Here is a 137,821-nt window from a genome sequence, read left to right on the forward strand (position 1 = left end):
TGTTAGGTCGGATCCCTCTTTACCTTTTCTCCACGGGATGGAATTCTTTTTCTATTATTGTATATCTGTATTTATATCTCTTTTGATCCTGTATTTCATGGATATATAATTGCAGGAGAAGAATGGGGGCTGGGAAAAAAGTAGACTTTGGGAGATGGGGTTCAGTGCATGTCGGTGACACAGTTGGAGCCACACATCCACGATCTGAAATCTGACTTCCCTTTTGTTTATATTCTCTCTCCCTATTCTATTCTTAGATGTAATTTATCCAATTAGATCCAGTGTCTCAGTCACTCTAATGCCCTTTTTCCTATATAATGTAAATATGTTTTTCTCTATCTAATAGTAATATAAGAATGTTTCCCATCAAAAAAATTAGATCCAGTATCTCAGTCAGAGATGTCTGAATACTGAAGATCCAAGACTATAGATCCCATCCTTCCAGCGGCAACCCTATTTGATAGATCCACAAATAATTTAGGCTGTGTTTGTTTGATAAGGGAGAAGAGAGAATAGAAAAGAAAAATTAATTTCTGTATGTGTTTGATTTACATAGAAAATAGAAGAAAAGATGGTTCGTTATTTTAATCATGCCCCTTCATCACCTCTTTCTCGAGTCCGGATCAGGTCCCCAGAGTTTTGGACCCTCCATAGGGTGTGGGACCCATCTTTGGTGTATAGTGCCCACCATGGTTTGAGGTACCGGTTCTGATCGGCCGATTTTGACTGGAACGGATCGGTATCGATTGAGACCAATCCCGATACCGATCCAATCCAGCTACATGGACAGGGGTAAAACTGTAAGAAAAGTAGTTTTTTTTATAAGAAAACAAGGACAAAAGTGTCATATTTACCCGAGTTTGGGCGTTCCCGATCCAATCCAGCCGATACCGAGATCACGAACCATGGTGCCCACACCCCATGGAGGGTCCAGATATAACCCCATGCGTCTCCAGGTGGGATTGAGCTCCTCTCCAAGGAGCCCAACACCCAGGGAGTGCCTGGGGGCATTCAGCTATAGGGTTGTGCCACACAAATCTCAAATTCCCAATGGTTGACTAGGTGTTCGTCGAGAAGTTGCAGAGTGATTTAAGGTTTCATTTTCTCAACAAACTATCGAACAAGAGGATTCAAGGATTTTTACCATTATAATCAACTCAAGTAGAACAACTTAACGAGATTAAAAAAAAATGACTAGACTCGTCGATTTTGTTTGACTCTGGTGAAAAGATCGAGTTTCATTTGACACGGACGAGTTGTGACTGATTCTTGTTGTTTTTTACCCCGACCTAGTTTACACGATTCTTGATCAATCATTCGAAAATTTGATTCGGCTCATCCCAGTCAAAACCCGATTTTCCAAGACTTATGTCTGTCCACCTTTTACCCAAAGTGTGTTTCCAATATTGTTTTATAAATAAGGTCAATGAAACCAACGTCATCCAGATTGAATATTTATCGTAATTTTTTAAGGGGGAATTTCCTAGATCTACTAGATTAAAAAAAGATTTACAAAATCAATAGCAGTAAATTATATTTTACATTCATAAGTTACTTACTTTAAAAAGATTTACCTAACCCCCATGTGAGTAAAAGAAGTTAAATGAATAACCCAAAATGCCCCAACATCCTCTCTCTTTGTTCTTCTTTTCCGACGGAACCAACCACTTTCTCCTGCAACAACTACCTTGATCCCCCTCCCTTGCAATCCCGCCCCACTCCTTGCAAACCCACCCTACACCAACACCTCCACCGCCAGCCACCCCTCCCGCAGGAGAAGGAGGGTGTTTTATTTTCTAAGCATCTTATTGGATGGTCAAGCATCCAAACTGCCATGAAATACCTGATTTACATTGGATCATTTGGCGAAAACCAGGAATCACGAAAGATTGTTGTGTTATCACCCTGATTTAGTTCTCATGACCTCACACCTCCGCCTAAAATTGAGGAATTTGAAGTATCGTATAGCATGAGAATCGCCATAGGAGTGGAACTCCAAGTTGAGAGTTCACATTAACATCATCTTAAATCATTATGTAGTAATCTTTAAACTGATTGAATTCAATTCTCAGTACCCAAACAGGCGTTGAACCAGTTTCTCTCCCTAACTTCAGAAATCTCCAATGTCTTGTTGCAAATAGTTGCTTTTTGGTAAAAATTCAAGGCTAACTCTCCACATCCTCATTTCCAAGTTTTTTTTTTTTCTTTTTCCAATTGAAATAAACATTTATGGGCCATCGTCACTCAGAAGCAGATCCCACCATCGTTTGAGGATAGAGAGAAGAGGACTGAGGGGCTGAATTTCAATAGTGGGTTTATTGTTCTTGTTCTTCTTCGGAGGATTTCCTTTGCTACTCTAAACAGAAGAATTAATGGTATCCTAATCACCTAATAGTATGACCAAGAATAAAAAAGAAACCTGAATTGCAGGATCAGGAGGAACTAGATTTAGAGAGAAAATACGACATTCACAATCTGCTGGTCAGATGGACTAGGTATGCTGGTTGAAGGGTCTATAGGAATAGAAATATAATTTCCAATATTAGGGACAATCCATTGGTCAGATAGTGAGTTATGGTCTGGACAAAAATTAGTAACTTTCTAAAAGAGTGATCCTCAGTTCTATAACTCCTTGTGCAGAACAAAGATAGGGTCTGTTGTGATCAAGAATTTAATATGCGGCTGCGGGAGGAGGGAGGGGTGGCTGGCGGTGGAGGTGGTGGTGCAGGGCGGGTTTGCAAGGAGAAGGGTGGGGCGGGATTGCAGGGGAGGGGGATCGAGGGAGTAGTTGTAGGAGAGAGTGGTTGGTTCCGACGGAGAAGGAGAGAGAAAAGGATGTTGGGGGCATTTTGGGTTATTCATTTAACTTCTTTTATTTGCATGGGAGTTTGATAAATCTTTTTAAATCAATTAACTTATGAATATAAAACATAATTTACAGCTACTGGTTTTATAAATCTTTTTTTTAATCTAGTAGATGTAGCAAATTCCGGAATCCAATTTGTCTGATCCAGAGTCCAAAGTCCAAACTGATACGGTTGATCCGGTTCGGTATCGATTATCGAATGAAACCGATCCCGTATCCGATACCGATTCCTAATAAAACAATGATCCATGGATAACGTTTTTCCCGAGTGTACATGCGGTTAAACCCCCGGACTCTCGTTTTCTTCTTCTTCGACCTTTTGCAGCGTCTCTTGGACCGAACTCTGAGAAATTAACCTTGACTTCTGAAGATTACTCCAGAAATGCAAGTATTAGCTTGTAGTTCTCCTCTGCAATGGCAGCGTTTCGATGCTCAGAGACGTTTCAGTCGGAGAGAGATATTCATGGAGGGAGTTTCGTCATTTTATTCTCGCTCAGAGATACAAACTGGTTCCATCAACAATGCTTCTTCTCAATCCGTCTCTATTCAGAGGTAATCAACTAATCACTAATACTTTCATACAGAAGCTAAGAAGGAACAGAAATTTCCTCCCGCCTTGAGATTAATCTCTGGCGCTCCCCCCCCACACACACACTTCCCTTTTTGGCTTGTTCAATCTTTTGCTTGGTTATCTGTCACGACAACACGCATTTTCTTCCGCTAAATTAATTCCTTGGCGAAACTTGAAGTAGGATTGGTAACTGAATTGGAAAAAGTATATTACTTTGTGTTCTCTGTGTTGAATCTTTGTGGGTAGCTATATCTGATCGGTCAAGTGCATGAACAGTGATGATGAAACTAGGTTTTTTTTTTTTTTTGGATGAATAATGATGAAACTAGGTTGATGGGCTATTTAGGAGAAAACTTTTTTTATGTATGCACACAACTTCAAATGTCCTTTTACTAATGCACGGTGATCACTTGGCTTACATAGGCCGGATGAAGATATTTCCAAGAAATTGGATGTAGCAATATGCAAAATCATTCCTTTCACAAAGCGTAGGATGTTGCTTTGGAGCTCATTAATTTACATGTTTTGTCATCCTTCAAGGTACTTATCAGGTTCGCACTGTTTGTCTCTGTTCTTCCTTAATTCACGTTTAGGTTTCTTTGGAACTAAAATTTACTATGATTGTTTCGATGCCTTAACTTTCAAATTTTAAGTCCCTTTCCACTCTTCTTTCTATTGTATGATAGCATGAAGCAATTGGACAAATATAGTCATTGGTGATGTTCATTTTTTAAGGTGTCTTCCTTTCCCCTTAAAAATAACAGTTGATGCAGATAAAAGAACTTCTTCAGCGAGAATAGAACAAGGGGCTGACATCACGATGCTTGCCTCTCACTAACAACCCTGAAGCTGTATCTTTGTTTTTTGGTTATTTTTGTTATTTGTATTGCTATACATGCTCTCTGATCCAGTGGGAGATCAGCTTAAAACAGGATCATAAGAAGAAAAAAAGGACAAGCTAGATTTGAAAATAAAACTAATAACAGAATAACAGTAGGACTGATTTGACCAATAATCAAATCAAAGGGTCTGAATGTAGTGTAGAATATTTCTGCAAAGTGTGATCGAAATCTGATGGTCAGATTCACACTTATGGAGTAATCATACTAGGGAAATTACAATTCAACAACTGCAGAATCAATGGACAGAATGAGGGTTCAAACCAATGATCAATTACGGCTCTAACAGTTGAATAGCTTGGTAATAGAAAGTAGGAACCAACCAACCAAAACTGACTCAGAAATTTAAAGATTTAGCGAATCCTAGTTGTGATAGGATTTCTAGTATTAATTGGAAAGTTTAGATTTTGAAACCGTCACAAGATTTAATAAAACCAGAGATTTGGAGTAATCCACGTTGAAGTAGGAAACTAGAATTCGATGGAAAAGATATGATTTTTTTTTGGGCTTTTGAAGCTGAAATAAAATAGAAATAAAAGAAATCACCACTCCCCAACCTTGGAATCACCAGCATCAAGGGTTCCTAGAGTCACCACCGGCCCCAAGGGTTCCTGAAGTCACCACCAGGGATCCTACTGAATCACCACAGCAGGAAGCATTCTGAATCACCACAGAACCAAAAGCAACAAGCCAAACTTTATTCATCAAATTCATGTACAATGCTGTAGCCCTTTGAAAAAAAGAGCATCTCGGTGCACGGGGCTCCCGCTACTGCAGGGTTTGGGAGGGGCAAATGTAAGTAAGTAGCCTTACCCCTTGCTTTGTAGGAGAGGCTGTTTCCAAGTTTTGAACCCGCAACCAACAGGTTGCAATAGCGTAACATAACTGTTGCGCCAAGGCTGTAGCCCTTTACAAACATATATACAAGACTCAAAATCAGACTCAAACTCAAAAAAAGGAAAGGCTTAAACCAATCCTCATAAATTGACTAGGAAACTGAAATAATAGAAGAAACTGACCCAAACAAGGAATCTAACTTAACTAATGAAGTAAATCCCGTATTCCTGCCTTTTACCCATTTTAGGCCCATTAAAGTGATATTACAAAGAAAACCCATTGGACTAAGCCCAACATATATCTAACTCACAACCCAAGGTTTATTTCCACAAAAATAAGCCCACATTGTGATTTATCTGCATCAATACTTTGCATTAATATCTTGAAAATTGATGAAGTAGTAAAGTTGCAACCTATATGGCTACAACCTGTTGTAACAACATTTAAAACTTAAACCTCTCAAAACTGATAAAGAACCCAATCCTGGTAGCAGTCTCGAGTGGTATTATTTTATTTTATTTTCTGAATTTGGCTTCTGTGAGTTAATAAGGACTCAAAAAATTATCATCAAAATGATCAAACTATCAGCTACCTACTGAGCTTGATTTAGTATTCACAGCTCTACCAATGCATATCAACTTAGCAAGTCCTGTGGCCCTGAGTGATCTTTGGTTTGGGCATCTAGCTTTATGTGAGGATGTCTTTATATTGTTGCTTCTAACAATTCTTTTTTCGTACTTGCAGCATATGCTTTAGGGGATCCATCTGTGACAATTGAAGAAGTAACTCCGCCTGTTTCCCCATCTGGGCCTCTCTTCCCATCTGAGGTTCATTCTGAATATATCATTAGCTATCCCTATTCTCTGAGGTTTTTTATGGGATTAACCCGACTATACACTTAATACTTTACACATCTTTATGGCTGGTGGGTTTGGTTTTTGTTTAATTGACAGGAAAAAATTGTTAGACTCTTTGAGAAGAATACTTACTCTGTTGTCAACATATTTGATGTAACATTACGGCCTCAACTTAATGTAACAGGTGTTGTTGAGGTAATTAGTTCGATTTACTTTCGAGTTCTTCTCTTTCCTGTTATGGTAGTCAAAATTATTCACATATTTGTTAATTTATGAATTTGTTACCAGTAATTTGCTTTATTAAATCATGGTTTACCGTAAGTCACTGAACATGCTCTCCTGTTTATGTCCTGAAAGAATACAAATGATTCTCTCAATTTACATTTTCCCAGGTTCCTGAAGGGAATGGTTCTGGAGTGGTCTGGGATAGGCAGGGGTACATTGTGACTAATTATCACGGTAAGCACCAATAAAAAAAAACATATCTTGCCATGACTAAAACCTGTATGAGCTCTAGTACATCAGATGACTCATGACTATTTATCTATTTTTTTTTTAATGGATTTTCTGTATTTATCTGGTGTTGTTCTTACTGTAGTCACTGCCTGATTTCTGTGTTGGTTTGGTTTAAAACTTGTTTGTTATTGAAATTGAACCCCTACTGGTGAGAAATCTCCCTTGATTAAAAATTAATATTTCTTATTATGAACGTAAATTCTGTAATAAACTTCTCTCTGAGCATTCCTGTCTATTTTTTTTAGTCTTTGAATTTGTCTAATAAGCAGTTAGGTTGATTAAATATTAACCATGGCATGTTTCCATGGGTCACAAAATGAATGTTGGACATTTAATCGTTGAATAGGAGTTTGGTGGAAGTTAATCATTTTGAGATTACTTCCCAACTGTACTGGATTTGGGATTTGATCATTTGCTGCCCTCATATTGCCCAGTGGTTGGTAATGCTCTTTCGAGGAATCCGAAGCCTGGACAAGTTGTTTCTCGGGTTAATATCCTCGCATCTGACGGGTGAGGTTTGCAGGGCCCTGGCCTTCTTCCTGAGAACTTGAACTGTAGTATATAGGTTGATGATAATTTCATAAAGCGGGACAATTGTTATATATGATTGTCGCTACGTAAAAGTTAGATTGCTAATCTTGTGTGTTTTCTTTAGGGTGCAAAAAAATTTTGAGGGTAAGTTGATCGGTGCAGACCGAGCTAAGGATCTTGCTGTTTTGAAGGTATTTACTTTTTAAGTTTTCTGTAAATACTTTTGAGTTTTGATGCTGTATGTGTGAAGTTGCTGTTAAAAGGTAGCCATAAAATTTGCAAATAATTACTGAACTCCATTATTTATAAATATATTTAGGCTTGTTCTGATCAATTTATCTATTCATGAAATCATTGATTTGATATCTTCATAGTCGAGAGAGAGACATACTGATGCTCTCTTAGTTAGTTCTTACAATGCTTTCCCTTGCAAGCGATAATGGGAGAAACCAAGAAAATTAATTGGAGGATGCCAATCTTTTCAGTCCAACTCTGACCAAGAACTTGCAGAGCCAAAAGCTATTCATTTACTGTTTCATTACAATCTTTTTTGATAAGCCAACAACATTTATTGATAGGGAGGAAATTCTCCAAAACACAGAACTATACAACTAGACAGAGTAGCCCTACCAGTTACAATGTACTCTCGATATTGTTCTGTTTGAACAATTTATGTTAAGAATCCCTAAATATTACAAGTTCCTTGGCTTTATCAGCCATCCTAATGAATGGTTTAAACCTCAAAGTTGTTTCACAAACCCAGCTGTTCCTTGCACTTCAAAACAACCACGAGACTGCCAGAGGCATCAATAGCCATAAGGGAGCCTCTCCTTGAAGTACAGATTTCATGACAATAAAAAAAAAGTGTTCCTATTCCAAATAATCCCAGCCTCCTTTTATGCTGAATCCACCACGTTCTTCATAAAGCTGAGTGAACTGATAAATGATCTACTGATTCTTCCTCCTGAAGGCATAAAACACAGGCATTAACCAAGTTGGGCCCTCTACTGATCAGATGACCAATAGCAAGGATTTTATCCAATGTAGCTGTGCACATAAAAAATTGAAGCTTTGGAGGAGTTCCTTTCACCCAAAAAGCTTCAAATTCTTTGTGTTTATCCATGTCCCTGTCTGACTGCATGTTATTATTTGCTGAGCAGCCTCACCACTGATTCCACTTTCCAGTCATTCAAGTCCACTTAAGGATAATCCTTGTTGATGTATTTTCCTAAGATGGATCGCTGTTGTCTACAATTCTTGCATTCCTCTCAATAGCTAAACAATAGCTGCGAGCACATAAGTCTATCTAAAATCTATTTTGTCCCCCATTTCCAACTTCGAATCTGATATGCCGCTTAAGAGTGTCTTTCCATAAACCTCTACCTTGAGGACTCAGGCCTGGACCACTGTCCCAATCATTTGCTACTCCACACTTGGCATCAATCACCTTTCTCATGGGCTGTTATGCTAATTCTTGAACCTCCAAAACCACTCCTTATGTGGTAATTTGGTCATGGAGATTGCATATTGAATATCCAATCCTCCCTGTTTCTGGGTTTGTAAACCTCCTCCCAACTTACTAGATGATATACAAAGGATTATTCACTACCTACCCAGAGAAAAAATCCCATTGTATCTTTTGCAATCCATGAGCAACCGAAAAAAGGAACATGTTGTAACTCAGAATTTTGGCCAATGAACCCTTAATCAGCAGCAGTCCACTTCATTGGACAAGAAATTGCTTTTGATGAGAGCAGCTTCTCACCTTTTCCATACTCTCCACCACCAGTTCCCACACTGATTTCTTCTTTAAGCTAGCACTCCAAAGAATGCCCAAATATTTGTATGAAGAGTTGTGAAGACAGTTGTCAAGCTCAGCCAATTGGGCCACTTCCTTTATAGATATGAATTCAGGTTTGGAGAAATTCACCCTAAGGTCTGACTCCACTTCAAAGCACTTTAATATACCCTTCAAGTACCTTATTTTTTTAATGAAATGCTTCACAGAAGTTTCATGTACGTATCATCAGCAAAATGGAGGTGTAATATAGCCTGATAACCACCACCCAATTCAAAGTCCTCCAACATCCCACAATGTAGAAACCTTCTGCAGCATCAGACTTATCCTTCCATGACCATAGTTAAAAGAAACAGGTGGGGAGGATCCCCTTGGTGATATTCTAGATCCAGGGGAAAAACCTGCTGGAACTCCATTCGAGAGAAATAATAAATCTGCATATGAGTATCCGCCTCAGTCTATTTTCTCCTCTGGCACCCAAATTTCATCCAATCTACATATTTGAGAAACAACCTGCTTACACGATCATACACCTTCTCTAGGTCCACTTTACAAGTCGACCCTGAAGTATCAGTTCTTTTCTGTTAGTCAATACATTCAATTTCCGTCTACACTTCATCTAATATTTCCTTGAAGGCTCCTGCATTTTGTCAATGATTGGACTAACTGGAGCCTCAGCCATGTCCGACACCTTAGAGGTTAGCTTATAAGATCTGCCAAACTAATGGAACCATTAATGACCATTGTGTGAGCTCAACTCAACCGTCTTTATTTTTGCCTTTTCAGTAAGAAGAGTTAATATATATATATATATATATATTTATTTTTTTTTTTTCCATTTCACTTTTGTATTGGGAATGGATGAATACTTTTGTACTCTTGTTTAACTGGACTATTTGAATATATTGTATCACCAGTCCAAACTCCAGAGCCTGTGACTGTGATGCATCTCCATGTCTGCTTCTTTATTTGTGTGAAAGTTGGGGGCCTTATGACTGCCTTTTGACATAAGGTTACTTTCAAAGATCTCGATTTGATGGAGTGTATTTTGCAAATCCCACTTAAGAAATCTGGGAGTGCTAGGAACATGAGCATTTAACGCTTGTGTCATTGTGTGCGATACAAACAGCTGGGGCCTTTCCTATACAGTAGGCCCTATGTCATACATGGGGAGGTCCTACTTAACTGTAAACATCTGCCATTTCCAGCCTCTTGTTTTGTGAATGCTCGTCTTTAAGCATTTTCCAAGAAGTTAAATTCTTTCATTTGGTTTTTAATATATAATTGATTTCTGATGTGGTGTTCTTAATTTATATTGCTAGATAGAGGCCTCTGAAGATCTATTGAGGCCAATTGAGGTGGGGCAGTCAAATTCTTTAAGAGTTGGCCAGAAGTGTTTAGCCATTGGAAATCCATTTGGTTTTGACCACACCCTTACTGTTGGGGTTATTAGTGGATTGAATCGAGAAATTTTTAGTCAAACTGGAGTAACAATTGATGGAGGTATTCAGACAGATGCAGCCATAAATCCTGGAAACAGGTTAGTCTGTGAGCTTCCATTCTAATGCCAAAATTCCCTTTGCTGTTTACTTGAACAGAGAAATTAATAAAATAGGTTGCTGTTTGGGAAAGTGGGAAGTCTTAGTGTCTTGATGGGGTGATGTATGTTCTGTATATTCCAAGACAAATTTCCACTAGGTAGATACTTCTTTTGATGTTTCTTAGGTTAAATTGTTTCTGCCAATCAATAGGATTTAACTCTAGCTTGGAATTTCTGCTTTAAAATCTTGGATATTTTTCTGATTGCATTGAATTACTCCCTCCTCCGGCCCTACCCCACCCTTGTATTTCTTGTTAGAGTTCTAACTGCTTACTTTTCTGCAATGAACTACTTTCAACCGATTTAACTCCCTTCTCCATGGCACTGTTACTTGTACTAGAGAGTGGATCATGTCCTTGTACAAGTACCGTCCAAGGCCCTCCAGGGCCACTCACATGGAATCCACTCCTCCTGTGGGTCCATGTGAGTGGCCCTGTAGGGCCATGGACGGTACTTGTACAAGGACATGATCCAGCCTCCCTGTACAGTGGGACCTTTTGTTTGTGTGTCAACAATGTACATGGTCTCGTTTACTTTACTTATATCTTGAAATTTTGACAGTGGAGGCCCCCTACTGGACTCAAAGGGGAATTTGATTGGGATTAACACAGCTATATTTACTCAGACAGGTAAATTTCCTCTCTTTGTGATCAAGTGCAGCAACTTTTTCATAATTAAAATGCATTTAGGAGTTTAAATTCACTGGTTTGTCAATCTGCTCTAGAGTATTCTTAAAACAAATTTGCTTTATTTGAATAGTATGCTCTGTTCTTAATTCTAACTGTTGTGACATATCGACGCCCAAGGACATAGTTGAATTATCATATAAGCAGGGAATAGGTTTAGAAATCCAATGAAACCAGAATCACAGTGACAGGTTTAGAAACCAGATTTCAAGAGAAATTCGCTAACTAAGAATCAGAAACTCGAATGGGCTTAAACTTATGGTCGAATGTGTCTCTTCAAGTTGGTTATAAAGCTTATATTTACTTTTGTTGTTCCAAGCTGGAGCTGAGGATATAGATATGCTCCATCTTGAGGGCGAGTGTTAAAGTTTATAGTTGGAGGGTAGTTGTGCTGTATAGTCTTTTCTTAATAGTGAAGTCTTGTGTTAGTGGAGTCCTTGTCGAATTATGTAACTATATTTTATCAATAGAAATAAACATTGTGGCTGACGGTAAGGATATTCCATTCCCAAGCCGTGAGCTCTCTCTCTCGGTTCTCTTCTTTTTTTTCATAGATTCTGGTTGTATTATCTGATTTCGTAACAGTGTCCATATGCGATTCTGCCTGTGGGAGGAATCTGAAACCTGCTAAAAGATGTTAGCTTGAATCTATCAGAATCCCATAAACATAGAGGCAGCAAAAGCCAATTTTATTTAATTGCAAAATCATATGGAGTCCTATGGCTCTTACATCAATATATATGTATATATATATATACTAAAAGTGTACATACAATAGGAATGGAAAGTGCACTTGAAATAGGAAAGATAGAAATAGTAAACTCTATCCATAATAGGAATAGATATCCCTTATAACTAAAACTCTATCATAACTAGTTAGAATAGGTGGTCCACATAATTAAAACTCTATCCAAAATAGGAATAGGAATTCTATTAATGCAAGACTCTCCATCCTTAACAACTAAGTAAATAACAATTATTTAATGAAATAAAACAATTCAAACTAACCTAATAAAGTAAATCCCAAATTCCTACCTAAAGGGCATACCCAGTGCACCAGGCTCCCGCCACTGCGGGGTCTGGGGAGGGTCATAATGTACGCAGCCTTACCCCTACTTTCGCGAAGAGGCTGTTTCTAGACTCAAACCCATGACCACTTCGTCACAATGGAGCAACATTACCGTTGCACCAAGGCCCGTTTTCCTACCTCCTACCCATAATTTAGGCCCATTAAAGTAACCTATTCTGAATAAAACCCATTGGACTAAAGGCCTAAATAACCCAACCCAAGGCTACTTACATTAAAATAAGCTCACTTCTGTGTTTTATCTGCATCATAACCTCGCTGGAATATATATATATATATATTTTAATTCTTAATACTCTGGAAGTTTACTCAAGCATTGACAATCAGTATGCATTCCTCACTAAACTATGTCAAGATGCTGAGGATTTCCTTTCCCTTATTGACATGACAGGTACATCAGCAGGTGTTGGTTTTGCCATTCCGTCTTCAACGGTACTTAGAATAGTTCCTCAATTGATACAGTTTGGCAAAGTAAGTTACTGTTTCAGTTTCTTTTCTCACCTTCTTTTACTTTTTTTTTTATCCATGCAGCTTGATTTAAAAGCATATTTGGATTCCCTTTATGAATCGCATTCTTTACAGATCTAATTTTGTTTCTGCAACTATGGCTACATTCAATATCACAAGTTTGAGCCAATCATTTTTGTATAATCTGCGTAGGATCTAAATCTAGGCTTCTCTATGATCCTTAATTTTAAGTACTACATCCATCTTTAGGTCATTCGGGCTGGTTTGAATGTGGATATAGCTCCAGATTTGGTTGCAAATCAACTAAATGTTAGAAATGGAGCTCTTGTTCTACAGGTAATCCTAGATTATACGGTATCATATATCCAGGATGTTTTCTTATAAGTAGTATGTTTCTATTTCCTACCAGGATGTATTGTTTGTTCTATTACCTAACTCACATGACTGATTTCAAGCATGGGAAATTCCTGTAGATATGTATATTATTTTCTTTCAGGAATTCACTATTCTATTAATTGGTAGGTTCCTGGAAGTAGTCTTGCAGCCAAGGCTGGTTTACTTCCCACCACAAGAGGTTTTGCTGGTAATATAGTAGTTGGGGATATCATTGTTGCTATTGACAACAAACCTGTAAGTTCTCTTGCAAAGTGTATATGTTATCTGATACTTTACACAAAAAAGATCTTTGCCACAACTCTACCCTCTGGATCTGTAGGCATCCTGTTATTCGAGCTATCATTTTGGATGTCCAAAACATGGTTGTGAGGATCCGGAAAAAGATAAATATCATTTTGTGCATATTATTTTTGTTGGATAAAACTAGGATCTAAGTGGCACATGTAATAGCTGCAGCACTTGCATCCCAAGTTTGTAAGAGCTATTTTGCATTACGTGTAATATACAAATGGAGAGGATGGCTTCCGGTCCTATTGTAAATTATATCTCAAGCTTTTTCTTTGGGCAGGTGAAAAGTAAGGCTGAATTATCAAAGGTTTTGGACAACTACAATGTGGGGGATAAGGTCCTGCTTAAGATTCAGAGGGGCAGGGAAAATTTGGAACTGTCTTTAAATTTAGAGGAGGAAAAAGGATCCTAATCAGAAAGGACACACAGGGAAAAGGCTCCTTATCTAAGCAGATATGTAGCATCTCATGCTACGTCAAAACAGAGGAATCTGCTTCTTTTAAAAAAAAATTAAAGGGTATACGTCATCTTCAGACATTGTATACAGGGTGAAAACACCCTTCAGTGAGTTGTCTATTAATTATTTGGAGATGATTCAATGTAAAAGATATCTTGCTGTTCAGTTCATGAATGTCTCTAGTTTTGTTATTTGTCTAGAAAGATCTGTCAACAACTTTAAATTTTTGCTTAATTTGGTTCTGTTAATCCAATTTTGTGAAGTTATCTTCGAGATGGAGTTTTTCACTTTCCACTTGTTTTCTAACTTTATGTTTCCATTTCCTCAACATGAAGCCTTAAATTTGCAGAGTTTGCTGCTGTCTTTTGTTCCTAGAGTTTTTAAAGCACTCACAGTGTTTGGTGAGTATGAAACCTTGCCTGTTATTAAATCTTTCAGCCAGTACCACTCCAGGCATGGTTTAGGATTTCCAAGTTGATTTGCCTTTCTCGGTCTCTCTTTTTTTTTTATTTTTTTTTTATTTTTAAAGAGGGGGGGGGGGGGGAGGCTGATTCGGTAGTGGTGGTGATCTGCTACTCATACAATTTGCAGAATCAGTTTTTGGATTCTCATTCTCTCCGGATGTAATTGCCTGAGTTCAAAGATGTTGAAAAGCTCGAACATGAAGATACTAGAAGATCGTATCCACCAGTTGGGTCTGTGCTAGAGCAGATGTATGCTTCGAGAATTGGGCTAATGCTGAAACATAATGTTAAGAGGGGATGTTAATCTTGGATTGAGCTTGGTAAGCTCAAAGGTCTGAAGAGGTTGAACGATACTGAAGATTTCGTGATCTCTTCCAAGATATTTGTAGAAAGCAGGAAGGTGGGATGATGTCCTGTATGCAAGAACGTTGATGGTAGACAACCAAATCACAGGAAGAAGTTCAATTAGCCTTTTGACGAATTAGGTTCCTGAGGAACAAATGCATCCAAGAAGATTATCGTTATATATGATCCTCGTTGCCATGGACTGTAACTACCTTGTATTGGCATAAATGCCGTCAAATGGGGATCCATTATCCTCCCAGGTGATGGGAAGACATTGTGGTCATTTGTCAGGATTAAAGCACTCCTGCAGAGGATTACCATGTGAGTGCTGATGCCATAAACTTTGGAAGAACGCCTTTCCCAGTTGATAAGGAAGTGTTGGGTGTTCTGAATTTGAATCTGGTGATTTAAATTGATCAGATCCTTAAACTGAATTTGAGCTCTTCGAAGGATAACCAAACGCCAAATAACACTTTGAAGGGATTAACAAAAAAGGCCAAATAACAATGTGGGCGATGACTCCTGAATTCCTTGTGTGGTGTTTTCTTTGAATTTATATTTTTTCTAGATGAAAATTTCTTCCCTAGTGTTGGGGTATTTTCACTATTTTTCCTTATAAGTAGTTTGGAGGCAAAGGTGGCAATGGTGATCTTGCTATATCAACAAGGTAGCGACATCTGTGTAGTAGTTGCAGCCAGAGAAAAAAAAAATTCAAGAGTTGGAGCTGCTCATGGTTCTGGAGGTTGAACTTGAACATGATTTCTCAAAGGAAGCATAAGGAAATATTAGCAAGAAATTCATGCTTAGATTAATGAGATGCGAGCATATTCATACTGTTCCCGTAGCCCAAATTAAACCAACGAAGCTTTGAATTGTCATTCACTCTAGTCCACTTCTTTCTCATCACTACAGTATCGCTGCTTCAGAAAACAAAAACAAAAATTCAAGACACCCATTGGTATGGTGTGCAGATTCCTCTCCACTAGCAGCTTGGAGAAACCCTCTACCCTTAAAATATCATCACTCCTTCAAAATAAAATGGAAGCATGAACAACATTGATTAAGGGGATGACAATGGATCCTTGGACATGTACATCAACTGCAACAATAGACAGCAATGTAGTACAACTTCAAGAAGTAACGGTGAATTGAAAAGCGGGCCTTGGCATGTCTGCACTTTCGCAGAGTGTATCAACATTGCAAATACTGTTTAACAAGCTCATGGCTATACCTCAGCTGTATGTCGTCCACTTTCAACCTGTATCCTAAATTGTTCAAATTGCACCTGTTGGCTGTATTGAACACAAAACTTCTTAACTAATTTCACAGCCTTATTAAAAAAATTTACACCCTAATGAGAATCTAGAGAACACTCGTTATCATCCTCTTTTACATCGAAACTGTTATTTGTTGATGGTTCTAACCATTTAGTCCTATCAGAGAATTCCTCCGGAGGATCTTCTGCTGCCACAAATCGTTGTAGGTCAATTTCTCCATGTTGTACCCTTCCACTTATTTCCAAGCATAAGCCGTTGGCATGTACAATCCTAGGTTGTTTGCTCTTAGTTGTCTTTCTACCAGGGCCAGGGTCTACAAAACTTGGTTGTATTCTGGCAGTTGGATTTGGTTTAATGCGGTTTGCTTCTCTTTCATCCACTGGTCGTAGTATTCGGTTCTCTGATTCCAACTCCGAAGCTTCATCTTTATTCATAAGTACCTGCAGAACATTTCAAAATGAAATTACTTTACCCATGATTCAAGGGAAGGAAAAAGAGTAACTGACAAGAGAAATAATTTATTACTGTAGATGCAATGAGTTATAAACAAAGCATGGGAAGTGTAAGGTTGAGGAAAAACACACTGCATTGCCTTGGCTATATATATATGGGGGTTAAGTCCAAGCGAGACTCTTAGGAACCTTTTGATACGTGATCTCCTCATCAGGGGGGCAATTTTAAGGGAAGATATCTGAGGAGTTTCATAGAAATCCATGACAAGGTGTAACCAAAGAATCTTTTGCTGTAACCTATGTTCAGTGAAGTTAAAGTGTTGCAATCAAATGTTGGCTTTTGTTATTGTGCAAAATGTAGTAGTAACAGTAGTGGTTTAATGGGTAGATTGGAGCTTGAGTTATCTATATTTCACCAACTTTTTGGTCAGTCAAGTTTTCAGTTTTCTCCGAATTATGGCTAAAACTAGATGTCCATATATGCCTAAAGAAAGAGGATCACGGACTAGAACCTTGCGGCCAACCAAGTCAAATGTGACCACCACTTTACTTCGACGTGCAAGTTCAGCTTCTTCAATCTCCTGCTGTTTCTTCTTTAAAATTTCCTTTTCCTGAAAAAGAAAGGGGAAAAAAAGAAACACATGATTATAAAAATAATTTACTCAATGCCTATAGAAAAGAAAAGCCTATAGGAATTAGGAAAGTTCAGTATTAGTGCAGATTATGTAGCATTTTTTCCTCAGCATCTATAGTGCAAACGATGGGCTGAGCACCGAGCAGCAAACACGAAGGAAAATCTAGTATGAGTCTTCTATGACAGATATCATAGGTGATCCAATGAACATTAAGTTTGAATATGATGTCTTATATATGTTGAGAAGGATCCTATCAAAACAAATTCCCAACTCCCTCCCTCAAAAAATCAATAATAATAAAAGAAAGAAAAGCCAACTGGACTAAGTATGGTCTCATGGTTGTTGCATATGACACTTGAGATTGCATACTCACAAGTCACAACTACATAAACAAATTAAGTACCTCTTTTGATAACCAGCTATTTCCCTCAAACTCGTAATAGTCACTTTGATCATCAATAACAGTAGTACGAGCAGCAGAGTTTCGGTCATAATCCACAAGTCTCTTTGCATAGGCTTCAGCTGCTGCCTCGGCATCTGACAGGGGAATTACAGTGTTCTCTAGACCAGCATATGTGCTTCCTTCTTTCAGCACAAGGGCCCCACAAAAACTACAAGGTCCCTCACCTTCTTGTTCACAGATAATCTTGCCACAGGATAAACAATTGCTCACTAGTTTGTGTCGACGGGCTTGGCAAGAGCATGGTTTCCCTTGTTGGAATACAATTGAGCCTTTTGCAGCCTCTGCAAGTGAAATAACTTTTCCAGCTTTTTTCTTTTTGGAACCACCTTGGCTTACTTTCTGGATATTTCTGGATTCAGCAATCTCAGATGGGACTTTGCTAACCTCAACACTGGATGCCATTACCTCTTTGGGTACTCTAGTTGGCCTTCTGGTTCCACTGATCAAAACTTCATCTTGGGGTGGTTTCATGTAAGTCTGCAATTTGGAATTCGACGCCTTTTTGTTGCTGTTGCTGTTGTCTGAGTAGCCTCTCTGTCGTAAATATTCATCAATTACGCTTTGGCCGGCTTCCTCGCCAATAATATTCTGCGGAAAATAGTAGACATTTTGAACAATTAACACATCAACAAAAATACCACACAGAAAAAGGGTGGGGAGCAATGCACCATGATTATTGTTCATGTCACCAAAGAAAATGGCAATGAAGCACCTCTAGCAGAATTGCTTGCAACATTCAAATTCAAAGTTCAAACTAAGAGGTTTACCCAAGATTGACTCTTCAAGTGCATAGCTAATACTTGAAGGAAATGCTATGGTATGTCCCTCAACCACATCAATTATCTCCATTAACAAACTATTGTAAGTGCATATGTTTCATCTGCATTTAAGATGGGTTTTAGTGAAGTCAATTTTCCTAATAAAGCTCACACCCCAATGTCTTAAAATTTTGGAGTTGATAAGTCAATGTTAAATTTTATGCAGAGCCACATGAACATCAACAGAAACGTGCACCTCTGATCTATTTCTTTTATTGTTCTGGGTGGCAAATGGCCTGCTAGTTTTTGACTTTTGAACTCTGATCCTTCATGCATCTAAAAAATTTCTACATAACGTTGTTTCTTATCAATGTAATCTTCAGTTTGAGAGAATTTGTTGAAGTGACATATGAAATATCACACCATCGATATCTAGGAAAATACTAGTATACACATGGGATCATTTAATTGTCCACTATTGCAAGGCATCCTAACAATTTGACTTTCAACCGAAGATAGAAGACAATATAGAATTATAGATTAGCCAAGATTATTTTAAAACCTTCCACTCATTTCAACAATTCAACTAAAACACATAATTAGCAGGGTTTAAAATAATCCATGATACTTTCTAATACATATCCATTGTTCTGGCCTCTGGCTACAAATACAATACAAACAGGGAAAACAAAATTTTCTCTACAGTATACAAATGCATCAGTTCTATTGGAACCAGTAAGGTTTGATATGACTACTAAACATCAATAGAAATCAGTAAAGGGGCTCAATGTATTTATTGGCTTATTCTTCCTCTCCCTCTCACTGAGCAGACTACTATGGTTTTGGTGTGAGTAAAACTTAACTGAATACGAGATCTCTAAAATCGAAGATTTCCCAAAGCTGTATGAATGCGTCTTTTCGAAAACTTTAATAATGTGGATTAACTCACGCTGTTGTGAAACCTCAGAAAAATATCCAACGAATTGATAATTCATCGATGGATTCAGGAAAAACGAGGAATATCAAGAGGACCTATCAGTGGAAATAAGATCAATTATGCATAAACTGATAAACACATAACCCCAACAGAGATGAACGAATAGAATTACCCTATTAAACTATAACGCAGACTCAGGAAACTACATAAACTAAACAGCAGGAAAAGGAGAACGAATCGAAGAAACAAAGAGATAGAGAGAGAGAGAGATGGATAACGTTAAGATACTCTTTGGCGTCCTGAGGGGGTGCCATCTCGCAGTAGGAGACGAGGCCAGATATGAGATCCCCATCTAAATCTAAACCCGTCTCCATGTTTCTGCAGAGGTCCACCAACGCCTTCTCCAGCCATTCTCCAGATCCCTTAGACTTCATTCTCTCTCTCTCTTCTGTGTTTTGCAAAATCTTAGAGGCTTAGGTTACCCTTCTTAGCTTCTCTTTTGAAGAAGACTAAAGAGTGAAATCGGACTTCGATTCGTATTTCCGCACTCGGAAGAAGGCAAGGTAAGCAGCGCGGGCGTTGTGAATTTGTCGTGATGATTCGTCAGTCACAACCGTGGTCTATGCAATAGATCATTTGATCACGAACTCACGACCGACCAGAGATAATAGCTTCCTGCGTTTTCCACTCCTTCCAATAGCGGGAAACAGCATTAGTAGGGGCAGGGTTTGGAGAATTGGAAGCCAAGTCCTTAGTTAACCCACCCTTTAAAAAACTTGTTTTTTCTTTTGCATATAAGTGTATTTATATATTAAAATATTAGGAGAATGTTCTTTGTGCCACAGCGCAGCCTGTGCCCAGGCATATGGGCAGCCTGTGCAAGGGGGGCAGGGTGGTCATTGCACCCTCCCCCATGTGCCTTAGCACAGGCTGCGCTGCGACACAAAGAACAACACCCTTAAAATAGTTTTTAATTAAACATTTGAATACGTGTAGTGCATTAACTAACTAAGGTCCAAACAGGGTGATAAAGAACAGCACCCTTAAAATATTTTTTAATTAAACATTTGAATACGTATATAATATGTGTATTAACTAACTAAGGTCCAAACAGGGTCAAACTCTATCAGAGAGGCAAAAAGGGAAGGAAATCTAGGATTAGAGAGTTGTAGAGATCATAGTTATCATGGCGTCAAGCCAACCCAAGACATTGGAGGGACCTAGAACTCGCCTACAAGCAAGGGGACCCCAACAAGGCAACCAAGGAGCTTGGAAATTGGACGCTTAGGTAACGCCTTGAAAATTGTGATAGAAATCAACAATCACATGTCCTCCTGCTTCAAATGTTGAAGAGATAATCAACAATCATATGTTTTATAGCATATTGTGGTTCTTTCACCTTCCCAAACTTTCGATCATCGTCCTTGGTGTGCGGATCATGAAAGGATGCACTTTGCCCCTTGAGGGAGGAAAAAAAATTTGTTGCTACACTTGTAGTGGAAATGTTCCTGCTACAAGACTAGCAACCAAGGAAATGGAATAATTCACTTCCCCTTCCCCTTTCTTTGGGTTCATAAATACCTTCCTAGGTTTTAGTATCCTTGAGGGAAGCCATAGCCATAGACATTGATTGGTCAATATTCGACGATGATGCTCTCAAGGCATCAAGGCCATGGTTGACGAAAAGTCACAATGCGGGTGGGTCTCTATTGAGTTTTGCTAGTGTGGTTTGGAGTTGCAGAAGTTAGTTACAATGTTCCATCTCTGCTTACTAGAGAGAGAGAAAGATGGTGGGAGAAACTAATGCCAAACAAAAGAAAGATAGAAATTGAAGCCAGTGGATTTATGCAGATCCCCTTGTCTATCGCAATCATTGGAGTTAAGTTGCAATGCCTGTCAATTGGAGGAGCAGCAGTGATTTTGTAGTGGTGCACGGTGCACCCTGTGTGTGTGTGTATGTGGGATCTTTCGGCCGATCTAAACTGATTCAGACTGATCCAGATTGAAATCGAAGGAGACTAATTAATTCATCACTAATTTTGGTTCCATAAACTCTAGGTAGGGGTCGGTTTGGTTGAAAATTAGGGTGAGTGAAAAATAGAGTAAAATCAAAGATGTCCAACCGGACTCCTCATTGGCTCATTCAAAAGTTTTCTTTTAAGGGAAACCAACCCAAACGGTACACTAAATAGGGAGCCGTTGAATACACCAACCACACCTAACATGTGAAAATGAGGGCATAAGGATGTTGCACTAACAAATCTTTCAATTTTCCAATTTGATCTTATCATTCGTTTGTAAAAGCTATTCACTCGATCATATATATTTTTGGAGCAACCCTAACAAAGGAGCAAATAGTCAATTTTAAAAGAACTTATCGTCAACCTCGAAATAAGTGATTTTAGCCCTTTTAAATAGAAAAATTATTTTTGAATCTCGTTCACACTTATGTCACGTTAAAATACCGTAAAAAAAAAAACTGTACGAAATAGGAAAAAAAATCATTGTCTTATCAAATTATCTATTGTGAAAAAAAATAATAAATCCACTATTTGTTTTACGTTCAACCAGACTCCTTATTGGCTCATTCCAAAGTGTTTATTTTTTTTCAAGGGAAACCAACCCAAACGGTCCCTATGGAAACTACTTAAAATGGGAATCTCCGAGCTCTTTTGTCAATTCTTGCTTATAGGGGGTTTAGGACTGAATTTTTATCACCAGCGGTTCACCTGTTCGGTACGATTTCTTAATGCCGCTAATAAAAAGAGGGTGAACCCCACTTGGGTAGTGTGTTCGATCAAGAAGTGGAATGGTTATTTCAACCCTCTATCAGAGGAATCGTACAATCGTACCGATCAACGAACCTCAGGGGATAAAGATCCGCCTAGGGCTGCACATGGCTGCACATTGGAGCACCTCGGCCAAGACCAAATTTCGGGCACCCTCCTGGTTTAGTCTCGTAAGTCATACCGGCTAGCGTTGTGAAAGACGCAAAGGTCAGTCACGTTCGACTCAAAAAGACCCGAACGTTGTTTCCGCCTCCTAATTTCTATTTCTTAAGTACCCTATCTTTCTGAGCAACTCTTCGCGCCAAATTGAGAACAGAGATCGGCAGATATCTCATTCGGAATCTGGAATTGGAGGAAAAGAATTGTAGTAATGGCTTCATCAATAGTATCACTACCCTTCGTATTCCAATCTCCTCGTTCCACTTTCTCTGCTCTTCCGAAGCTGTCTGCATCCAAAACCCCAGTGAGACAAAACAAGGCATTTCTACTCAAGAGAGGCCCCGGTTTTCGTCTCCCTTTTTCGTTAACCCTGTCCAAGGGAATTCTAGGGTTTCCGAATACGAGGACATATCCAGTTCCGGAGAGGGGGCTTTATGCCATCTGCTTTTGCAACCCAAAAGAAGAATCCAAGAGTAATTTCAAAGGAAAGGTACGATTTCAAGCTTCAAGTTCGTAATGGGATTTATCAATGTTCTATGCATTTGATTCCGACTTCTTTTCCTCTCAAGACTATGTATTTCATCCCTAAATTTTCATGCATTCATTCATTGTTTCTCTATGATGCCTTAATTTAGTTGTACAGCGTTGTGCACCTGTACTCCAATTTAGTCGTCCAGATTTCGATTTAGGTCGGAAACATTCTCCCACTGACAATTTGTTTTCAACATATAAGTTATGTGTACCCCCACCCGACTCCCTGCTGGAGTAACTTAATCCGGTAAAATTGAGAACTTCTGTGTATTTCCTTACTAAATGAATGAACAACTATTGGAAAATTTTTCTTTAGATTTTGACAAATTAGGTTGCATTTTACAGGAAACTGGATTGGACTGGCCAATCCTCAAGCGGTGGGATGTGCCTTGGAAATGGCAAACGGTTTCCCTCACCATGTTTGCATGTGGGATAAGGTGTGTTTTCTGCAATCTGTGTACATTCTGCTGCTTTTCAAATGATCTTCTAATTCAGCTGTCTGAAGTTCTAGGCATAGTCCGGTACAGTTTTGCTACATATTGTGGACACCATTTCCAACTTTCCATCTTTCCGGAATTGGAAATTTGAAAACTTTCAATTCTTTTACGCCCATAACTAGGATTGCAGATTGTAGAGATGTAATACTTAGTTGTGGAATGAAACTAACTCTTCTTTCAGGCAGTATTGCTTTGACAGGATTAGTAGAGACAGCGGTTTTACCATATCTAGGATTGCAGCTTGGAGAGCTAAGTGTAGATGAGAAGGCAGAACTACTTTTTGTGAATCAGGCGTATGCATCAGTACCCTTGTTTCTTTATCGTACTCATATTATGGTAGAGTTTTGCTTTGGAGGATAGCTACTGGATGGATTAGAAGGCAGTACACCAGCAGCATGGTTCGTGTGACAGGAGAGTTTATGGTTGTAATAATAATATTTACTCAAGTGTCGATGCACTGCCTGCCTCGTTCCTCACACAAAACATGCACAGCTATGGTGTTGGTGCTCTGTCCTTTGGCCTACTATATGGTTACCCTGAATTCTTTTATTTTCCCTCCAGATCGTGAGTTGGGATTTTATGCCCAAAATGGGTATAACAGCTGTTTTACCATGTGTTAATTGTTTGTGCAGCATTGTGACTTTGATCGTACTTGGAGTTATATATGGCTTCACAAGCACCTTTCAGCCTCTTCCGGATGACATTTTTTGCTGGGGTACATCTTTGAATTTCTTGTAATAGTTTGTTGAGGTTAGATATTTGTTATTGACTTATTTCTTGCAGATATTGAATTTCTTCATACACTTGTTTCTTGTGTCTCATTTTGGCCATGATTGAGGAAACAATTACACTTAACACATGAATGTTGTTAAATAATGTACAGCCTTAAATTTTCATGACTTATCCTTGACATATCTTTAGTTGGTTGTGATCTCATGTTTCATTTATGGAAAAAGGAGGAATTTATTGATTTGACATAAAATAATTTTCCAGATCAGAAGGAACCTTTCAGTCTACGGAAGGGTTGGCTTTTATGGGCAGGAGTTGGTCTTGCTGGTGCTCTTCTTGCTATTGCACTAACAGGAGCTGCCATGACCTTCTTTAGCGGCGAGAGCCCACAAAGAGAGGTTTGATTCACTCATTGCTGTTTTTCTTTGCTTTGTTTTATTAATTTTTGGCCATCAGATAGTCGTCACTTGATTATGTTTTAACAATCTAATGCATGACTGCTCAAGTCCCGACAATTTGAATACCATTTACCATGTATTGGTGATACCTTGTATGTAGTGAATAAGGGGATTTGATTATTTCATCACATAGACTGGATGATTATCAATACTTGAAATCCATTTTCATCATAGATTTGTCTCCATTAATATTTTAAATATGGAGTCAGATAGACTGGATCATTAGAAGAAATATCTCAAGTGTAAACTGATTCTTACAGGAGCAGTAATTGGTTAAGCATTTAAAATATGATTTAAATTTCTTCAGCTTGTTTGCACTTCATTCCTTCTTAGGGGTCCTTAATGTTCTTCTGTGAACTTTTTGCCCCTTCTTTCCAGAAAGATGCTCTCATTCGCTTGCTACCATTGATTGGCTCATCAAGTGTCAGGTTGTGTATTGGAAAGTGTATCTGTTTTCTGTTTTTGGGTTTTAGATTCCTGAACTGTTTTTCTTATGATGCTTTTCTTGTAAGCCTTTATGAATGAGAAAAGAAAAGTAATCACATTGTTTTATGCATTTCAGCACTGCTTGCCTAGTAGGAATAACAGGTGTTTTGGCTCCACTTCTTGAGGAGACTGTGTTCCGAGGGTTTCTGATGGTGTCCCTGACTAAGTGGTAAAATTCCTTTATGTTTTGTTTTATTTTTTGATTACGTGAAAAGAAGTTATGTTTTTCATGGATAGGAGTTCTGGGTCTGATTGAATGAAATCATACATTTCTAAGCAGCACTTATTTTTTAATGGGGAAATCCTAATTTCTTGGACAGGATTAAAAATTCCTTCACTGACTTGATGACAATTGAATTGATGGAGGCTTGATCTAGTCTGCGTCTGATTTCAAATATCAGTACGTGATATTTTGTGTAAATTGCAATTATAAAAAATTTCAGAAACCAAAAGAGAATGATAAAGATGATTTGAATATAAAAGTAAAAGTTAATTCTGTTGGATTGAACGAATTCAAATGTAGTCAATTGAGTGAGTCTTTTCTGACTGGAACTATTTATTTTAAAATCAAAATTTTATTGAATTTTAATTTCAACTTTCAACTTGCTTGTGATTGGAACCGGTATTTTTTTGAATTGTAATTGGATTAAACAAACCGGACCATTACCTCTGATTGTCCCGGGCTAAGATGTGTGTACCAGACCGACATCTTTGATGGCTCCGGAGTGAAATGTGTGAACCGGGCCGGTACCTCTGATCGTCCCGGACTGTACAATGTTTTTCCCCCCTGTAAATAATGATTTACTGACTAATTTGTCTTCGTTAGTGACCATGAAATAGAAAAATTTTCAAGAAACTTCACTTTTTCATTTAATTTCATAATTTTTCTTCGTCCATTATGACATTCTAGATTTAATTATAGTTCACTGTTTCTTCTTATTAGTCCTTATTACGTTTTAGATGGAAAGGGGGAGTTCTCGAATCATGTTTTCACCTTTTCTTCTCCAGGTTTCCAACACCAATTTCTGTGCTTTTAACCGCTGCATTATTTGCCATTGCCCATCTCACTCCTAGAGAGTTTCCTCAGCTGTTTGTGCTAGGTAATGCTTCTCCATCAGTTGTTCAGTGATAGTACATGTAGTCATTGCACAAGACATGATATGTTTACTTGTTCATATTGGTTTTTTTTTTTTGGTGAATGTTTTTCATTATATACTCATTTGTGAAGTAAGTGTTTTCAGAATAGGAAACAGTAAGAATGTGTAAGATAATGTAGCAATAATCCCTCATATCCATGCTTCTGTTATGCAATCCAAACAACTCAAAGAATAAGTTTGATGGCAATTTCTGTAAATATCTCCAAGTTTATAGGGAGAGTGGCAAATCCGTAACCAACCAGAAATTGAAAGGGGCTGTTTGGTAGTCAAATAGGGATGAGGACACAAAAGTGATTTGAATTTATTGTTCAGGGGTAATCTTGGCATTAAAATAATAGAAAGATAACACTAGGATTAATGTTAGAAGAGAGGGGTACTTTAGGAAGCACAGAAATAAGGGTATTAAGTACTCACGATGGGAGGTTGTCTTCAACCTCTAGCCAATGAGAAGAGGGAATACTTGCGGCGATGGATCTCTTGGGGAAGCTCTAACTGGCCAGAAATTGCAGGGAGAGGTTGTTGTCGATGAGGCCTACTGGTTGCTCATTATCAACAGTTCAAACTGAGGGAAAAGATCAATCCGAAATCTGCAACTACTACCAGGCGGTAGCTGCTGGTTCAGTCATGGTTTCAGTGAGAGGTGTCTCAACAGGAGGGTCAAATGGGGGATGAAACTCTATGATTTTGGTCGCCCTAAGGCCTAAGGTAAGGACTTACTGCCCAAGATCGCAGAACCATTAGATGAGCTAACTAGGAGTTTTATTGTATAATACCCGGGAAGGAGATATGGAGGGAAAATTGTACCTGGAATAAGATGATGAATGATAAAGCATGAATGGAGGAAGAAAGGAGTGAACAAGTCTGAGCCGCAGGGAAGAAGGAAACACAATCACACTTGCAACCGTGAGAACACCTCAAAACCAAACTTTTATTCAGAATCTCTTCGAAAAATCCATTGATGAGTACATGCATATATAAAGAGGAAAACTATATATATATATAGAAACCTACTCTATTTTGGAAACTATCTCGATGTAGGAAACAAAAACAATTAAGAAACTAACAACTCCTTTGTAGCTGTCTCCTACCAAATAAAATAAAAGGACATTCTGCTTATCCCAGCATAGAAATAAATCTCCACCAACGTTTGTTGGTCTAAAAACTCAGGTTGGGCCGGTTCCATTTGGGCTTGGGTTTCCAAACCTGGTCGTGTTGGTCCAACAACGCTTCCGCACTGCATCACTCTGACTTGTATATTGTGTCCTCCTTACTTTTGTCAATCAAAACATCTTAGTAGAAAATGACATGAGGTCTTTGCCCGAAAACTACAATGGGAAGAATAAAGTGAAGTGCTTCTGGAGTATAGACTGAGGGATCCATACCAATCAAATCAAAGGGAATAGTTTCAGACACTATTAAGTATTAACCATTCATTCTATATCGAACATGCTGTTGAGCGACTATGAAATAAAATGTCCATAGAATTAGTTTAGCTGACATGGGGATTTTGAGAAGGATGAATGGAAAGATTTGAAAAGGTTGAAATTAATGCAATTGTGGGAACTTAGCGATAGAATTACAATTGCCAAGATGAAGGAAGTTGACTTAGATGGTTTCTTCATGTGTAGTGCAAGTTGAAGCTTCCAAAAGGAGAGGAGGAAGGACGAAAGTAGGGTGGGTTGAGTTCCTGAGGAAAGATATAATGAGTTGAGTAATTAAAAGATATGACCCTCAATAGAATAGAAGGGAGAACAGCATTCCTAAGACAACAAATAGGTCGGATGAAGCGCCTCCCCTCCAAATGAAAATAAAAAACCCCTTTTTGAGTTATTGAGTTCCACCTAAAATAGCTACACAGAATGAACGTTGTGGCTGTAATGGCAAGACTATTACCACATGTTGTTATACGTATTTCTGATATTGTTATTGGTGTAGTTGCTGTTGTCACCACATGCATATCATGTCTTCCTCAAGTTATTGTTATTGCTATTGTCAGTTATTGGCTATATTGATTTATGTCCCTTGACTTGTAATTTGGAATAGAATATGCTTGGGTTTGTGGTGGGTTCACCAATCTCAAAACTCATCCTATAATTATTGGTCAACATTGTGACAATATATCAAATCTGTAAACCAGCACCTACAAGAGAAAGAGGAGGAGGAGGAAGAAGAAAGAGAGTGAGAGCTAGGACCACGATAGATTCAGAATGTCTTATCGTGGTCAAGCCTCACCACTTTATTATAAACGAAACACACTACAATAGAACACCGCCCCTACAACTCAGCAAAGGGAAACTCCCCCTCATGATACTCTTTAACATCCCCCCTCAAGCTGGAGTATATAAATCTCCCATACCCAGCTTGGAACAACCACTAAGAAACGCAGGCCTAAGTTGACCACCTAAGTTGGCAAACGGAGTACAGACCATTCTTTGCATAACAACATTCCTAATAAAATGACAGTCGACCTCAATATGCTTAGTCCTCTCATGGAAAACTAGATTATTGGCAATATAAATCACAGCTTGATTATCATAATACATCTACATAGGTTTAGTAACTGAGAATCCCAACTCCTAAAGGAAAAATTTCAGCCACATTATCTCAGCTGCCGTGTGAGCCATAGCTCTATATTCAGCCTCTGCACTTGCCCGATCCACCATAGTATGCTTCTTACTCTAGGTAACATGATTTCCACCAACAAATGTACAATACCCAATAGTAGACCTATGATCACCATCAGCACCAGCCTAGTCAGCATCAAAGTAACCCATAAGGTGTTTCAAAATGCGACAAGCAGCATCCCAATGGGACTGCTTAGGATTTTCTATGAACTGACTAATAACGCCCACAACAAATGAAATATCAGGTTGAGTAACAGTTACTTAGATAAGTCTTCCAACAAGTTGCCTGTACTAATGTTTGTCCATAAAATCTTTGTCATCATACGCTCCAAGCTTCAGATGAGGATCCATAGGAGTATCCACAGGCTTAGAGCCTAACATCCCTGTCTCAAATAGAAGATCAAACACATACTTCCTCGGAGACAAACTGACTCCCTTTGTACTACGAAAAATTTCAATACCCAAGAAATATCTGAGCATTCCCAAAATTTTCATTTGAAATGGCGATGCAAATACGTCTAAACATCCTCAATCTCAGAAGAGTCATTACCAGAAATAATGATATCATCTACACAACCAGAATAACCACCTTGGATCCATGTCGACGAACAAATACAAAATGATTAGAAAAGCACTGGGTGAACCCATAACCACCAATGAACTTATGGAATTTTTCAAATCAAGCACGAGGGGATTGTTTCAACCCATAAAGAGCCTTGTGAAGATGGCAAACCTTGGATGCATTCTCCCCCTAAGCAACATACCTAGGAGGTTGCTCCATATACACCTCCTCAAGATCACAATATAGAAAAGCCTTTTTTATATCAAGTTGAAACAAAGGCCAAGATTAATAGCTAAGGATGTCAGAACATGAGTAGAGTTAAGACGAGTCACTGGAGAGAAGGTCTCAAAATAGTCGACGCCATACATTTGACTATATCCTTTGGCAATCAAGCGAGTTTTCAGTCGCTCAACAGAACCATCTGCTAGATTTTTGATAGTATACATCCAATGACACTGATTAAGTTCCTTCCCTGAGGATAAGTCAGTAAGAGAGACCATATCTTACGATCTAACAAGGCATCCATTTCTACATCCAGTTAGCAATATATGTAGAGAGAACCTAATTTTATTTTCATGTACTTTCAAATTAAGGTTCTATATAGCAAGTATGGCAGCATAGGCTGCTGCAAACCAGAAAAGAAATCCTCAAAGGACTTCCAAACCAAAGAGAAAAAAATAGGATCTGGTTAACAGAGCTCTAATACCATGTGACAATATATCAAATCTGTAAACCAGCACCTACAAGAGAAAAAGGAGGAAGAAGAAGAAGAAGAGAGAATGTGATGGAGAAGAGAGAGTGAGAGCTAGGACCACAATAGATTCAGAATGTCCTATCGTGGTCAAGCCTCACCACTTTATTATATCAAGTAGTCGACTCTTAGTAGGAAACCTACCAAGAGTCTAAGTTTAATTACAAATGCAGTAAATAACAAGATAAAAGAAACCCATTACAATACAACACCACCACATGACTCAGCAAAGTGAAACTACCCCTCACTGTACACTTTAACAAACATTTAACCACTCACCACCTTTTGCTTGCACATCATTTACTGACTCTACAATGTTACCTGGGTGAGATAGCCCTGGCATACTTTTGCATCACAAAGCCACCCCTAACCTGTTATGGTTCACAGCAAACCCAAATCACAAGAGTGGGGCAAAGCGTGTTTCAGGTTTGACCTACCCCTTTGCCATCTCTGGTGGGTTCCACAGTCAGTATCTCAAGTGTATTCTTTACAATTGAGGTCTTCATTGTGAAGAGTCACTTTATCTTCAAGGGGATTGGTCTCTTTGAGCTGCCTTTTCTACCTCTTTCTTTTTCATAAGGCTCCATTTGGCTAGAAATGAAGTGAACTGAATAAAAAATCTCATTGGTTAAAATGAAATGAAAGTTATTTGAGTGAAAATAGACGAAAGTAATGTGAAATTAGACAAAATTTCTCTGAAAATAAAATTTTCACTCTTTGGATGCAATGGAAGTTTTTGTGGGCCCCACATGTCTTGGGTAATATTTTACCAAAAAATGATCATTTTCACTTCCCAATGGAAAATTTCACTTCGTACCCCATATATATGTTGTGAGCCCGACATTTTTTTTGCTTCTCCATGTTATTACATCAACCATACTTCCAACCAAATGCCCCATTGTAAAGTTTCTTTCTCATTTTTATATTTCTGTTCACTTCCCTTTACCAAGGTACATTTTGTTTTCCTTCACCTTGTTTTTCTTCCCATCAAATGAAGCCTAACAGATATTATTCTCACGAACCTTTTGTTAATGGCTGTGTGAGGATCATGGTGGTGTTGCTTTTATGTGCATGTGTCATGTGGCTGTAGGAACATTTAAACACTTGGCATGTTTGAGTTTGTAGAAGTGAAGCATTCATTTCATTCTGTATCTTGAAATGGACCTGAAATATAATTGAAACCTATTGGTCAGTTTGTTAAATCAATTTAAGGTACACAGTTTATACACAGTTTAAGTCCACACTCTTCTTTTAATACAGTTCTTTTGCTGCACTGGGAGGTTGGTATTTACCAGTCTCATAGTTCTAAATAATAAGCAACAAAGTTTGGTTTTCCTTTTTATGTTATCTGTGAGTTATGAAAATGTACATGCAGCTCAAATTACACTGTTGTAGAGAATTTGGCTTTTCAAGAACACAACATGATTTTGTGGCTTTTACAGGGACTGCATTGGGATTCTCCTATGCACAAACTCGCAATCTTCTAACGCCCATCACCATACATGCACTCTGGAACTCGGGAGTGATTCTGATTCTCACCATTCTTCAGGTAAAAAGTTCACATGATTCTTAGTTTGAATTGGATGACTAGGGAACTTTAAGTACCAAATTCTTTACCTGAACAATGAGGCTGAAATCATTTATAAACTTTGTATTTGAAACTATTATTGCATTACCATGTCTGGAAGTTTACTACGTGCAAATTTGCATAATTTTCAAGGAGTCATTAAAAACAAAATGTGTTGTGCTCTATGGTCCTTCCCTTATAGTTGAAAATAGTTAATGCATCAGAAAATAAGATAGACTTATTTTTAGACACTGTAAGGTCATTTAATCATATTACTATTACAACTGAAATGTATCTTACCATATGCTGTGCTTCTTATAAGCACCCAAAATGTTTATTAAGGTTTTTAGCATTTTGTGCTTGCAGCTACAAGGATATGATATCAGGGAACTGTTGCAAGCATACTGAAGGATTTGAGTCTTCGTAATAATTGACTTCTTGAGTTTCATTCTCATTGTTTGGCAAGGAGATCGATTTATTTATTGGCAAGAAAGGAGCACATGTAAACCAGTAATGGCACTGGAAATTTAAACAAAGTGGAGGATCAATTACCTCCATTAGGTCCAATCATACCGCCTCTGGACCTGTCTCCTCAACTCCGCAAGTGTCTACATTTGCTTCGGCGAAGTTGCAGAGTCTGTGGTGAGTCCCAAAGTTCAGTGTGCCCAAGCATTGTCCCCTGGCTTCATGGTCTCTCTCTGAAGTTGTAGCAATAGATGGTATATCCTGTAATACCCAACTGAAGCCAGAACCCTCTTCATACCTAAGTCCTTGTAACTCCCTACCATCAAGGGAGTTACGAGTTGGTTAGGAAACCACCACCAATCTCTTTGCTGATATGGCAATTGGGCCACATCAGCCAACATTCTCCCACTTGGCCCATATTGTTGCATGCTAAATAAATGTCTTGAACTACATTTGATGTATGACCATACTAAAACATCAATTTTTCCTTAACATTCAAAATGAAAGCTGCAACCTATGACTTATGGTGGTACATATCCAATGTGTAGGTCTCTTCTTTCATGTATTACGATGAACTATCGTTTCTATATTGAACTCTTATGTGGTTAGTTTCAATTTAAGAGAATCACCCGCATGATCAATTTCAGGGTTCAATTTGTATTGCCCATTGAACTTTATAGGCATTTGTCATTTCAAAATTGATTTGCGCAAACATGATAAATGATAGAAAACTTAAGTTATTTAATTTGTGTCTACATTATCTCATAAAGCCTGTATTCTCAGTATATTCTATTGCCACACGATAATCCTGAACATTCTCTTTTACAACAAATTGTTTAATTTATGTGTCTACATTATCTCACAAAGCCTGTGTTAGAGAATCTTATTGTTGTAGACTTCTTGTGTTGTCGCAGAAGATCCTTATATCCTCTTAATAGATAGAACAACCTGAAGGTCGAGACAAAATATCATAATCATGCATGAGAGACTATTTCATAGCATGCTTTTAGAGTGGGGAAAGCAATCTTTGGTTGTTTTATACGTTTCCAAGATACTAGTACTCCTAAATGCAGAAAACATACCTTGACATGGATCTTCTCGTATCACCACACCCAACATAGTCTGAGTTCAAAAATCTAGTTAGTTTAAAATCACCAATGCATTGATATGTCAACATGTGATCCTTCGTGGCCTGGAGGTATTTTAGCACATTCTTCATTGCCCTTCAATGTGGCATATTAGGATTTTTCTGGAATCTCCACAAAATCCCACCACTGAGGCAATGTTTGGCCTTGTGCATACTTGTGCACATACCAGATTGCCTATTGCATACTCATATGGGATAATATGCATTTCATGTTCCTCTAAGACAACAATCAGACACTATTCTAGATTGAGTTTGTCACCCTTACTAATAGGTGTTACAGTCGATGAACAATTACTCATTTTGAAATGTTTTAGTATCTTTTCAATATAACCCTTTTGGGATAATTCTAGGGTTTTGTTAGACCCGTTTGATTGTCCCATTGAATTTCAATGGCTAAAACATAGAAATCTTCACCCATATTCTTCATATCTAAGTTACATGTCAGGAACTGTACTTTGTCTCGTGCAACAATCCTAGATCATTCCTAGCCGTCACCTATCTCTATTAGGTTCTATAAAATTGCCTCTAGATATGTCTCCTCAACTCCGACTGTGTCTGATGAGTCCCAAAGTTCAGTGTATGAAAGGATTGTCCTTTGGCTTCTAGTCTCTCTCTAAAGGTGCAACAGATAGTATTTGTTATAATGCCCAATCCAAACCCTAGAACCCTATTCACATCAAACTCCTATAACTCCCTACCATCAATAGAGTTACGTGTTGGTTAGAAAATCACCACCAATGTAGAAACTGAAACCTATTCATGACGAAGAAAACACAATGAGATTGAAAGAAAACAATCACACAACCACGATGCAAAGATATACGTGATTCGACATGGTTCCTATGTCACTAGCAATGGAGAAAAGGGTTACATGCTCTCTTACTCATGTCTCTTTGCTTTTACGAAGAAATCTCCATAACCTTGATAAACTGTTCGACATGGTTCCTATGTCACTAGCAATGGAGAAAAAGTTTACATGCTCTCTTACTCACGTCTTTTGGTTTTTACAAAAAAATCTCCATAACCTTGATAAACTCCAATCACTAGAGATGCAAATTTCCAAAAACCACAGGCTTTTAATGGTCCTTCAGACGCATCCCACACAATCCAACAACCCAAACTAGAGAATACAAAAGATCAACCGTCAGCAAGCCAACCCCTTACTGATGTGACAATCCACATCAACCAACAACACCAGGAGAATAACTGGTCTTAGGAATGACATAGTAAGACACAAATCTTCGTTTTTTTTGTCTTCATGGGATGGGTAGAAAATGATTACCTGGCCGCAACTGTAAGCTACCAAGATAGATATATTTTTTTGGGGGGTTAGAAATAAGCTCAATTATAGGCGCAGGAAAAGCGCAAGGAGTCGGTCTTACAAAGATCGAATAGTCAAGGAGTGGAGTTTGGCTATCAGTCCTTGTTAAGGAGACCACCTTTCAGGTCAAGAAGTAGTCACACTGTTAATCTCCCTGAAAATATGAAAAAAACTACGAGTTCTAATGTGAGGCAGTAGAAATTTAATATCTGAAATAATAGGAACTTAGGAAGGATATCAAATGGAGGTGGGGTATCAGTACTAATGTATTTAATCGCTGCCCAACTGTCTGGTTCCACTCTAACACGTTCAATAACCTCTGAGATGCATTGGAGTAAGCCAATTCTGATAGCTATGAGTTCTCCTTTCAGAACTGAAGGTCAAGAAACTGGTTGAAAACTTGTTGTACATGTGAGCCCTCTAATATCTCTGATCCACCAGTTGAAAACATAGAATAGAAGTGGAACTAGTATTCTTTATCTAAACTTGGAAACAAATGTTTCTTTTTAAAATAATTAGACTAGTATTCTCAGAAGTTTTATGCTTCTATCAGTGAAATTTTATGAGCATGGTTCATAGTTGAAATACCTGGTTTTCCTCCAGGAGATGTAAAGAAAACACTTCCATTGATGAATCCGAATCTTCTGCCGTACTGCAAGGTGTACAGTGCACATCCTGGGGCGAATATTTCTATACTTCATTGACTGCATTTAACGTGTGGTTGTGTTTTGGGAATAAAAAAATTGTAGTAAAATTCAAAGTTCCCACCCGTGCTTTTCTTTGTTAAATAAAAGATGAAAGAGATTTGAGTTATACTGCTTTTAAATTTTCTATTCTTTATTGATCCTTTCCATTTACGAAAACAAAATCTCACCGAACACCATTCTTTGTTTTTCTTTTTCTATTGGTTCTTTATTTGGTGTTATTCTGTAATTTTGTGGAATCTGAATCAACAGGGAAACATTTAATCAAATTGCAACATTTATAGTCCCTCTTCGAATACTCATAATCGGGGACCAGGATCCTCTGTAGTACCGATAGGGCGGCAGTGCACATCCGACGGTACAGTAGAGGCCAGGTGGCACACATGGCACACATGGCCTCTGCTGTGCCGTCGGATGTGCACTGCCGCCCCGCCAGTATTGCAAAGGATTTTAATCCCATAATCGGGACCAGAATTGGTCAGTTATATTCTGCAAAAAACCGAAATTAATTAGTGAAAAATCTCTAAAATCATTGGAAAATGGATCGAATTGGCTGATCCAAAGTCATCCAATCCGATCCAATCCAATCCTGATTCCTTCAATGATGCTTGCAATATCACTATCACAATCCTGAGTTTCCTTTAGATTATCCAAAAGTAGTTAGAATCAGAACTTCTGCTTATTTTTTCTTTTAGGGTTTTCTTCCACGTCACTATGCCTAGTGAGTGTAACACTTTATTATTTGCCACATGACAATATAGGGGTTAATCCATGTGATAGAAGACTAGACAAACATCTCATCGGTACAATTCCGGCTTAAAATGAGTCAAAAGGAAGTAGCCAAAAAATTATCAAAATGCCATCAACTGCTTTATATTCATCTCCATTTGATGGCATGTTGGTAATTTTACTAAAACTTTGAATCACATTTTTGAGCAACTTTTCTTATTTACTTTGGATTAAGATTTGGCTACTAAGATGTATATGAGGTCCTCTATCACATGGATTACCCCATATATTGCCTAGTGGCAAATAGTGGGCGCTAGCTTACGATATATTGGCGGTGTGCGTAGCTTTTTCCAAAACAAATAAATTTTAATTAAGGTTTAAAATAGTTTTTGACTAGTATTTTTTAGCCTATTGAGGCCTTACATGCAGAGTTAAAAAAAAAAGAGGTTTGAGCTTGAATCGTCACTTGCCATTTAAGTCATTACTAGCAATATAAAAATCATATTACTCTCAACATGAAGTTGTTTGAGTGAATTGAAAGCATGAGATCTTAGAACAAGGCGATTTTGAAAATTTAGAGGCCCTAAGGACATATTTTGAAAACAATGTGACTATAAAGTATAAATAATATTTTATTTATGGAGTTGTTAATAAGGTTGATGTTCATAGAAGGCTGAGTGGGTGACTAACCTGTTGGGGAATTCGGGGTGGCTAATTACTACTATTGTTATAATATCTTTTTAAGTACTTAGGTTTTGGTGATTAATTTGAAATGGGTAGATTATGTCCTACGCTATTAATGCCACACAAGTCTTAAAGTTTAGTTTGAAAATTGGTAGTAGGGTATATCCTAAGCTATTAATGGCACACATGAAATGCATGGTTAGGATCGGTAACTAGTAACTACCATTCCAAGGTCCAACTTGGGATATCCCCAACACACTAAACCCAGATGAGGAGATGGGTTAGGTCTGGAATTGCAACCTCACCTAGAATGTTAGAACTCTCTCCCTATTCTTTCAAAATCAAGAAAATGACTAAAGAACCCAACAACAACAATAAAAAGGAAAGTAGATTTATTATTATTTTTTTTAGGTAGAGGATTGCTGCTAGGCTGCGTGGCCTTGCACAAATGTGGAGCCAATAAGAACATGCAAGGGCATCAATGGGGTGGGATTTTTTCATTTCTTGGGCAGGGCAATCATTTCGCACAGTCATGTGTCTAGGCGCATGTTGCTGGCAGCCTGAGTCCTGACAGGGATCTTTTTCCCTTTTTTAACCTTAGGTGGATCGATGTCATAAGTGTGAATGTCGTCATTAACTCCACTCCCTGGTGTAAAAGGTCGGAAACACCCTTCTTCAATCTAATCATAGAATTAGATCTCGTGAACCTTGACCATTGGTTAAGAGACATTGGATCCGACAAAATTAATTAAGACAGATGATGAAATGAGCAAGTACAGTAATTCAGGAATAACTTGTAAAAAGAGGGTGAGCCTCGGCGCAACGATTAGGTTGCTCTATTGTAACTTTGTGGTTGAAGATTTGAATCAAAGCTGCGTACATATGCCCCTCCCCAAACCTTGCAGTAGCAGGAGTCTCGTGCATTGGATACGCCCTTTGTTTATCTAGTATTGAAAGGTTGCTTCATTATCTGTATTGCACACTAAACAGCAGACTTCAAGTATGGGAAGAATGGGTCCCTTGTGTTGGAGTTTTTCAACATAATGATGTTAGGAATAGTCCCACATCGGAAGCGTAAAAGTAATTACTTGGGTTTATTTAATAAAGCTCTATCTATTGTTTAAGTTAATAAACAAGGTGAATGCTACAGTGTATGTGCGAGGACTTTCGTTCGAGTACGTACACGCACGTGCACGCGTGGTGTGGGTAGTGGGCTGTAGTGGCGTTAGTGGCGTGGGTAGAGGACTTTCGAGCACTTTCGTTAAAGCAAGATCTGAACCCACTTTTGAGGACTTTCGTTCTAGCAAGATCTGATCTGGACTGTTCTTTTTGATCTAGTGGTCCGATTTGAATCTGGATAAGATCAACGTATATAGTTGATCAACGGTTATGACCGTTTTATTTTGGACGGATTAGATCGTACAGTTACGATCTAAAGGACCAGATTCAAATTGACTAACAGTTATGACTGTTATAAGGTTTGGATGGTTTAGATCGTACAGTTACGATCTACCGGACCAGATTCAAAGATGGAATAATCCATCTGTTGGGAACAAGTGCCAAGTGGCTTATTAATATCCAGAGATATTTCAAATTTAAAAATATCCCAAAACGTTCTCTTCTTCTCCTCATTCTCTAAAGTGGTCTTGCAGGGAATCTGTTTTGCTGCAGGAACAGATTTCTCTGCTTCAGATTGTTCTGCTTCTCAAAAGGCTTTCTGGAATCATTCTTGGTTTCGTTTATGCAAAACGCAGCCAAGATAATCAACATAGTTTGAGGCTTCACTGTATCCTGGGAGACAATTCGTCTGCAACCTGTTTGCATCTGGAAGTAGGGACGAATTTCGTCTTAAGGAAAGCGACTCTGTAACGCGCCTTGAAGTTTCAAGCCACATTCTGTTCTAACACCTTGGAATGTATGCACAGAAATAAAAGCATCATAGAAGAAATGGGGGGAAGAAACTTAAGAAAATAATTATAAAATGTGACCTTGTTTACAGAAGGGGTTTAATTATATGGGCTTGGTAATTTGTAAAGGGGTTAAGGTGGGTGGACTTGTAACATTGTGGAAATGATTTACTTATTTTGGGGTGTTAATGTTCACATAAAAAGAGAGAGGTTGGAAACTTGGGTTTGAAGAGTTTGACTCATTTTTTTAAACTTGGTTTGCACGCATGGAATGCAGAACTCTAGGTCAAGGAAAAGAACAGACAGAAAGGGTTTAAAACGAGGGCTAAATTTGTGGAATTTCACTGAATTTGGAGTTCCTAGCTGGCCATTTTATTCAAAGATATCTTGCTATTTATTAGAAAGTACTTCACCTGTTCTCCACTTAGCAGACATGGTTAGCAAACTCAAGCAATGAAAGATTAGTTTAAATATAATGATAAATGGGTTAGTTTGAAATTTGAAGGTAAATGGTGTGTACCAGTTCACTTCAACATAATCATCTTCTTTGACATTATTATTAAAAACAAGTGAAAAAAAAAAATGAGGAAACCCACACTGTATTTCCCAAAGCCCATAAATTCAGGGGAAAACCACCTACTTATCTCTTTTTAAGTTTTAAGCTTAAGAGTTCAAGCTATGAGAATGTCACATGTGACCCACTCTAAATTCAATCATGTATGGCTTCCACATGGCCAGCACTAGGAAGAGCAGCAGGGTTTCAAAAGTTGAAAGATTATATTTTGCTAGGTTTTTTTTGCCTATCTAATGTGAAAACTCAAAACTGAAAAGTCAACATGGGCATCTCATGATCTCAAGAATGAAAAAGATCAATTGTGAGAGTGTGAATGTGTGATTGCGACTCTCATATCATGAACTTATAGTTTGGTTTCTGAATTTTTATTTACTTTTTGGTGCTAACCACTTCTGTTTTGGATTATCAATCAAAAGTTAAACCCTAATTGCATATTGCTTGGAGGGTTGATGCAGTGAGTGCAATTCCATGATAAAAAAAAAATAGGAGGTTTTAGTCGCACATCGGTTGAATAGTGTGCAGATGCAGTCTCTGAGTTTATGACTCTGGGAATGACCTGTCCACCTTAAAACTCGGGTTTTTAGATTGAACATCAATAAAATAATATTAGAAACAGAGGGAGTTGATGCACTGAGTGCAACTCCAGGGCCAAACCAGGGAAGACAGTGGAAAAGACAAGAAAAAAGCATTATTGGAGTCATCTTTGTAGGCATTTTGATTACTAAATGTCAAAAGTAATGTAATCTCTGTGCATCTGAAGCAAGAAATAACTGCGCTAGCATTGTGAACCCAAAAGGTCAAATCTGCCTTTATGCTTCGACTGCCATCCAAGAAGAGTGAGAGAGGTCATGGTCCCCTATTCAGGGGGGTGATGTGGCTGTTTTTATGTTTCTTTATTAGAAGTTGGAAGGAAAAGAAGGCCCACTACCATCCTTCACACGTTTGAGGAATCCAGACTCCAGAGAGTGCCTTGTGCCCACTGACAGGTCAATAGCATATATCTGATATAGAGAATAATGAGGCAGGAATAGAAGCTCTGAGAAGAATGGAATAGAAATGGGATTTTTGGATCCTGAGAACCTGAAAAATTAAGCTCTCTATCCAAAATAGATAGATTACAGGTAGAAACTTGGAGGGATTTGCAGAGTATCTGTGGAATTGAATATATAAATCTGAGCTTTTGTATGGGAAATTGGTCTGCTCCATGTTTGTATAAAACAATTCAAACAAAGACATTTAAAATTGTCACATTGGAAATTTGCTTTGTCCTTATCTGTGTAGGATGAAGGATGGTTTCATGAGAAATGTAAAAACAAATCAGATTTTTTCAAAATCCCCAAAAACTGCTGATTTTATAATCCCTAGAGTTCCCTCATTTTGGACTTGCACAACCACAAATGGATTCAAGAAAAGGAAGTAATAAGTAAGAGTCGCCATTGAAAATCCACTCCCTTGACTTGGGTTTCTTGGTAGTTGTTCTTATGAACTTGTCTTAAGTTTCTTCTCTGTGACTCACCGTGATCCTCGCAAAAACACGCTCTCCATTACAGTCACCCTGAAAGGTCGGCCGAAGCTTCGGAGGCAGACCCTTTTGCTGTTAGCATATAATGGCTTTGACCCAAGTAACTTTGTAGAGTTCATATTATAGATTTGCTTCATACCTTGAACTTTTCTACTGTTTACCAAGAGTTTTCCTGAATTCAGATTGTGCTTAGGAAAACTGAGCTAAACTTTAGACTTTCAGAGACAACTATAAGTCTATAAGCAAGTTTTGTTTAATTGAGGAAAGTTTTGGGTTCTGTATCTAGGCTTGCAGAGACCATTAAATAGAGCTTCAGTTAGGATTCATTTTGTCTATCATTTGGTCTTTTTATTTGTCTTTTTTCCTTTTAGTTTAGCTTCATAGGAAGGGAGAGAAAGGTATGGATGAGAAGAATGATAAGGTTGATGAAGTGATACTACCTGGGTTTCGATTTCATCCTACTGATGAGGAGTTGGTTGGTTTCTATCTCAGAAGGAAGATTCAACAAAGACCACTCTCAATCGAGCTTATCAAGCAACTAGACATCTATAAATATGATCCCTGGGATTTACCAAGTAAGATAAATCAACTCTGATGCATGGATTAGTACAAGTAGTTAGTTAAAAGATGAAATTTTGCTATGATCCTTTTGTCTTTATCCAGCTTCAATGGTTCAGTTATTTAGCATAGTTTGAGACTTTTGACTTCATAGATAAAGGCTTTCTACCCTTCACTGGATTTTTATGTTATTGTTTTCTGAAACTGTTTCCAGGTCCTGTATACTGTTCATCACAACTTGTCATACAAGTAGAAAATTTTCAAATTCCTTTTTCTACTTTTTACTCTGCTGAAGCTTTTAAACTATTTATCTTTGATTTAATCCAGAAAACATTAATTTTTTTACTGTTATATTGTCTTTTTTTTTCTTGCTTCATTTTGTCTGAAAGTTGATAGAGTTAAATCTGGCATCTTTATTTTTGCAAGAAGAGTGTGCAACCACTGGTGAGAAAGAATGGTATTTCTACTGCCCAAGGGACCGGAAATATCGAAACAGTGCACGACCGAACCGAGTTACAGGAGCTGGGTTTTGGAAAGCCACTGGAACAGATAGACCCATCTACTCATCTGAAGGTACCAAGTGCATTGGCCTGAAGAAGTCCCTTGTGTTCTACAAAGGAAGAGCTGCAAAAGGGATCAAAACTGACTGGATGATGCATGAGTTTCGGCTGCCTTCTCTTACTGACTCAGCCCCACCCAAGAGGTCTATGGATAAAACTCTTCCTGCCAATGTAAGTTAGAGCCAGCCTTTCTATTCTGTTTCTTGATATATAAGAATTATAATCATGTAATCACTATTTCCTTCCCTTGGCCTGCAGGACTCATGGGCAATTTGCAGGATATTCAAGAAAACCAACTCCATGGCACAGAGAGCTCTTTCTCACTCTTGGGTCTCTCCATTACCTGAAACCACTGGACCTGACATCCTAACTCAAGATACACACTGCACTCAGTTCAGTTCAGAGAACATCTCTTTCACAACAGAAGCTGGATCTGCTGTCCAGTTTTCTTCTTACAATGACTCCCAACAGTCCACAACTACTAGTCTCTCTCTTCCAGACATTTCCCTCTACAAACCCATTTACCAACCAGTCTGTCGAACTTCTATACTTCCGATTTCAAATGCAGACCTTCCAGCTGGTTTCATGTTCACTCCACATGAAACGCCAAGTCCTGCTAGGTGTACAATTGATGTTGCTTCCATGCTTTTCAACTTGTCACCTGCTTTACTCTCGGATGTCAGTAAAGACTCTGAGAGTATAGATTATTGTGGCTCACAGCAGCAGTGTAATGGCTTCTCAGTCACTTTACCACAGGAGTTGCAAGGGAACATGGGTTCCAGTGTAGTGGAGACATGCTTGAGGAAGAACTCAAATGTCTCACCTGCAAGCAACCAGTTGGGAACTGTCAGATCCATTGGAGTCCCATTTAGCTTGCCTCCAAATCTACCCGATGCTTGGAAGACTAATTCACCGTGGGATTATCCCTCATGTCCTAGTGATATGTCCACTAACCTTTCCACAAACAAGTGCTATACATGATCAAGTTGTTGTACCATTGAAGTGTTTTTAGTTTGAGTTTTAAATGACCAACTGCAGTTTCAAATGAGAAATATACTCGGGCAGTGTTTGGTATGCATTCTAGGTCGATTTTGCTTTCTCGGACAATAAAAACAACTATTTTTATCATCCGAGCAATTTGAAATGCATTCCAAAAATGCATACCAAACACTGCTTCAGTTTACAGTTATCCTATACATTTGTTCTTCATTCCAACCACACACATTAGGCCATAAATTGTTCACATGGGCCCTCGACATTCTACTATGATTGATGCAGAATAGGAAGCAAGTTGTTAAATTTGAAACTTGAACTAGATTTGATGAATTGAAGCTAAAAGCTATATTCTAAATCTAAGAATTATGTATGATGAAGCAGAAATGATCAAAACAATTTTTCTATTATTCTACGAAAAAACTGAAGTCAAAATTTTCAACACTCGAAATACCCTCTTTTTCCACACACAATATAAATGTATATAATATGTATGCATCCACTAGCAAACTCGCACATGCAAATCCACGTGTGGGCATTTGTCAAGTGGAGTGGGGTGGGGTGGGGTGGGGTGGGGTGCGGGACAGCGAGAAGGAAAGAGAAGAAACATATAAGTTCAGACCTATTTGCATGAAATAATTTTTTATTTAAAATAATTGGTTGTATATATATATCCAAACCCTCTTTCCCACTCCCCACCCTTACAAAGTGACGAGCACATCAATCAAAGCAGAAGATAAACTGTTAATGGTGTCTGAATGGCTTAGCATCTTCAATACTGTCTTCGTCATAATCATCATCATCGTCATGATAAAAAAAAACAAAGGCTCCGTTTGGTTGCAAGGGGAATGAAAAGGAAGGGAAGGGAAAATTTTCAAACCTAAAAAAAAACTTTTGTAATCATTATCCCATGTAATTGCATAAACTACTTATATTTGTTACCATATTTAGTAATGATTTATTTTATATTTTAAACCAAAGGTAAATGGATGCAAAGTAAAGTGGAATTTAATAACCAAATATGGAATGATTTGAAGTTAGTGATATTGTCACATGAGGTAATGATTATAAAAATTTCTTTTTCAAATATGAAAAATTTCACTTCCCTTCTTTTCCCTTCCCTTTAATTTTCCTTGCAACCAAACAGAGCCAAGGAAGAAAGAGAGATGTAGGAAAAATAAGATAGACTCAGTTGGGAGTGATAAAACGCTAGTGGGCTAGGGGGTAAAGTCAACGAGCACCTAAGGTGAGAAATAAAGATTTATGGGCCTGGATTTTAAAAGATTCTTTTTATTCAAACAAGAGAGGAAGATTGATGATAGCTCATACATTTATTCCAAAATCCTTTCCTTGCCAATAAGTCAACATAAGAAGCTTCCAAATGCGAACAAACCAATTGGTGAGGCACAATGATTGTGGGCGCCTTTGCTTGGTGGCCTCTGAGAACACCTTCCCCAGCTCAGCTTTTATTGGGAAAGCAGGGCCATTCGCTTTGGGTTGAAAGTGGCAATGGACAATGTACTTCGTCGAGTCATTCTTCACTCCGACTGCCTAGGTCTTGTTGATTGTCTATTGAATCCTTGTGTCTTCCACCTATTGAAGTTTCAACCATTACGATGGACATAAGGCTTCTAATCAGTTCCTTTGAGTCTATCTCTCTCTTTTATTGATAGAGATGACAATGCTTGTATCGAAGTGGGCTTTTCGTTACCCTTATTTGGGTGTCTCATTTGTAGAGGGTCTCCTTGAAATTGTAAGTTCCTTTTGCCCTGCAGGGCAGGCAAAAAAATCCTCTGTAGCGCTCCAGTGAGATGGAGCTGTCCTTGAGGCATGTGCCGGACAACTGCAACCGTCCAATGTGCACTGGAGAGGATCCGGACGACTTGCGAGGCAGTCCAAAGAGAAGCCATATATCCAAGTCATTGCCAGATGTCTCGATACACAACTATAATTCATCAGGCTTTTTTATGTTTAAGTGGACTTGGCTTCACCCTCAGTTGGGCTCGATGCTTGACCATTGACCATTGGAGACGTTGCCTTGGGTTCACTCTGATCCATAACTTCTGTTCACGCAGGAAAAGACCTTTCATCAGAGACTCAAGAGTGAAAGGAGCTCATCGGGCAAGGGTTTCAGTAGAAAGGGTAAAATAGAGAACGGTGGGGATTTTAATGGGAAAGGGTACCGAAAAATTGGGAATGACATAACATAGAAGGTAAGAAGTTCAACTGAAAAATTAACCACGAAACATGAGTTCGTGCTTTTATATAATGATAACGAATTGATGCGACAGACACTGGCTCCGCAAAACTATATTTTACAGAAGAAGCCATGAGAATGTTGTTACACATACAAAAGATATGTATCCCTCAATTTAATTTGGGTTAAACCTAACAAAAGATCGTATTAGTTTTGGTGACTCCATGAAAACTTGTTTGTAAGTGGTGGTGCCGGGATGTCTTTGCAGCATAGAACCTTAATAGAATCCAACAAAAGATCCAAATGACGGATCCTGTGAGATATACTTCTCATAATCACACAGAACTCCATCCTGGTTCCTTCTTAATCCCAGTTCCCTTCATCAGACCTCTGATCTTCATGACTTCTTCCCAGTTGCCCTGATCTGCACAGATGTTTGACAATGAGATATAAGCTCCAGCATCACCAGGATCCAACTCAAGAACTCTTTCAGCTGCTAGCCTTCCAAGCTCAACGTCACCATGTAATCTGCAAGCACCAAGTAAAGTTCCCCACACTAAAGCATCAGGTTCAATAGGCATGTCACTGATAAATCTTTCAGCGTCTCTCAATCTCCCTGACCGGCCGAGTAGGTCAACCATACATGCATAATGATGGGGACCTGGTTCAATTCCATAGTCTCTAGTCATCGAATTCAAATGGAAAAGACCTTCTTCCACCAAACCATTATGACTGCAAGCAGATAAAACCCCAACAAAAGTCACTGAATCAGGTATCGTTCCTTCTTTTCTCATAAGCTTGTACAGTCCCAGAGCTTCCGCACCTTTTCCATGTTGAGCATAGCCCACGATCATAGATGTCCAGGTGACCAAGTCAGGTTTTTCAATCCAATCAAACACTTTACGAGCATCATCAATGCTGCCACATTTTGAATACATTATAACAAGCGAACTGCCCACTGAAAGGTCTGAATGTAGGCCTGCTTTCAGGATGTAGGTGTGTAATTGGTTACCTAGAGTTGAGCTTGTTAAAGTTGCGCCTACACTAAGAAGTGATGAGATCATGAAGCAGTCAATCTCCAAACCAACCATCAGCCATTCACGCAACATCAAGAATGCTTCTTCAATGTATCCATTTTGGGCATACCCTGAAAGCAATGATGCCCCTGAGACCTGGTCTTTTTTAGGCATTTTTTCGAAAACCTGACTAGCAGAAACCAGGGCTCCACATTTCCAGTACATAGTTACAAGTGCACCACCAACAAGTGTCTCCATAGCAACTCCCATGCGAAGAGCATACCCGTGAACTTCCTTACCTTTCTGTAAGGATCTTAGTGAAGAACATGCAGTGAGAACAGCAGATAAGGTCATTGGACTGATTCTAATTTCCTCAAGCTGCATATTTTGGAACAAATGAAAAGCCCAATCTGTGTAGCCATGTTCTGCAAAACCAGCAATCATTGATGTCCATGACACTTCATCTTTGTCATTGATTTGTTCAAAAATGTCATAAGATTCCTCTAAACTATCACACTTGGAGTACATTGTAAAAAGAGCACAAGCCACAGAGACATCAAAGATCAACCCAGCTTTAAAAATGTAACAGTGTATCTGTCTCCCCAACTGTAAACATCCAATAATACTCAAAGTGCTAGAGCAACAGAGTGCATCAGGGCCCAGACCTTCCTGAAGCATCCTCCTAAAAAACTCAATTGTCCTTCCAAAACTCTGGTTCTGAGCAAATGCAGATAACATAGATGCCCAAGTACCCACCTGCTTGGTGTTCCCTGTTTCTCTAAATAGCACTTCAGACATATCAACTGCTCCTAGTTTGGAGTACATATTGATCAAAGAATCTCTTACTGTGGAATCTGAATAGAAACCAGTTTTCAAAATCCAGGAATGAATTTGGATTGCTTCTCTCACCATTTCTGTATTAGCGACAGCTCGGAGTACACTCGTGATGGTGTAAATATTAACTTCCTCCCCTTTTTCCCTCATTTGTTTGAAGAATTGGAGAGCAGAAATGTAATCCTCATTCTGAACAAAACCAGAAATTATGGCAGTCCATGAAACCACGTTGTGGATTGGCATCCACAAGAATTCCTTCAGAGCTTCATCAATATCACCACATTTGGCATAAAGATCAACAATGGCGGTTCCCACAAAGACATCATCTCCTGCACCACATTTGAGTACACATCCATGAATCCCTCTACCCATCTCCAGGTCTCCAACTGCAGTACAAGCAGTTAAAATACTTGAAAAGGTAAAACTATTTGGCACCAAAAACCCACCTAACATTTGGCGAAAAAGATCTAATGCCACAAAGTTCTCCCTGTTTCTAACGGCACCAGCAACTATGGCATTCCAACAGACCACATTCTCACATGTAACATCTCGAAATAACCTCAGCGAATCCTCAAAACAGCAATTTTTGGCAAAGAGGTCTATCATTCCAGTCCTTACATACCCATCAGAAAAGAACCCGTTTTTAATTACAAGAGAGTAAACCTGCTTACCAGGAAAAAGAGCTTGAGAGGCAGTGCAAGCTGACAGAACACTCCCGTATGTGAATTGGTTGGGAGTGAGCCCAGAAGAATGGATTCTGCAAAACATTCTCCACGCATCCTCGAATTTTGAGCTCTGGTTGTAACCTGATATCATGAGGTTCCAAGAGATAAGATTTGAGTGAGGGATTTCGTCAAACAAAAGGAGGGCATCTCCCATTGCCGCACACTTGCAGTAATTATCAGCCAGAGTATTGGCGATTACTAGGTCGGATTGAATTACGGCTGTTTTGATGAAATATGCGTGATAAATTTTAGTCTCTCTGATTGTGGGATCACGGGTTCTAGTTTGACCACCGAAGAGACTATAAGGATTAAAAATGGTGATATCATCATCAACAACGGCGAGGGCGGAAATGAATCTGAGAGAGGGAATTGAAGTCTTAGCTTGGAAGGTTCGGTGAATCAGAGAACTCATTTGGGTAAAAAACAGTGAAGGGGATGATTCGTTTTTAAATAAGAAGGTAATTTGAACGAGAAGACCGTTGCTCTCATGGTTTGAAAAAGCGCGGGAGCTGGCAAAATAAGTCCATGTAGGACTTGGGAGTAGCAATTCGATGGGTTCCCTAAAGCCAGCGCTCTGTTTAAAAATGGTCATTCCCTTCAAGGGTAGAGAGAGCACACGTGTCAAGTGATAGGATCAGAACAGATACAGAAAGGTCATTTCACCTGATACAGGACGGTTTCTTTAGGTTATATATGTAACTGAAAACCACTTTAATATCCAAGTCAAGATGGCCGAGTTGGTCTAAGGCGCCAGTTTCAGGTACTGGTCCGAAAGGGCATGGGTTCGAATCCCATTCTTGACATTTTATGTTTTTGTTTTTTTCAATTTCAGATAGGTGCCTTTTTTACTAGATTTAGTACAATCCAAGTTTTTGGAATCATCGAACTCAGTTTTTCAGAACTCGTGCACACCTCTATTGATCGGTGTCCCGCCATTTGTTGAGTAGAAACTTGCTTAAATAAATATGGCAGGAATAAATTTCCTAGAAACTTCCTGTGCAACCATATTTGTTTGGTTTTCTATCTTGGCTTCTTTAAGTCTATGAATTAATATGTCACACTAGAGGTATAGTTTTAAAGATACGCATCAACTAAACACTAAATACTAGGGTATTGTAAAATAGACTAAATAACTTTGACTGTTTAACCACATACAATTGTAATGAAAATTTTACTTATCCAATAAAATAACAAGTATGACTCGTTATCTTTTGCAAAGGAATTCAATGAATTAAAAACCCCAATTGGAAAATGACGTGAAGCTATTTAGATTTGGTTTCATTTGGTTTTAGTCAGGGTTTTCAACCGATTTTGGTTTGATATCTGGTTATTTCAGTTTCCAGTGTGATTCGGTTCGGTTTTAAGGCCAACATGATCTAAATTGGACCAATTTTGATTTGTTTAACCGATTCGAGGTTAGTTTTGACACCCCTAGCGTCAACCTTGACCTCATCTCCTGTCACACTATAACCAAATCCCGCAAAAATAAACTTGTTTTGATACATTATAATAGTGGCCCAACCAACCTCATTGGTTGAGGAGTCAAAATTATCAGCAAAACTAATCACTAGAGACTTTAAGGTTTGTAAGTCAAAGATACGAGTATTTAGAGGAAATAAGAGGTCTAGGAACACATATCAAACTGGGGAGCGAAATCGGAGATAAACAAAAATCACTAATCCAATGAAAAACATTTTGCATCATAACATTGGGATTGGATTCAGTACTCTGAAACACCACTTGGTTCCTATGAACCGAAATAAAATAGATAGTAATGGTCATCACACCCAAAAAAAACCATTGAAACTCGAATTGAGAAAGACCACAAATAGTGAGGATTGATAAATACATCCCTAAGATGGGATCACCAATTAGGTACTCAGTTTTTAAACCAAGAACCCCTACAGTCCAAAGCCGTTTGAAAAAATCACAAGAAAGACCATGTACAGGATGCACTACAAAAACAGAATCTGGGCCAAGGGAAAGCATAGCTCAGCTCCAATCAAGCTAACTGGGCTGCCTGCACGGTTGCCAAAATGCCAACTTCAGTGCATCAAAAGAAAATTTCGAACAAATATTAGATGCTTAAGCTCAAAAGAAAAGAAAAGCTAACGTGCCCGAGGGAACCTTATTGATCGAGTTGCATATTTGTATGTTTTGAAGTGATTGATGATGATGATGATAATGATCTAGATTCCCATTCTTCCTCGCTGCTGCTTTTCATGAGGATAACAAATAGAATGGCAGTTGTGATCTGAAATACGTGGTCAACCTCGATTGCAATCCAAAAATTCCGAAAATTTTCAGTGCAAGTATCAATATATCACAGGCTTTAGTTTTACATGTCTATTTATTTATTTAGGTTCTCTTGGGCGTAATTTCTATTTTTGAGAAATCATGTGTAGTGTATTTTTGAGAAATCATTTGGTTACTAATAGAACTAATAAATTCTGCAATGATAAATACACTTGCCATACCCATGCGCACAATTAATCATGTAACCCTACTATTTCAACACGAGCAAACTACTGCAATAATGGTAAAATATAGCAATCTAGTCTCTAGTATATTCAATTGTTTAGAAATTTTCAAACAAGAAACCTTTAGATATTGAATAGGCCTTCTAATGTTAGATCCCATTAAGATAATTTTTTTTAATAAGATCCGATGAGAAAGTATTAATCACATGCTCCATGTTTCTCTTGCAAGAAGATAGAAATGGAAATCATATCACAGAAAGCAGTAATAAAGGACTTAAATATAGTTTCTCTTCCTTCTTTTCATCCTCTCTTTTTTCTCCCAACCATGACCCATCTCTCCTGTGAGAAAGGTATCCGAGGCCTGTAATCATCTATGTTTTTTGGATCTGCCCCTCCATTCCCTTTCATAGGGGGCAGAAATGACCAATCTAGCCCCTGCAAGAACACACTGCCCAGGTGGGGTCAACTCCCCCTATTAGATGAAATGGAGGAAATGGAGTCGCAGATAAATGGAGAAGATAATTTTCCCTGGGCAGATGCAGAAAGCAAAAAAACAATTCAGCCACTTAATGGAAGTGATCTAACAATATATTATCAAAGAGAATTTCAGAATAATTAATAACAGACGTCTCCCAAAAAACAAAAATATCTTAAACAAACATTCTCAGAGGGCAAGAATCCAGTAATGCCACCTCGACAAAAATACTCAATCTTCGAAATTCAAAACAAACTTGCCAATGTAATCTGTCACAAGTCAAAATTTAACTGAACCTAAGACTTGAATATTCATCATCATTCCTTTAGCTCTTCGCAGCTTGCTTTTCTTTTGCCTTCTGGATCTTCAGTACTTTCTTCACAATCTTTTGTTCTTCCACTAGAAAAGCCCGAATGATTCTACAAATGAAAAGAAATGATATGAGAAACAAAATCACAGTAAATTCCACAAGAAAAATCTGATCCAGGGAGTAGAATAACAAACCTCTCCCTCACAGCACCGGCAGACAAAACACCACCATATGCACGGTTTACAGTCCTCCGGTTCCTAGATAATCTAGACCTCTTGTATTCGGTAGGTCTCAGGTGAGGGATCTAAGGCAACAAACAAAATAACATCAGAAATGAAAGACCAAAGGAGAAACAATTATGGTGAAGTTAAACAAAAACTCAAAACAGTGCAAAGAAACTTCTGAGCTAGGAACTGCTCATCAAATACTAAAATAAACAAAAACAACCAAGCTCCTGGACTGCTTCACATAATTTCTACAAGCTTTTAAACCAATAACATAAACCACCAGGAATAGAGAGTATGTAAGCCAACCATAATTGCAAACAATGAATCGGAGATCACTAAATTTCAGTAAGATGCATACAAATAGCATTGAGATGGCCCATATTCCTGAGTTTCCCTCGCATCCTTTTTCTCATTTACTAATTTAAATTTAAGAAAATAACCTAGGGCAGAAATTATCGATTGTGAAATGAAATGGTATATTCCCAAGGAACTGATGATTAAATCCAATATAATGGTAAAACAGGGTAAATCCAACTATTTTTCTTCTTTATGACCTAAAAATTCATGATCAAACCAAGACAATGCACATTTTAAAATCAAGGGAGAGGGATTCACACACTGCCCTCAGGCGGCAAGCAATCGGGCAGCACCAATTGGGGGTGGATTCCGGAAGGAGAATCATACAGGAGGGTAAGGGGACATTTCAAAGCGGCAAAGAGAGATAGATGGACAAAGCTGGAGGTGTGCCTTCCCAAAATGAATATGTAACAAAATAATACAAAGTTAAGAAACAACACACAGCAATTGTATCATTTATACTTCATTTCCACTAAAAGATGCATGAAAAACGCATTCCTCACATTTGACAACAGTTTACTTTCTGCTATGAGTTCTGGATGCATATTGGGATTAATAAAATGATTATATTTCTTCAAAAATACTCTACAAATTTACAAAAAAAAATACATGTTTGATACAGGACCTAGATGACAGAAGGTCAATCCAGTTAGAAGTGAATGTGAGTGCAAAATAGCCAAAAAAAAGTAAAATCAATATTCTTTATGTTTAATGCATCTTCTTTCCACTTTACTTCCCTTCCTTCCAATTCACTGATCAAAACTCATTTTCACTTCTCTTCCAAAGAAATGGAGCCAAAGTAAATTATACTGTTACATAGATGAAATGTACATTAACTATCATGTGCACATTGCCATGAAGAATACAAAATATAAATCTGAAGATGTAGAGTCAAATGATGAAGGGCATCTTCTACGATCTTGTCAAAAGGATGCCATGATATTTAATGGAAAAAAGCAATGTGTCAAAGGTATGTGTGTATTGTAGTACAACATCAATGGAGAAAAGAATCATGGAGCGACTAATAATGATAATAATAAACTAGAAGAAAGCCCACCATTATGGTTTAAGCAAATGAAAGAGACCTGACCCGTAGATCTACAACAGAGGGGGTCATTTCCAATACAAGTTCAAGCGATATACAGAGACTGGCATACATCATTTCATTGATCAAAGTATCAATCTAGGTGCACAATATCTCAATAAATAATGATCCAAAAATCTGTTCTACATAAAGTCAGAGCACATGATATCTCTCATCACAACATAAGAAGATAACAGCGTATCAAAAGTGTAAATATAATGAATACGTACCCCTTGGATCCTCTTTCCGGTTACTGGACACTTGGGCCCGCTAGCTCTCTTCTTAGAGGTCTGGTAGACGAGCTTCCCACCTAAATTTTAATAATCAAAATAAAAGAAACAAAAACGTATAAAAGAATCATTAGACGGGGAATAGTTAGACACAGAGCTGCAAATGAATTAAAGAAGATGATAGATCAGTATGAACACAAGATAGCATCAAATGCAACCAATACTTGTAGACACCTAAAAATCGGCATCTATTATATAGATCTACATAAAGAATAAGAAGCATCGGCTAAAGTAACAGATCGCAATACATGAGGCATCAAACGACTGTTTCGATATATATTTAAAATCACTATTAACAGAAGGGCGAAAAACTATGTTGTAGGTTGGTACATAGAAATAAGGAAGGGATTCAAGCTCAGACCAAAGAGGAATGCTTAAATCATCCCGAGTTCCCATCCAAAGCAATAAGCACCAAAATGATGAAGTTAGCAGCGAAAATCGACTATTGTAAACAAGAAAAAAAAAGGACGAACAGTTCGTGAACAATAAAGAAACCATGAACAATTACAAGTAGGGTTTTAGAAAGTAAAGAAACAGAAATTGAAACTGGTAGGGTTTTCATTATTAACGTTTCAGTATGAAAAGAAATCGATACCAGGGGTTTTGACGACCCTCGTCTGGTTGGATTTGGTGGCATAGCTATGCCGCTTCCTGTAGGTGAGCCTCTGAACCATCTTGGAGTGCAAAAGCCTCCTCTCGCTCCTCTGTGTATGAAGAAATAATAGATCGAAACAGAGGGTTTTGGTATTGAAAGTTACAGAATAAAAAGGGGTTCCAGTAGCCAATACCCTAGATCCAACGGTTTTAACCAGTCGTATTAACGGTTGAGATTAGCCACGTGTTTGCGAAACGAAAATCAATTATTATACTTGTACAGGAGGGAGTTGCGCTCCACGGCCTCGACTTGTTGAGCGGTATCCATGGTTTAAAAAATCGAAATCGGAACTGTTGAATGGGTCAATTTCTGCCGATTCTCTTTATTTTCTTTTATCGATCATGGCTGACTCTGCCCGATTCAAATCAAAATTGGTACTGACTGATTTAATTCCCGATTCAAGCTTTTTCAAAACCGTGCCCTTATCAGTTAGCTCTTTATCTTTTTGATAGGTAAGAATGTCCTTGTCAAAATGATTCGACTGGATAATTTTTTTTATTTTTTTTTGGTAATAATTCGATTGGAGAATTGAGAACAGAGTTTTAGTAATTGGTATTGGTATCGGTCTCCGTCGATATCGTTCTGGATCAATTGTATCGGTCTAGATCAATTGATCTGGATTGGCCGTATTACTCTGCTTTGTTTTTATTTTTTTAAAAATTTGTTTTTACTCATTTTTACCTTTATCTATATCAATCCATTGATACGGAATCGGGATCAGTATCAATCTCCATCAATACAAATACAAATTGATGGGATCGATTGATCCAACACCCGATACTTCAAACGATGATCGATAATCAGAACCAAAACTCGTTTAAAGCTGAATCAAATCAACCGAAATTGATTAGATTTGCTTTTGGTTTGGAATGTAGACTTTTGATTTGGTTTCAGTTGCCAATTGAAAACCGTAAGTTCCAAAACGACTAAAGACCAAATAAAACCGTAAATCAAATTGAAATCGAATAAACCTTAAATTAATAACTAGATTGAAACTAAATTAGACCTCGATAGAACCAATCCACAAGACCACAACCACTACACCCTAAAACAGTACAAACATTTTGATTTCGAGAAGACTCTCTTCCTTCTTCAACTATGAGTTGAGATAGTTGTAGTGTTTGTGAACTTTTACAAGATGAATTTGTTTCATAGTTTAGAATGTTTTGAAATTTATACTTTATCTACTACTCTCAATTGCTTTCTCATGTAACAACCAAACCCTAACAACTTGTAGGTTTTTCACGGTTCACTATATACCCAAAGGTATTTTCTAGGATTACACAAAAACTAATAGTAATATCATCAGACACTCTTGTGTCATTCAAACCTTCACACAAGGAACAATAACACTTAGTGAGAGAAGAATGATTTCAACCTCTAAGAAGGTAGAATAGCAGAGTACAAAACAAATTTCTCACAAACGTGAACCTTCATCCTCTCAATTAAATGCGGTCAAATGCACCACACTTAACAATTCAACGGTAAAAACTTGGACAATGGCATCTTTTATCTTCTCAAGTATTGGGTGGACAATTGGATTCTTAAATGTGGTGCACTGCACTGCACTTGAGAGGATAAATTTTCCATAAACACTAAAGCTCAAAGAAATTATTACAACAGTTTCTGTTTTAAGTTTGAAAATTTTCCCTTCCCTTACCTTCAATTTCCTTTCAAGAGCTGCATCTCAATCCCTCTCATATAATAGTTTTCGGACCGAATGTTGAAGTGGATAATCTGATCTCCGTCTTGGGCTTGGGCCACGTTCTCCACAGGCCACAGCCCATCTCTGGGTTTTCTTGCTGCAATTGGACAGAATCTATGGCCTCCCCCATCCTTCCCTCTCCCTTTCACTCTCTCTCTTACAAGTGACAAACTTACAAGTGATCTTTTGTTTTGGCCCATTCGATCTCCTATCTTCGTCTCTTCCTTTATCCGTGGAAGTGCGATAGAGAATCAAAGATGTGATAGGCTATATTTGGAAGCCAAGAAAAGAAAAAACATATTAAGACAAAAAAAAAACCATAATAAGAAGATAAAATCATTGGTTTATGCGTCTATCTCTCTCCTCAAATCCAAATTTTTAAAATTTTTTATTTTCTTTTCTTATATGTGATCCGACAAAAATGCGAATGAAATAGATTTTCATCCTCTCAAGTGTGGTGCACTGTCCAGTACACCTTTAAAGTGCATCGGATGGTGGCCACTACACTTGTAAGGATACAAATTCAATGCACAAGAGAGGTGTACCGTCCGATGCACTTTAAAGATGCATTGGGCAATTCACTGCACTTGAGAGGATACAAATTCGAATGAAATGGGCTTATTTACAATTATGGAAGTTGAGTACTTGCCGTCGGAACCATGGTTCAACGTATCGATTTTTGGATCAATACCTATCTCGGCCGATGGTGATCTGGATTAGTCAGAATCGGCTTGAATCAACTAAAAAATGACCAAAACTCGGTTTTTTGTCGGATCGGTTCTGGTATCAACCAGTATTGGAAAAAGAAGGGGAAATAATTCTTTGTTTTTCCCTTTTAATAAATAAATAATTGTAAATTATATGCTTTGATGGGTTCAGAATGAAGTAAAATAATTATTTGTTTTTCCCTTTTAATATACAAATAAACCAGAGGTTTAACCATCTCCAACTTGGAGATCCAATGGAACAAAATTGGAGAACTATAAATTTGAGTCTAATAATGCTGGGTTACTTCAGAAGCAGATCATGGGGGGATTTTTATTGTTTTGCATGGAGACCATGACTTGGGGAAAAATCAACTAAAGCATGTGAAAAATCTTGAAAAATCGAGTTGGGAGGAGATGTTGGTGAAGAAGTTTCTTGAACACGAGTCTGGATCCTCTGTTGTACTGCAGGTTGTACAATACACATCTTGCGGCACAACAGAGGCGATGTGTGCCACGCTGGCACACTTCATCTCTGTTGTGTCATAGGATGTGCATCGCACACCCTGTAGTATGACAGATGATTGATATTGCTTGTATACTAAATCTAGTCAACAAAGTACCAAAATCTTTACTTACATGGATTCCCAAATGAAAAACGAAAAGAAAGCCCAATTTTCTTGCGGATCTGAGGCTCTTGGGAGCTGAAATCGCATATGTAAACCTTCACAGACGAAGAAGAAAGGAAATCTGGGTTTTAAAAGTAGCCCGATCCAAATGATGATCCATGATGCCAAGAAAGGATCTGTCTCGGGCCGATACCAATCTGGGCGAATTATGAACCATGGTCGGAATTTCAAGCTCAATGTAGGCAGCGGAATCTGATCTAATCGCATTGAAGGTACAAAGGAGAGCTCCAAGAGGAAATCACTTTAGAGGGAGTTAAAGAATTTACATGACTACTCATCATTGATTAATAACAAAACAAGTAGGGTTCACTTTGTTTTACATTTACTTTTTTCTTGTAAACCTGCTTCTTAGTAATTATTTTTCTCATCTTGTAGATCTAGCAAATTGCCTTTGTAATATCAGTATCGATCTCAACCGGTACCAATTATACCAATCCGGGTCGGTGATACAATGAATAGGATAGTGACACATTTCATAAATGATTAAAAAATTAATTACAAATTGGTAAAAACCGGTAGTAACCATATGAATTCACCGATACAGCCTATCCGATGCCGATACACATTTCATAAAAGGATTAAATTCATTTTCGGGTTAGGTGGTTTGGTTTTGGGCACTGCCGCACTGGTATGTTAACTAGGCTGTGTACATGATAAGTCCATGCACCAGATGAACGAGCTTGATTGAGCTAGGGTCCATGGATAGAGATGGGCTTAAAACCCTGAACATTTTGTTGTTTGGGCATGGGCCTCATATATTTGTGGGCCGTCCTTAAAGTAGAGTAGTTCAGGCCTGAAATTGAACTACTCTTTTGGGATTTTATTATGGGCTCCAAAGGCCCAAAATCCCTAATTGAGAACTTTCATTCTATACGCCAAAGATTTCATACACGGCTGTGCAAATGTGTGGTCGTGTCCCCTCTCACATGAAGTTGGAAAAAGACAAAACCCCAAAATCTGTATTGAAGCCTCAAAACTCTGGCCTTCTCACGTGCATGAAAACTGTTACCCATATGTTAATAAGTTACATTTGTTTTTCTTTTATTTCAACATTGCAAGGGTGCCAATCAGTTTCATACATAAACATTTTTTTTTTTTTGGATTGTTTATTTCCATGGATCTATACATGAAAGGTTATGTCATAATGGGTGAAAGAAAGAAAGAGAACCTCAACATGGAAATAACAAAAATGAGGGTTCTCTGTGAATCTTCCTATTTACAACATTAATTTTGTTTAATTTTTTATCACACCACATCAATTGTTCACTTGTTATTCTTGACATGTTGAGAACCCTAGATATCAACTTCATATCAACCTGAGAGAAGAACAATATCAAGTCTGATCTGTTTTCTTGCCTCGTCTGGAATCTCTTTGTTCTGTCTTCTTGTCTCTTCTGAAATATCTTTACTATGCAATTCCCACTTCTTAAAATTTCTTTGAGCTTCTTCTCCTTCTGCATTTATTATTAAATAATTTGGTTAAAACAAAGATGACATTGGAATATATATCATTGCGATAACAGCCTTTCCACGAAGCGGGAGTAACACTGCGTACATTATGACCTTCTTTAAACCCCACAATGATGGAAAAGGATTCTGTCCAGCCGTGGCGGGAGCTGGACGGTCCAGTCCCAGCAAAAACAGGGGTGGGGCGGTGCTCCCGCCACGGCTGGACAGAATCCTTTTCCCACAATGGTGGGAGCCTCGTGTACTGGGTACACTTTTTTTTATTAATTAAAACAAGAAACTCATTCCAAGAATTAAAACAGAACAGAAAGAGAAAACCAACCTTTTGAACATTTGTCCGGAGTTCTGTGAGAAGATCCAAATCAGAAGGGTTCTGTAGTTCAACATGAGTTCTCCAAAAGCCCTTTAAAATCACAGTAGCTTCATTCTTATCAGCTCGAACAAACTCCCAGAATATCCTCATTGACTCCTGGAGGATCACAGATAGCATTTCAATTGTTATCGTATCTTTGCCTCCTCGTATTGGTTTCTTTTTGTCCTTAGAAGAATCCTCTGCAAAAGCAATATTTGATCATCATTACTCAAGTAATTAAGAAGAAGATAAAACTTCCCACATACGTAACATTAGTAATTACGTCTCTGTTACCTTTAATCACTGGAACTTGAAGAAGGTTACGAAGAAGGCATCGATTCTTGACATAATTTTGGACTCTGGGTCCTTGAAAGGGTTCATTTTCCATGAATCTTTGCATAAGAACTTGAAATTGTTGGAATTCATCAGCGACTTGATTGTATCTATGGAAGCCATAAGTGTCAGATTCCTGCAACTCTTGGGATTTGCCGAATTGCCAGTGAAGGATTTCCCAAGAAAGGCACATATGTCCCACGTACACCATTTCCAAATCATTCTGCAACTCTTCCATGAACTTTACAGTTGGGTCCACTTTTGCTGTTTGAGATTTGCCCAGTGAGAAATTGTTTGATAAGATGTTTGTGAGTCCCGGGATTGAAGATTTTCTATTGGAAATTGACTGTAGTGGGTCCTTCAACTGGAGAAATCCTATAGAACATCGAATGTCACTAAAACATGTCAGTTTGTTGCTTAAGATTCAAAGCAATGAAAAGTGCATTAAACAAAAAATAAATAAAATGTTATGTTCTTAAGTTATAAGGGAAGCAGTTCTCTGTCTGGGAGCGTAGTCTACGCCAGCAGTCCTATGTGTCTATCTTTCTCCTCTTCAAAACAAGAGGGCAAAGGTGTCTTTTCATATGTGGAGAAGAGAGATAGACTCATGGGAGTGCTAGTGTAGGCCATACTTCTTGGACAAAGTTCTTTTTTCCTTATTTTGAAAAGACCCATTTTCTCTCCACACATTATGAAGAGAGAATCTCTTCATCCACCCCATATTTGATCCTTTGATTGAACTGGAAAAGAGTATTATCAGACCATGACCAATAGGGGTTGGGATTTAATATGATGAAACCCGAGTCTAGTCATAGTGTTATATCACCATCAATGAAGAGATTCACTTTCTCTTCACCCTGGGTGAAGGAAAATTTAAATCATTTTGAAAACCCTTTTTTGCCGTTAACTTTTGGAGCAATCAAAAGAAAGAAAAGAGGGGGAGAGGAAATTTTTTCAGAAAAAAAATGATAAATTGATAATGGCATGCATGCATGCACACAAACATATAGATCTACAAACACAGCATGATTGGCATGGAAAGCAACTGTTACAAAAAGGGCTAGAAGGTAAGGGTATCATCTACAATATTTTATTTTTAGTTATTCTTTTCAAATTAGAGTTAGGTTAGTTTTTAGGACAATATAAAGAAAATGAATCCAAATATATAATTAAAACAAAGAGGACGTGGAGCTTTGATGAAGGGGAAACCACCCCCCACCAAGTCACCTTTTTTAATAGGAACAAACCAATGAATAAAGAGAAAAAACGTAGTTTATAATTTTTCTTACCTTAAAAAAGAAACTCAAACAAATGCTAATAATGATAAGGTAAAAGATTTTGTGCATGACTGTGTTCATACATCACATTTACTTCACTTGTCTAACGAGCGAAAAATAGAGGCAGTACCGAGGCCATATATACACACGGCCATGCACAAAAACTCGGACTTTCACATGGTTTTTTTTTATTATTATTTTCTCTCTCTTCACCTAATCATATGGGGTCCATGTAAATGATATCATTCCCCATGTCTCTCTCGCATGTGGGGGTCTTCTCCCAACGCTAGCAGCATGGGAAACCCTCTCCCTAATAATATTAAGAGAAAGTGTTCCTTCCATTACTAATTCAGGTAAAAGGAGGGAAAAGATTATGAATCCATAAACAAGGAGTTTTGAGGAGAGAAAAGGTTTGTGGGTCCCATCGTTTTTGTGTTTTAGTATTAGAATTCCTTCCCACATGAGCTTCATGTGGAAATATTTTCCTAATAATAAAAGAGCTGATTAGGATGATTTTTTGTTTGTTTTGTTTTGGATACAAATTAGGAAAATATTGTCTTGAATGTAATGGTGGAGCTTAAACGGAAGTGGGGAAAAGGTTTTGTGGAGGTTATTGGATGGAACCGTAGAAGTGGAGCTTCAACTAATTAGCAATTTGACTTGGTGACTCATTGGTGGGGGCCACTCTAGTGGGTGCAAACCTTACTCACCCTACATTGCAATTTTTGTTTTTAATTTTTCAAAATTTTTGGTAAAACCCATACATTGCAAATTGGGCTATGACAACCTAAGTACAATCAAACAGGTTATTGGATTTAAAGATTGGATCTGGGCCCACCAGGGGTGTGATAAAAGGTTAAGCTTCGGCCATAAGGAAGTGAAGTAGGGCCCAAATAGATATTAAAACCCGTACAAAGTAGATGTATGGGTTTTTGACCAAACTTCCAGATCCCCATGGTCCCACCTGGGAAGTTTTCACCATAGTTCTCACTTACCCTATCGACCACGGACTATGATCAGACCGCGAAAATGATTGCCATGGCACTTAGTGTGTAAATTTTTATGTATAATTTTTTAGAAATCGTTTTAAAAAAACAAGACTCATGGGAGTGTTGGCATAGGCCACAATCCCGGATATAGAACTTTTTCTCATAATTTTTTTATATTCCCATGAATCCTACATTTTGTCCTCATTAAAACCCAGTGAGTAGGATTCCCCCTAATCAACGAAAAAATGATTCAACAAAACAAGAGTTATACTAATACCTCTAATATAAAAATTAAAGAAATAAGTTTTCCTCCAACCATAGAGGAGGATGGTTCACCCACCATCCTAGGGTTCAAAAACCCCACCTAGGGGTTTTAGTATGATCCAAAATAGTGAAAATACCCTCCCCGACACCCATTCCTGCCCTCTCTTATCCTGCGGCGAATGGAATCCCATTCACCATGGGTGGAGGGAAACTAGGCCCAAAATTAAATATTTGAACCTTATTTTTTAAAAGTTATACAATAGTTTTCTTTTTTTTGGGGGTGGGGGTTAAATTATGGTTCTTTTTATTTTTTTGAGAACATTGACAAACAATTGAAAAGCAAATTCAGGTATGAAAAGTAAACAACATAAATTAATCAAAAAAGAGGAAACAAAAAGTATGTATTACTTAGAATTTTGATGCTTTTGTGTGTGTAAGGCACTCATTTAAACATGACTTAAGGGTTAGTCTCTATTTTTCAAAACGAAAAAGAAATTACAGGTAAAGCTTAAAGACGATTTAGCTTCCAACCCCTTCCAAAAGAAAAAGAGAGCCAGAAAGAAGGTTCCCCATTGTGGAAAAAGTATACCATGGTTGGTTCCATAGTTGAAGGGATTTGAAGAAAAAAAAATTTTCCCTTAGTGGGCCTGGGCCCACTGATTTTCCTTAATGGGCCTATCGTAATAAGTTCATAATCATAAAACCCTCCCTGATGATAAATCACCAACCAGTTGGTTGACAGGTTTACCATATGTTTAGTTGCTTGGTGGGGTCAGAAACAAAGAATATCCAATGGGTGGACCTGACCTCTGAGCGGGCCCTTTTACAGGATTCAAAGTCCACCTATTGGACGGTTGAGATTAAAATAAATAAAAATTTACGATGGAGGATGTGAATAGGGAAACTCACCTATTGCGTACATCTTCTGGTAATTCAAGATATCGAATTTTCGCATTCTCTCTCTGTAGCTCTTGTAGAATTTGTGCAGCTCGTTAATTCGATCTTCGTGCAAGAACTTCTCATCGATCTTCCATGGTTTCAGATCTTCCATAACCCTTGGAGATTCTGATTCTTCTAATATGGTGGGAAGCCCTGTAGCTCTAACTTTCTTCAGTTCCATCTTTAGTTGTTCTATCAAATCCTGGTGTTCCCATAGCGTTTCTAGATCGTTTTCGTCTTCAGGTTCTTGCATCGATGAATTCTCCATATTCTGCGTATTGGGTTCTTCGATTCTTCCTGGAATTTCATTCTTTTCGCCATCACCAAAGTCTTCGTGTGTTGTTTCTTCTTCCTCGTCATCCTCGTTGTCACTCTCAGATATAATTTCAATGTCCACCATTCTAGAATTCAGAAAATAGGGCTTCTGATCGGAAATTTGTCTTTTTTCTCTATGGACGAATTCTGATTCGTCTATGTCTCTGATTGAGTTAACAGACGAAGAAGACTGGTCGCTGATATCCATGATTTCGTTGCTCACCAAATTTGAATTCTGCAAAAGGGTCTCTTCCAAACTTTCGATTTCTGCAGTCATTTCTACGCTCTCTTCTTCATCGAAGTCCAATACAATTTCAGTTTGAGATGATTTCTCGAAATCTCTATCTGACAAAAACCCATCTTTTGGATCGAGAGAAAGATTCTCAAGGGAGAATTCATCACTTGAACCGATTGATTCTGGGTACGAATCAATAGACAATAAGTCTTTTTCGCACAGGAACTCAATTTCTGTACGCTCATCTTCCTTACTCTGAAAATGAACTTCAGAACCGACTAACTCTTTCTTGCCATAGAGCTGTTCTTGAGTCAGTGTCTCAGGCTCTGTTTCCCCTGCTTTAGAGTGAGAATCAATGGAGGAGTTCTCCACTATTTCTTCTTGAATAGATTCCGCTTCTGAATTAATTTGTGGAAGATCTTTCTCAAACAAGAACCCTCCCTCCATAATCTCTTTGTTGCTGAAAGAGCCATAATTTGAATCCGCATATAATTCGTTGACAGTAAAGCTCAAAACCTCTGGTTCTTCAATGAATCCGCAGAAGTGCTTCCCAGATGAGAACTGGTATTTACTAGTAGTGCTCACCGTGGGGGGCTTTTCTTCTGTGAGCACAGAGCCTTCGGATTCTTCATTCCCTAATTTGATTTCTTGTGAAGTCTGATATTTAAACTTGAAACAGAACTTTGGAATATCATTCTCTTCAGGTTCATCAGAGTTCGAATCCTCAAATTTGGTAGTTTCAGGTTGGGCTGTGAAGCAATTCGAATCGTCTTTCTGAAAACTGTCTTCTGTGAAATCCTCAAATTTGGTAGTCTCAGGTTGGGCTGTGGAGCAATTCGAATCTTCTTTCTGAAAACCATTTTCTGCATGAAATCTGTCACACAAAAACTAATCAGGCTTCAAGAACAGAAGAAATTCATTCGACCCATCAAATAATTACACAGAATTTGCTTACCTGAAGATATATCTGCTAACGAGGCTGATCAGATAAAACATGAAGCCACTCACAGAAAACCAGAGAGCACAAACAGAAGGAACCATCTTCCTGAAAAGAAATTCAATAGCAGATCCTCTTCTCACCAAATCAAAGTGGGTATTGGAAATAAACATCATTCGGGTTGCTATCAATTCAATCCACCTTACTGCTCCTTAAGTTTGAAGTAAAGATTGAAGGATAGTTCATGAAACTCTTCATTTCCTCTTTGAAATTCACCCGAAGATGCAGGACTTTCTACCGGTAAAAACGAAATTCCTGAAGAAGAAACCGAGAATTGGGGATTAACCAAGTCAGAAGGATTGAGAACTAACCTACCTAGCGAAATTACAGGGAAGAAAATGAGCAAAACTTTCGAAGGGGAGAAAGGAACCCGTGAGCTACTCGGCTCTCGCGAAAATTTGGTTGCTTAGAAATCTGAAGTCTGTTATAGTTAGATATATAAAACGGTCACAGAAGATTTGTCAGTTGGAACTGTTGAAGAAGGAAGTGTCTCTCTATTTATTCTCTCCACGTTCTGAGAATGAGATGATCAAATCTGAAATTGGGGCAATACAAAATGAATATATATCATACAAAACTAAAGTGATAATTACAAAATAGATTTTTTTTTTTTTTTTTTTGGGTAGAAATTACAAAATAGAATTTGGTTCATGATTCAGGTGCTCTTGCCGTATCAGATGCTCTGCTTTTTAATCGTTGGATCAGTGTCAAGTGTCAACTACAAAACACCACCCCAAGATGAAGGCTTTCGTGGATAGAACAGTAATCATCTCGGTGAACGACTTTTACATCAATGGTGTCTCTGTCATTCTTGACCCTTCAGAGTTCAGACAGCCTTAAGAGGCATAGCTTTCAAAATCGGGACCGGGAGAGTTGAGATCCTCTACAAGTACGTTCACCTGAATGTATGTTTTAGATGCTAACACCTGTCAAGAAAATTATCCTCTTCAATTCTTTAAAGTGTGGCAGTGCATCAATGCTAAGTGGAGATGTCGACACCTGACAGTTGCTGCATCTAACGGTCCATATCAATGAGATCAAACTGTTGGATGCGACAGCTGTCAAATGTCGGCATCTCCACCTAGCACTACCGCACTGCCACACTTTAAGGAATTAGAGAAGATAATAATCCACATCTGTCAAACTTGATTAATAGCTAAACGAACCTGAGTACTAGGGTTTATTTGGTTGTACCAAAAATACATGTGTTGCCTGATCAATCAAAGACTCGGAATATTTTATTCTGACAAGTGTTGACACTTGAAGCGTACATTCTAGAGGATTTGAACTCGAACGAGGATGGGAGCCAATTCCAATTAGATCTTAATTTGTATAAAAAGAACAAATGATCTCCATGTTGTGCTTTCTCACATTATGACCATATAGGTTTCAAATTGACATTCGGTCTCCTCCTTGATCATATAGGCCTTCTATTTGAAGAAATTCTGTGTCATTAGTAGTAGGGTAGGAGATTTCACTCACACTGACGTGTAAAATCCTTTCCTTAACAATAAATAATTAAACTTAAAAAAAATATAAATAAATAAGAGAAAGAAAAGGTAAAAGAATCAGTTTTCATACACGATTATGTATTTTAAACAGTCAACACTTCAACTATTCAATAGGAATGCTCGATTCAAATGCACCTATCAATCAACTAAAGTGTTGACTAATACACAATCTTTATGAAACTTCTTTCTAAAATAAAAAAACAAAGACCAAGAAACATTTCTTAAATAAAAATTATAGGAGAAAATTTTCTTTCACCCACGGTGAAGAATTCACCATAAATCTAAGGACTAAGGTCATCAGTACTCCCCCCCCCCCCGGGGAATGCCCTTCATTGTTCCGTGACTTAAGTAAAATTCGGTCTAATACTCTTAAGTAGCAATCCATTTTAGAGGGGACCCAACTCAAAATTTCTTCCACTTTGTAATAATGGCGAAATATTATTAGTAAAAAGCAAGACACTTATTCTATTACATGGATAAATGATGTGTCCATTCCGACGGTTAGATAGAGAGGCCATGATGTAGATTAGTCATATATCAAATTTCGATATCTAATTCAATCAAATACCTACCTCTATGTACATTAGCATATATATCCCATGTATTTTCATGCATGTAAACCAATAAACCAGCCATTACCATGCACTCTCTCAACTCTAACCATGAAACATATATAGTTCAAATTGAAAAAATCATAAAAAAATTGACGGCTGAGATCTATTTAGTGATACTAATCGAACTTGATTCACCCGTTGAGTCCAATCCCCTTTTTAAGAACTAATGATAGGAGGTCAAGTGTGAACATGACTCGCAACTCGGGCCAACTGGACGATCACAATTCATTAAATCACATTCCATAGCCATTTATTCGATAAGATGACCTTATAGATTGAGAATTAGATGGATTAAAAGTGATTGGATTGGAGCACTACATGTTGGTTAAGGGTGTCTTATACTGGTAACTGGATAAGTAGGTATATGCTCTGCTACTTGCATCTTCTTTGGGAGAAGAAGCTTTGGGCTAGCTATGAGAGGGGTTTGGATTTGGACCTTTGGGCTTACAATGTCTCATTGCAACCCGGCCACTAGGTCCTTCTGCACTTCGTTATACTTTTCAAATTCAAATAATATAAAGAAAAAGGGAAAAAGAATCTTACTTGATTGCATGTGTGGCTCTTGTGCTTAGATTCCAGAGAGACACATATGTGCGTTAATTTATCATCCTGTTCCCGGTAAAATAAAAAATGCCATCCATATTGATGCTCCTACGTACACACACATTGACCCCTACACTGGTGCAGAAGCCACAATATTAGACAATAATCTATTGCACAAAGATAAAATATGGAACGAAACTAAAGTCAATTCATTTATCATGTGGTAAGAAAAATGCAAATGACCCCAAAGCAAATATCTCAAAATTCCACTTCCACTTCTGATCATGAGGTAGGAAAATGTCATTTTCTCAAGAAATTTTGAATGGCTTGTTGTAGATAGAATGATAGTGTTTCTATTTCTCTTTCTCTTGTATTTTTTCTTAAATTTTTTTTTCACCTTGAGAAAAATATTTTTTTATTAAAAAAAAAACAGAAATAGAGAGAAAGAAAAAAACCTTATTGGAACATTGCTTTAAATCCAATCAACCAGATGGTGCAATTTATTAACTTTTGTTAGTTGGTAAAATGCTTTCAAGTGATGCAAATTATTCCTTGTTTGGACCCCAAAATGTACAGAAATAAAACCAAGACTGATGGGTTTTTTTTCCTTTTATTAAAGAACCAAGACTGATGGTTACAACCTACAAGAACCTAGCATCTGTAGATGTCAATGTGTTTGCGCACGTGTGTGTTCAATTTCTTTAAGGAGGACATATTATATATATTTCGTTATCATCAAGAAAGGTGTTTCTCATGGTTTCTAGAAGCCATTGATAAGTATTTTGCCATAAATTAAAAAACATTTCATGTTCCCATATCTCACATGATTTTTTTTATTAATTTCCTCCTGATAAGTTAGGATTCAGTTTTTCTTAATCCATGGTGAAGAGAGAATATTTTCATCTACGGGTTCTACTCTTTGATTGGACTGCAAAAAAGTATTGTATACTTTGAGCAATAAGGGGCGAGAGATAACTACAATGTTCATTCTTCTTTGAGTCCAATTATAGCATCAAGTCATCATGGTCACATTCCAATGAAGAAAAGATTACTACACTACCCTTGCATGGATGATACTCTTTACCTTCATTACTTGTAGTTTGTAGATATTCCTTCTTACATAGCCCTTATAGGAAATCTAATGGTGTCCAACCCAAAAGCCCGAGCTTAAGGGTGGAGAGGCTCTTCTAAGGTCATAAGCCAAAGGGATTAAACGTCTTTTCCATTCCTGGCCATGGAGCACATTCACTGTATCAATTTCCCCCAACTTTGGTCCATGGGTCTTTATATGACCGGTGCATAGACAATCCGTTCTGATAAAACCTAATGGCGTCCAGCCCAAAAACCAGAGCTTGAAGGTGGAGAAGCTCTTACAAAGTCATAGTCAAATCATCGTACACTACCCAACTGATGTAGGACTAAACTCCCTTTCCATTCCTAACCATGGAACGCATTCACTGTATCAAAACCTCACCCATAGAAATAATATGGGAAAATAAACCTAATTGGCAAAGTGAAAATTCTTCACACTCTCCTTCCTCCCTGAAAATCTACTTTTTATGAACAAACCATGCAGCATTCCCTCGACTATGTTTACATGCATGCCTTACATAATATTTTGGTCTCATGCCTCCATTAGCTTAGCATGAGGATTCAATCCCTCCCCTCCCTCCCCCCACCCCCTCCTTTCTTTTGTAATGCGTAGCGATCCCCTACCCATATAATAGTTTGGTCCATGCCTTCTACTGAAAAAAGAATCTTCCTTTGGGCCGAGGTTGCGAGTTAATTATGTGTCCACATCGAGTATGTACGTTCACATGCATACATGCCTTATATAACGCATATTAGCGGCTGAGGTTCTATTTTGGAATTTTTTTTTTTTATGGTTACTTTGGATTTTTAGTATTGACCTACTCAGGTAGTATATTCTTTGCAGGTTTTCTCATGAGTCATTCATGGATAGCTTTCGTCCACACTCACTGAAAAGAAACTTCTCAATGAAGATTTAGGTGAAAAAAAATTATCTACGATTAAAATTGCTATCGCAGCGGAATGGTTCAAGATCTCGTATCTCATGTATTAGAATTTATTGAACAAAAACAATTGATCAAACGGGGAAAAAATAGGGTTTTACTTTAGAACTGCAACTGAAGTTCATCTTCTAGATAATAGTTCTTTCACATTGGAGTAATGATAGAAATCGATTGCAGTCAATCCTTTGATCCGTTGAACTTCAATGTGCATACACTTCGTCTTCACGAATTAGGGTTTTAGAAACCCTCATCTTCGTTGGGTCAATTACTAGAGAGCGACACAAAGAGAGATCAAAGGAGAGAGAGAGAGAGAGAGAGCTTGGCTAAAGGGAAAATAGTGTGCGTGGCTCTCCCTCCCTTGCTATGTATTTGGAAACAAATCACCACTCGTTAGGGTGTTGTTACCTGAACGGAGATGGGAAAGCAGTGGATGAGGATCTTGTACTGATTTGGTTATAAGCTTTACGAACTCAAACGATCTTCGAATATTTTGAAAGATTTCTGCACTAAAAACTCCACACCACAAATCCTTGAGAAAAGATGGAATGCCATAGATAACACAAATACTTGGAGAGTAAAGAGAGAGAGAAAAAAATCTTGGTTTCCAATGTTATAGCCTTAGGATTAGAGGTCCTCTATATATAATCAAAAACCCTAAGACCCCTTTGTAGACTCATACTATGAATCAACAAAGAGGGAAAGGGGGGAGAGAGTCAACCACTTAAGTAGCCGGCTCCCTCTCCCACATGCAGATTGGGTCTGGCTTGGGTTTGACCTCTCTCTTGTGGGCGGCTTGGACCTGACCTTGGGCCAATGTCCATTTTACAATATTAAATAGGAAAACCGTGAATAGAGTTTCCAAATTTGACAAGGAAGGAATTTCCTTATTTGTGTGTGCCTTATAAGATTTGCGAAATCTCTTGGAGTTATTAAATTCTTTTTTTAAAGAGTTACTATATTATACATTACTACAAAGAGAGGGAAATAGAATATTAAAATGATCGTCCATATCTATTAATCTAAACAAGATATAGATAAAAATAAATTAGATAATTGACTTATTTAATTTTTTTCATTTAATTAGTCAAACATAATTAAATTCTCTTAATTACACAAACAACCTGCCACTAAATAATATCATATAATGAATTATAAGGCATGTAAATTAATACCGCCTCACCCCAATTCATTGTACAAATCCATACCGAGACTATGTGATGATGATCAGACCAAAAAATAAAATAAAATAAAATAAAATTTCAAATTATAGTTATAAGAAATTTAATAAAATAAGTAACTTTGTAAATCATTTACAAAAGCTACACTAGATCTACATTCCTATCCAATTAAACACAGATATTCTCTCTACTTGATATTCTCCAATAAAGGATAGTGGATTCCATGTTGAACATCTATTTTGTCCACAACACTATCATGAATCCAATGCACCGATATATAGTCTATAGGACATCAACCCCTTGGTGTACCAAAATCCACAATATCACACTACTCGATAAGAATGCATGCGAGATTCTCACGTGATTCTTATTTTATACACATACATAATGTGTATTTACATTTGTGTCATAGAATCAATATTCCTAATAGTACACAATGCAAGGATCATATGAATAGAATGTCCAATCTTATCCTTAGTCGAGAAATAGTTTTAGGTGAAAACCTAAGTACAACCTTATAAGCCATGAATGAATTACATATTACGTATAAAATAAAATCAGCTAAAAACTAATTCAGGTTTGACGAACACATAATTCAAACAACTTCTTTTTACATTGATTTGGGGAGGGGGTTGAAAGAAGGTTCGACTGAACAAGTCTTTTATTTTTGGGTAAGAAATTGAACAAGTCTATGCGCCTGTGTTTACTTGTTAATAACAACATTTATAGGACCCATTTTATGCAAAACTTGGAATTGATCTTGCGCGCAGTTTTCAATATCAATATATAAAATTTCAAACAAGTATTCATAATTTTCTTAGACAAGACTTGATGTACTTAAAAGGGTCGCATTCTCTCTTAGTGGATTAATTCCGGCCCAACATTGATTTGGTGATGGATTTTTCAACATCTAGACGCGTCTCTACAGCCCTTGCTCCTCTGTTTCAAGTTTTAAAGCGGGTCCGTGTCTCTCACTTGGGCATTTAGTCATACACTTGGTTGACGAGTGGATAGAAGAGAAATGAAAGCTCTCTCTATTGTGAATTTCAGTGCGAAGAAGAATTAAGAATTTGGAATTTGGAATTTGCGAGGGTTCCTTCTCAAGGTATACTAGTCTTCCTTTTGTTTCTCCACCAATTCTGCCGTGTAAAACCAATTACGCCCATTGTCTTGTCGGCTAGAAGATGACGGAAATGGTAGGCCATAGCCGCTTTATTTTAACTAAGAAATAAAGAACGCTGATGATCACCTGTAGAAAGAGATGACAAGAGACAGCAGCACCTATATAGATAGTCGGCAGGTTCTTGATTCATTCCATAATAATGGTTCATGAGTCATGACTACATGATCAACAGTTGACCGTTGATGTCCATTCTTAGAGATTCCATGACTTGAGAGGGGTAAATGGGTTCTTCTGTAGTTGTTGGTTCATGAACCGCAGAACCTGGGGTTGTTGCAGCTACGGTCACTGAAAATGAAGTTTCATTATCAGGAATTATAAAATTTCTGATATTTTTTTTTTGTGATAATGATCAGAAGTTATAAAAAACTTGTTCTAAATTATTTTTGTAGTTTTGATACTTAATAGGCTGCTTTGTGAAGAACAAGAACATTGAAGAAACAAGGAAAGCCCCAAAAATGGTGGTCCATCTAGAAAACAATATTGTGTCATATCTTAAGGAGTTCGTTCCATTGGTTAAAGTATTATCCGAATTGGACCGTCTTTCCTCGCCTTAAAGGTGCCTTCGGTCATGGTAGCATGAGCAGATAGAGCGGCAACGGGGCCGACATCGGAACCAGATCCCGGGTGCACCGGTGAGTTGCTGGACTACCTTCTGGAAGTTAATGGAGTTCCTGTCGAAAAATTTTCTCCTCCAGTTCCTCTAATAGGGAGTGGTGGATCCCACTCGGGCAGTGTGTTCAGGCAGGGGTAGGGTGGTCATTCCAGTCCCCCTTGTTAGAGGAACAAGGGAACTGGAGGAGACAAACGCCCTATAGATCTTAAGCGGTGGTGGCAGGATCTCTATCCCTTCTAGTTTCTGGGTGGGGTCATTGTGGCCCCCTTGTTAGGGGCACTGAGGAACTGGGCCGAACAAGGAACTGGAAGAGATAATTTTCCGTGATGGACGGACAGAACGGAAAGAATTCTTGAGTCATTTAATTTATTTCAGAACTTACCACTGTAATTGACAAGAGTAGGCATGGTTCGTGTGAATTACGGCACAATTTGAGATTAGCAAGACCTAATGCTCCACACCCTAACCTCGATAATGATAGCTACCCGCTAAATCGTAATCTTTCTTTAGATACCATTCATACCCATACCTCCCCTATTCACCAATCCTCCCTATTCCCTTACTATTCTCAATTGATCCCCTACTATTATGAATCGGCAGTTCCTTGGATAATAGGAAATGATTGGGTGGGTACGATTAGATTATTGAAATACCTGGACTCTTAACAGCACATCCCAATATGTAGATGATAGAAATGAATCGAATCGAATGACAGAACATGGGAAAGAAGGAAGGGAACGAAGCCCAATACCCATCCATTTTTAACCACATAATACTAACTAGGTCATGAACAGTTTTTTAAAACAAGGAACCGGGGATCCAATCAGTTCATCTTGGAATCGACTGGAATTGGTCTAAAAAACCCTAGAATTGGCTCTCAGATTTGAAAACTCATTGATTTTAGGGTTCCTTCGAATGAATCAGCCGTATTAGGGTGTCAATGGGCCAGGTTTTTTACAACCTCAAATCAACTCTAAGTTATCTTAACTCAACCAAGGCCCAGCCCAACCCAGCTCGACTCTAATTTACCCTGGCTATCGCTACACAACAAAAAATGTGTGTTGAATGGTGTATGACGGTGATTAAAACCAAAGAATGGGAACGCTAAGTGAGTGGTTGGTACATATATGTATAGTTTATTTATATACATACTACATAGGGTTGGGTTGGGCTAGGCTTGGCTCAATATTTAAGCTCAATCCCAACTCGGTTCAACCTCGGGCCTCAAAATCTCAGCCCAAGCCTGCCCTATCGGTTGAAAAGCTCAGCTCAAGCTTCGTTTGGGCTCAGGGCAGGCTAGAGCCGGCTCAGGTTGGCCATGCCAAATTAACACCCCTAAGCTGTACCTCCAATTCCTAGTTTTTTTTAACAAAAAAAAATTTTCTTCTACATCACTATGCCTAGTGAAGTATAATACTTCACTATTTGCCACATGATAATACATGAGTTAATTCATGTGATAGAGGACCAAATAAATATCTTATTGGTACAATTTTAACTTAAAATAATAAAATGAGTAGGAAAAGTACTAGGATTATAAAAGATATCATTTTGTATTTATATTCATCTCCATTTGATAGTATTTTGGTAATTTATGAAAACTTTGGTTCAGAGTTTGACCAACATTCTATGTTTATTTTGGATTAAAATTTGGACACTAGGATGTATTCAAAGTCCTCTGTCATATGAACAGATTCATATATTATCAAGTGACAAATAGTAAAACACTAAACTTCACATGGCATAAGTACACCTAAGAGGGCAGAAAAAGCCTCTCAAATCCTTTATTTTAATATTTTTTGGGAAAAGAGAATGCTACGGCACGCACTCAGGTAGCATTTTTTTCTCTTCTTTTCAATTCTTAAAGTGTGGCAGTATAGTAGTGCTAGGTGGAGATGTCGACACCTAGCAGCTATTGCATCCAATGACCCGAACTCATTGATATGAACGATTGAATGCGACAACTGTCAAATGTCAACATCTCCACCTAGCAAGCCGCACTTCAAGGAATTGGAGAGGATAATTTTCCCGGGCTTGTTGCCCCTGTACGCTGTAGGTCCATTTAGGGGCACCGTGTCTGAGTGACCGAGTGTCTCTGTCTTGGCGTCAACAACTGTAGGAAGAAAAAATCAAATCAAAAGTAATAAAAGGATTGCAAGAAGAAGAGCCAGAAATGCTATTAAACGTCCTCCTCACCCATCTTGTTTCCTTTCGAACCCTAATCTTCATCATACATCATTCATGGCCACTGCTTCTGCTACTTTCTACCTCTCTCCCTCCACCGCCCGCCTTTCCTGTAACCTTTATCGGTCCTCTTTCTCTCAATTTCCGCAGTTTCGAAGATCCCTCGTAATCAAGGCCTCCACTACTCTAGATTATCCAAAAGTTTCTACCGTCAATAAGCCCTCGACCCCATCCCCATCGAAGGTAAGTCCGGTTACACACCTCTTACTCGCTCTCGCAAATGAATTGTTGTTTTATGGCTTTTTAAGTGCTTACTTTACTCCATATTCCTCGTTTCAGAAGGATTTGTTGCCAAAATATTTGAATCCCTAACCCCAAAAGTGGAGAGAAATGGAAGGATGGAACATTTCCTGCATTATTTTCGGTATCGTTGTTGTGCTTGTAAGATGTTCTGGAAGAACGTGTTTGGGACATGATATATTATTTCATCCGAACCCCGGATATCTGCTTGGCTTGAGCAAGTAGGAATTCAGCACAATCACCTAATCAGTACCATGACAATGAATTAGAGATTCAGAAATATGAGATTTGAGAATTAGTAGTACAAATGATTGTGCACGCATGAGTGTGCCTTATGTACCCTCCCCCTTCTTTCTCCAACACAGGAACTGTTCTGCTATAAATGAGCCGAACAATACATGACGTAGTTACAATGCAATTGGGTATGACTGCTGAAATTGGCATTTTTTTTAGTTGTCTTACAATTGGTTTTGGTGGGTTTCAGACCGGAAACTGGCAATGGAAATTCAATGAGAAGTCTGTTAATATCTATTATGAGGAACATGATGGGGAGAAACCTGAGTCCCGCAAGAACATCCTTATGTTACCCACCATTTCTGATGTTAGCACTGTAGAGGAATGGAGATGTGTAGCTGAAGACGTTGTTGCACGGAGTGGAAATGTCAATTGGCGGACTACTATTCTTGACTGGCCTGGTCTGGGTTACTCTGATAGGCCAAAGTTGGATTACAATGCTGATGTGATAGAGAATTTCTTGGTAGAATTTATGAATGCACCTGATAGTCCATTACGTAACTCAGGTATGAACCTTATTGTGTCCATTATGTGTTGATGACAACTTCATACGGCCCTCAAGTTTGTTTTCTATAGATTGCTTTTGTTGATTTGTTTTCCATTTGTTGCACTATTTAGTATATATTGTTTCGACAACTCTACTTGATGTATATGATCCAATGAATTGCGGCATTGAAGCTTTTGTGGTGATAGACTTTCAAATGTCATTTTAAATGGTTCTCTAGAATCCCAGATCTGAACCTTGTTCCAGCATGAGTTGCTGCCCTCCTCTCATCAATTTGTGTTTTTTTTTGTGTGTGTGTGTGTGGGGGGGGGGGGTTGTTGTTGGAAGTTTATACCATCCCTTTTTCTACTTTTTCTTCAAGAATACTTGGTTGAATGGCCAAATCAGTTTGTGAGACTCAGTCCAGGTCCGGAACCAGAAGTGATGGTGTATACCGCAGCTGATACAGCTATTCCCAAAAGGAACGTAGCACTGCCTTCACTTCCCATTGAAGTTTCAAAACTCATCCTAGCATCCACATATCTAGGCAAGTTGAGGAAAACAAGTCAAACACTTATGCTCCTTCACTAAATGCTTCAACCAATAGCTCTAAGGTGTTAGGAAAGCTTGTTGACACTAGGAAAATTTGAAAGTGGATTTATGTCAGCTGCACTTTTGGTGGAATAATGCTGAAATTGGATAGCTATTTCTTGGCCTTCTGTCATGAACTGGATAATTTCCTTGGTATGTTGAGGAGTTATCTTGTTCTTGGCAGTTGGCTCCATTGTGAGGAGACACAAGCTTCTTCCAGAGGAATTTGTTAGCTACTTTGTGGTGCACTTGGGAAGAATGCAAAGCAAGATAGTTTCAGGACCAGTATGTGTATGTTGTGATGGTCATGAACATGATAACCATTGAGTTGCCATTGTGGACTTCTGCAGAAGGAATGGGTAATGCTGAATTTTGATGGATGTTCCTCAAGGAATCCAGGTCTATCCAGAATTTGAGGGACTATCAGATTAGAAAATGGCACTATAATGGGTGGGTATTAAGGCTCTATGGGAGAATGGGATTCCACTAGAGCCGATTAGTGTCCCTTAAGGTAGGAATAGAGTTCTTGACTACTAGAAGATTTGACCATGATGATTGGAGGGGCGATTCAGCTAATGCCATCAGCTGGATGAGATCCTTTAAGTGAACTGTGTCGTACATTCACACATTATTAACTTCTTTGCTTCCTTGCTTCTCAGGGATTTCCTTTCGATTGTTTCCGAGGAGGGAAAATGAAATGCCAGATTAATTGGCAAAGCAAGGAGTTCTTCAACTAAGGATATTAAGGATAGGTTTTGGGAAAAATATCAGTCTATCAGGTGTGTCTGTCTTTCTAACGTGTCTTTGTGTGCCTTATATATTTCTAAGTATCACTATGATGTTTAATTAGCTGATCCTTCAGAAGATTGTAATTTTATCTTTTTTCTACTTCAGTATAAGTCTTATCTTTACCTATTAAAAGAGGGGGGAGGGGGGCTAGTATTTGTTCTAGCTATAGCTGTATTGGGTGATCACTCTGCTGACTACACTTTATAGTCGTATATTTTATTTCTAATCATGCAAGTGGCATTGAGGCTGAGAGTTTGAGATGCATTGTTGATTTTATAATTTTTTATTTTAAAGTTCTAGCAACTCTATGGAGTCTATTAAGAGAAGCAAGGATCATGTCTTAATTGTAGTGAATGGAAATTCTTACTGCATGGTATTGGATCCTCTTTCTCTCTCTCTCTCTCTCTCATGCAGAAACTAAGCAGTACCAGAGGAAGAAGAGGCTCAACTGAAGCATGCGGTTCCAGAATTTGTAGTCTCTCTGGAAATCCTAGTCCTAGTCTCTTGAAGTTCTGTTTTAGTTTTTCTTTTCCTGTTTTGATTGTAATTAGTTGTCTTTTGTCGAATTGATAAGTGCAGTGATGTAGTATTGAATTTGAATGATCAAAATAGTAGTCGAACAAGATATTTTAACAGAGAAATAATTCCAGATTTGGAGAGATTATCAATAACACAAAATCAGATGATAGGTTGGGGTAAAACTGAGATCGAGTTTAACAAATAGCATAGGGAATATTTGCTGGATTTTTCAGTCCAATCGGATGGTTAAATCAGTAAATAAGGAGTAATCCTAGTTCTAATGGGAGTAGGGGTAAAACAGTCATTTAACTACTGAAATTAGGGTTTGAAAGTGAAGTTAGATTGTAGGTTTCAGATATGAAATTAAGCTTTAATCAGTAGCTAAATATGTTCATGAAATCAGAAACAGATTCATATGAAGAACAGGATTTAACTTGGCAAAGGGCGAAATAGAGATTTCACTCCAGCAGCCAATCGGCTGGTCAGAATTGAGTGAGATTTAAATTGAGTTCTTAAGTTAGGGTTCTTAAGGTTCAATCCAAATTTCAAACCAAATCCAACGGTTGGTTTGCTTAATCTCAAAAAAAGAATTGCGTATGATCTTCTAGAAAGATAGGTTCTAGTTGCAGAAATTTCGATGCAGTTAAGTCACTTAGAGGGCTTATTTTAGTGAAAATAAGCCTTGAGATGAGTTATGTTTGTATTGGGCCTTTGATTCTATGTGTTTATTTTGTAATTGGTCAATTTAATGAGCCTAAAATATTGGTAGAAAGTAGGAAAACGGGATTTACTTCATTAGTTTAGTTAGAGTCATATTTTGAGTCTGTTTTTTTTTATTATTTCACTTTCCTAGTCAATTTAGGTTACCTTATTAGTTAAGGATTGGGTTAGGTTTTTCCTTTTTAGTGTCTAAGTCTATTTTTGAGTCTTCTACAGTATTGTACACGAATTTGAATAATAGAAAGGTTTGCTTATGCAATGTTGAAATCCTGAGATAGGATAGGTGAGAGGCCTAGGGTGAGATGTCCATTCCATTCCCCCATCCCCTTCCATTGGTTCTTGATTCCAAACCATAATTTCAGTCAAATTGAGTTCAAGAGTGCTGCTACATGCTTCTGGGATTTCTTTCAACTGATTGTCACAAGGTTTCTTGAAGATTACTACATCAAGATCATTGCTGCTAGGGTGCATCTCCATCAATCGAATCAGTAGGAGCAATCCAAACATCGATCTAGGAGAATCTAGGGTTTTCTTAAAACCCTAATTGCTGCTCGATCTCAGTTCTCTTGTTCTGATCAGTTTCTTCTATTTGTGGAGTTGAACATAATTCTTTAAGAGATTATTCAACTTCAATTGCAGCTCCAACAGGTCACTGATTTGAAGGATTCTATTATTTACTTCTCTTGTTTACTTGTGGTTACCAGTTTGAGATCTTCTCATTCTCTTCCAACCAATTGAGATCCCATTGTTCTCTGGGGGTTTTCTATTTGATCCTGCCTGGGATTAGACCTATTCAGGTTCTACTCTTACATTATCTTTCCAGATTAGAACTTACTTGCTAATGGCAATTAGAACTAGAAGAACTAGAAATTCAGTAGTATATCAACAGCTTCAGAACAAGAACAACAGAAAATAACACCCAAGCTTCACACCACAAGGTGATTTCATTGGATCAAACACCAATGTACCTTGATTGCACATGATGGGTTCCTTGATCAAACACACGGGATCTTCAATGAAGAAGAAGAGTAGCAAAATGGTAACTTTATTTATCAAATTCGTGTCCTATGCTAGGCCCCTGTACAAACTTATATAGAAGACTCAAAACCTACACTAAAAAGGAAAGGTCTAACCCAATCCTTAAGTAATAAGGTAACCTAAATTGACTAGGAAAGTGAAATAATAAAGGAAACAGATTCAAAACCAGACTGGACTTATAGAATCCTAATCCAGCCCAACTAAAACACTTTAACAAGTACTTGCATCTTTAATTGAACCACATAGAACTGGTTCAATTGAACTAATCCTAAACAACTTAAAAATAAACTAACTATAAGAAACTAAGTTCTAATAATGGCAGTCCTGTATGCAGCCTTAATACCCATACTTTAGGCCCATTAAAGTGGCCTATTACATTGAAAACCCCATGAACCAAAGGCCCAACATGTATAGAACCCAACCCTAGACTTATTCCTAATTATCCAAGCCCATTTCGGTGATGAATCTGCATCATCCAGTCTTGTTTTGATTATGTTTTTTTATTAAGTAAAGTTCTAGAATTATCTAAGATTTTGAGTCCATATTACATTCTAAGTTTATGTTGTGTTTTTAGAGTTCTAGTTTGAGTAGGGGTTGTCAAATACAAGTCTGTTTGAATGAAGTGGTAGTTTGAATTCCAAGTCAGTTTAAGTTTTTTAGAGGGTTTATGAATTCTATTTATAGATGTAGTGCCTATAGCCTCATTCATGAATTTATGAGTAAATAAAAGTTCAGTTTTTCTGAAACTTATGCTGCTGTGGATTCAGTCGAGATGTTGTGTATTCAGTAGTTACCTGGCGGATTTTGGGTGTACTTCATGGATTCCTAGCCTGAAGATTGGGTCGATTGCTATTCTGGTTCTTTTTATCCTTCTCTTATTTCTGCTACATTGATTTCAGGTCAGGAATTCTAACCTCTATACCCTGCGGCTAGATTGTTTTTCATCTTCTTTAGTTCTGGTTTCCTTAAACTGGTATTCTGATTTCTGATCTGATTTACTAAATAAGAGTCTTCTCTATAGTTACCTTTCTAGTTTCTGTTTTCGAACTCAAAGTGTCAATGCAACCCTATTTCTAATTGAAATTCTGGTTTCCTAATACTTGTCCAACGTAGCCTACTTTTCAACTTTCTGATTTGATCTGACAAATTTGATTACTGTTCTGAAACTTCATTAAGTTGAATCCTTATCTTACTTCAGATTTGAGTTCTGAAATTCCCTAATTGATTCTATTACTTTGGGTTGCTTTAAAATTTCCTAGCACCAGTATGATTGCTCCGTATCTGGAGATCTACCTCTTGGATCTGATTTAAACTTTGCTGACCAACCCCAAGGGGGTAGCTCAGTTGGCAAGGACCGTGCCTCACAATTAAGTGGTCATGAGTTCCACTCTCCTTGGGGCCTACCTATAAAAAGGAAAAAATAAAAAATTTGTTGACCCTCATTGTTTGGTGGAATAACCATATGATCGCAATTTCACCTGATTTGTTCTAATCAAGTTGTTGAAATTTTCTATTTGCTGGTTTATTCCTTTTTCCTGCAATCTTGTCACAAGCTAATCCTCTGCTGGAATTCTCCTGATTTGGTATTAGTTCTGCATCACTCTCTCTCTCTCTCGGGCAAAATTCAGTCCTTATATAATTGAGTTTAATCATCCTTGATTCTAAGCATTGTAAGGGAATTTTTGCCTGCTTCATGTATGCATTCTGCTGTAATGTTAGCTTCCTCGTAGAGAAGACCATTAACATGGCTGTTGCTTACTATCTTGTGAAATGTGAGCAGATGATGAATTGGTAGTTGTTGGAGGAGGGCATGCAGCCACAATAGCACTTCGAGCTTTGAAAAAGGGTTTGGTTAAATTCTCAGCAATTGCTGCTGTTGCACCTACCTGGGCTGGTCCGCTCCCTATTGTTTTCGGTCGAGACTCCAACATGGAATCAAGGTAGTACAAATTAGTTGTTTTCTTGTTTGGTTGGAAACATTGTTAGCTGATTTGCTACTATTACCTTATGATTATGTGCTTTATTTTTAAGGGTTATAGAAAAATTAGAAAAATAAAAAGTGGACTTTTGGCTACAGAATGATACTAGTGATCTACATGCACATTATGTTGGAAAATTTTATACGTCCTACCCAGAATATGTAGAGTTGGCAAATGTGAAGGATCAGGCTGGCGTTACCTTGGTAATTTAGCGCTATATTTCTGCAGTCTAGTGCTAATCTAATTGATTAAACAGGCCTACTGATTGATAGTAAATAGATTAAAAACATGTTATAGTTATTTTTGTAAGAGTTATTATGAATAGTCCCCTGTAAATATGAATTCCTATCTGTTAAACGCAATCCCCAAAGAATTTAAAATGTTCATATCAAGATATCAAATCATAAATTTCAAATAAATTTTAAACTCATTGTTACAAGTCCATAAATCTCAAACATGGTCATATGCATAAAATTTTTCGCAAATTCAAATCCAACAAATCCATCAAAAAATTTGGAAGGGTTCAGGAGCCATGCCCAAGTCCATAGCAGTCAATGATTGGGGTTGGCATCATATGCTCAAGCTAAGCCCAGAAATTAGGAGGGCTGGGTTAGGTGTGTTCATTTACACCCCCCCCCCAAAAAAAAAAGAAAGAAAGAAGAAGAATAAGGTTAGGTGGGTCAGAGTGGTTGGGTTCAGCTGGCTAGGCAGTCAGGGTCAAGATTGCCACACTGAAATTATCTGCCAGCTAAAAAATCCTACTAGATTAGAAGGTCCTAATCTAATTATTTATTGCATCCCTTTGAATGCTAAATAAATGGTGGTATTGGTTTTACTGAGTCTGGGTTGATCAGAGTTTAATTCATCCAACTTGATCAATTTGTACCATGATATCTTAGGTGGGGCCATTAAGTAATGGTGGTAGTGATGAAGTAATCTAAGCTGAAACATAGCTGACACTAGCAAACTGATGCGAAAGTCGCAAAAACCTTATTGGGTTCAGTGTGGGCCCATCCAAATACCAAATACCCAAGTTACAAGGAAGGAGGGGCAAACTTGAAATAAACCATAATATTTAAGGGGCAACCAATGATTAAACTGATCTCGTTCCTTTTTCTTCTGCCCATGAACATACAGGTATGGGCTGTTGAGGGGCACCTTGAGGACCCCTGCTGTGGGTTGGATGATGTACAATGTGCTTGTCAGCAACGAGAAGGCTATCGAATCGCAGTACAAATCTCATGTCTATGCAGATCCTGAGAAGGTGACTCCCGGCATCATCGAGACCAGGTATGCCCTGACAAAACAGAAAGGGGCACGTTATTTGCCTGCTGCATTCTTGACTGGCCTACTTGACCCTGTTAAGTCGCGGGAAGAGTTCCTTGAACTGTTCACAGCTTTGGAGGGGAAGACTCCTGTTCTTGTTGTGTCAACCATAGCCTCACCCAAGAGGTCAAAGGCAGAGATGGTTGCTCTGAAGGGAGCTAAAGGGGTCAGCAAGTTCGTCGAGGTTCCAGGGGCTCTTCTACCCCATGAAGAATATCCTACTAGTGTTGCAGAGGAACTTTACAGGTTCTTACAGGAGAACTTTGACCCCCAGTTTCAAAATTGATATTGCTTGGAACTATTATTGAAATGAAGGGAAATAATCATGTTTTACATTGTACCCAACAAGAGAACTTACCTCTACAGAATTACATTTTGCTTTACTTCCTAATTTTTTTTGTTAACCATGAGAAGAGTTGTATATGAATCTGAAATAATATCTTTACCTTGAATTTTTCCTGGTGGTAGCATCTGATTCTAAAATTGTTGACCATGATTTTAGGGATGGCATGGGTAAATGGGTGCCTGATCTTGTGGGAGAATGACCTTTTCAAGGGTCTAATTGGATGAAACTGTGCTAGGTTTGGGTCGTGAGCATGGATTTTATCACGAGCCGGGAGTTACTTTTCTGATTGAATTTCTTCCTGTTATCTCCTACTGTTGGCCAAGGTGAAGTCTCTCTTTCCTGTAACTTTCGCAGGTTAAGTAATGGTTTTGTTGACGCTGTTATGGTTAGTCAGGACTTGGGAATTGGGATATCCAAACTTCTTTCAGAAAGCAACGACATCTTGTGTCGTATGGCAATGATCTGGGCCTTAACCTGTAAGACATGGGTTCACATGGTGGATTTGCATGAGATTGAGGCCTTAATAGGCTTTTCGCTCGATTCAATTGTGTGGAGGGTGTTCCAACTTCTCTTTCAGAAAATGGAAATTGGCAGTGAATAAAGTTAGTTAGCTATTTTGATAGTGATCCAACGTGTGACACGTGGATGCATCAATACTGACCATACATAGGCTGTTCTAATATCTTAAAGCTGGGAGTGGCTGGAGGATTTAAGCCCACATGTGTTACCTACATGGGATTCAATAAAAAAACACAAATCAATATTTAAAATGAATTACTAATAAAATTGTTTGCTTAAGAATAAGCAAGGTCAAGATGGCCGAGTTGGTCTAAGGCGCCAGTTTCAGGTACTGGTCCGAAAGGGCATGGGTTCGAATCCCATTCTTGACATGTTCACTTTTTATTTTTTTTGGAGCAACTACACAAAGAGGTAGAGAGGTACGTATGCCCTGTGGGTTGTAACTTGTAAGCACACTGTATCTCTCTGCGGCTCTGCCCCTGTTTTCGACAATGTTCCGTTGCTCCTCCTTATTGGTGTGTTCCTTACTTTATGTCATGGTGTGTATTGAGATCCTCTCCCACATTGTTCTCAAAAAATTCCGCCTTTCAATGGGAACGTATGTAGTACGCTGCCCCTATGCCCAGATTAGGATTGGTTAGGGCAAGGTTCAGATTGAAGCTTCTGCTTGGGCCTGAAAATCTCAACCCTGACCCGTCCTAAGGGTTAAAAAAACTTGACGCAAGCTCTGTTATTTCCAAAGGGCCTGGCTTGGCACACCAAACTTGAATCCCCATTTGTGATGTAGAGCATGGGAATGCTTTAAAACGAAATATAGGTAAGTGAATTTTGATATTCTATCTACTAAATAAAATTTTTTTTTTCCCCCCTTAAATTAGAGCAAATATCCGCCTAAGCACAACCCAATAATTAATCATCCCAAATATAAGAAGGGAAGGATCGACTGTTATAACGGTAACACATCAATCCCCATGTAGATCACTCAAACCCTGAGCGCTTGTAAGATTTTACAAGCCGCATGGACCAGAAAGAGCCTATGTATGACCCATGAAAACCATAGATCCTTATGTAGATGTTTGAGGAAAATTATCCTCTCCAATTCCCTATAGCTTGGAAGTGCGGCAGTGCTAGTGTGGATGTCTGACACGTGGCAGCTTGGACATCTAACAGTTTGAGCTCATTGACTATGTTGAGCTCTGACTGTTGGATGTCTGAGTTGCCACATGTCGGACATCCACACTATCAATACTGCACTGCCGGGCTATAGGGAATTGGAGAGGATAATAATCCGATGTCCGAAGGGGTGGTGAAGAGTCGAACTCGGAATCAGAATCTCCACCAAGGAGAAGTGTAGAACCAAAGATTTAAATTTGGAAGTAGTTTTTTTGTCTGGGAGGGTGGCCTTTGCCAACACTTCCATATATATATATATATATATATATATATATATATATATATATATATATATATCTCCTCCTCCTCAAAATAAGGGTGGCAGATGTATCTTTTCATATGGGAAGGAGAGAGATAGACTCATGGTAGTGCTAGCATAGACTACGTTTCAGGACAGAGTTCTTTTTTGCTTTTAAATTTGGAATTAAATCAAGGGTTGAATTGATCCCTATCGATTATGATTCTGTTTCAGATTCTGATCGGATTGAAACTTGTTGCGTCCAGGAAACCTCCATTCGGTCTGCTTGTGGATGAGGCTGTAAAAATCGGGTCAGCAAAGGAGAGCCGATGTGGCTTCGGCCGAGGATTCTCCGATGCCAAAGTTAAGTCTCCGTTTTAGCAGTAGTTAAACTGACTAAGAAATTGTTCCCCTGTTCAGAGTATATACCTGGGTATTTATAGAGTAATTCTGGCGACATGAGGAAAGTCCTCGTATGCCAAGAGTCCTCTCCAGGTAGGAGACCTCCCAGCGGAGTTATAGTAGGGCAGTGACTCCAAGTTTGGTAAGAGTCATTGTTTGTGTGTAACACGGTTCTGCAGTTTGATAACCACCTGATCTGCCGACTCAGCTTCTCCCGAGAATATAGGAAGTCGCTTACGTGGCTCCGCGACTTGCGGGGCTCGCAATTATCGATTCATCCATGACTTGGTCGAGGACATCCGACCCTTGTGCCTCAGATGTCTCGACATTCCAGCATTCCGACTACGATCGACAACCCGCGATTGAGCATATAGGGCTCGGCCTTATGCTCGAGTCAATAGGACTTGGCCTAGCCATCGAGTTTACAGGGCTCAGCCTGGCATCCAAGCTTGAGAGGCTTGAATTGTCATCTGAGCTTACCAGGTTTGGCCTCGAGGTGATTCGACTTGTCCGACCTCCGTGGGTCGTCTTCACCACTCAGATGTTGGTGCTTTTCCAATCCACCCATCTGACTCGACATGGTGAACGCCTGGTTCTCTCGAATCGGGTTCTCCCACCTAATTCTAGGTCTGCCATGTGTCACCCTTTGATTGGTGGTTATTTTTATGGTTCATCGAAACCAATCCCAAAAACCTTTAAAAGAACATCCAAAACACCAGGATCAATTACCGATCCGATTCTGATCTTTTTTCAAACAATGTGCATAACCAGTTGCAGTTGAGCACCTGGGCTATGAGGGTTCTCATAAGATATTATTAGATAAACGAAGCCCCAAAACACACCCACATTGATGGCGTAGGACCTACGTGGAGGACACTATTCAGTACTCAGTACTCAGTACTCAGTACTCCTTCATTCATTCACAAGGCAAAAAAATAGGTTTAGAATTAAATTAACGACACACCTGGAGAGTTCTTTACCAAAAAAAATCACACCGGGATAGTGGGTTCAGTGAACGGCTAAAGGTGTCCACCTCGTGTTCGTGTAAAGTACAACCTGGAAAGGCCATTGATGTTTATGGAGTCCTGACTCCTCCCCTCACGAACCCCACCCCCCTTCCCCACCGACTAACGAGTACCAAGTCTGCCGTGTGCCGACGACTACACAACTTCTTCTACGTCGGCAGTAAAAGAAAGAAATAGAGAGACTACTACCTACCAACCCCCCCCCCCCCAACCCCACGACTGCAGTTTTGATTTCTGAGTAATTATTAAAAGCAGAGTACAGTTTTACACTGACGCAGAGGACCTCAAAACCCTAGAAATAATAGAATCAATTGACAAAATCAAATGGTTTCGGAAATCGGATTTGACAAAATCTTTTCTCTTATTCGGTTGGGTACTCATCAGTACTGATTTCTGATCAAATGGACCCAAATATCGAAATCCACTTAATAGTTCCAAGTTCCAACTAAATTAATAGTGAGCCGTAGGGAAGGGTTTATGCCGCCGATGACGATTGGCGTCCCCTTTTTTAATTTTTTTTGAAATCGAGGAGTCTCTCTGTACACACTATAGTCTCGTCTTTTCCCCATTTAATCCAATTATGTACCTACTTGCTCACAAGTCACAACATTCATCATCTGTAAAGTCTTTTATTCCAAACCGACAAACCCAAACCCAAACCCAAACCCACACCCACAGAGAGAGAGAGAGAGAGAGAGAGAGAGAGAGACGTCTCTGCAAATGGAATCCGACAATGTAGGTTTCAGAAAGAAATAGTAATTCCTCTACTTTGTCTTTATTTCCTGCTAGCAGTGAGGATTGAGGAGACATGTGCGGTGCACGCCCTTGCGCCCAAACACACGGCCGTGTCCTAAAGAGTTTTACATTTTCATCGGAGTACGGTGATTGTATCTGAACGTTGGGACCACCCGTGATCTATTGAAGCTTGGCTTATTACTCCTTGATTAACCCACAAGGTGATTGATGTGGCCATTTTCTAGATGGCTACTACTCAAATTAAAGGACCCATCTCATTTCAATTGTATGGCTATCATTTATTTATCCAAGTATTCTTCAATTTTTTATAAACGACAAATTTAGATAAATTTATTTGAACAATTCAAGCATCTACCACATGGTAGATTAGATGAGACCCATGTCTAAAAAAAAATATGAAGATGAATGGACAAAAACATGAGATGACTAATCTATTAAGGTTACAACTAATTCAAATGTCAATTGGCCAAAATCAATTGTGCTCAATAATTAGAAGATCTAAATCCATTAGGAGATTTCGGAAAACAAAATCGATATGAAAGGTTCATGGTAACGTGTGATTTTTATTTCATTTAATATGAAAGTTGAAAATTTGTAAAATTATTTTTTTAAAAATACTAAGATCTCATTCATGGGAAACTATACCATCTTCGGTTTGGAAAGCCATTTGGAAGTATCAGACAACACTTAAGATCCATAGGTTTCTATGGCGTGCATGTGCATCTGGTCTTGCCACGGTAGATGCCTTTCAATGAAGAAATATCCAAGTTGATAGGGTTTGTGTGCGTTGTGGGGTACTGGAGACACATATGCACATTCTATTCGGATGCACCTTCTCTCGGGCAATCTAGTTTGGAAGTAATATTGGATGTAATTTCTTCACAACTCCTTTCTCTTCTATTGCTGATTGGGTTTCCAGTTAGAGGACTTTTGCACAATTGGGGAAGAAGGAAGCTTGCAGAAGGATCATTTTTTTTTAGTTTCATTTGCTGGTATCTATGGCTTGCTTGCAACGACACTGTTTTTGGTAGACACATATGGAAACCAGAAGATGTTATTGTTGCGGCTTCTTCATCATGTAAGGACTTTATTGGTTCTTTTTCTGCTGTTCAGAATGTTTCTGCTACAAATATGAATGATCTTCAACACTGGCAATTACCGGAACAAGGATTAAAAAATGCAATTGTGATGCGAGTCTACCATTGGACGGTTCTTCTGGTGGCCTTGGTTATGTCTGGCGGAATTCTACAGGTGCACCACTTATGGCTGTTTCATCCCCGTGGCAATTCAATGACATTTTGGTGGGTGAGGCGATGGTTGTTCGTCAAAGCTTGGTGGATCTACATGCATATGGTCATATGAATGTCATCAAGAATCTGATAATATCAAACTGATCAGATTTCTAACTGATATCTCACAGCCATCATCCCTATTAATCCGTCCATTGTAGGTGATATTTTACATTTGTCATTGTTGTTTGCTATTTGTAATGTCTATTATATTCCAAGGGAGATCAACATTGTGGCTGACTACTCCCTAGCTCAGAAGGCCCTGTTGATTACATGCACGACAATTTGGCCACTTTCCACTCCTTGGTTGTGAGAGATATGTTTGCTCTCAATACCTTGAGTTATTGCATGTTCAAATAAATCTCTACTATTTACCAAGAAAAGTACTAAGATTAACATGTAGATCAATTGAAAAAAACTCATCTAATATCTAATTTATAATTGCAGAACTACATTTAGTGTAGGTCAATTTTGATATATTTTCAAAGTGTGACTCATGGCCTACTAATAGGATCACAAAAGTCTGGAAGCACCAAGGCTTAGATATTTCCTTTCAAATATAGAATCCAACTTGAAAATCAAAATCGAAACCGACCGTTAAAATTCAATTCATTTTAGCTCGATTTTGGTTTATTTAGATTTCAGCTTTTATTTTTTATTTTTATTTTTTTTGAATTTTAAAAAATGTAAAAGTTGACCCAAACATTGAAAATAGAGCTCAAACTAAATAAAAAATAAATAGTGAATCGAATATGAAACTGAATAAAAATCAAATCAAAATTGAACTAAACTGATTCAGTTTCGATATGAAAAATAGGCTCCAATTCAGTTTTAATTTCCACACGTTACATTTTGAACCAGATAAAAATCAAACCGAAACACCAAAACCGAACCCAAACCGATTGATAGGTAACCAAAGAAGTGAGGTGTCATTTAAAGGGATTAGGTTTAGCAGGAAGGACATCATTAATTATGGTTTCTTATCCATTGTAGCTCACATCCTTTTTCTGTCCATGCTAGTCCATTTTAAGGTGTATCAACGTTTGCTTGTTAAGAATCACTTCTTGTGCTGCCGTTGTCATCCGTCTTTCATGACAAAACCATCTCAACCAACACTCCTTGATTTTATTTCTCTTAATAGAAATTTAGGTTTTGCCTCAATTTTCTCTCATATTTGAATTTATGTAACTTTATGAGTTGATTAGGATGTGATCAAATGGCTACATCAAAATGAAAACTATCTCAAATTAATGGTGTTGACAATCCACTAAAACAAATCTAATAAATTAGAATTGTGAAGACTTGGAAGGATCTTAGGAAAGGGAAAAATTAAAGGAAAATGAGAATCAAGATACCATCTTATGTACAAGTTTTTAGAGCCTAAATTTACTAGAAAAAGAGAAATTCAAGATCTGGTTGCCTCCCCATTTGCCTTGGAGAGAAGAGAGGGAAGGAATTAAAAAAATCAAGAGTTTTGATGTTAATTTGATTGCATTTCTTGGGTAAAAGAGAGGAAATATATTTTACATAGGCTCCATTGGTTATCAGGGAAAGTAAAAAGAAGGGAAGTGAAAATTTTAAAATCTTAAAAGGAAACTGCTTTAGTAATCGTTATCCAAATGAATATCAATAAACCCAAATCATTCCATATTTGATTATTAAATTTTATTTTACTTTGCATCTAAATCCTTTGCACTTGAAAAGTATAAAAAAAATATCTAGAATTATCATCACTAAATATAATAAGAAATTTAAAATAGTTTATACAACCATGTTAGGTAATAATTACAAAAATTTTCTTTTTAGGTTTGAAATTTTTTACTTGCCTTGCAAAAAAATGGTGCCATAATACTTAGCCAAAGAAGAAGGGAATTTTTTATTTTTTTTGGGTTTCTGGACTCCATTTAGTTGCAAGGGAGATTAAAGGGAAGAGAAGTGAAATTTTCAAACTTGGAAAAGAAACTTTTGTAATTAATCATTATCCTATATGATTATATTACTAACTCCAAATCATTCCATATTTGCTTAAAAATGTAATGCCTAAGTGCTCTCATATGTTCGAGGAGATGGATAGAAACATAAATCAATAATGATGTCATCATATATTTTTTTTTCCCTTTTCATTTCTTGACAACCAAACATGATTACAAAAGTTTCCTTTTTAAGTTTGAAAATTGTTACTTCCCTTTAATTTTCCTTGCAATCAAATGGAACCTATGTACAAAATCACGGGAATTGAAGAAATTTTAGTAACCATATGAAGAATGTGAGTGAAGAATTTAAGGGGAATCCAAAGTTGGCCCACGAATATATAGACAGAGTCTGATATAGCTAGGGCACTTAACTTGTGGGTTTGTAGTCCTTATAAATGTCTAACTGCATTATGTGCATGCATTGAATTTCCATTAATTATTCAACTACTAATGTCACACCCCCATCCCTGAACCACGGGAAATGCAACCAGAGCATACAACTACGCTCTCCAACCACCAGAATCACTGATGCAGTACCCAAGACTAACTCATTCACAACGACAGATAATAGGTAAAAGAAAATGATTAATATCAATAACATCAGAGTTAGCAGAAGCTAGGTGATAGCATATAAAATATTGTCTATTCAAGTTTACCCCTTCAAGTACAATTCGTTCTAATCAGGATCTATGTATTATCACTGTATAATAAATACACCTATCAAGAAAGGAATAAAAAGAATACACCTTTGAAACAAAAGATAGTTTATCAAAGTGTAACAAAAGATGGCCACCAGCCAAGAATCACTGTTCCCTCGTGGAACACATCTCACAGTAGTACTCCGGTCCATGATCCTCATACTCCGAAGTCCACCACTCTTCATGACCTTCTTCAGGAGTCTTGAACTCTGCGTCATCCTGCTTGAATGTACCTGCATCAACTAAAAATATGTTTCCTCGAGGAGTGAGCTCCAACTGAGCCCAATGAGTGGCTAAGCCACACAAGCATACACAATAATAATAATGAATGGGGTTGACTGCAAACCATATATGATGGACGGATACCAAGGTGTCCCATACCACCAAGGTAGACCGTACATCACATACAATTTACAATCATGCTACATGAATGAATGATGATGTATAGTTTTATTGTTATCCACCTAACACACAATTAAGTCAGGTATAGTACTATAACAACACCTTAGGTAGCATCTCCGACATCGGTATCATAAACGGATGGTATACCGGCGATGACAAACCCGAGTTGTGCTAGAAGCCTGTCGTATCGGTCTCCACCCAGAGATATACGCAAATCCCCAAGTCAAATCCCGTCCTGACGTTCGGCCCAAAATACGGTAGGTGCCCGAACTTCCTGGGTGGGTATACCCAAATAACGGTCGGAACCCACGGATTTGACCGACACCTAACCCCCTGTCGGTAAGGGTCATAGTACTGGATAAACATTTATCCTAGCTGGCATTCACCTATTGTATGAGTGAGGTATGCATGTGCATAGGCCAGAGGCCGAGTCCATAGATACCGAAATACGGTTGGCCGACTATCCTCTCACCCCTCGAACCCATACGTACGCATACAAGTACGAGATGTGAATACCGAAGGTAGTCGATCGGTCACCATCCCATTTCCACCTAATGCAATGGACAACTCTAATGCAATTTCAAGTATGACAATCTCAAGCCCAGCACCCACCGGCACTTGGATCCCGCTTCCGAAGCCTTAGATCTATATGCCATGAGTGAGTCCATATTATGGAATCCCCAGGTCCAGTACCAATCGGCACCCGAGTCCCGTAACTAAATCCAATACCATTCGCACCATAGTGCAATAAAATAAATAATATCGCAAGACAAGAATGTAAAGTCCTATCAACATCTAAACATTTATATCGTCCTATATCTTACCAATAATTATATATTATAGCACACATGCATGAATGGCATTCGCAAGACACGACACACAAACATTCCATAAATTAAGACGTTTGCTTAACTCACTTACCTTGATTCTCAGTCAATCGTCAGTACGGAGTTCTTCAAATCGGCGTTCGATGCCAAGTACACTGTCCCACGTACTAATACACCCCCAAGCCGGGTCAGTCAACCTAAAGAGAGTGTACAATGTGGGGAGAGATTAGTGCCTTAGGGCTAGAAGAGTTGGGCCCCATAAGTTATCAAACAAGGCTGAAATAGGGGACCGACACATACAACAAGGCTATATCATGTGCTTGTCCATGTGCCTATCCATGTGCCTATCCCTCTCGGACTTCCCACCGGCAGATCTAGATTCTCAGGGACTGGCACTTGCATATGCTTGTCCATGTGTCTGTCCCTCTCGGGACCAGCGAGATCTAGTTTCTCGGAGCACTTGCATGTGCTGTCCATATACTGTCCCTCTTGGACTTCCACCGCGAGATCTAGTTTCTCGGGGTGCACTTGCATGTGCTGTCCATATGCTGTCCTCTCGGACTTCTCACCGAGATCTAGTTTCTCGGGTGCACTTGCATGTGCTCACGTGCGTCTTCTTGTTCATGCCATTCGAGAATGGTTTTGCAGCCCCAAAGTCTTGGGCTAAAATGGGGTATTCTTAGGGTTTTTAGGGGTCTCTTTGGCCATGAGAACAACTCCAACCAAGGTGCCATAGCACACACCCAACATGGGTTTGTAAACCCCATGATCGATTAGGTTTTCCTTTATTAAAATACATATGGAAAGGAAACTCATGGATTTGGGTATTGGGGTTTTGAAAGGGTCTTTAATCAATGTTATTTAACAACCCATAAACCACACCTCTATGGTCTTCTATGAGGGTTGGTGAAACCCATAAATGGAGGTAAATCCCCAACTTAGGGTTTATAAATGGAGAAGGGTGAAGGTAGGGTTAGGTGCTTCATAGTTAAGCATCAAGGATTTACCATTAATGTCTCTTCTAATTGAGTAGATGAAGCACTCAAGGTGTGCTCAATCGATTCAAACCCTAGGTAATAGAATTAGGGAAAGAGAGATGGAGAGAGAGAGAGAGAGAGAGAGAGAGAGAGAGAGAGAGAGAGAGAAAGAGACTCACCAAGGGTTGATGATGATAGCTTGTGCTCCACCATACTTCTCCCTTCTCCTTCCTTCTTCCTCTTCTTCTTTTTTCTTCTTTCTTCTTCTCCTCTTCTTCTTTCTTTTTCTCCTCTCCTCTCCACGATTTAGGATTGTAATGTGAGGTGAATAGTAGTTTTGGGTCTTTAATAACCCATCTAGGCATTAGGTCTTGTTTGGTTAGTCTCAAGTTCTTAGGTCCATTTACTTAGGAGCTTGTTTGGTTAGGTATAAGCCCAAGGTCTAGTTTAAGTCATTGGGCCATTGGATCCACTTGGGCCCATGGCCCATGGCCCATGTCCTAAGTTCTAGTTACAAATAGAAAGAGACTAAGCTCCTAAGCCCAAGCCCATTCTAGTTCTTATGCTTATTAATGGTCATGCATAGGCATGAATTATTCGGATAGTGACTTACTCCCAGTCATCGCTAAGTGGATAAGGGTGATTCAGGTGCGGGCCCTGCGGATCCCTATCATAAGGGAATTCCAAGAATATGCTTTCGTGGACGATTTTCCCCCTGTCTCTAACGGTGGATCTTTCCTCAAGGACTTCCCCTGTTTCGCGGTCGACAATCTTGTGTGATGGCTTGAGTATTATGACCCACAGTTCACGAGCGTACTCCACTCCTGGTTCTACACAAAAGGTTCAAACCAGACCGATGGTCAGATCGCGTTTCAAACCAGGTTTTGGGCACGGATTTAACAACTAATGTACCTTCACTCATTAAAAATATAGTGTCCAGGACTCTCATGTGTTTGACAAATGGAGTGAATAGAGTATGTGTTTGATTTATCATTGTTTCACCAAGATTTCTTCTAGAAAATAGATTGGAAGAAATCTTCTTTGATGAAGATGAATTGATTATATCAATAATAAGGAACGAAAGCAAATCTTTCTAATTAATGAGAGAAGTGTCTGACCCCTTCCTCCCAATGATCCTCTCTGGTTTTTCATTCAAAAAAAGAATCCTCTTCCCTGTGTGTGTCAATTCCCCTTTTATACATAGAGTCTTCTGGAGAAGACTGTACATTAGTTATCCGATTATTCTTTACTCCACGTGGCCTCCTCCTCTTACGTTCTGGGAGTGGTCTCCACTTTGATATTTTTTGTAATTGGCGCAATCTGTTGATGATGTTCCAACCGTCATTGGGGAGTGTAGTTATAACCACCTGGTCTCTCAATGAACGTGTGAGTTTCTTCTCTAGTGAATATTATAATAAATCCAAGTGTAGGGCCAGGATTAAAAATAAAAAAAGGGTATATCATTTCCCCCCTATTCTCTTTTCCTTATACGAGATATCTCGATTAAGATGAAGAGAATACAACCTTTGAAGAATGTAGGGTGTGGGCAATACATTCAGTACCTTTAACTTCATACCTGGAGTTTATACATGACACGTGGGAGTAAAAATAGGTTCTATCCTTCACGCCTTTTGAGAGACTTTATCAGGGGGTGTCTGGAGCAGCTGGTGCCATTTTTGCAATATCGAGCTTGATATTGATCACCGAGGTGGATATATATTTCCTCTTTGCACTCTTGGTGTTCGATCCTCCTCGGTTTTCTTCTGCACGGGTTCCCCCTTTACAAAATCTCTTGGCGGTGTGGTCGTGCACTGAAGTGGCTAGATTTCTTCTTCGACGGATTTAATTCCGAGATGAACTATATTGGTTGTCTTTATTGCGCTCCAATGTTCCAGAAATGTAGTGGCTTTTTAACGGAGCTTGAAAATTTATACTTGTACTATTGCATTGAATATTTAATAAAGAGACTGCTTTACTTCACCTTACTTTCTTTGTATGCTTTTCCTTTTCTTCGAAGTGATCTTTTACTTTCTCTGATGTCCTTTATTGTTGATATTTTATCTTATTTCACCTTGGTTTAGTTGCAGTGCTATCACGATTCTTGCCTTACCTCGGTTTTTTTTTTTTTTTTAAGTAGCGCTTTTTATTACGCGATTTGCCATTATGGTCGGATGACCATTATTTCTTTGGGAAAACACCCTTATGATGCAACTCTCCATTATGGTTGGAGGACCATTATTTCTTCGAGGAAACGCCCTTATGGTGCAACTCACCATTATGGTCGGATGACCATTATTTCTTTGAAAAAATGCCCCTATGGTGCAACTTACCATTATGGTCAGACGAACATTATTTCTTTGGAAAAATGCCCTATGGTGCAACTCACCATTATGGTCAGATGACCATTATTTCTTTGGAAAAACGCCCTTATGGTGCAACTCACCATTATGGTTAGATGACCATTCGAAAATAAGAATATGAACGTCAACCATATTTGTGCTCCTTAGTTGTGAGAAAATTCGCATGCTTGCCATCAATTCATATCCCATTTATTCATCATATGAGGAACATTTACAATTTATGATGCCTCAGAATGGACTGAGCATATTTGACAAAAATTATGATCTAACATTTACCAGTAAGCTGGCCTTTTACTGGTAAAATCTTCGTAAATTTTTTGCATTCCATGACTGTGGTATGGGTGTCCCTTCCAAGGTCTCCAAATGATATGCTCCTGGTGCTACTCGTTTGGATACTCTATATGGTTCTTCCCAATTGGGGGATAACTTCCCCATAGACCTTGGATCTGAGGCTTCCACCTTGCGTAGGATCAGATCTCCTTGTTGGAATGTTCTGGTTTTTCAATTTCGTGTTGTAGTACCATGTTGTACGCTGTTGATGCACCATGTTTCTTATTCGAGCTGTTTCTCGGATTTCTTCCAATAAGTCTAAGTTTGTCCTTAATTCCTCATTGTTGATCACAGGATTGTAGAATTGTATCCTCATTGATGTTTCTCCTATTTCCACTGGGAGTATTACTTCGGTTCTATATGCCAGCATAAAGGGTGTTTCTCCAGTTGAAAATCTTGTGGTTGTACGGTATGCCCAAAGAATATTAGGTAATTCTTCCTCCCACAATCATTTGGCCGTTTCGAGTTTCTTCTTAATTCCATCTAATAGAATTTTATTCGTTGCTTCTGCTAGCCCATTGGATTGAGGATGTATTACCGAGGTTTTCCTCAATTGAATCTCATATTGGTCACTGTACTCCTTGAATTTCTATTCAAACTGCTTTCCATTGTTGGTGATGAGGGTCCTCGGGATTCCATACCTGTATATAACCGAATGTAAAAAGAATTTTCAGACCTTTGCCATAGTGATGGTTGCTAATGCTTCTGCTTCTACCCATTTGGTAAAATAATCAACAGCCACTACTGCAAATTGTTTGCCTCCAGATGCTTTGGGAAAGGGTCCCAATATATCCATTCCCCACTGGGCGAAAGGTAAAGGACTTGCAATGGAAGTGAGTTTGGTTGCTGGTTGACGTGTGACAGGTGCAAACATTTGAAATTTCTGGCATTTGCGGACAAGATCTAATGCTTCTTTGCAGAGATCTGGCCAAAAATATCCTTATCGGATGACTTTGTGGGCTAGTGCTCTGGCCCCCAGGTGTTGTCCACAAATGCCTCCATGTATCTCCCAAAGTACATAATTTGCTTCCGATGGTCGGAGGTATTTCAAATAAGGCATCGTAAATGCCTTTTTACAAAGTGTTCCCTCTATCATTATGTACCGAGCTGCTCTCATCCTGATTCTTTTTTGCTTCATCCTTGTCGGTAGGCAACGCATTGTTGCAGGTAATTAATTAACGGGTCCATCCAGCAAGGTTCTATTTCCACCAATAATACTTCCTCGGAATGTGCTATGCTTGGGGAAGTGAGTACATCCATATATATCTTCCTGCTCAGATCTTGAAAATCTGAGGTGGCTAATCTGGATAAGGCGTCTGCAGAAGCATTCTGTATCCTAGGTACCTGAATTTTCTTGAAGCGATTGAAACTTATGATTAAGGTCTGTACTTTGCATAGGTATCGGGCCATCCGAGATTCTTTGGCTTCATACTCTCCTTTGACTTGATTAACTATCAACTGTGAATCACTATACACAGTGATATATTTTACCACCAAACTCCGTGCCAGCATCAATCCGACAATCTAAGCTTCGTATTTTGCTCCGTTATTGGTGGCATGGAATTCAAACCTCAATGCATACTGTACAATGAATCCTCTAGGGCTAGTTAATATCAATCCTGCCCCACATCCTTGTGCACTAGAGGAGCCATCAACATACAACGTCCATTCCTCGGTTATCTCCTATGGTTCTGCGATGTCAATGATTTTCTCCTCGAGATTTGTACATTCTACTAAAAAATCTGCTAATGCTTGAGCTTTTATTGCAATTCGGGGTTTATAATGGATGTCAAATTCACCTAGCCCAACACACCATGCTATCAGTCTCTTGGAGTGGTCAGGCTTGGCCAAAATCTTCTTCAGTGGTTGGTTGGTGAGTACTTCGACGGTATAAGCTCTAAAAATAAGGCCTTAGCTTCCTTGCTGCAACAATCAACGCGTAGGCATTTTTTTCCACATTCTTATATCTGGTTTCCGTTTCTAAAAGGACTTTACTTACATAATATATCGGTTTTTGTGTTCGCCCATCTCCTTTGACCAATACCGCACTCACTGCAACAGCAGAAATGGTCAGATATAGTTGTAATATATCCCCCGGTTCAGGTTTGGATAGAAGCGGGGGTTGTGTTAGATATCCTTTTAGTTCGGTGAAGGCGATCTGGCATTCTTTAGTCCACTTGAAGGTAAGTTTAAGTCCTTGGGTTCTTCGTTCTTTTGCTCGATTTTTAAGTGCCTTGAAGAAAGGTAAACATCGATCCCCCGAACTTGAAATGAATCTCCCAAGTGCCGCGACTCTTCCTGTCAATTCTTGTAATTCCTTGACCCTACCAGGCGGGTGCATCTCAAGTATAGTTTTGATCTGGGATGGATTTGCTTCTATTCTTCTTCGGGAAACCATAAAATCGAGGAACTTCTCAGATGTAACCCCAAAAGCGCACTTGGTTGGATTCAACTTCATGTTGCTTTCTCTTAAAACTTGAAATGTCTCCTTTAGATCTATTATATGTTCTTGTGCTTTCAGGATTTTCACAAGCATGTCATCTACATAAACTTCCATGTTCTGGCCTATTTGATGTTTGAAGAGATAATTCACCAAACGTTGGTAGGATGCCCCTGCATTCTTCAGCCCAAATGGCATGCGAATATAACAGTAGGTATCTCTGCCTGTGATGAAAGAAGTTTTCAAAATATTGGGCTCATACATTTTAATCTAATTGTATCCCGAATAGGCGTCCATGAAAGAAAGCATTTCATGGCCTGCCGTGGCATCTATCAACAAATCAATGTGAGGCAAAGGATAATAGTCTTTAGGGCAAGATTTATTCAAATCAGTAAAGTCAATATACATTCGCCATTTGCCATTAGACTTTGGGACCATTACAACATTTAAAAGCCATTCTGGGTAGATGGCTTCCTCGATAAATCCAGCATCCAGTAACTTGGTCACCTCCTCAATTATTTTCTCTTGTCGTTCAGGTGCAAAAGTTCTCTTTTTCTGAAACACTAGCTTAGCATTGGGGTAGATGCTAAGCTTATGCTCAGCTATTTTTCTATCTATATCAGGCATATTAGTAGCTGACCAGGCAAATACATCTACGTTTGCTCTCAAGAAATTTATGAGCTCGATTTTTCACTCTCCACCCAGGTGCGCTCCTATCTAGACAACGCGTGTAGTGTCTCCTTCTATCATCTCTATGGAGGTCAGATCTTCCGCTGGTTCGCCTCTTTCCGACTCTTTAATGTCTCGATTATCATCCAAATGGATCAGGTTCATTTAAGGTTCTTTTCCCCTGGCCCTCAAGTATCCTTCATAACAGCAGCGGGCAGTCACTTGGCTTCCTCGAGATTCCCCAATCCCGTGATCAGTGGGAAACTTCATCACCAAATGTGGAGTAGACACCACCGCCTGTAGCGCATTGAGTCCAGGGCATCCTAATATCCCATTGTGTGCTTAATTCACCTTCACTACCAAAAAGTTCATCATCACAGTAGAGAGTTTGGGTTCTGTCCCTACCATGACCAACAACTCAATTGATCATTCGACCTGAACAGGGGCGCCATTGAACCTATATAATGGGGATTCTACTCTTTTTAGCATCTCGAGTTTCAGGAGCATCTTTTCAAATGAGTCATAATACAGGACATCAACCGAGCTCCCATTATCAACCAAGATTCTCCCCACCGTACAATTGGCGATTACCTTCTTGATCACTAGAGCATCGTCGTGAGGCGTCTGGATATCTATCAGATCTTCATCAGAAAAGATTATCGGGTAGCTGGTCCTCCTCTTCTTAATGATAGTCTCAGTTTGGAGCACATTCCACGCATGCTGCTTTCGAGAGTTGGAGGTTTTTCCTCCCATACCAGGTCCACCAAATATAGTTGTGATCTCTCTCAAGGGTGCATTCTCAATGTGGGGCTTACTTCGGAGGGGTTCTTCTTTATCTACCTTGGGAGATGACTTGCCCCTTTCCTCGGGTTCTCGAGCTCGGGAATCCATATTTCGATTGTTCGCCTCCTTCTTAACAAATCGGTTGAGACGTCCCCTTTGGATAAGTGCTTCTATCTCGTCTTTTAGCTATCTATACTCCTCAGTATTGTGGCCGTGATCTTGGTGAAAATGACAATACTTATTTTTATTACGTTTATACGCTGGTTTGACCATCTTGGCTGGCCAAAACAGTGCAACCTGATCCTTGATTTCATTTAACACATATGCCCGGGTGTGCGTCAGTGCGGTATACTTTGGTTCAGATTCTCTTTCACGGACCCGAGGTATCCAAGCTTTTCTATCATCTTTTCCTTTCTTTCCATCCTCGTCATCTCGGTTGCGCTTTGCTCCGACCTCCGGTGGAATTTCTTCCTTCCTCGTCGGAGGTCTTTTCTCTATCTTGTCTTCTCTTTCTGCCGCAAGAACTTCAACCAAGTTGATATACTTTTCACACCTTAAGAATAGTTCGTACATATCTCCAGGTTCATCCATGATTAATGATTTTTTCAATTCGATATCTCGGATTCCACTTCTCAGAGCTTGGAATTTTACTATTAAATCTAGGTTTTGCACCTGCAGAGCTTCTTTATTGAATCTTGTGAGAAAATTTTTGATGGATTCTTCTGGTTGCTGCTTTATGGACAGAAGATTGGCGGCTGTCTTCTTGTGTATCTTGCTGCTTACAAAATGAGCTAAGAAGGCCCGTCCTAAAGCTGTAAAATTAGAGAAAGATCGCGGAGGGAGGCGAGAAAACCATTGCCGTGGGGCTCCCTTCAGAGTGGAGGGAAAGGTTCTGCGCATTATGGCATCTGAAGCACCTTGAAAGAACAAGATGGATTTGAAAGTTTCCAAATGATCCTCCGGGTCAGTTAAGCCAGCGTATTGCTCTATAGCTAGCATCTTGAACCCTTTCGAAAGAGGTTCAAACCGCACCTCATCTGTGAATGCCAGATCTGTCGTAAAATGGAAATCGTGAGTCGGAGCTTGGTTCTTTCCCTTTATGACTTCTTGTAACTGATCTTGGAGTTCCAAGACTTTGTCGTTCAGAGCTTGTTCAAACTTCGTCATATATGAATCTTGATTCTTAGTGTTCCATAGGATCTCCCTGTTTCTTCGTCGAGCATCATTCGCATTACTGTGGTGCTCACTGTGCTCTAGGGAATAAGATCTTTCTCTATTTGCTTGTCGCGGTGGTGGAGGTATCCCCTGTAGAAGACCGCGTTGCATTTCCAACATTTGCTCGATCTCGTCATCCCAGCGAGTTTGCATCGCATTGAACTGTTCCACCGTGACATATCGTGGTGGATCTCCGAAAAGTCTCGACCATGATTCAGCCGAGTGTGACAGCTTCTGATCCTCTGGGATAGGATCTTAAGCTTCTTGTTGGGGAATTGCTGTTGTAGCTCCTCTCAAACCAGTAGCTGGAGGTCCGGGAGGAGGAATAGCAGTAGGAGCAGCGGCTGCGGTAGATCGTGTGATTCTTGCTTGATTCCTTGTGTTTGTCATGGTGGGATCTTCGCAGGTTTTTGTCTCTCGTTCCCACAGACGGCGCCAAATGTTTCACCAAGATTTCTTTTGGAAAACAGATCGAAAGAAATCTTCTTTGATGAAGATGAATTGATTATATCAATAATAAGGAACGAAAGCAAATCTTTCTAATTAATGAGAGAAGTGTCTGACCCCTTCCTCCCAATGACCCTTTCTATTTTTTCGTTCAAAAGAAGAATCCTCTTCCCTGTGTGTGCCAATTCCCCTTATATACATAGAGTCTCCTGGAGAAGACTGTACACTAGTTATCCGATTCTTCTTTACTCCACGTGGCCTCCTCCTCTTACGTTCTGGGAGTGGTCCCCTCTTTGATCTTTTCCGTAATTGGCGCAATCTGTTGATGATGTTCCAACCGTCACTGGGGAGTGTAGTTATAACCACCTGGTCTCTCAATGAACATGTGAGTTTCTTTTCTAGTGAATATTATAATAAATCCAAGTGTAGGGCCAGGATTAAAAATAAAAAAGGGTATATCAAGCATAATTAAATATTTAAGTCCTCTTAATCTACGTTTTTTCTTTGATAAACAGAACTTATTAGCGATGGAACAATGTTCCAGCAAAATCAAAGTACAAGCAAGCGAGGATAAATCAACAAACGCTGTTGTCGATTCATTAACAATTCTTTCAATCCACATCTCCTTCTCCAATTGAAAATTTGAGTCGTCTTAATCTACGTCTTTACTTGAATGGTTTTGCCCAATTTTTCTATCACATCAGCAAACGCTCTTGTCGATTCATTGACAATTCTTTCAATCCACATCTCCATCTCCATCTCCAATTGAAAATTTGAATCGTTAAAAATTTATTACAAAGATCCACTGCTATATAAAGCTTAAGTTGTTAGGTAGAGACGGTCCAAGAGTATACGAAGACATCCAAGATCTCAAACTTAAAACCAATGTGTTGAAGAAGGTCTAATTCTTTATAAAAAAATTGGGATTATTTTTCTGGTTTGGTCGGGTCTGGTCAGTGTCTGTGGGCCTGTTCTGGTTCGAACCACTACCAAACATCTGGTTTGACATGGGCACGTGGATCAGATCGTACTAGGACTGGTGGCCCAATCCTAACTCAAACTCTACAATTTTGGAGGATGATTTGACTTTTCATAGTGAGGCCCATCGTCTGTGATCTGAAGCCCAACCTAACCTAAACTTTAATATACTTTACTGTAGCGCTACGTACACGTTGCATGTTAGAGTACTAGGCCCACCCATACGGCATTTATGTTTCTTACGTATGATTGAATTCGTGTCTTCATATAATAATAAGCATTGTCAACCGTCCAATTATTATTAATATTATTATCTATTGTGGTTGGCCCACATCCAAGATTTTGCCGAGATAAGTAAGGCCTCTAAAGTAAAGGCCCATTAAATCACTCTCCCTTTTTCTCTCTCTATTCTTTTCACTTGATTAATGTTTCATGATACCATTATCCGACTCAATACATTCTAGAAGATAATGGATTTAGACGATGTGGGGAGATAGATAAGCCCAACTAGACAAATCAAACCCAAATCCATCTACCTCCTCGGACGTCCTGGGCCCACATTTCCCCACCTTCGCTTTATTACTTTATTGGGGATTCCGAGAAGATTTGACTTTGTTGGCTCCTCATACGTAGGGTTGTTATAAATTAAACCGAACCGGTCTGGTCGAATTGATTATGTTCGGTTTGGGTTCTTTAGTTTAGTACAAAATCGAAATTGATCAGACCAATGAAAAATTTATATAATAATTTTGTACATTAATATTTTTATTTATGGAAAATCGAAATGGAACGAGCTCATCTAAATGGTTCGACAAAGCCGGACCGAGCCGGCAACAAGTGGTCCGACAATACATCAAAGGGAGAAGAATCTACCTGGGCTGTGGGCCCGTAAGCAAGAGACGTTGAATCCTATCATGATTCATGATATCGATTCGTCTTCTACTCTGTTTTGGGAACTGATATCCTCTGGAAAAAGGAAATTTTGATACAGTGGAACGGAGGCCATTCAATCATTACAAAATATCTCAATCGAACGGTAATTAAGAAGCTTGTTACAAGAGTACGCTCCATCGTCTCCACCTAAGGAAACGGTCAAGATAGAGTTTCGGGACAAGTGTAAAGTAAGACGGCTGAATAAGGACAGGCGTGTCTTTAATTATCGTAACGTTCACGATTTTTGGAGAGTGATAGGTCCAACCAATATTTGACGCGTGGATGTACAATGGGCCCAAAAGCCCATATGATAAAAAGCTTATATTAAAGGATGAGGAGGTTGGGATATGTACCTACGTGTACAGTGATCGACCACTCAAAGGAAGAGAAGGGAAGAAAAAGAAAGAGATACTTACTATTTACTACACAGAGACAAGAGAGTACTAGATCAGTAACAGTGTCACAGGCCGGCCAATCATGGAAGAGTGGTGGGTAGCTGGTGGTAGTGGTGGTGGTGGTGTGGGGACAAAATTCCTATCTCCTTGTTACTCGTACCACATGGGTTCTTCCCTGAAACGTCTTAAATGTTAAAATGCCAATTGGAATGCTTTCTAACCACACACATGTCCCTCTTCCACGTGTATGATTACGTGGTCTACATGGGCCCATGTGCTATTGCGTCTGCCATGTTCTTGGACAGCTGGCTGCAGCATGACCACAACATCTCAAAGGTACCCTTATACCCCATTTGTTTGGAAGACAAGAATGAGTGGGAAAAGACCCCATAGATGATGAGATTAAAGAACAAGAAAAAGAAGCAAAGACAATTCTGATAAACAATAAAATTTTATAATTTTTTATTTCAACGTATAATAAGTAGTGGATTTGCACATAATAAAGTCATACTCTTCCATTCTGATTGGTTGTAAGTAGTAACAGGTTCAAGGATATTGGGTTTATAAAAAGTAGAATCAAATAAATCGAATAAATTGGTTTGCATAGCCTCATTCCAAGTCATGCTTATCTAAATCGGCTGATCTAAGTTTACCAAAAAAATAAAAAATAAAAAAAAGGGCTGATAAAGCAGTAACGTCTTAGTAGACCAAAGATATTTTATAATAATTTGTCTTTTTTTGTGTTTTTTATTTTTATTTTTATTTTTATTTTTATTTTGGAGAAAGGATCCCCCATGCTACCAACATAGGGTATTCTTCCATGCTACATCAATGACGTCGATGCATCATTATAGATGGACAATTGAAATACATGGATGCATAAGGAGGAAATTTGATAAAATTGAATACATAGCAGATACTCTTCTATCCAATGATCAAATTACCCTAATGTTCTGTCATGTTACAGGACCAGACACGCATATCAGATTGGGCGGTGAAGTGGTGAGACAATTGATAGGCTGATTTTGATCAAATATTAGATAATTAAGAAATAGCTCTTTTATACATGGTTGTATGGGATTGAGGGAATGTTTCGTTGACCCTCATCGCCGATCTGACGTGCACAAAATCTTTTGCCTAATACTTATAAGGGTAAAAGATCGTTATCTGGTCATGTACGTAGTGCTTGCACCACTATAGGGGCTAATGAGAGCGAGTGTAGAGTATCTGCTTGAATAAGATTTTTTTTATTCATTAGTGACTGTATGGTGTAAATTCATGTGGTTCTGTGTATTGGCATAGGGAGTCACATGACCAATTAATAGCATCCTTTTTCCCTAATAATAATAGGGAAAAAGAACATTAACTAAGCGCATGCAGTGTGCTTCCCTAGTGTCCAGACACAAGGGTGGGCAAAATGAGACATAGCAATCATTTCATCCACCCCAATGTTTGGGCGTGAAGACAACATATTGCACACACCTAGATAGTGTTTTCTTTCCCATATAGTTAGCTACATCGAGCTTGACATCTAAGCTGTCGATTCAAAACCCCATATAATAGATATATTTTGGATATCAAAGTTACCGTCATCAATGGGTTTTGTTTTATCTAGGTGTATTTTGTCTCTTATGCATCATATAGGATGATAATGATAATGATAATGATAACAATAATAATAGTAGTTGAAGACTTAAAGTGAAATAACGAAGAAGAAGAAGAAATACTAGGAGAACAAGGAGCAATGTGATGGATCAAGTCTATAATTCTAGATCTCGATCGTCTATTACACACTGTCTCAATTACGTTGTGTTGTGCAAACACAGGATCACATGCAATGATCGCTTTAACCCCGTTCGGGCAATTAGACTATCGGGATCCATAATTCTACTTGTTAAGTAATATTTGAAGAAATAACTCATAACTGAGAGATCATCAAGTGGAGATAGATGGGTATGTGACTCTCACCGACTTCGTTGTTTGACCCTGCTTGCTTGCTTGGGCAGTGGCGTCCCTGTCACTGGGTCTCCCACGGCTACTAAAATTAATTGAGAGCTTTTATATCGTTAGACTCTTAAACCAAATAATAGACGGAGTCAAAACTTGTATTAAAGAGTCCAACTGAGGAGTGTGTTTTCTCTCTCTCTCTCTCCCCAAAGTCTCCTGTGCTCCATCTCCCTGTTAGTGATTATTAGCCTAGCATTTCGAACCCATAACTTATTAGTAGACCAGTACAGTCAGTAACAGCTACAATGCAGATAAGGGCTTTCAAGAAAAAAGTAAAATAAAATAGATAAAATTAGAACTTGAGTTGCAATTTGGTTTTGAAGAAGGAGGAGGAGGAGTGAGGACTTGATATTAAATTGATTGGTTGTAGGCTTCAATACAGCTCATATTAGTTGATTTGGTCAAAGCATGAAACATGCAGGTACCCCCCCCCCTCCGGGTTCTCCAAAACTGTTCTAAACTAAGCTATGGAGGAAGGAGTAGTAGGGCATTCATGTCTTGGGGTAGGGTAAACATGGCCCTGAGACCGACTTGTTGCCATCACCTGAAGGCTACAATACTAAACCATTTACCAATTTGCATTTACGTTTGTTGTCAAAAAAATGGACACCTCACGTCGGTTGTTCCTCAATCTTTTATTTAGAACAAGATGAACTTCGTAACACAACTGGATAACTGTTATTGGTGAAGCCTAATCACAGCGTAATCTAGAAGTATTGTTAATTTTTCCCCAATAATGACTGCGGGGTTGAAGAGGGTGGGCCGGGGGGGGGGGGGGAGGGGAATGTAAGAGGATAGAACGAGGATAGAACTTCAACTCCATTGATTCTTTTGGTAGTCGTTTATATTAAGGGTAATTTTATACTTTCGAAGATTATAGTTTGTTTATATTGTATTACGTAAGACGCTATACGTAGGGTGTTATCTCGTAAATAGGTCTGTGAGTGTTTTGTAATTTCTTCACCAGAATAGTAAAAGCTCTAGTTATCGATCGACCTTAGACATAACTCATCTTAGATGAATCACGTAAATCTTTATGCAAAACACTGAGCCTTTTCTTATTATTGGTTTTGACATATAATTCTATCATTTTCATTATTCAATGATGGGCCCAAACCCAATCCGAAGGTCTTACTACAAAAGGTAGGTCTCTTTCTCTCTCTCATTTTCGTTCTTAATAGTCCAAGTTGACATGGGATGAAAAACCACAACCACACTCAGACTCACAAGTGAAGTAGTGAGACATGAATGAGACATTGAGAGAAGCCAGCATCAGTACTGGACTTGCGACTTCTACTTCAGAAAGATATGTTTATAATTTTGTTGATAGTGGTTAGCACCTCCAGATGGAACACTTCCAATTCTTCTTCTTATTATCTTCTCTAGTCTTCTCCCGTTCACACTATAAATGCATTTGGCCTGTATGGATGTACATTTTGTATTCTTGTACATATTTTCAAAGGTAGCATAAATGGCACACATGGCCTCTGTTGTGCCACTGGATATGCATCACCACCGTATTGGTACTATAGAGGATTTTAATACATTTTTAAATCCCTATTAAATCTAATTAAGTAATTAATTAAATAAAAGAAGATGAATGCTGGAGGGGTTGGAGCTACAACTTAAACACTAGGCTTAGACGACTTAATTTTTTATTATTTTTTTAATCCAAATATTACCTGGAACCTGGGATTGCCCCTAAAATTTTATTAATAAATCAACTAAAAGGGAGAATACAAGGGGGGACATAATTAATTACAATTTTGAATTAACTAGTTTCGTCTCCATTCATGCATAGACAACCTAGTCTCTATTCATGCATAGACAACCTAATTGACTAATTGTAATGTGAACGTGAAAACCAGTCCATAGTCGATCAGAACGGACTGAGATCGAATACGTGATGTGATCACTTAGAATTGATAGATTAAGTTGCTTTCCTAATTTGCTACGATTTAATCTGATGAAGTAGGGGAATTAAGTTGCTTTCATATTTGGGTCCCTTGTATATGGCTCTCAGTTTTTTTTTTTCGAAAAAAAAAACCTCGCACCCAATGAGATGTGTGTGTATATATAGCGGTGTAAATGAATAGCCGAAATCCGTTTCCGTATCCGTCTCCGTATCCGTTTAGCGCTATCCGAATCCATCTAAAAGTTAAACGGATGTGGATATGAATAGGCTATAGCTATCCGAAAAGATATATTTACATGTAAACGGATAAAATATCCAATCCGTATCCGTGTCCATATCCGTTTAGCACTATCCGAATCCGTCCGATAGCTAATTGAATGCGGATGCGGATATAGCATTATCCGAGCCGAATCCGATCCGTTTACAGCCCTATGTATATATATAGAAAAAAAACAAATGCTGCTTAGTCCACACAACATGGTGATGATACAATATCTAATGTTTCTTCTTCTCAATCGAATTACTTTGGAGAGAGTGAAGATTACACCTCAACTAAATAACATTGTTGAGCACAAACACCGTCACATTTTAGAAGTTGCTAGAGCTCTTAGGTTTTAGAGCAATCTTCCTTTATATTTTTGGGGAGATTGCATTCTCACTATGGTGTATTTCATCAACCAACTTCCAACTCTTCTATTTCAAGGGAAAACTCTTCATGAAATGCTTCTCAACACTCATTCTTCATAGGAACATCTTCTAGTTTTTTGGGTGTAATTACCAAAGGGAAAAAATTTATACAAATCACCCAAGACAACCTTCAGAGCTCTCATGGGAAAGTCCCCCGAGAACAAGGAGAACCCTAAGCCCATAAAGGAAAGACAATAGAGTTACACCACCCGAGACCAACCTCGAGCATCACCAAATAGCCCCATACAACTCAACATCAAGAAAGGACACCACAACCCCCCCCCCCCCCCCCAACACTTAGCTAACCCATCACTTGATAGCCTATAAGGGATGAACTTGACGCAGTAGAAGATAGGTAAACTAGATATCGTTCTAGCACAAACGACCCTCGAATCCACAAGGTAGAAGATAAGGACGAAACTGTCAAATTTCAATAGATTTCAAGTTGGAGATTATATACTCTTAAGACCTTATATAATTCAAAATGCACTAAAATTTAAAAAATTACGCCAAAATTCAAATTCAAATATCAAAACTTCGGTGGGCCTTTTCGTCTTCGAAACGTGCCCAAACGGCCAAAAAACTCATACATTAGCGCCACATGCCTAACTCCTGAAGAGCTCGTCCAAATCTTAGATTTGATATATAATTCTCCTTATTTCGCTTAATACTTCCAACCAGTCCGAACGGACTTTTGCTGGTCCAACTGGCTCAAGAACTCATCCGATATCTCATCTACATCAAAACTCCCCATTTCACCACAAAGAAGAGATTTCTTGGGGTGAAAGAAATAGCTGCATGGGATCTTAGTTTATTGTGAAAGATCCAAAAATTCCTCTCCTTCCAAATCTAGGAAATAATACAATTGAACGCCAACTTGGCAATGCCTTTGATTGAGTCCTCTTTGAAGTTCTTCCCTACCCATCGGACCTCCAAAATGGCGCTCCTCCCAGGTCCTTGAGCAAGGAAACAGAGACTAATAATATCCCTCCAAACTCAATTAGTAATTGAGAAATAAAAAACATATGATCTCTACTTTCAAGCCCGACCCAATAGAAGCAACAAAAGGGGGCAACTAGAATGTTCCTCTTCCGAAAATCTTTCACTTGGTCAAACTAAGTTTTCTCCTCACGCCGTAACAATTATTTTTATAGGAAATCCATATGGCAAAAAGGGTATCACATTTACAATCTTGATACTCGCACAACCTTCACTAGTCCTGATGTCACATTTCATGAGACCATTAATCTAAAATTTATGCCTTTGAAGAGAATAATATCTGGGTTGTTCTACCACTTTCTTTAAAAATGAACCCATTGGCTGTAAATGGGTGTAGAAGATCAAATTTTGACCTGATGGTATGAAATGAACTTTGAAATTTTATGATGAAATTGGAGACTTGGTGACCAACTCATCTGAGTACAGATGATTAATTGGGCGATTAATCTATTTAACTGCAACGCAATCAATTATTGTTTATGTTGTTCAAGTGTCAAGTCAATTCATGGAAAAATCAAGAAAGTCTCATCTTGATGTAACACACTAACACATCGAGTTTTGTGTTATTTGAAGACTCCTCCATGAAAATGTATTCCTCGGATTTTTATCCATTGCTGTACTCATCGTGCGGCGCTGCAGGTGTCATGTGGGGCCTACTGTGCACACATGGCACCTGCAGTGTCGCACGATGAGTACAACAACGGATTTATATTCGTATTACTCTTTCAATAAACCATAACCTTTATGTCTGAAGATATTGTGATTTACATTGAGCAATCGTGGACAAATGACTTGGTCAACTGATTTGTGCCATGCATGTCGAACTTGGCTTGAGGCATGTAGTCGTGTCGGGTTTTTTTAGAGATGTGGGTCCTTCGCTTGGCTTTTGGCGTAGCAGTTCTCCTGATGCGCGCTTTGCTTATGGTGGTGCTGGCAAAACTCCAATGATTAAGTATGTTAGACATGTGACAGCACTATTCTAATTTCATTCTTGAACAAAAATCCATTTTTTGATTTATTTCATCTATTCCATGATCGGAATAGGAGGGGATATACGTTACACCACGATTTTAAATCAAAAGAGACATTTCAAGAAATGGCCCTCCTTAGGGGCTCATTTGGTGGCCAATCTCCCTCCGAGCCACCATAGTGGTGGGCCCACCTTGGCACTAAAAAATATTGGCCAACTTATTATACATTGTAACAATCAATTATTGGATATTGCATATCTTTGGGCAATAGTTTGATTTCATGAAAAAGTATGAAGCATACCACAGTTTCACGCTCTTCAGGTGAAGATGAATATGGAGCTATGACAATATCCACATGTGAGTTAACTTGGTTGAACTATCTCCTCAATAGCTTAGCCATCTCCCATTCAGAGCCAATGATTCTTTATAGTGATAATCAAGCTACGTTACATGTTGATTCCACGGGAGGACATAACATATAGAAATTGATAGTCATGTACCACATGGAATTTCTTTGTAACTTTACCACATGGAATAGTGATGTGGTGATTTTGATTTTTGGATGTATGGGGATGATGTGGATTGACCATGTGTTAAATTTTAGATCGAAATTCAATATATTATCTCATATGCATGCATACCCTTTTGTGTATGTCTATCCACTCCTACTGTAATCCTATACACCTATTTGGTAGTCACAAATTTTTCAAAATTTTTTTATTTAAGAATATAAAGTTTCCACCCCAAAAGTTCAAATTCGTTGGTAGAGAGACTCCCAAGTGTATAAGGGTGTTGTAAAATAATTAGTAATTGATGTGTGAATAAACTCCCAACACTCCTCCGCACGTGTGGTAGTACGTGATGTGGACATGTGGATACGGTCTCTGATACCATGGAAAATTGTATTTTGGTATTTCAATGTATGTTTGTATATACAATAGAAGACCTATATACAAGTCAAGAGACGTATAATACATGTATTAGGGTCCAGCAATCTTCAAATGTTAAACCTAAACTGCAATGTGGCAGTTATTAAAGGTGTGCACCAAGTGTACTCATTCCAGAAAATTATTGCCCCCAGTATTGGGGGCGGTCCAGTGCTCATCGTGCGGCTGGGCACCGCCCATGTGTGCACCATAGGTCCCACCGTGCACACATGGATGGTGCCCAGTCGCACGATGCGCACAAGACCCCTAAGGGTGTCAATTTGGGATCGGAATTGGGAACCGTCCCAATACCGTCCCTCTAAAACCCAGTACCGGACCGTCCCATTAGTAAATGGGATGGTACTGGTATTTGATTTTAGTACCGAATGATAAATGGGATGGGACGGTTCTGGGATGGGATTCCCAACGGTACCAGTATCAAAATATCAATTAGGTACCGAAACTACTAGTACCGTTTAAAAAGAAAGAGAATATAAGATCTTTTTTTTTTTAAAATAAAATGAAAGGATATAAGAATTACGACTCATTAAGGTTTCACTAATTGCCTTTTGAATACAAAGAGGAACAACAGGTTAACAGTCGTAGCTTGAAATCTCTCCTCACAGAACCTGCTACGTGCTACTCCCTCCTCCCTCCTCCTACTCCTACTCCCTCGACCAACTACATCTACTAGGCTCTTCCTTTTTGCACTTCGTACTTCGTACCATATTACCATGTGACATGTGTGATAAATAGAGTTTTGTTTGGGAAAATCAAAGAGGAAACACAACGGGATTCTTCCATTTTGTAGGACTTCTCTAGATTTTAAAAAATGAGAAACTTATTACATGTGATCTTAGGGAGTCTGAAGAAGTAAAACTATGATTTCATAATTTAAATTGTTTTATAAAAAAAGTAGACAACTTAGATTTCATGATGGTGAAAAAATTCCACAACACTAATAAACCCACCTTGTTAGAAACAATAAAACTTCTTCTCTCTTTTTCTACAGTGCCTAGAGCCGTTTAAGAATCGGTACCGTCCCATCCTGCTAGTAATCGGGACTGGGATCTAGGTTTGGTCTCGTTAACTAAATGGGATGGTAAATGGGATGGTACTAGGATTGGTACTTTTGGTATCGATCGTCCCGTCCCAAATACCGGGAACCGTCCCAATTGACACCCTTAAGGATCCCCCCCCCACCCCCACCCCCACACCCCACCCGCACCCGCACCCGCACCCGGTAGCCTGCTCCCAATGCTTTGTACATTACAGTAGTCTTCTCCGATGCCAGAAACAAGTAAATACTGATTAGATTTAGGGTTTCCCAGTGAAGCCACATTGAATGCCACGCGGTTTTGTAAGACAGAAGAGAGGGGCCTTGGCAAGGCTGACTTTTGCAAACCCCTGAGTAAATGCTTTTGCTGTCCTCTTTTGACTCTTGGGATTCCCTTTTTTGCTTCTCTTGGGTCAGCGTGAAAGACCCATTAGTCCTCTTCTATATATAGGGACCAAGACACCATTGCCTTGGACACGTACATGCCTTTCCTTTTCTAAGAAGATAGAAAATAGTACAGCTCACAGAGAGAAACAAAGGAGGAGAAGAAAGAAGATAAGAAGAGAGGAAGAAATTAAGAACAGAGACACTGAAGAGAAAAGGAGGTGATATGGGTCGACCACCTTGCTGTGATAAAGTCGGTGTAAAGAAAGGGCCTTGGACTCCTGAAGAAGATATTATCTTGGTTTCTTATATTCAAGAACATGGTCCTGGGAATTGGAGATCTGTTCCTACCAATACAGGTAAAGGTTTTTTCTATTTCCTTTAGTGGTTCTGTTTCTTCCTTTGTTTCATCTTTCTAGGTTTGAAATTTTGTAGGCTTTTTGTTAGGGTTTGTATATTATGATCATTTAATTAATGCATTTAAGAGTCTACAGGTTTTTACTTTTTTTTTTTCTTTTTTCTGAGAAATAGTTTTACTCACCCTGTGCTTAATTTCTTCTTTGTGGGTTTTGTCAGGTTTGCTTAGATGCAGCAAGAGTTGCAGGCTTAGATGGACTAACTACCTAAGGCCTGGGATCAAACGTGGAAACTTCACTGATCATGAGGAGAAGATGATAATCCATCTTCAAGCTCTTTTGGGCAATAGGTAGATGACCATCATCATCATCACCATCTCCCTATTTCTATGGATTTTTTGGTGGTGGTGGATCTCCTTCAAGATTCCAAAATCCCATCTGATCAAACGTTTTTTTTCTGGGGGGTTTTCTTAGGGATTTGATTTGTTTGTTTATGATATTAATAGAGATCTGATTTGGGTGCAGATGGGCTGCCATAGCTTCTTACCTTCCTCAAAGAACAGACAACGATATCAAGAATTACTGGAATACCCACTTGAAGAAGAAGCTCAAGAAGCTTCAGCCAGGCATTGATGACAATACCAGAGATGGGTTTTCAGATTCTCAGCAAATCTCCAAAGGTCAGTGGGAGAGAAGGCTTCAAACTGATATCCATATGGCTAGGCAAGCTCTATGTGAAGCATTGTCTTTGGAGAATCCAAACAATTTGTCTGACTTGAAACCCTCAAATGGCTACTACTCTTACTTAAGCTCAACCCAACCATCTACATATGCCTCAAGCACTGAAAACATATCAAAATTGCTCCAAGGATGGATGAAGAATTCTCCAAAATCTTCTAAGACAACCTCATCAGAGACAACTCAGAATTCCTCTAACAACAGGGCTGGAACTGATTCTTCTTCTAGTCAAGGCACCCCAAATGGGGCTAATAAAAATGGAAATGTATCACCTGATGATTTCGAAATATTGCTGTTTGATTTGGAGTCTCCAACACCTGATGTCTCTCAATCTGTGTCTCTAGATGATACAGTCAATTTCTCACAGGAGATTAGCCTCTTCCAAGATGAGAGCAAACCAATTCTTGGAAGTGAAGCCCCTCTCTCTTTTCTTGAGAAATGGCTGTTTGAAGAAGGTGCTACTCAAGGGAATGAGGAAGACCTGATTGAGGCTTCACTAGGAGGAACTGGAGCTGATTTTTTCTGAAGTGCTTCTTCCTTTTTTGCAGAACTCTTTTAAGATCTAATTGGAGTTCTTTCTTTCTGTCTGTCTGTTTCAATTTCTTTTTGTTTAGTTCCTTGTGATCTTGGCCTTAAGCTGATTAATCAAATTGTGTTCTGGGATATATAGTGGGAAGAGGTCATGAATCCTTCATCAAAGAAAGACAAGTGTAAATTACAGTAACATCTATTATGTCAAATCTACAACTTTAAAAAATAAACTCTATCCTGTTCTCTTCTTCAAAGGCTTCATATTAAGGGAATTTGGGTTTTTTTTTTTATTTTGTTATTGTTTGTTGTTGTTGCAGTACTTTGTGTACCTTGTGGTTTGTACATCTATAACCGAAAATTTTGGATTTTTTTGACTTTGGATCTTTGTGAGTAGGATTGGAACTGATGAAGCTACCTTAAAGCATATCTGTAGAAAAAAATATTAAAAAAAAAAAAAAAGCTATCAAAAGCAGTGGTTGCCAATTGGTCATTACTATATGAACAAAAACTTGGAACAAAGTCTTCCCAGAATCATCACAGTTCACAGGCTTGGAATTTACTGTGTTAAAATCTCAGTAAAAAAAATTGATGACACGTGGCTTTGGCAGATTATTAAGGGATGAACAAAAATAGGGTTTTTTCTTTTTTTCTTTCCATCCTGCAAACTTTTGCTTGCAAATGGCAGGTCTAACAGAAGTAGCTTGTTTTTGCAAGAAATGGAAAATAAAGCTTGTTATGAGAAAAACCTGAAGAAGATTTAGAAGGGTTGTTTCCATAGAAGTTAAATTCAGAGCATTAAATATGAAATGCCATTATCAAAAGTACTGAGCATAAGGTGCCGGCAACCTTATAATTAAGATAGCCAATGATTTACCATCATATGTATACTACCCAAGGGCAGTAGGACTTGGATATTATTACTTCCTTCTTGGCCTACTTCATCAAGGAAAACCTGTATAACTAATAAGATCACAGGATACTGTAGGTGGGTTGAAGAAGAAGAAGAAGGTTGAAACCTTGTGTCACTGTTTGCCTTGGAAATAAGGTGGTGTGTATTAAATGCAGAGCATGTGAAGTGTTTTTGACTTTTTGCTTAATTTTAACAGGTAAGAAGACTTGGTTCATCCACCCAGATTCCTGAACAGCAACGTAATACAGAGTGTAAAGGTACTGAGGAAACGGGAGAAGGAGAGGGAGAGGGGGACCCCATAAATCCCTCCCTCATGAATGAATACCATCATCTCATCTCTCTCATCAAATGGAAAAGCCAAGTAAAAAAGTCCTCCTTACTTCCTTACTGCTACTTAGCTTGTTATCTCATCTTCTTTCTTAAATAAGTAATGAAGAAAAACATAGGAGAGATTCTATTAAATTGAACCTTCTCCTCCACATGCGGTGCATGCTATCTATTCTGTTGCCTAATGGGGATCCATTCTAGTGTATGGGTGTTAGATTGGATCAATCTAGTATGAGATAGGTTAAAGGGTTTGATTTAATGCGTTTCATTAGCTTCAGAGCTTTTGACGTATCAATCAAGTACCTAACACATAAGTAGGAGCCGAATAGGGTTTTGCTAGCAAGGGTTCTTTAATTTCTCTGTAATCAATCCAAGAGAGGTGTAAAGACGAGCGGATGTAACTCTATTTCTCTATTGATAGTAAAGCAGATCTCATCTCACCGTGAATTTAGATAATCTTACTGAATCACATAAATCCTTATGTGCATTGTGTGATTGTTTGTTTGCGAGGTGATGGATTACTTAGATCACTCTTTCATGAGTGTCTTTAAGTCCATAAGGGCATCAAAGGCTGAGATCGAGCCCATGTTCACCAATCAGTAATCAGTGCTTCCGATAAAGTTCTTTAATTCACTTAAAAACCAATGTTTAAAGAGCCCACCTCATACTGTATTAAGTGAGGCATGTGGAATAGATTAGCACACATGTGGGCACAGCTTCAGTTGTGCTGTTGGGTGCACATTAAACTTTCAATCTGTCATGAACAGTAAATGATATATGTGGTCTCGATCACACTTGTGGTTGTGTTTCCCTTCCATAGTTCATAGACTCCTTACTAGACAATTCAAGGTTGTCATTGGTCCTTGCCTTGTGTCTCCGTCTCCTTTATTATTCAGGTAGGGTTTACAAATTTTGAATTGTTTCATTCATCCCCTGGTTAGCTCCTTTCACACACACAGAGAGAGAGAGAGAGAGCCAATGACTTGTTTACTTGTGTGAAGAGTCGAAAATTTTCGACGAATAGCTGATGAACATATGTGCCCTAATTAATTAACTCTCATTAAGGGGAATGCATTATACATAAGAGGACCACATTGCAAAGGAATGGAAGTCCCATGATTAAGCTTTGGCATCAGCTAACCATGAAGATCGAGTGATATATAGACTAAAGAAAGGTCTTGTGGTTTCTCTGGAAAGAGCTAGATCATGTGATTCACTTGGTTCACTATCAAATTATCAATGAACGGGGTTGGAGACAAAAAAAGGTATCCTGATTAGGATTAGGTTAGATCGAAAAAAACAAAAAACAAAAAAAAAAAGCTAGACATTTAGTTTCTTTGAAAACAAAATCTTGGCAACAATTATAAAAGGCATACAAATTAAACAGGCAATCACTTGGTCTTAATCTTATCTGGTTTGGCGAATTTCTATGTTCAAATCCTTCAAGGGGCTGAATAATTTATTGATCAAAGGAAGAATTACACGAAGTCTATAACGTACAATACATAAAAGAATGGAAATCACAAACAAACAATCATACAATGCACACAAGGATTTTACATGGTTTGGCAAGATTGCTTACGTCCACGGTGTGATAAGATCCGTTCCAATACAAATGGAGAATAGGGTTACAGTCAGTCGATTGTCGTCACGTCTCTCTCAAATTGCATTACAGAGAAAGAACTCTCGTTACAAATATATAGCAAAACTCTATACATGAATTTTATCAAAATACTCATATAGTCCTATGGCCTCTTAATGGCCCTTCGGAATCCACCCACAAATCGTACCCCCAACATATACATACAATAATGGGCATATTGGTGTCAATTTATGGACCAAAATAATCTTAAAATTGCTTCTTCTTTTTTTTTTTCTACCTGAAAAGTTTCATTGTAATGTTTTCATCATGTATGCACTTAGCATCCAGTGATTGTATAAGTATAGATTAGTGGAAGGGTGTTGACTGATGAGCTTGGTTGGATGGAACCCAATACGAAAAGTGATCTCTTTAGTGCGTAACGATTTCAATTAACCCGCTCTCTAAAGTATGAACTATTATTATTATGTGTGGGTTTATAGTAATTGGGCCTTATTATGGGATAGACCCCCATGACTCCATGACTCATGTGTACTGTATTAGTTGTACTGGTACAGTGGTGCTGTACTACCTATGTATTAGAAAAAAAAGATTTGGGTCCAGATCCTTGGATGGGTGGCCCAAACATTCCGATCACAGAGCTAATAGATCACAATGGTCCAAAACTCTAACCTGGAATATTGTCTTAAGCATCAAGGGTAGCTTAAGAGGAGTAACTACAGAGAAAGAGTCCCCCTCCTAGAATTTTTATCATCTGCGGTTCCCTTGTCTGGTACGGTTTCCTAGTGCCTCTAATAAAAGGGGGATGGATCCTACTTGGGCAGTGTGTTCGGTTAGGGGATTGAATGGTCATTTCAGCCCCTATGAGAGGAACCATGCAACCGTACCGATCAGCGAAACTCAGGGATAAAGGTCCCCCCCTCCCTCCCTCCCTCCCTCCCTCCCTCCCTCCTAGCTAGCTATTTGATTAAAAGGTGGGTGAGTCCGTGGGTGAATGGATATTGCTCTGACGGGTTCTCTTGCCCGTTGCAATGAAATCCATTATTAGCATCTTTATGGGACTCCTCTCTGCTGCTGCTGCAAGTGTGCAGTATTGCCTACTTTTAATGCAAGATTGAAAGGTTGGTGAAATATTTGGTTTCTGTTACTTCCCACCTCAAGAAGAAGACAAGAAAAGGCTCACTGAACAGATATTAATTCATTCTCTGTGGTGGCATAACTCATTAGTGGCTTAGCAGAGATCCACGTTTGTGCCAAAACCGAGAAGGAAGGAACGAAGATCTCCTCACTCCTCAGTCCACTCCACAGTAACTTATTAGAAAATATTTAATTGTTAATTAATGAGGTAAAGAAAAATTAATGAGGGGTAATAAAGGTTTTAATTATTACCTCATCTTGTTGTGGTCCATTGGCTAGGTCACTAATTTTGGTAATGCCGTGTAACATAAATGAATGTGGTTATAAATGGGAAAATTTTCTATATATGTAAGAAATTGGTGGGAGCAATTGGTATCTTATGGATATTTAGAAATTTGATTGATAGTAGTTATTGTTGTTATTCGATAGTTTCTTGCAAATCCATCCATAAAATTAAAGTAGTAGCTAGCATTAGAACCAAATCTATAAATAAGGCTCCAGGGGACCTGTTTTGAGCAGATCCTCATCTACACAACTTCAGGTTAGTGTTTGGTACATGCAGGTAAAGAAAGATCTTTTACTTCTTGGGGAGGTCGAAATGGTGATTGAGTTATTGACAGGACTTACTAAAAACAGCAGTTGAAGGCTAGGGTTGTCGATGGTTTCTGTTGGACTGAATCGGTTTCGAGCTGGTAATAGATCAAATCGAAATCAAATCGTTAAGTTGTTGTTTGGTTTCAGTTTGGTTCAATTTGGTCTCTTGTCAGGCTGACTTAACAGGTTCTTAATTATCGGGCTATTACCGCTTAGGGTTCGGTTTTTCATATATATACATTAACAAATACTGTGAGGGGGAGCTTCCAGTGACTCTACCAACTCTTTGTACTCGAGATTTGCTTGTTGGATATGTGTCCATCAAACCCGGAATTTTTTTAATCAATTTAATATTCATTTAATTTGCATGATCATTAATAGGCTATGATTGTCCTTAGGTTTTAACTTAAAACGTATTCGGCTAGGAACATGACTGGACATCTTGTTCATATAGTCACCACATCATGTATGTGTTCTTCATAATGATGATTCTAAGCCACAAGACATCGTGCGTGTTTTACCATTTCTAGACCATTAGTACTTAACTTGAGAGGCCCTTGTATGTGTTCTACTAGTTGATATGAAACAACATTCTTATTTATAGACCATTAGTACTTAACTTGAGAGGCCCTTTGTATGTGTTCTACTAGTTGATATGAAACAACATTCTTATTTATAGACCATTAGTACTTAACTTGAGAGGTCCTTGTCGTTGCAGTTACGCATCATGGGTTTATCGATGTACTAGATTCATGATGTTTGATCATGAACGAAAGAATTGTTCAACACGAAATCCAATGCCTTACTGAGGAATATCAATGAGAGAGAATGTCAATGTATGATTGGATAGAAATTAATCAGAATCCGGTAACAGTTTTACAAACAATTTACAAATTGATTTAAAAAATTAATATTATTTTATTAAATATTTTTTACAAAATGTTTTCATCCAATCAATAACACAAAATCTTTGAACTGGTATATTCGATGAACTGGGTTTTAGCAATAATTAAATTAATTACATGTCCTATAGTTCATTATGTGATATTGTTTTAGTGGAGGGACGACTAATGTGCAATTAATTGGATTAAATTCCGAATTTATATTTCTTTGTGTGATAATTATAATAACTTATCTATTAATATTCGTATAATATTATTAATGAGATTAATTAATATCATAGCAAACAAGGACACTCATCATTGACAGAGAAGGAGGGGGCCGGGAGGAGTAGAAAACGATTTTGACTGCTCCACTCTCTCCTCCATCGATTTCACTATCTTTTTCCTTTCCTTTTCTCGGTCATGAAATATTAAGGTTTTCTAAATTAGTTGTGCATTTCTATGTTCCTTATGTTACTTGAGTGTAGAAGAACTAAGATCACGTGGAGGAACTACACTTGCGATTCAAATTAAAGTAACCCGTTTCCTCCCAATAATTAAGGTATAATTTGCATTTGAGATTACTACGCCTATACCATTTGTGTACGGGCAAAAAGTATGGAGGCCTTGACTTTCGCAAATTCGAGACCTTTAATTTGGATCTTGTTGGCGAACTCTACATTATAGCAATGCTTTGTTTTTTTGGTAAGACATCCTTTCTTGAGTATCCTAGTGAGCTCGATAAACTAGGTTAATCGAGCTCGTACCGTTGGATGTCGCTCCTGCCAGATAGCGAGCTCTCACCCCTGAACTACACCACACAACACCTCTAGGGAATTTGAGAGGATTTAAATCCGGGTGGCCTGAACCCAACCCAGGTCTAAGGAAGTTAAGTCCAGGCTGAGCCAACCCAACCTCAGGTTTGGGATTGTTGGGCCAAGCAACCCAATAAAAATTGTTTAAGGCCGTAACCAGGCTAGGTTTTCTCTAGTTGTTGAGTCAGGCTTGGCATGGTTTCCAAAATTTAATTGAACTATACATGAAAGGCTTGGTTTTTCTTTTGAATTTTTTGGGCTCACGGGTTAGCTTTTGTGTTACAGAGGAGGACATTAATCTATCCCAAGCGAACCCAATATTAGTTGGGTTTTGCTTTTTCAGTCCAAGCCCAAATTGAGGTTCTGAGATGGAAAAAAAAGAAAAAGAAAAGACGGATCAACTCAACCTTGTTGGGCCTTTTCTGGACTGGGCCCACGAGACATGAAATCGAAGGGGTTTCAGGTGGTTTACGTTGGCGATCACGAGGGATTTCAGTTGAGCACAAAGGGATTTTCAGGAGAGGTCCGTTGTTTGTGGGTTTGAGAGGCGGGTGCGCAGGGGGGTTACACAGGGGAGTGTTGCAGGAGGGTTTATATCATATACCCACACCATTAGAGTTTGGACAAAAGGGCATTTTCGGTTAGAATCGATGCATGGGCAGGGCAGAGGAGCGCGGGGCTCTGGTTATAATAGCGTGAGGGTCGACGCGGAGCTGAGGTTGCCGAGGGGTGGTGCTAGGCTTGCAGCGAAGCTGAGTGGTGGTTTGTTTGCGAGTTGGAGGAGATACTATGATTCCTGGCGGAAGAGCGAGTCTGAGTTAAAGTGGCAGGTGGCGGTTGGCAACAGTGGAGGTGTGGTTCTGCAGGTTGGTGCGACGACGAAACATGTCAAACATAATTCCACTCCCAAATTGATTCCCCAGAACAAGAATCAATAGAATCAAAAAATTGGAGTGGAACCAAACTTAACTCAAGAATGGTTAGATGTATAGTTTATAAATACATTTATTCATGGGTTCGTAATCTCGGATCGGTATTGGCCATAACTGATCCGTCAAGGTATTCCTGGATCGATCAACTCGGTTGAATCGATAGATCCCATCCGATACTTGCCATTTTTGGGGGTGGTTTTTTAATCCATATTTTGGGTTTTTTGACCTTTTTTGAAAATTTTACTGATTTATATCGTTTTTTAATATTTTTTACCGATTCAAAAAAACCTGGATTTTGGTAAATTTTTACCAATCCAAGCCGAGTTTGACATACCTGGATTTTGAACCTTGCTGATCTATTTGATATTTTAGGTAGGAATAGATATTATTGTTTTCAATTTTCTTCGGTATGATTGCCAATGAGTGGAATCTCAATCTCAATGGGGTTTATTAGTTTATAGGTGTTGGGCTCCTCTGTAGCATGACAGGGAATATAACGCACATCCAACGATCCACAGTGATTGGGCATGCAGCCCAACACCCGGTGAGAGTTACCGAAAAGACCCATGCCCCATGCGCAATCTATTGATAAGACCCAAAACATTGAAGATCGAGCAGACTAGGACTCCACCCGGGGAGGAGAGTTACCGAAAAGAACAAATGGACTATATATGGGCTCTTAGCCCCTAAGGTGGGGTGGGTCGTCAAATACAATTTGAGAGAAGCAACTGGGCAGTGGATTAATCTGTCGTAAATTATGACTTTGTTAATATATATATATATATATATATATATAGAGAGAGAGAGAGAGAGAACCTTAATTTCTTTGGGGGTATCTGATTCCATTACTGCAATTAAGTACCGGTTTTGGAGTTGGATCTTCTTCAATTCCTGCATGTGATCGATCGCCATAAGTAACTTTGCAGAAGAGATATATTAATTAGCTAGGGGTTTTAGTAAGCTAGCTTGATTCCTGAATATTCTCAAAGAAACCAAAAAATATCAGTAAGAACCCTATTTCCTCATTGGTGGAGAACAATGCCGGCCTGCTTACATTCTTTATGGATCATTAGATTCTTTTCAGACTTGTTAATCAATCTATGATTATTTGAAGTGGGAGCTACACTTTGTCTCATCGATTAATGTCCCTTCATTCTTGCCTCACAAAAAGTATTATTTTGTGGTCCAAGGGCTTTCAATAGCTTGGTATAAAGAAGTTGTTATTGGTGTCACACGCTTATTGGTAGTCCTTATTTTTTGAGAGATAGTAGTAGTTATAGGTCAAGTCGCACCAAAGAAGCACTAGCTAGCTAGGGTTTCCATTTACAGATTGACTTACTATTATTTGTTTGTTTAATTATATGGATATATTAATAGTTTCCTTTTCAGGGTTAGAGCTTTGTAATGGAGTGGAGTGGGTTGTAAGGTTTGAAATCTTTTATCGAAAGATGAGTTTTTTTTTTTTTTTTTTTAATATAATTTTTTTGATTCCTTTATTAAAGTCAATATGATTTTCAAAAGGGAAAAGAAAAAAGAAAAAAGAAAAAAGAAAAAAGAAAAAAAATAAAGGTAAATTGGATGAGTTGAGGAACAAGAAGATACTCCTCCGATCCAATTGGTTGGAGGCACTAAGATCCAAAGCCATAATATATAGGCTTTTTAATTACTAGATCGACATCACGAGAAGGGTCGGGTTGGTGAGAAGCAAACCACCTCATCTTTCATTATCCCTCCCAAACACCAATCATTCATGTCTCTTAAGTCCCTCTCTAGCTATCTAGTCCTTATCATCTTTTAACTTCATTCTTAGTAATTAAGTAATAAAACTCTCTCTCTCTCTCTCTCTCTCCACCCCTTGAGCCCAATTGTTGAGTTATTTAATTATTTTTTAATTTTTTTTTGGGGGAGGAGGGGGTTGTTCTAGAAGTGAACAAAACACTTTGGGGGATGCTAGTTCCACCATATCTAGCAAAAAAAAAAAAAAAAATTGAACAATGATTTGGATGCAAAATGATATGATAGACATGAATAAGTGAGCTTGTTCTCCCTCAGCTTTCTTATAGAAATATAAAATTTATGGAAAATGATGTATACACGACATCTTATAACTACGTCCTGTCCTACATTCTCTCTCTTTCTTCTTTCATTATTAATACCTGTGGCCGGCTGGACTCTCTATTATACATTCTGACAGACACTCGTAGAAGGGAACATTTCCCTCTCTAATGTATCTGATCCCAATATACAACATTAATGTACAAATCCCTCTCCCAAAAGTTACTTTTATGCATGGCCATATATGTATACGGTCATACAATCGTTGGATGGGGGTAGAGAGGGGGATGTGTTATAAACTGGATCCTTTTGATTTGGGTTGACCAAGCAGAAATAGAAGAATAGAACATTCAAAAGCAAGATCGAACCTTGTATTGGTGAGCAAAACCAAAGGTCTGATGAGCCGAGGCAGACGAATAAAAATATCACTGTATTTATTTCTTTTTCTATTTCTTCTTCCAAGTGTAGACTCGTAGTGACCAGGCTTGAGCGATTACTTACCAAAAAACACAAGTCTTTATGTACTCTTGGGAATAGATCCAATGGAGACGGGGTGGATACTATAGCTTAGAGGATTAGGAGCACATGGCTACAAACCACAAAGAAGACGCGTTGGGACATAAACCCACTCTTTGAGACAATGATCTGCCAGAACTTCAACAAGACGGTGACATCTTCATCATCTTGTACACTAAAGTGATATTAATTCAACGATACTTTATCATTTCAAAATGGCAATGACATACCTTTTGTGATTTCTTTCTATTCAAGAATCATAAGGGATCATCGCACATTATGAGTAACCAAATTCCAGTTGACATGAAATCCGTAGAAACCAATAGAAAAGGCAATTCCCTATTCCCTTATGATACACCAGATCTAGGAACATACTATTGGGAAGTGATTCACTCATTAAACTTTCATGAATAAAAATATGCATATTTTTTCTTGTCTAAATTTTATATGCTTGAATGCCCTAATACCCAATAAGGTAGGAATAAAAGGAGGAATCCGCCTAAGCAGGGGCTCATGCCTAATTAGTTAGGATGAGGACTAGAAATTGTTGAATCAACTGCTCCTCTAGAATGGCTGGTAATACCACTTAAGGGCGGATAGACCGTACCAGTGCTATTATCCAATTCTACTATAGTTGAAAAAAACCTACAGTATGCGTGTTAGCACAACGGTGCTCTACAATCAACTTTACTTTGCCCAAGCGCATGCACCTTACCAATAAGGGAAGCCAACAAGTGAGAAATCTATAGAGTAGTCTTCAATTAGAAGTCTTGTTCCAACTTTCAAAAAACAAAAACTTCACAATTCCATAATCCAATTTTTCAATGTATAATTTACTTTAGGACTATCTTGAAATCATAATGACAACTTTTTGCTCGAGCTGATCTATGACCACCTAATTACTTACGGAATTTTGTTTTTTCCATAGTTGTCTTAATGCGCCACTCAGGTGCGTACTTGCAAATAGGGATGTAAATGGATAACCGAAATCCGAATCCGAATCTGCATCCGTGTCCGTTTAGGGGCATCCGTATTCGTTTAGAGATATCCGAAAAATAATCCGAATACTCCGATTAAAATCTGTCCGAAAAAAAATCCGAATACTTAATAATAAAAAATTAAGTAAATAATGATTTTGAGGGTTTTTGAAGATTCAATAGGTTCTAGAATATGATGAAAAGAAAATCATGATCTAAGAGATATGGATTGAGAGTGAATTGTACCCACTAGGGGGAGGAAGGTCCGGGTTACACAAGGCAGAGATGTAAACGGATGGTCGAAAATCCGAATCCGTTTAGAGGTATCCGAATTCGGCAAGAGAATATCCGGTTCCAATCATATCCAATCCATATCCGATCCGAATCCAATCCGTTTACATCCCTACTTGCAAATGAGCTTAAGGATACATAGTCATGTGGAAAATGTATAATGTTATGTATGGGCCACTATAATTATCCAAGAAGACATTCGAAACTGGAAGGATAAACAAACCCACCCAATGGACTAGCGAAATATGGAGGTAATTATGGCAGAACTTGCTGATCAGACTTATTTTTCTGTAAAATTACTTTTAGACCGAGCTTTCCTAAAGCAACTGTGATGAAAAATCCCTTGACCACGGTTTTCAAATGAACGAAAGAGGATATTGTGCAACAATAGAAAGGGGTATATTCGACCATTCGTAAATAAGGGAATGTTTTAGAGGCATGTGGCTGAACCCTTTCTGTAGGAGTCATGAAATGGACCCCCAAAATTCTCCTTAGCTCGGTATTCGCTTTTTATCTCTGGTCAAGTCATCACAATTTTTATTTTAGTGCAAGGTACAAGGGCCCACTATGGGCCATACAAGACCCACTGAGAGGTCAGCATGGGGCCCAATGGACCACACTCTTATTCAGCTTCCTATAAAAGTCCATCAGACATTGACTTCTTTGACAGCTCTCTTCTTCGAATTGAATATCTCTATCCTTCTGGAGACCCTGGAATCAGACATGGGATTGGCCGAAATCCCTAAAAATTGAAAGAAAAAAAAAAAGATAATTTACATAGATCTGTGATTTTTTGGAGTTTTTGTTTCAAAAGACTCGTATATCTTGTTACGATAGATAAGATTCATTGATTTTCGATTATTTACTAACTAAAAGAAAAAGGGGAAATGACTAAAATTTATTCTGAAAGGATGATCCTATCAAATGAGACATTGCATGCAGTCCTGTGTCTGCGTAACACGATCATTAGAGCAGCCCGTGCCGTAGAGGATTTGGATCCTATAAATCTACCCCATAGCTCATGCTCACAGGCCTTATTGGATCCCGTCTAATTTTGCACCCACCGGCCACCACCACCCTTCGCACTGAATTCGTTTCATTTTCAAATCTCTACATCCACTTCTTACATTTTAATCAGCCAAAAGATCTCCAAACTTGATAGATACCCTTGGATTAGTAGTCGTGATAAAAGTTATGTCATGCACCTACTTTGGCAAGTACCATATTTGGTCATGTGTTTTCAAGCCCCCAATTAAGTAATTAGAGAAGTTCAATAATTCTTATTGACACCCCCAAGGCGTCAATAGATTTGTAATTTTACTTTTTTACTTCTTTTAATTTTTAAAAATTATTTAATATAATATTTAATAATATTATATTAAATAATTAAATAATATTCCTACAGGATTTCTCCCCCCTTTGAAGATTTCCCCAATCCCTCCCAGGACTTCTAGAAGGCAAATTAATAGAGCTAGCTATATAATTTGCTTGGTTTAGGCGAACAGCTCCTTGTGACCCTGTTGGAATTCATGTTTTGTAGTGTCATGAGATTTTAAGTTCCGGTTGCCCTTCTGAACTTGTAACTCTCTAACAAAGTCACATAATTTTAAGGGAAAAAAGAACTCAATCTGTATGGGAGCTTGGCCTACGCCAGCACTCCCATGAGTCTGTCTGTCTGTCTGTCTCTCTCTCTTCCTCATATGAAAAGACATCTCTACCCCTTGTTTTAAGGAAAAGAGAGAGACAGACTCATGGCCGGGAGTGCTAGCATAGGCTACAGTACTCCCTAGGAAACTACTTCTACACACACACACACACACAAAATGTTGAGAAAAACTAAATCAAAATATAAAATCTCATTCGTGTTGTGTTTGTTAGTACTGAGAATGGATCCTCTACACATACATGTTAGGTGCCAATAGTACCGCTCCCTTTTGTTTCCATATATACCCCTCTTCATCCTTTAAATTTTAGGAAGCAGAACATGTGTTGGCACCTCACATGTATCCGCAAGTGAATATGCGTGTAGAGGAAACCTCCTCATTAGTATTGGCCTTCTTAGCCAATCCATCCAACATTTAAGTATGTTGAACATTATAGGTTAATTTGAAAATAGTACAAGGTTGCAGATTCATTCTAATTTCTTTTTATAAGATTAGTTTGGGTTTTAAATTCTATCATATTTTTTTATTATATTAGTTATTTTTTTATGAGATTATATTAGCTATTTTAGTATACAAAATAATACAATACTATGTTTATACATATCGCCTCATTCAGTTTTTAACTTATCTATTACTAAATATAATATCTAATTAATTGATGCTATTGAGATATTCCTAATTAAGGACCCTAAAACCCTAAGGAATTTGTATATCCCCAAGAAATGGGGTATCCAACCTGTTTGGTCCCCTAGCTCTTAAAAGTCTAGTTTCTTCCATTTTTTCCTTGGCCTGAGTGGGGTGGTTGCATTGGTGTTTGGGGTTTGGGGTTTTCTTGGGTTGGTAGTGTTGGGTGTTGATTTCCTCTTGCCATCCTAATGAAACTTGTAGGATCTCGGGCTTGTCCATGTACAGTTTTTTTTTATTTACAATAAAGTCAATTTATCTATAAAAAAAAAAAAAATTGTTATATCATGTGTATTTTAAGCAATAACTGAAATGACCGTCCTACAACCATGAAAGATGAAAATCTCACCCCAACAGTGTGCTCTCATTGTTCTCCACACACGTACAAGAGACAACCTCTGCCACAAAAAACGCTGACGGTACATTATTATAGAGAAAGTTTTCCCTCCACTACGCGAAAGAGTTCAGCCACCATCCTTGGGTCATAAAATAAAGATGATAGTGTTTGTCCGTACAGTTTGGCATCCTTAGTTATCATCCCCACGTTTTTAGGTCACTTAGACAGCCCGTTGTTGCCATCGTTTCAAGGGCCCCTCTCCTCCTCCTTTCTAAATATCAGTCTGGTCCCACGGAAAATTGGATCCAAATTAAGTCCAGCTTAGCTGGTCAATCTATAACAAACCAATCAGTGTTTCCAATCCAAACAAAGGCGTTCCCCTTCATTATTAGCTTCCTCTTAATTCCCCACTGCATGTCTGAATCATGCTCAACCAATCAGGACGTGACATGTGGGTGGTGGGCCCATGTTGCAAGGTTAATATGGTCCTTAGAGCATGACTTTAGATAGGGTTGTAAAAAATCAGACTGAACCAATTGAATATGCGATCAAAATCCATTAGACCGAATCGAACCGAACCGACTGACCGACGGAGCTCCTTATCAGTTGGATTTAACCATTGAGCCAAACGAAACCAACGGTCCAATAAAAGACTAGAGAGACCAATAAGGGAACCATTAGAAGAAAAAAAAACCAATAATGGACCAAAACTGGTTGGATCAATGATCCAATATATATACAAAAAAATGGACCGAACCGACCATTTGACACCCCTTAGCTTTAGGTTAATGATAATGACCCAAACACTCAGCTTGTGTACAAGCCCAATTGATACTGTAGAGAAAAGAAATCCCTACAACAGTGTTTTTTTTTTTTTTTTTTTGCCAAATGTTCTATGTGCCGGGGGTGCAGGCTGCGCCCAGACACATGAAGGTGGGCGAAAATGACCACCCTGCCACCTTGAATGGTAGGAATACCCAGCCCATGTGTCTGGTGGACGCAGGCTGCGCTGCGGCACAGAGAACATCAGCCCTTGTTTTTATTTTAGTAGAGGACCTAATATATTTTCTTCTTCCACGTCTGTGAGTGCAAGGTGGTTAGGCGATCAATTCCAACAACCATTCTAGGGTTTGTTTAGTTACTATACAAGAGTAGTGATGTGATTAAGAAAAAGTAAGTGTGATCATGGGCTCTTTTGTTCTTGCTCTCAAGTGAAAGTAATATCCCAAGTAATGGATGATTAGGAGAGCTATAAATATACATGTTAGGGTTAGGGTTGGGTATGAACCAACTGAAATATCTCAAACTTTGCTAGTTAGCTCCACACACATGCCTGTTTCTGGATCTAAATCTGAGGTTTCATCAGAACAGAAGTTATTTGCAGAAGGAAGTGAGGAGGAATTAGGGTTTGAGAGCATGAAGAAGGGCCAAGTAGTGGCCAAACAACTGGATGAACCTCACAGCTGCTGTACCACATCTTCTCACACCATTAGGAGTGTGAGATATGGAGAGTGCCAGAAGAACCATGCTGCTAGTATTGGAGGATATGCTGTGGATGGGTGCAGAGAATTCATGGCTAGTGGAGAGGAAGGAACTAATGCAGCGCTTAAATGTGCCGCATGCGGTTGTCACCGGAATTTCCACCGAAGGGAAGTCGAGACCGAGGTAGTATGTGAGTGTTCTTCTCCTACTTCAATTGGGAAGTAAAAGCTAGGTTTCCCAAAAGAGGGGTAAAATGCTCTACTGAATTATAATATATATAGAAGTTGGATTGTTGTGATGAAATTGACTTAATAGTATTGCTGTGTGCTTTTTATCCTCCCTTCCTTCAAGAGGGAACCCCTCTTTCTTTCCTTGTAATGAGATATTAAGGAAACAAACTGTGTAGATTGCTGTGTTATTATCTTTCTCTATAGCAGATGTTGATGTCTTGTGTACTTGGAAGTGAGATTTCTTTCCCTTTCACCATCTTATTTGAAAAGTGATTAGTCATTTAGTAGTAGGCCATCAAAATAAATGAAAAAGTATTCCAAAGAAAAGATTGGACTTAAGTTCAATGAGATATGTCTATTTTGAAAGATTTGAGATGAGGGGAAGAAATTTTCCATCTTATAGCTAGCTAGCTAGTAACCAAATCAAGTCTACTAAGATACATATAGGAAGATTTAGATGAAGTAATAACTTAAAAAATTCAGTCCAATAACATATGCAAAAAAGAGTAAGACAACTAGCTAGAAATTATTGATCAGTAGACCTATATGTTTCTTCTCTAAATAGGAAGATTTATATGAACTAAAAACTTACAACTCAATCCAATAACATATGCATAAGGAGTAGACCTATATGTTTCTTCACTCTAAAACATATATACTCCCTTACTTAGATCCACCCCAAGAGTTCCTTTTGCTTACTCTCTATTGGGTAGGAGCCAATTACTGATGTACCTAAACAGTTGTGTAGAAAAATTGTGATGTAGATCAGAACTTTGCAAGCAGTAGCATTTAAAGAATTTTATTTTATAGAGAGAGAGAGAGAGAGTGTGTGATAAAACTTCAAATATTCCACTGTCCCATCTCCCCATACTTATTCAGTTTGTTCTGGCACCACTTACCCTTTAATGATTGAAGCCTTCTAGTTACAGCATTACTTATGTATGGCACCATTTCAAGTATATATGACAATCCTTAGTATCAAAAAAAAAAAAAAAAAAAAAGAGTTTCTAATTTACTTCTCCTTGTCTCCTCTTCATTGTCACCTTCCATTAGATAAGGTAGTTTAATCTGTAATGGAGAATCAACTAGTACATTCCAATATATATTTAGGTTAGGCATGCCTCCAACCAATGATTTTCATAGAATGGCCCACATACCCAATTATGTTTTGTTGCCATAATGTACAAGTTCTTTAATGATGTAATTAGAAAGTTGTGAGAGTTCAAACTAAAGCTTCTAAGTAAGTGAACTGATGAATTGATTGTTAAAGAACATTAGCTACACAAATAGAAGTGTTTTCCACCCCAAATCTATGAAATGGGAAACCAATAATGCTAAGTTTACATATCCATTTCTCCTTTTGTATTCTATCTCTCTCTCTCTCTCTCTCTCTCCACATATATAATTTCCATTGACAATTCTACTCCAGAGTTTATTAGCTAGGCTGGAAATAATGTTTGTTTCCCATTTGTAATGGAATCTAAGTTGGCATCATTTGATTGTACAATTATTGGCATAATAATCTCTTGTATTCCAAATTCATCTCTCTCCTTCCTTTGTCAATTATGCCTTTTAATTAGGACCCTTAAATATAGGTCTAATTGGAGACTTGTATTACATATGTACTTAACTCTTATGATTAAAAAAACAGAAACTACATACCTTAAAGACAACCCTAGAATTATGTCCTTTAATTAGGACCCTTAAATCTAGGAAGGTTTATTTGTATTCCTTGAATTTCTTTTTGAGCTCTGAGATATATGCTCTATGATACATCATTCTTCTTAAAAACCATAATATCCACATACCTTAAAGACAACCCTAGAATGTTGTTGTCTCTAGATAATTATTGATGCAGTGTGATAATTATATGAATGAAATGCTCCTAATTAATTACTGGATTATAAAGATGGTCAAAGAGTTTTCAAATAAGGGTTATAACCCTTATCATGATTGGTTCCATCTTATGCACACATTAATCTAATATTTAATTATATTACAAAACATTTTATATTTCATATTTTTCAGGAAATTTCAACAATTTGGCACATTTTTAGATCATTGTTTGAGAGGACATGAGTGTGTTTAATTGTCCTTCCTCTTTTGCATCGAAAAATTAAGAAGACTTCAATTCATTAAAGGAATGCATTAATTAGCAGGTGCATCATGCATGCTTTTCCACAGAAAGAAAGCATTTCATGTGGTTGCTTAGGCATATTCAACTAATTAGTAGGGTTAAGATTAATTTAACAAGAGATAAGGATTGCATGAACATTGAATCAAGTAGTAGTTTCAGCATTTCTTAATGGAGAATGACATTTTTTTCATAGTTAACTACTCTGAGAAACTTAAAGTGATTAAGCAGCTAATTCTTCTTTGCTTTAATTAAAATCTCTCCAAAACTAGTTCCTTAATGGGTAGTGCTTAAAAATATCTCTTAGGAATGTGTGATGATGCTTCCTACTTTTATGGGCAAGTGCAAACATGCAAGATATATACTAAGTTAGGTATCTATCATGTCTGCACATTCAAGAGTAAATACCTAATTAAATATCTCTATGAAGTTAGGACATGAGCAAGGTAGGCATCTTTCAATGTCACACATTAAAGTTGAGGCCTTCAATATCTCTTTAGTTGTATATATGAGAGACTCTGATGAGATCATATCTACTCAATTAGATCAATTAGATTGGGCCTAGAGATTAAATCTCCCAAGTAAAATTCAACAAATGGTAAGCCCAGGCCCATTCATGTGCAAGTAAATAAATAAATGGTTTTGTACGGTGTGTAATTATCAGAAAAAGAATTTTCGAGGAGTAAAATGCTATAAAATTCGTTTCTAATAGATATTGCTATTAATTAAGGTTTGTTCTTTGAGTTGTCCTATTGAACTTCATATTGGTTTTGTTGTTCTTTATGTTTGGGCCTTTTATTTTATTTGATGCTTTGGTCGTTGATTCTTCAACTGAGCTGTCATTTCTGTTTTCTTTCCCTTTTTGGTTTAATAAAATTTTTTATGGGTTTAATAATGCTAGCAGGTCACACTCTAGGCGTGGCTCCAATGCCTAGACACAGTGACTGCCTAACCACCTTAATTGGGAATGACCTCCTTGCCCCCCTGAAAAGATGGAAATCCCATAGGGCAAGGCGGTTTTGTGTCTAGGCATTGGAACCACACCCAGAGTGCGACCGATTAACAATCTTTTTTTCCATTTTTTATTTACCTAATAAAAAAAGAAGTTTGATATCATACTTCCAATTATTTCTTTGATTGGATCATTGATTAAAGTGAAATTTGTTATGCGTCAGGGCATTCCATTAGTAAACTGGTCTGGACTGCTTCATTAGATTTTGATATTATGAATCGATTGAGCAAATATACAAAAAAATATTTCTCATTATCACAACAGATCCCCTTTTGGAGAGAGAGAGAGAGAGCTTGTATTGAATAAAATATATACTTCGACTTTCGCGCGCTATACCTGTGCTTGTAAACACAAAAATGCAAAACCTTAATTGATTCTTGTAACTCTTAGCTCCTACCCCGATTACCTTCCTCTTGATTAAAAATGTTAGGCTGACATTACAAATATTTTCCTAATTATTTTCCAAATAGATGTAAAAAATAGAATTATAGGCTGTGTGTGTTTGTTTCCATGTTAAAAAAAAAATAAATTTTCAATAAACTATGTCTTTCTGCTATTTGTTTTGAGTAAAATCAGAAAAGTAAAAAAAAAAAAATTTTGAAAAACAAGTAGTAAAATTTTCATATAAAATATATCATTTACCAAAAACAATTTATAACCAAACAAACAGGCCTGTAAGGAAAGTTCTTAATTAGTTCCTACTTCCTACACGCCAATGTATGATACCTAGTCATTCTGTAACCGTCGATTGCAGATCAAATGAACGGGGTTGAATTTTGGAAACACTTGGTGTCAGCTTGTGATTGATTGATGGTTCGATACCAGAGTAGGGAAGAGTTCAAACTGGCCCAATAACGTACATACATATTTCGCCAGGCCTGGTCCGGTCCGCCCGGATGGTCTTAGGTCACTGGTGGTCGGTGGGATTGGTTTAAAAAGATGGTCCACGAACCAAACCCATGCTTGAGCTGAGCGTGGCACTCTCTCACATCAAAACCAACCAGGTTCCTTTTTAGACCCAAACAAGAAGATGTCCCACTATATTCACTATATATAGTACTTAAGAAGACCCTATTAAGTATGAATCAGAATCACTCACATGGACCAGATTCCCTTAACCTCGAATACTTTTCGTGCCTGACCTGAATTTTGGAGCTTTGTAACTTTCAGGTAGGTAGATAAAAATAAAATGGGCCAGATCCCACAAATCTAAAACAGGTGGATCCAAACCGAGCAAATGGGCTGTGGCTACTGCCCACTGGCCAGTCCACATCCACGGCCTGACATATTATAATGAAGACAAAGCATACCCACATGACATCCCATGATCCATGTACTACTAATCATCATGCATGCATGCATGCACGCACGATGATATCCAGGAAAAAAAACACAATCAGTCTCTCTCCACCCATGGTGAAGAAAGAATCTCTTTATCCACTCTACCTAATCTTATAATTGGACTAAGAAGGGTATTTTGGACTATGAATAATAGAGGTGAGAGTAAATGATAAATGGAGAATCCCAATCATAGTGTCACATCAACATTTTCTTTTCCCAGATACATACATGTTCCAGCCATTCAGAGGGTAGGATGGTCATTTCTTCCACCCCCATGTATCTGGGTGCAATCTACGTCCCCCGACACAGAGAACATTTGGCCAATTATCAAAATTGAAAAGTAGACAAGTAGATTTCTGATGTGGAGTAGCCTTGGCGGGTCAGAATTCAGATGAATGGATATATCCGGGCCTAGCATTTGAGAATTGGAATCCCCACTTATTATTAAGGTATTTTGGGTGGAATTCATCATTAAAGAATTAAAGATTAGAAAGGCCATTGACTGACGAGAGAGATGGATTGGAGTAAGGAGTAGTGACTTATAAAAACCATCTAAAGTGGATTTAGTAGGTGATAAGACCTCACTACTAAGGCAGTAAAAAGAAGATCCATCCATATATGATCCAACAACAACAACAACAACATCAATCTCTTCATTCGATTTCGACCCATATATGCCATTGACGCTACAACTCACACTATCATATGAGTAGAGAAGCTAGGGAACATGGAATATCAAAGAAAGATGAAATTAGAATCTCTCCCACTCTCCTTGGTCTGCTTCCACAATTATCACTCATCATCATCAACATCAACAGGTAGTACATGAAAATAAGTAAACACTTCTCAAAGTAGCCAATTCCAACTTTACTGAGGTAACGTCAAAGTGGACTTCAATCACTTACCCTCTTCTTTTTGTTTTTTTAGTACGAATCACTTACCCTCTTCAATGGTGTGTAAAAGTTGAGTTTTGTTGAACTGTTGAATTGAACCAATGAAAAGCAACTAGAGAGACTACTACCAATGAACTACTACTACTATTTTCAATTCACGCAAGTGATGAATCTAAGATTGCAACAGAGTTATATAATTTTTTGGGTCTGATGTTCTCTATGCTGCAGTACAGTCTGCGCCCAGATACATGGGCCTACCATTCAGGGGAGCAAGGTGGTCATTTTACCCCCATGTGTTTGGGTGCAATCTACGTCTCTTTCACAGAGAACATTTGGTCAATTTTTTTTTTCTTTTGGGGGTAAAGAACGGTTCTCCTTAGAGATTTTTTTTTTTTTTGGAAGAATGTTCTCTATGCAGGGGCGCAAGCTACATCTAGACACATGGGGTGGATGCAATAACCACCCTACCCCCCCCCTTCATGTGTCTGAGCGCAGCCTATGCTGTGGCACAGAGAACATGAGCCCTTTTTTTTTTTTGGGATTTTGGGGGGGGGAGGGGAGGGTAGAATTTTATGAGATCACCTCTTGGGAGTTTAATGGATGAAAAATAAGCTTTAAATCTTTGAAAGTTTCTAAATTAAGCAATTGCCACATCTAGGTGTTTTCATTGTCATGGACCTTAATCTTATAGGCCCACCCTCCCACTTAGCTATATTATTGGACCAAAAGAGAAAAGTAAAGAGAGTTCCCTCCATTTGGAAAGGTGTAGGCAGCTTTGTCAGAATACACGATAAAGCCGAAAGGATGGTTGATGGGCTCCAATCTCAGTCAACCTTTAACAACGGGCATCTTATATGTATGAGTCATCGCCCAATGAGTCCATTAACATATGAATCTCCTTAGACCTTAAAAAGTCTTGAAGTGAAAGATGGGCTGGCTGGGGCCGCTGGGCTTCTCTTATCTGCCACTGCTGGATTTCCTTAATACATGTTTAGGCACTTAGGCCCAACCACAATCTCTGAAGTCTCTGACTTATGGGGTTTAACTTCAATTAAGTTTTGATGGTTACCATAACAAAGTATGCCTGAATTACTAAAACCACATTTTGGAATTTGGATGGATGGTGTCATCTGTCAAGTCAGTATTGTTTTTACTTTTTGATGGGGCCAAGCAGATCTTCACACAATTCAATTTGTCTTCATCCAACAAACAAGTTCACCAAAGTTTTTTGGGTTGCAAGATGAAATGTTTAGGCCCAAAAGCCCATGAGTGAGGGCCCATACATAAAGGATATTGCAAGTTGCAACCCAAAAAAAAAAATTTTGAAATTGAAAAATAGACGTGTGGACTTGCTGTTAGGGAATATTTTAGCTTCTCGTATAGTCGTACTTGTTTGGCTTATGTACGAGAAAGCATGAGGGAAGTAGAAGTCCATAGTCATACACCAGAGATCAGGAGAGGGGAGGGGACATCTCCATTGGATTCACACCGTTCAATCTAAAAGTGGGTCTCATATCTATGGACGTTGTGAGATCCAATGAGGAGGTTATCATGTGCAGGAGGAACCAGACTAGAGAAATGCAACTTCTCAAGCTTTTTGACTTGTGGCGAAAAAGATTCTAAATGCCAACTTCTCATTGCTTTGTTTTTAGATTTCTTTATTTCTTTATTTATTTGTTAAATTCTTTAGGGCTCTTTCATTTGGATGAACAGATTCTGCTAAGGTTCTCCACTTCTCCAATTTGCATTTGATCACTATCATCTAAAGAGGGTTTTCTACTACCTAGCATAAGAAGTGACAGAATGGTTTCATACATAAAGGATCAAAATAGTCATTTTATGTGAGAAGGAGAGAGAAGATATTAGTGTATCTTCAACGGGAAACACCTTTTGACATGGTGGTGGCTGTCGGTGCAGTAGGGCGTTGGCCTAAATCCAAGGAAAAGGTCATTGATTCGAACTCCCCCCCCCCCCCCCCCCCCTCCCTCCCTCTCCACCGTGCCACCTTCTCCTCTTGGAGTTGGGACATCACTGTGACTGTCCTCTTGGGTTGTCACCCCTAATGGTCTATGGGCTTCGGTAGGATCTGATTAAAAAAAAATGTATCTATCACAGCATAGAATTTTTTCCCCAAAATTAAATTGCAACATTAAGAATAGATGTTTAGCCATGTCACAGTAGACATGTTATCTAAAACTTGTGTACAAAGTAGACCCCACTCCTTACCCATATGCCCACAGATTGAGCTCCTGTCCAAGGAGCCTAGCACCCTGGGAGTGCTCCGGGGAACATCCAATCGTTGGGCTATGACGCACACATTCCATCCCAATGGCTGATTGGGTGTGCATCGGAATGTATGCGGCACAACCTAGCTCTTGGATTCTCCCTGGGTGCTAAGCTTCCTAGGGAGGAGCCAGATCCTATGGCCACCCAATTTCAGTCTAACAATGGCTTCATGTGGGTACAAAATTTCGAAAACTCAACCCCTGTCATTTTCTCTCTTGGAATCAATTTTTTTTTTTATTTCTTTTTGGGACAAATTTTTCCTCCATCTATCATCTTAGGATTTTGATATATTTTAAAATATCCTCCCGATACTTATTCTCACCCTCTCCCGCCCCTCGGTGAATGGAATCCCACTCAATGTGGATGGAGGAAAACTCCATCAATTATTTTTTATAAATAAATGAATAATTGGATGAATGATATGGATGGAATCCCTATTACATCATTACATGGTAGGGGGCACAAAAGTGATGAATCCACAAGATCTTCTATATCTTTGCGAATGTAATGTAATCTACATCCCTCCACGTGTATTGATTCTTAAGCATCATATCATGTACTGGTACGGCTAGTCTTGACTCTTGACAAGACAGCTCCCGTATCCTCTCCCATATTAATCTCTTTACATCATTCCATCCATCCATGCGGTACAAAGAGCAAATAAACATTCTACCAACTGATCACGGTCATGGTTTGGAAATTTGGAATCGGATCATTGAAACCAGTCGATTTGATTGAAATCGATCGTGACTGATTTCCTTCGAGACTGCTTGGTTTTCCATCGATTCTTACTGATTTCAATCGTTTTCGACCGATTCAGATTAAAAAAAAAAATCAGTACTGATCAAAATTCAACCCATGATCTGCTTTCAAAAACTTGGATAAAACAACGCCACAACGGCTCTCTCCAAAGTCCAAACACTCCCCATCAATTGGAAAATTGAAACCAACCGTTTAATCTTCAAACGGGAAAGTGACCCAATATAAGGCACGAGCCATAGTGGTCGGTTCAATGGGTGACAGAGGGAGGTCCAGAGTCCAACGACTCCCGGACCATAGGTAGTAAATTTGCGTTTAATACTTGAATTATACATATATATTTCAAAAAAATATACGCATTTTATATTATCTAATATTAAATGTAATATACTTTACTATAAAAGGATGCGTAATATACGTATTTTTTATTCTTTAAAACATTAAAAAAAACGCCAACATTTTCTTAAAACCCAACTATAAAAAAATCATTCCTTCATTCCTCCACCGCTACAAACCCTTCTTCCATTTCTTCAAACCAAGCTCCCCTTCACTGCAATTGACGGGTCACTAATCTTCAAAGTAAAAATATAAAACCACGTCCTCCAAACTTTACTTCGTCCCTATGGTTTTGCCAATGCGAAGTGCAAACCTTTTTTCTCTTTCTGCATCTTTCAGATTTTAGTTACATGCTTCAATCGCTATATTAATCGTTAGAGTAAAACCAAGTATCTCTCTCTCTCT

The 137,821-nt window shown here is 38.4% G+C and overlaps 10 protein-coding genes, 1 long non-coding RNA gene and 2 other non-coding genes across 20 annotated transcripts; 9 read left to right on the forward strand and 4 right to left on the reverse strand.

Moving 5' to 3' along the window:
- Window positions 1-3,134: 3,134 nt before the first annotated feature.
- On the forward strand, window positions 3,135-14,127 carry LOC122656567 (protease Do-like 8, chloroplastic). Of its 2 annotated transcripts, XM_043851146.1 has the most exons (14): window positions 3,135-3,418; window positions 3,861-3,988; window positions 5,918-6,000; window positions 6,127-6,225; window positions 6,423-6,489; window positions 6,981-7,056; window positions 7,202-7,268; window positions 10,198-10,415; window positions 11,037-11,104; window positions 12,640-12,719; window positions 12,966-13,052; window positions 13,239-13,346; window positions 13,681-13,804; window positions 13,837-14,127. In XM_043851146.1, the coding sequence occupies exons 1-14, from the start codon at window positions 3,249-3,251 to the stop codon at window positions 13,950-13,952; spliced, it is 1,491 nt and encodes a 496-aa protein (XP_043707081.1). In that variant the 5' UTR covers window positions 3,135-3,248; the 3' UTR covers window positions 13,953-14,127. The 2 variants fall into 2 exon arrangements, with proteins under 2 accessions (XP_043707081.1, XP_043707082.1); XM_043851147.1 differs by having other exon boundaries at window positions 3,136-3,418; window positions 13,681-14,127.
- A 1,524-nt stretch (window positions 14,128-15,651) lies between these two features.
- Window positions 15,652-19,691, reverse strand: LOC122656758 (activating signal cointegrator 1). Its single transcript, XM_043851397.1, has 4 exons — window positions 19,467-19,691; window positions 17,434-18,081; window positions 16,908-17,006; window positions 15,652-16,383 (listed from the first exon to the last, which is right to left on the reverse strand). The coding sequence occupies exons 1-4, from the start codon at window positions 19,620-19,622 to the stop codon at window positions 16,018-16,020; spliced, it is 1,269 nt and encodes a 422-aa protein (XP_043707332.1). The 5' UTR covers window positions 19,623-19,691; the 3' UTR covers window positions 15,652-16,017.
- Window positions 19,692-22,275: 2,584 nt separating this feature from the next.
- LOC122655599 lies at window positions 22,276-34,337 on the forward strand. The gene is made up of 11 exons (XM_043849835.1): window positions 22,276-22,626; window positions 23,013-23,104; window positions 23,350-23,457; window positions 23,797-23,879; window positions 24,158-24,291; window positions 24,730-24,779; window positions 24,914-25,006; window positions 25,846-25,937; window positions 31,374-31,480; window positions 31,865-31,998; window positions 34,306-34,337. The coding sequence occupies exons 1-10, from the start codon at window positions 22,348-22,350 to the stop codon at window positions 31,904-31,906; spliced, it is 1,080 nt and encodes a 359-aa protein (XP_043705770.1). The 5' UTR covers window positions 22,276-22,347; the 3' UTR covers window positions 31,907-31,998; window positions 34,306-34,337.
- Window positions 34,338-40,871: 6,534 nt separating this feature from the next.
- Window positions 40,872-42,722, forward strand: LOC122655598 (protein FEZ-like). 2 transcript variants are annotated; one of them, XM_043849832.1, is made up of 3 exons: window positions 40,872-41,126; window positions 41,536-41,840; window positions 41,928-42,722. In XM_043849832.1, the coding sequence occupies exons 1-3, from the start codon at window positions 40,952-40,954 to the stop codon at window positions 42,648-42,650; spliced, it is 1,203 nt and encodes a 400-aa protein (XP_043705767.1). In that variant the 5' UTR covers window positions 40,872-40,951; the 3' UTR covers window positions 42,651-42,722. The 2 variants fall into 2 exon arrangements, with proteins under 2 accessions (XP_043705767.1, XP_043705768.1); XM_043849833.1 differs by having other exon boundaries at window positions 41,539-41,840.
- A 2,233-nt stretch (window positions 42,723-44,955) lies between these two features.
- LOC122655597 (pentatricopeptide repeat-containing protein At1g74600, chloroplastic) lies at window positions 44,956-47,985 on the reverse strand. The gene has a single exon (XM_043849831.1). It carries the CDS (start codon window positions 47,844-47,846, stop codon window positions 45,195-45,197), a length of 2,652 nt encoding a protein of 883 aa, XP_043705766.1. The 5' UTR covers window positions 47,847-47,985; the 3' UTR covers window positions 44,956-45,194.
- A 171-nt stretch (window positions 47,986-48,156) lies between these two features.
- TRNAL-CAG lies at window positions 48,157-48,237 on the forward strand. The gene has a single exon. It is a non-coding gene; the product is annotated as a tRNA-Leu (tRNA).
- Window positions 48,238-50,483: 2,246 nt separating this feature from the next.
- On the reverse strand, window positions 50,484-53,413 carry LOC122655600 (60S ribosomal protein L34). 2 transcript variants are annotated; one of them, XM_043849837.1, is made up of 5 exons: window positions 53,253-53,413; window positions 52,598-52,677; window positions 50,894-51,003; window positions 50,719-50,808; window positions 50,484-50,679 (listed from the first exon to the last, which is right to left on the reverse strand). In XM_043849837.1, exons 1-5 carry the CDS (start codon window positions 53,329-53,331, stop codon window positions 50,676-50,678), a joined length of 363 nt encoding a protein of 120 aa, XP_043705772.1. In that variant the 5' UTR covers window positions 53,332-53,413; the 3' UTR covers window positions 50,484-50,675. The 2 variants fall into 2 exon arrangements, with proteins under 2 accessions (XP_043705772.1, XP_043705771.1); XM_043849836.1 differs by having other exon boundaries at window positions 50,484-50,808.
- A 4,080-nt stretch (window positions 53,414-57,493) lies between these two features.
- On the reverse strand, window positions 57,494-62,437 carry LOC122653561. Of its 2 annotated transcripts, XM_043847432.1 has the most exons (5): window positions 62,002-62,437; window positions 58,524-58,937; window positions 58,200-58,429; window positions 57,814-57,864; window positions 57,494-57,780 (listed from the first exon to the last, which is right to left on the reverse strand). In XM_043847432.1, exons 1-5 carry the CDS (start codon window positions 62,429-62,431, stop codon window positions 57,580-57,582), a joined length of 1,326 nt encoding a protein of 441 aa, XP_043703367.1. In that variant the 5' UTR covers window positions 62,432-62,437; the 3' UTR covers window positions 57,494-57,579. The 2 variants fall into 2 exon arrangements, with proteins under 2 accessions (XP_043703367.1, XP_043703366.1); XM_043847431.1 differs by having other exon boundaries at window positions 57,494-57,864.
- A 10,955-nt stretch (window positions 62,438-73,392) lies between these two features.
- On the forward strand, window positions 73,393-81,840 carry LOC122655846. The gene is made up of 4 exons (XM_043850211.1): window positions 73,393-73,680; window positions 74,222-74,537; window positions 79,953-80,112; window positions 81,289-81,840. Exons 1-4 carry the CDS (start codon window positions 73,495-73,497, stop codon window positions 81,761-81,763), a joined length of 1,137 nt encoding a protein of 378 aa, XP_043706146.1. The 5' UTR covers window positions 73,393-73,494; the 3' UTR covers window positions 81,764-81,840.
- LOC122655847 lies at window positions 74,549-79,381 on the forward strand. Its single transcript, XR_006332009.1, has 3 exons — window positions 74,549-74,852; window positions 75,329-75,334; window positions 79,371-79,381. It is a non-coding gene; the product is annotated as an uncharacterized LOC122655847 (long non-coding RNA).
- Window positions 81,841-82,632: 792 nt separating the features above from the next.
- TRNAL-CAG lies at window positions 82,633-82,713 on the forward strand. The gene has a single exon. It is a non-coding gene; the product is annotated as a tRNA-Leu (tRNA).
- Window positions 82,714-85,872: 3,159 nt separating this feature from the next.
- LOC122656925 (myb-related protein 306) lies at window positions 85,873-113,473 on the forward strand. 4 transcript variants are annotated; one of them, XM_043851623.1, is made up of 4 exons: window positions 85,873-85,890; window positions 111,817-111,957; window positions 112,175-112,304; window positions 112,480-113,262. In XM_043851623.1, exons 2-4 carry the CDS (start codon window positions 111,825-111,827, stop codon window positions 113,216-113,218), a joined length of 1,002 nt encoding a protein of 333 aa, XP_043707558.1. In that variant the 5' UTR covers window positions 85,873-85,890; window positions 111,817-111,824; the 3' UTR covers window positions 113,219-113,262. The 4 variants fall into 4 exon arrangements, with proteins under 4 accessions (XP_043707558.1, XP_043707559.1, XP_043707557.1 ...); XM_043851624.1 differs by lacking the exon at window positions 85,873-85,890 and adding an exon at window positions 92,244-92,274 and having other exon boundaries at window positions 111,818-111,957; XM_043851622.1 differs by lacking the exon at window positions 85,873-85,890 and adding an exon at window positions 113,279-113,473 and having other exon boundaries at window positions 111,781-111,957; window positions 112,480-113,234.
- A 14,516-nt stretch (window positions 113,474-127,989) lies between these two features.
- On the forward strand, window positions 127,990-128,908 carry LOC122656708 (mini zinc finger protein 2-like). The gene has a single exon (XM_043851326.1). It carries the CDS (start codon window positions 128,180-128,182, stop codon window positions 128,648-128,650), a length of 471 nt encoding a protein of 156 aa, XP_043707261.1. The 5' UTR covers window positions 127,990-128,179; the 3' UTR covers window positions 128,651-128,908.
- Window positions 128,909-137,821: the final 8,913 nt, after the last annotated feature.

Source organism: Telopea speciosissima, chromosome 3 (assembly GCF_018873765.1).
Source record: "Telopea speciosissima isolate NSW1024214 ecotype Mountain lineage chromosome 3, Tspe_v1, whole genome shotgun sequence".
Taxonomy (NCBI): Eukaryota; Viridiplantae; Streptophyta; class Magnoliopsida; order Proteales; family Proteaceae; genus Telopea; species Telopea speciosissima.

What these genes read in the sequence shown, in the direction of transcription:
- LOC122656567 (XM_043851146.1), top strand. Translation starts at nt 3,249, where the DNA reads ATGCAAGTATTAGCTTGTAGTTCTCCTCTGCAATGGCAGCGTTTCGAT. An exon ending in GGCCTCTCTTCCCATCTGAG is followed by an intron (nt 6,001 to 6,126) that starts GTTCATTCTGAA and finishes TTTAATTGACAG; the next exon opens with GAAAAAATTGTTAGACTCTT. An exon ending in TTGCTATTGACAACAAACCT is followed by an intron (nt 13,347 to 13,680) that starts GTAAGTTCTCTT and finishes TTCTTTGGGCAG; the next exon opens with GTGAAAAGTAAGGCTGAATT.
- LOC122656758 (XM_043851397.1), bottom strand. Translation starts at nt 19,622, where the DNA reads ATGAAGTCTAAGGGATCTGGAGAATGGCTGGAGAAGGCGTTGGTGGAC. An exon ending in ACGCCAAAGAGTATCTTAAC is followed by an intron (nt 18,082 to 19,466) that starts GTTATCCATCTC and finishes TATTTTCCGCAG; the next exon opens with AATATTATTGGCGAGGAAGC. An exon ending in TTGACTTGGTTGGCCGCAAG is followed by an intron (nt 16,384 to 16,907) that starts GTTCTAGTCCGT and finishes AATGTTCTGCAG; the next exon opens with GTACTTATGAATAAAGATGA.
- LOC122655599 (XM_043849835.1), top strand. Translation starts at nt 22,348, where the DNA reads ATGGCTTCATCAATAGTATCACTACCCTTCGTATTCCAATCTCCTCGT. An exon ending in GCGAGAGCCCACAAAGAGAG is followed by an intron (nt 24,292 to 24,729) that starts GTTTGATTCACT and finishes CCTTCTTTCCAG; the next exon opens with AAAGATGCTCTCATTCGCTT. An exon ending in ATTGGCTCATCAAGTGTCAG is followed by an intron (nt 24,780 to 24,913) that starts GTTGTGTATTGG and finishes TATGCATTTCAG; the next exon opens with CACTGCTTGCCTAGTAGGAA.
- LOC122655598 (XM_043849832.1), top strand. Translation starts at nt 40,952, where the DNA reads ATGGATGAGAAGAATGATAAGGTTGATGAAGTGATACTACCTGGGTTT. An exon ending in TGATCCCTGGGATTTACCAA is followed by an intron (nt 41,127 to 41,535) that starts GTAAGATAAATC and finishes TATTTTTGCAAG; the next exon opens with AAGAGTGTGCAACCACTGGT. An exon ending in ATAAAACTCTTCCTGCCAAT is followed by an intron (nt 41,841 to 41,927) that starts GTAAGTTAGAGC and finishes CTTGGCCTGCAG; the next exon opens with GACTCATGGGCAATTTGCAG.
- LOC122655597 (XM_043849831.1), bottom strand. Translation starts at nt 47,846, where the DNA reads ATGAGTTCTCTGATTCACCGAACCTTCCAAGCTAAGACTTCAATTCCC.
- LOC122655600 (XM_043849837.1), bottom strand. Translation starts at nt 53,331, where the DNA reads ATGGTTCAGAGGCTCACCTACAGGAAGCGGCATAGCTATGCCACCAAA. An exon ending in CCGGAAAGAGGATCCAAGGG is followed by an intron (nt 51,004 to 52,597) that starts GTACGTATTCAT and finishes TTGTTGCCTTAG; the next exon opens with ATCCCTCACCTGAGACCTAC. An exon ending in GCCGGTGCTGTGAGGGAGAG is followed by an intron (nt 50,809 to 50,893) that starts GTTTGTTATTCT and finishes TTTCATTTGTAG; the next exon opens with AATCATTCGGGCTTTTCTAG.
- LOC122653561 (XM_043847431.1), bottom strand. Translation starts at nt 62,431, where the DNA reads ATGGTGGACATTGAAATTATATCTGAGAGTGACAACGAGGATGACGAG. An exon ending in CCAGAAGATGTACGCAATAG is followed by an intron (nt 58,938 to 62,001) that starts GTGAGTTTCCCT and finishes GATGTTCTATAG; the next exon opens with GATTTCTCCAGTTGAAGGAC. An exon ending in TCAAGTTCCAGTGATTAAAG is followed by an intron (nt 58,430 to 58,523) that starts GTAACAGAGACG and finishes TTGCTTTTGCAG; the next exon opens with AGGATTCTTCTAAGGACAAA.
- LOC122655846 (XM_043850211.1), top strand. Translation starts at nt 73,495, where the DNA reads ATGGCCACTGCTTCTGCTACTTTCTACCTCTCTCCCTCCACCGCCCGC. An exon ending in CGACCCCATCCCCATCGAAG is followed by an intron (nt 73,681 to 74,221) that starts GTAAGTCCGGTT and finishes GGTGGGTTTCAG; the next exon opens with ACCGGAAACTGGCAATGGAA. An exon ending in GACTCCAACATGGAATCAAG is followed by an intron (nt 80,113 to 81,288) that starts GTAGTACAAATT and finishes ATGAACATACAG; the next exon opens with GTATGGGCTGTTGAGGGGCA.
- LOC122656925 (XM_043851623.1), top strand. Translation starts at nt 111,825, where the DNA reads ATGGGTCGACCACCTTGCTGTGATAAAGTCGGTGTAAAGAAAGGGCCT. An exon ending in ATCTGTTCCTACCAATACAG is followed by an intron (nt 111,958 to 112,174) that starts GTAAAGGTTTTT and finishes GGGTTTTGTCAG; the next exon opens with GTTTGCTTAGATGCAGCAAG. An exon ending in CAAGCTCTTTTGGGCAATAG is followed by an intron (nt 112,305 to 112,479) that starts GTAGATGACCAT and finishes ATTTGGGTGCAG; the next exon opens with ATGGGCTGCCATAGCTTCTT.
- LOC122656708 (XM_043851326.1), top strand. Translation starts at nt 128,180, where the DNA reads ATGATTAGGAGAGCTATAAATATACATGTTAGGGTTAGGGTTGGGTAT.